The sequence below is a fragment of the Cetorhinus maximus genome, chromosome 2 (genome assembly GCF_964194155.1).
Source record: "Cetorhinus maximus chromosome 2, sCetMax3.hap1.1, whole genome shotgun sequence".
Classification (NCBI taxonomy): domain Eukaryota; kingdom Metazoa; phylum Chordata; class Chondrichthyes; order Lamniformes; family Cetorhinidae; genus Cetorhinus; species Cetorhinus maximus.
The window spans coordinates 113,990,863-114,135,041 of NC_135880.1; the positions used below are offsets into that span (position 1 = coordinate 113,990,863).

Genomic DNA, 144,179 nt, shown 5'->3' on the forward strand with positions numbered 1-144,179 from the left:
TAGATTAGCTTCAATTTTAAGCATGCCTTCCTGCTTAGTAAAGAAGATTCTTGATTTTGGATGACATACAGAGGCTCAATGATTTCTCTATCTTTGTATTTCAATTTTGCCAGTGTGGCCTCACCCAGGCCCTGTAACTTGATAAATAAAGGTTGTAGTGTAATGTGATTAGGACATTTTACTTCATTGGATGAAACAAAAACTGTGTCTAATTTAAACTGTGGGCTGTCCATCCACTTCAAGTTGTGTTTTCCTCTTATGGTCCACGTACTGAACGGCTCACATTCTTTTCCATGGGACCTTGCATTCTCTGTGAACAACTGCTCTATTTTGTTTTCTGAGCTCAGCTTACCTTACAATTTGTACGGACTTGACTAGTTAAATCCTTTCATCTGCAAGAGATCTGATAGAGCTTCATCTAAGACCCTAACTACTATTCCATCGTGAATCGGTTTATCGCTAATATTCCATAGTCACAATTTTCTGCCAGCCTGTTTAGATAGTTGATGAACAAATCCATGCTCTAGCCTATTCTTTGCTTTTGCTTGTTAAATTTTGCCCATTCAATAATTAAATTTTTGCAAATGCCGAAATATAAATCAAATGCTTGGACTTCTTTGGAAGCAATTGAAGTCTCACTGATTCCTTGCCTCACTAATATGTCACTGGCTACAGCTCCAACTGCATTGAGTACCACAGTGACCCGATCCTTTTGTTTTTTGTACTAACCAAAAGCACTCCATCTGGAAAACCTCTCTTTCTCCAGTTGTCTCCTGTTGTGAGCCTTCAGCAGTCCGGAATGGTTCTGTGAGTGGTAGTGTGAATTCCATGCTTGTACCACACCCTATAATAGTTGCTGCTTCACTGGTGTTGCTTGTTGATTCTGGTCTGTGCTCACTGCTGTCTGGACTCTGGGTCTGTGTCTCAGCTTGCACCTATTGCACCCGCGATATTCTGACTTTCTGATGAGTTTTGAATTTATTCCTATCATCCTTCTTTCAAGGATCTCTTGACTTGCCAGGTCTGTAGCTGCTTCTTGGAGTCTTTTGCTCGCTGTCTGCTGCCACCATGTTTAGTCGTGAAATCTACTGATCTCAGTCTTGAATATACGCAACAACTGAGCTTTCACAGCCTTCTGGGGTAAAGAATTCCAAAGATTTGTAGCCCTCTGCCTGAAGAAACTTCTCATCTCAATCCTAAATGGCTGACCTCTTACGCGGAGGCTGAGCCTCCTAATCCTAGACTTTCCAGCCAGGAGAAAAAGCCTCTTCGCATCTACCATGTCAAACCCTGTCAGAATCTTTCATGTTTCAGTGAGATCGCCTCTCTTTCTTATAAACGTCAGAGAGTATACACATTCTAAGCAATCTCTCCTCATTGGACAGCCTTCTCATCCCAGGAGTCAATGTGGTGAATTTTTGTTGCATTTCCTCCAAGCAAGGCATCCTATCTTTGGCAGACAATTTTGCAGTCATGATGGCTGAATGATGTTCTGCTGATGGTGAAATAGAGGGAGCAGAATCATACAAAAAACCTACTTTCTGTAGAACTGGAACATGGGAAGGCAGAATTGAAGAGTAGGTTGGACTTAATCTATGGTGTATTTGTAAATGAGGATGAGAATTTTTCACTCTAGTGAGAGTGAAGAGGCAGTGAGGACTGAAGTGATGGGTGAGCAGGGTTTAGTATGAGGTAGGATGCATGTAGTGAAGTTCTGGATGAGTTGTAATTTGTGTAGGGTGGAGCTTAGAAATTCAGTTTTGAGAGTGTTACAGAACTTGAGCCTGGAAGTGGCAAAATTATCTACAAAGAGAATGAGTAGATGCATAGGCAGATAATATTTTAGAATTGGGAATAATGTTGGTGATCTTTGTGGTGGTCAGTGAAAATAAGGCAATGTCAAATGAGGGTCAGATTTGGCTGGAAATCTATCCCTGATCAGCCATTATAAATCCCCTGAATTGAGTTTCTTTCAGCACCAGGTGCACAGGAATAACTTGCCCTCCCCAACAATGATTCAACCATGAACATTCCTGCCAGGATAAACAAGCAATAGGAATTGTTGATTAGCACTGGACTCCACTTTCCATTATCACTACACTCTTGCATTCCATTTACCACCATCAAAAGGTTGTGAGGTATTAACATTTTATAGTTCAGAAAGAGGAAAGCCAGATGAGTTATCCAGATGAGTTATCCATTGTGATGTGCAATGAGTCTCAGCTTAAGGTGAACATGGTAAGAATGCAAACATTGGACATCTTAATGGGTTGTCTAGCCAAGCCTCTTTATCGCTTTTCACTGTAATGCCATGTAGTACCATGACAGAAGTAGTATGCAGAGAACAGTGCCAATTGCTGAACTTTGTAAATGTATAGTTATGAATGAGTGAACGTGCATTTATGTAGCACTTTTCATTACCTCAGACTCCCAGAGCATTTTACAGCCAATGATGTATTTTTGTAATGTAGTAGGTGTGGCAGACAAACTGTGCACAGCAAACTCCCACAGGATAATGGCCAGATGATGTTTTGTGATGGTGATTAAAGGATAAATATTGGTAAGGATACCAAAGGGAATTCCCCAGCCCTTCTTCAAATAGTGTCATATAATCTTCCAAGTCCACCTGAGAGGACAGTTTGGGCCTACAACTGAGCCACAACTGACAAAACATTAATTTGCTTCTATTTCACAATGCAATGTTGTCCCATCATTGTGCTACCCATGTTGCATATTAATTGGGTGACTATTAAGCAACAAGGGCTATATCAGGACAAGGTTACTTACAATTGTGGATTCAGGCACTCATAAGTTGGTGTTGCTCTTGCCACCCATAGGATATCCAGATTTTACAAAGGAATGTCCCAAAATATGACAAGATGTGCTTGTGTGTGTGGAGCAGGAGTAGTACTGTTCTGACTACTTAAATGCCTGTGAGATGCTGATATGCACTACCTTGAAATCTTCATCTCATAGCCCAGTTGAGAGCTGAATAAACCTTACCTGGAAAAGGGCTAACAAATACAAGTACTGGTGAAGTTTTAGATGTGAAGTCAGGTCCCCTGGTTCAGGATTCAGGGCCAGTGTTTGCAAGAACTATGCCACCTATCCTTGCAGTTTTCAACATCTTTATGGCCCTTGACAGCTCTTCGAAGCTGTTAGGCTTTGCTGACCTTCAGTGTTATTTGTCCTATGGTAAGTGTGGGAATTATAGCATGAGTTTTACTGATGCAAAGTGATACAGCTTTATGCATTCAAACAAATCTGAAAATCTCTCATGCTTTATTTAAAATTCTCAGGATCAAATTCATGCTCTTTCATCAAAAGAATACATGTTTTACACACAACATAACAATTTTGGTGAAATTCCAAATATTGGCACATAGGTAGCGACAACTTAAATGTGCTTTGTAGAAAACAAGAGTGGCATTTTAGATGCTTTCTGTTTGAGAAAAAGGCATTATCTCATTACCAGTAAATGTTATGATGTACTATGACAGAATGTCCATTAGTATGCACTATTATTGTTCTTGGTTGGAAATCTTTATAATTAAGATTCTTATAATAGTTTCGTGCTTTAAAAAGGTTCTTGGTTCCTGGCTTGTATTTACACAAACATCTTTGCTGCAAAGTAAAATGAATAATCCAGGATTGTAAAATTATTCTAATCTCTAGTTGTAATGAAAAGAATACATTGAGAACGGGAATCCATTTCTCTAAACTAACATATCCTTATAACATCTCTTTAGTAAATTTGGCAATGTACCTGAGACTAATATTCACTTTATTTCACTTTACAATGGAACTCTGATCCGCTGTGTTAATTTTTTTTGCTGATTTCATAGGCACAAACAAGTAAAACAACCATCATTGTGATTGATAAACAGTAGAGGACCTCAGGCACTGCTACTTCTGTGAAAAAGGGTCTTGTTAAAAATGGAGTTTTTGGTGAGTAACAAGCTTTACAAATTAGCTTTAAGTTGGTCAAATTTAGGGTGTTGTAGACTTGGAATCAAAAAAACACATACATAAACTCATTACGCTTTGGTTGACTGGAAATAATCTTAGAATTATCATGATACATAGCTATAATAACTACAAATTCAGTAAACTGTGTTGCTATCCTTTCAAAGTTCAAAATCACAAAGGACCTCTTCTGCCATTGACAAGGTTAAATTTAGTCACTTGCCGGTGCTTGGAACAAAATGACAGCTGACCTTCATTAATCAGATACAAATCCTTTCCTGTGTATCTTATTCTATGTTCTCCTCATCGCAGCTGTCCTGTAAGAAGAGTTTTTTAAAAAATGGTTATAGTTCACTTCATAGTTAAGATAGCTGAGCTGACTGCAACAGATTCCACTGTACTAAAAAGATCCAGTGACATAGTTATTGGCCTAGATTTTACAGTCAGCGGCAAAATGACAGTGTTCACCTCTGACCTGGAAGAAAGCTCCCTACAAAGATCTGGCAATTTCTGTTCCATGGATTTCACCTTCCCTGACATTAATTTCATTTTGGCGCCAACTATAGGGCATCTAGCATCCATCAACAGTGATGTCAACAGGCAGGCTAAGCAGTCTGATTGAAGAATTCTCACAACAGCAGGCCAGAAGTAAAATGCACAGATTATCCTCCTCATTTTGGGCAAAGATTAGGATACACACATGGGAAATAAGGTAGAAGCTGAAATATCATACATAACACTTTTAAAAATTATTTTAAAAATCTATGGAATTTTAACCATGATAGAGAAATTTGACATTCCACAAATATAAAATTACATTTTCAGGGTCAGAGGGATTGTTCAGCAGTGATTATAATTTGGTACACTATTCAAAAACCCCATTAACAAGGCATAACTTTTTCAAGAGTTTGTACAGCAACAGTAACAACATAAAAAGTGGAAGCTTAGGGAAATCTTAGAAATCACTTGAATTAACATCGATAACGACTTCAACAGCACTTGTAGAGGAGCAGGGAATCACTTGCAGCAATTTTTGGATTTCTACGTTTAGCTGCACACGTGTGGATGACAGATGTTGCTGTCAATTTCACAGGGTAACGGTGACAAATGCTCATCATTTTGCCATCATTACAATTACAAAATCTGGGCCAATCGGTTTAATAGGCTGTGTCACAAAATGGTAAAGCACAGACTAGTGCCTGGAAATTCCCATCATAGATTTAAAAAAAATTTTTCTAAAGCAAGGAACTTGTTTTATCATAGCAAGTTAGTGAATATTAGGAAGTCAATCTGGATCGTTTCAATTCTAACATCCAGTTCAAGTCTGAAACTGCTCGGACTGTTATTTAATAATCTGCACCCTTGATTTAAGTAATATTGCATGCTTAGATTGAGCAGGGGTTGGTGGGGAAGAGCAGAGGTAGGGGGAGGGGGCGAAAAGAGGTAGGCCTAAAAAAAGCAGAAAAATGAGCATGACAGGAAAGGATTAACTGAGCAAGAGTACAACACTTTTGTGTGAAGAACTGTCTGTCTATTGGAAGTCTGCTTTTTACTACTTTGAACCTGTACCCCTCTGTCCTGCTTGTGCAATTTAGTTTGAAGTAATTTCTCAGATCTAGCTTTGCCATAGAGTTTACTAGCTTAGTTACCACCCAAGATCATCTCCCAGATGTCTTCTATTAAAGGAAAGGTTTGTCTGACACTAGCCCATTTTTAAAAAACTATCAAGGATTATTATATTCCATTACATAGTATTCTCATTTGCATGGAACACAACTATGACCTAAGCAAAAAGTGGAAAATTCACATTGACGTCAGCATATTTTCTAAATGTGTGGGAAATTGCACAGAAAGTCCCAAACATGGGACAGTGTGCTTACCTACTGTGCAGTATAATGATGGATTGAAGCCCAGCATTTCCCAACAATGAGTTTCTATTCTCAGTACACTTCCTTGTAAAACAGCAAAGCATTGCAAACTAGCAAACCAGTGAAACTCAAATTCTGTCAACCATGGAATTCTGATATATCACCTAGAGACTGACTCAAGGTGAACATTCTATAAGAACACATTGCCAGTGCTTCTGGACAAGGAATGGACTACTTAAAAATGTGAAGTAAAGTAACTGCAAAAATGCAGGAAGGAATCAGGTTAACAAATTCAGATTTATGCTTAAGTTTGATGTTTTCGAAAAGGATTATAAAGCCTGAAACATTGATCACCCTTGAAAAGAATAGAATTTGCGCGTCAGGGTGGCTCTAATGTTGGAACCTTATGTAGATAACTAGGAACTCTTGAGAATAATTGACACTTGTTTGTGCCTTTTTTTTCCTTACCCATGACTTCATCCAAGCCTGCATCATTTGTTCATGGTCATCTATTGCCTTCCTCCATTTTGTCAGCTCCTTCGACCACTTTTTTTGGGCATCTAAATCAAACGTATGCAAAGTAAATGCAACAACCCTATCACAAATATCTAATCCTACTATATTTGGAAATTAAAAATTAATATATGAATGAATCATATTTGAGTGCGTACTGTGTGAAACCAGTTGAGGGAGTGGAAATGAATCAGTCAGCATCTGTTCAAATTCAATGTTCCGATAAGGAATTAATCATTCAAACCACCTCACCAACAATTTGTTGGCCTGATACTAAATTTAAGCGGAGGGGGTGATGCTGGACATATTGACACACTCCTGGGGACCCTAACTGTATCTCTAATCCGTGTTAAGTATGCAAAAGGAAATAGTGCTGTCATTATGAAGAGCATTTTTAGTACACAACAGAAACAATAGCCCGTTTAATTAAAAAACAAAGTAAAAAAGTACAAAATACAGAAATCTACGACTGATAAATAGTTGTCTAGTCACTTTGTAGATCCCCCTCATGAACCCCACTTTGAGCATCTATGTCTTGGTAGCCCATGAACTTAAATAGTGGTGCACCCCATGAGCTTTGTATACTGTTCTTGAACAAACTTACAAAGCTTTGTATTCCACTGAAGTATACGGTTTAGAGTTAAAATTTCAGTTTCATGACCCATCATCAGAAATTAATTGGATTAAGTTAATGCATACATATATATGCCAGATAAACTTGTATCAAAGTATTATAGAAGAGAGTTTTTTGAAGAGGTAACAGAGAGGGTTGATAAGGACAATGCTGTTGGTGTGGTATACATTGACTTCCCAAGGCATTTGTTACAGTGTTGCACAACAGACTTGTGAGCAAGTTATGGTTCATGGAATAAAAGGGAAAGTAATAACATGGATACAAATAAAAACAGAAAATGTTGGAAAAACTCAACAGGTCTGACAGCATCTGTGAAGAGAAAAACAGAGTTAACATTTCGAGTCTCTATGACAATCATTTTGTATTAGTGCAAAAAGCTCTCCTCACTAGCCTATCACGTCCACCCTCAAAGTTCCCACTGATCCAAAACACAATCACCCCAACATCTTTGTTGACCTACCTTGGCTCCAAGTTTCCAACACCATCCACGGTCAGATGTTTTTCCCATTCCACACCCTTAAATCTTCTTGGCTCTGTTCTTTTGTACATCCCTTTCACTCTACCATTGGTGGTAGAACCATCAGTCCTCTGGCTCTGTTCTCTAGAACTCCCTCATTAAACTTTCTGTCTTTGTACCTTTAAAAATCTTCTCAGCGCCAATCTTTTCAATTAAGATTTAGTCAACCCTCCTAATCTCTTCTTTCATCATTGGGTTTCTATTGCTTATTTATTCTTATACTTTTCTCTCCACTAGATTCTAATTACAATGAGGAGTTGTTATCATCAAGATCCTGGGTTATGTCATCACCATGGAAACAGAAATAGTTTGTGCTGAGACTAAAAAGCAGATAAGGGAGGCCCTGGGGCCTGTGCTGGTCACAGACCTTTCTGGGATTCTGATTGGTTATCGTTTGGGGGTGGGAGAGGGAAGAGAGTAAAGCACCTTGGGACATTTTGTGCAAATTAAATGCAAGTTGTTTCATTGCTTACCTTCAACTACAATGAGTACATTTGACTTTGCTTTTCCTTTTTTGGATGTAACATGACAGTGATATTGTGTGTCAGTTGTTACTGTATCCTTCAGCCAACTGATAACATGGATTCTCCCATCTTTTAATGGCTGGGTTTGGTGCTTAATGGAATCGGTCACCCTTTGACCATTTTTCTTCCAAATAAAGTGCAAATCTTTGGGTCCTGTGGGAAGCAATAATTTGATAAATTATCACATTTGTTTACTGGTTCCTCCTTCCAAGTTGTTCCCCTTTAAGGTTCTTAATACTATATCATCTTAACAAGAAAGACTGCCATAAGTGTAGATTTGTGACTGGCTGTCAGGAGAGACAACTGAAGCAGATTGATCTGGACGATGTTAGTGAAGTAGATTCCCTTGTGAGGCATCGTGCTGACTGTCAGTGAAAATCAACGGAGGCAAGTGAGAACAATCCTGTAACTTAGCTGCTTGGATGAAATGTCTGGTTATACCATGGCACTCAGTGGATTCCTTCTTAAGTAATGACATGTAAGGCCAGTGAAGATATTGAATTGCTGTATGCATTGAATACAAAATTTTCTCGCCACGAAGTTCTTCCCAAGTTTGATGTTGAACCAAACCTTGTTGATTGATATTAGAATATTGATCCTGCTACTTAAAAAGTCATTTGAATAACCACTAAACTGGTAACATTGTCAGTTCTTTTGCATTATCAACAGATTTCCGGCTTCCCGTTGCTGTAGTTTTATTCCAACTATATTTGATAGTTACAGCTAGCCTATCACCCTCATTATTACAGTACATTTGAGTCTTATAAAGCCACAAGAGCTGTTTCCTTCACTATTTTCATTCATTCTTAATACCCACTGTAGCTCAGATTGTAACGCACAAAAAGTTTAGCTCCCAGGGTCATGCCACAATGAGCACAGCTGCATGACCTCAGCTCTGAAATTCCCCTCTAAAACCTCTGCCTCTCTACCTCACTTTCCTTCTTTAAGACATTGCTTAAAACTACCATTTTGACCAAGTATCTGGTAATTTACCCATATATCTCATTATTGGCTCAGTGTCCAACTTTGATTGATAATGTAACTAAAGTGCCTTGAGACATTTTATTAATGGTGCTATATAAATAAATTGTTGACTATATTTGCATTTTTAACCATGAGTTCCCACATTCACTGAGGCCAGAATTTTACATCTCGCGGGTGGGCGTATGCTTGACCCAAATGGATGTGAAATAGCGCAAGATGACATCAGGTATGCACCCCAACGTCATCCCACACACGAGCAGTCTTCAGGTCAGCAGGTGCGCGCGGGTGTTAGAGCCGTGCCCGCCAATTACAGGGCTACTTAAGGCCATTAAAAAGGCAATTGATCCTGATTTTACATTGCCCATGTGACAAGTGCTCAAAATAGGCAGGCGGGCAGCCCACTTTTAACAGCCCAAGGGTGGGATAAATGGGTCAGCAGCATTGCCAGTGTGAGTAGTGAGGAGTTTAGGAGATAGTTTGCTGCTGGTTGCTTATTTGAACTTGACAGCTTCATCTCTGTTCTGAGCTTCAGTCTTAGCATTTCTAGGCTTCAATTCAGGACTCATTGGTGTCTCCAAGGCTGCCGGAGGATTTTGACCGTGTGGACTCTTCCAAGCACCAGAAAGCCTTCTGTTACCCTGTTAATGGGGATTATGGTCTCCGCTGGTGGTACCTCCTCAGCAGAAGGGAGAGGAGGCCTGTTGTCCTTATGCAGCTTCCAGGAGAGCGACCCATGGGAGGAGAGGCACAGGCACAAGGGGTGCAGGACCAGCAGGAAGTCCAAGGAGAAAGGGGCTGCAGGAAACGCCACTATCCTGCTGCCAGGGTTTATAGGCAGTGATGCAGCTGCCTCAATATGCCTGAGGTGCAATGCCAAAGGAGACTCTGCCTCTCCAGGGAGACAGTTTTGTCAGATGATTAGGCCTGAGATCAGCACCTACTGTGTGGGTGGACACCCAATGCCAGTGGCTCTGAAGGTCACAGTGGCCCTCAACCTCGATGTCTCTAGCTCTTTGTGGAGTCTCCCAATCAGCTGTCCACAGTTGCGTCAGGCTGGTAACTGATGCTCTGTTCAGGCGGGTAATGACACTTGTTCATCTCTGTACGGACGAGCGTGCCAGAGGCTTTGCAGCAATTGCTGGGTTCCCCCCTTTCCAGGGTGCCATCAACTGCAAACATGTAACCATCAAGGCGCCAGCGGGTCAGCCGGGGTGCCTTTGTCAACAGGAAGGACTTCCACCCGATGAACATTCAGATAGTGTGTAACCACAAAACGCAGATTCTGCAAGTCTGTGCAATGTACCCTGGCAGCTGCCATGATGCTTACATCCTCAGACACTCACAGATGCCAAGGCTGTTCGCTGCTCCAGCTCGACTGGATGGATGGCTGTTGGGTGACAAAGGCGACCCATTGAAAAAGTGGCTTATGACACCTCTCTGCCAACCAAGAACAGAGGCAGAGCAGCGGCATAACAGGAGTCATGCCTCCACAAAGGCAGTTTCTGAAGATGCACTTCCAATGTCTGGACCATTCAGGGGGAGCACTACAATACCCTCCAGAGCGACTGTCACTGATAGTGGATGCATGCTGCGCTCTCCACAATCTGACTCTGGCAAGTGGGAGACCCACTAAAGGAAGAGAATCTTGAGCTAGCTTCATAGGCCACAGATAATCACAGAATCGTTACGGTGTAGGAAGCCATTCGACCCATCGTGTCTGCACCGGCTCTCTGAGCATTTTTAACTTAGTGCCAATCTCCTGCCTTTTCCCTGTAACCCTGCACATTGTTCCTATTTAAATAATCATCCAATGCCCTCTTGAATGCCTCAATTGAACCTGCCTCCACCACACTTCCAGGCAGTGCATTCCAAACCCTAACTACTCGCTGTGTGAAAAAGTTTTTTCTCACCTCGCATTTGCTTCATTTGCAAAACACTTTAAAACTGTGCCCTCTGTTTCTCGATCCTTTTACAAGTGGGAACAGTTTCTCCTTATCTACTCTGTTCAGACCCCTCATGATTTTGAAAACTTCTATCAAGTCTCCTCTCAGCCTTGTCCTCTCCAAGGAAAACAGTCCCAACCTCTCCAATCTTTCCTCATAACTGAAGTGTTTCATCCCCGGAACCATTCTCGTAAACCTCTTCTGAACTCGCTCCAATGCGTTCAAATCCTTCCTATTGTGTGGTGCCCAGAATTGTACACAATACTCCAGCTGAGGTGTATTATATAATGTGTCTTATATAAGTTCATCATAACTTCCTTGCTGTTATAATCTATGACCCTATTAATGAAACCTAGAATATTGTATGCTTTAGAAAGAGCTCTCTATCTCTGTCCTGCCACCTTTACTGACTTATGTACACATGCACACAGGTGTCTCTGCTCCTGCACACCCTTTAGAATAGTATCCTTTATTTTATACCATCTCACCATGTTCTTTGTACCAAAGTGTATCACCTCACACTTCTCCACATTGAGCTTCATCTGCCACCTATCTGCCCACTCCATGTATGTGTCAATGTCCTTCTGAAGTTCTACACTGTCTTCCTCACAATTTACAATTCTCCCAAGTTTTGTGCCGTCCGCAAACTTTGAAATTGTGCCCTGCACGCCAAGATCTGGATCATTTATATATGTCAGGAAAAGCAAGGGTCCCAATACCAACCCCTGGGGAACTTCACTACAACCCTTCTTCCAGCCCGAAAAATACCCATTAGCCATTACTCTCCATTTCCTATCCCTCAGCCAATTTTGTATCCATGTTGCTACTGCCCCTTTTATTCCATGACCTATAACTTTCCTCACAAGTCTGTTAAGTGGTACTCTATCAAATGCCTTTTGGAAATCCATATACACCACATCAATGGCCTTGCCCTCATCAGCCATCTCTGTTACCTCTTCAAAAAATATCAGCAAGCTAGTTAGACATGATTTTCCTTTAACAAATCCATGCTGACTCTTCTGAATCAATCCACATTTTTCCATGTAACTATTAATTCTATCCCGAATAATTGTTTCTAGAAGTTTTCCCACCCACTGAAGTTAAACTGACTGGTTTGTAATTGTAAGGCAGATTTTTTTTGAACAACAGCATAATGTTTGCAATTCTCCAATCCTCCAGCACCTCCCCCGAATCCAGGGAACATCGAAGATTATTGCCGGTGCCTCTGCAATTTCCACTCTCGCTTCCTTGAATATGCTTGGATCTATCTCATTCGGTCCCGGTGCCTTATCAACTTTAAGTACCAACAGCTTATCCAATATCTCCTCCTTATCAATTTTAAACCCTTCTAGTGACTGAATTTCCTCCTATGTCACCATGGTCTGGGCAGCATCTGCCTCATAGGTGAAGACAGATGCAAAGTATTCATTTAACACCTCAGCCATGCCTCTTACCTCTATGTATAAATTCTCTTTTTGGCCCCTAATCGTCCCTATTCCTCCATTTACCACCCTTTTACTATTGATGTGCTTATTGAATACTTTGGGATTTCCTTTTATGTTAGTTGCCAGTCTTGTTTCATAATTCCTCTTCGCTTCTTATATTTGCTTTTTCACATCCCTTCCAAACCTTCAGTATTCAGCTTGGTTTTCAATTGTATTTGCTACCTGACACCTGTTGTAAGTACACTTTTTCTTCTTTGACTTAATTTCTATCACCTTTGTCATCCAGGGAGCTCTGAACTTGTTTGTCCTACCCTTCCCTTTTGGAGGAACATACCTTGACTGTGCCCAAACCATCTCCTCTTTGATGGTAGCCCATTGTTCAGCTACCGTTTTCCCCGCCAATCTTTGGATCCAGTCTCTCTGGCCCAGCTCTGTTCTTGCCCCATCGAAGTCCGCTCTCTGCCAGTTGATTATTCTTACTCTGGATTGAACAATGTCATTTTCCACCGTCATCCTAAACCTTATGATACAATGATCACTAACCCCTAAATGTCCCCCCACTGTCACTTGATCTACTTGGCCCGCCTCATTCCCAAGAACCAGGTCTAGCAGTGCCTCCTTTCTTGTTGGACTGGACACATATAGCTGTAGGAAATTCTCCTGAACACAATCTAGGAATGCTTGTCCCTCACTGCCCCTTACACTACCACTATCCCAGTCTATATGCGGGTAATTAAAATCCCCCATTATAACAACTCTATGATGTTTACACCTCTCTGTAATTTCCTTGCAGATTTGTTCCTCTATATCCTTCCCACTAGCTGGTGGTGTATACATTACACCGAGCAATTTAATTGCACCCTTCTTATTCCTTAGCTCTAGCCAAACCAATTCAGTCCTTGAAGCCTCTGACACATCCTCTTTCTCCAGTACTCTCCTTAATCAAAAATGCCACCCCTCCACCTTTTTTCCCTTTCCTATCTTTTCTGAACACTTTGTAACCAGGAATATTTAGCATCCAGATCTGCCCTTCCTTAAGCCAGGTCTCCGTTATCACCACAACATCATAACCCCACAAGGCAATCTATGTCTGTAACTCCCCAATTTTATTAACTATACTCCGTGCATTCACATGCATGCAGTGTAACCCTGATTTAGACTTCATTACTTGCCCCCTTACTCCGACTCCGTTTATTAACTTACTATTCTCTATTTTAGTGCTATCTGCCTCTCCCAGCATTCCGTACACCCTGGTATTACTTTCTAATATTCTGTCCTGGTTCCCACACCCCTGCTGAGTTAGTTTAAACCCTCCCCAACAGCATTAGCAAAACAACCCACAAGGATCTCAGTCCCAGCTCTGTTCAGGGGCAACCCGTCCGGCTTGTACAGGTGCCATCTCCCCTAGAGCCAGTCCCAGTGTCCCAGGAATCTAAAGCCCTCCCTCCTGCACCATCTTTCCTGCTATGCATTCATCTGTCTTATCTTCCTATTTCTGTTCTCACTTGCACGTGGCACTGGGAGTAATCCGGAGATTACTACTTTAGAGGTCCTGTTTGCTAATTTTCTACCTAGCTCCCTAAATTCCAATTGCAGGACCTCATCCCCCTTCCTACCAATGTCGTTAGTACCAATGTGGACCACGACCTCTGGCTGTTCGCCCTCCCCCACAAGGATGTCCTGCAGCCGTTCTGTGATGTCCTTGACCCTAGCACCAGGAAGGCAACAAATCATCCTGGAGTCACGTTGACGGCTGCAGAAACGCCTGTCTGCTCACCTAACTAAAGAATCCCCTATCAGTACTGCCCTTCTGCTCTTCTTCCTCCCCTCCTGTACAGCTGAGTCACTGTGGTGCCACTGGCTTGGCTCTTGCTGCACTCCTCCAAGGATTCATCGCCCTCACCAATATCCAGAATAGAAAACTGGTTAGTGAGCGGGACCTCTGGGGACTCCTGCATTACCTACCTGTTTCTTTTGAACTGCCTGGCGGTCACCCATTCCCTATCTGCCTGCTTGCCCCTAACTTGCGGTGTGACCACCTCTCTGAACGTGCTATCCGCATAGTTCTCCGCCTCAAAGATGCACCTCAGTGACTCCAGCCACTGTTCAAGCTCTGAAACGTGGAGCTCAAGCTTGTGCAGCCGGTGACATTTCCGGCACATAGGCTCGTCTGGGTCATGAGAAGTGTCCATGACTCCCCACATGCCGCAGGATGGGCATTCTGCTTGGCTGAGCTGTCCTGCCATGCCTTAACCTTTTAAATCACTTTTTTACTTAAACTTCAGTTACTTTTACTTACTTCAACTTACTTTAACTTTACTCTTGTATTATTAACTATAAACTGGAGGTTAGTAGAAAGTAGAAATGCTTCGCCCCTACTCACAAATCAGCTCCCTCTCCTCTGCCTATAAATTCTTACTTTCTCTGTGCTTGTTTAGAAATTTACGTTTCTGTACTCACACTGTTTTTAATCGCCCGACTGTCTCTCCGCTGTCGCCGTTTTATCCCTTGAACTCTTGCTATTTTATCCCCCGATCTCTTGCCGTTTTATTCCCCAAACTCTCGCTATTTTATTCCCCGAACTCTCGCTGTTTTATCCCCCAATCTCTCCATGATTGAGTCAGAAGAGAAGCCTGATGAGGAGCACGGCGAGGGCGTGGGGGCAGTCCTCTGGGTCCTCCAGGGAGGCAGGGATACTAGGGACACCTTGATCCAACACTCCTTCAACTAGGCTGCCAAAAATCTGCTTCCACCTCATGTCAGGGCTGCTGCCTCCATCCCGGATGTCTGAAATGACCCTTTCCTTTGAACCCAAAGTCCACTCAGTGCCTGTGCAATAAAGTTTAGAGCCACTCACATCCAGCATGAGATACTGAGGTGCCCTGCACCTACAAAAGAAGTGAAGCACACCCAGGCCATTAAGACAAAAGTAAAATTTATATCATGTTGGCACTCACCTTAAATGATCATAACTATATCTGGTGTTAATGGTCACACCAGTAAACGTATTAACAAAACATGGCAGACAGATTACCCGTGAACAGTCCATCTTGTGCTCATGGTGCCTTAAACTTACATTTGTCAGAGCTGTGTCTTGTTGACCCCCCCCCCCAACTCCTCTCTGGCAGCGGCATTGGAGACAGCCTGCTGACTGTGCTCTCCTGTTGGCATTTATGACCTTGGTGGTCGTCCTCTGGCTAGTGGAGCCTGTGATGGCCCGGCCTGGGAGGGAGTGGCCAGTGCCACGGCTGGCATCTCCCCAGTCATTGCAGCCTCATCAGATGCGATGGTCACTGGCAGAGGGGCGGAGGAGCTGATGCCGTCATCCTGAGCACCCAGGAACCCACAGAGATATCAAGCAGCTCATGCACCAATGCAAGGAGCAGGACCTCCCTGCTCACCATTGATGGACGGGCACCTAGCTGGGATACTGGGTGCCTCATCTATCCCCCACACTGGCACTGACCATCTGAGGTCGTTGCCTGTGTAAGGGCTTGCGTGTCTGAGCACAACCCCAGGTTCTGTTCCTGGAGCTGCCTCTCCATGAGAGTAGCCACTCTCTCAATGGAGGAGGCAGTCCACTCGGCCATGAGGGTCAACGCCGTGCTGATGGTCCACATGGACACCTCCACAATGGAGACCATGTCATGCATACCGTCAATGATCTCCACCAGATCCCCCTGCACATCCCACTGGACATCCAGCAACTGCCACCTAATGGACGATTCCAGAGGCTCATCATCTGCCTTTGAATCAGCATCGTCCTGGTCTCCAGCAGTCCTTCAACTGCCAGCACCCTGCGCACTCTCTGCCTCCACCTGCTCCTCAAGTGAGTGTGAAGTGCCCTCACTGCTATGCACCGGCATTCTAGCCGACGGTCTAACATCCACCAAGATGCTGGTATCTGCGCCAGTGCTTGGTGCAGAGAGGAGGTGTTACGCAGGTGCATCTAAAGCCCAGGGGTCCTCTGGCATCAAAGGTGGCTCTTCGGGACCCTGTATTCATGGATGAGCTGGCAAGGACATGTGATCAGTTTAAGTAATCACACTGTCACTATGCATGCCAGGCACCTTGGTGAGAATGGAGATCTGCATCATGGTGCCATTGTCTTTGAATGATTTATGGGAACTCCAGGTTTGAGGCTCCCATTAATGATGAGGCTACACAAGACTGTTTGCACAATCCGGCACTCTCACCTCTGTGCACTGCACTCTTACCTTCGTCAGAGACCCCTGCATCTCCATGACCGGCTGACCAAGGTGGGTGGCTCCAAGGCATCCATCTGGTACCTTGTCAGAATGAGGTGGTTTGGGGGGGCCTCTGCCTGTCTTAGTTCTTTCGTCGGTGTTATGGCTTCTCATCTCCTGAAAGGGCAGAGGAGCATTGATTAGTCCACTCCCTATCTGCAGCGCCATATCAGCCTGACCAATCTCACCTGAGGAACACATCACAGGGCATATCCGAGTCATGGCCCTCGAGCTGCAAGGCACTCAGGCCAAGCAGCCAGGCTCACCCCCTTGGCCAGTGTCAGTGTCAGTGACAGTTGGCACTAAGACGCTAACATCTCTGAGCTCCACAGGGGGGACTGCCAGCCCTTAACACTTCTCCACACTGATCCATGCCAACTTGGTACTCACCCTTGCTGTGCTCAGCAGATCGTTGAACCTTTAGCGGCACTGCACCCGTGTGTGCCGCACAACATTGTGGCCACTGACCTCGGCTGCCACCTCCTCCCAGGCTTTTTTGGTCAGGTGTGGTGGCCTCCTCCTGCCATCCCTGGGTACTAGAGTGTCCCGCCTGACACCAGCCTCCTCCACAAGGGTCGCGAGGCACTCATCCGAGAAATGGGGGGGGTTGAGTGCCCACCCGACCTGTCCTCCCGTCTGATGTCTCCAGCCGCTGGTGAAGCTGTTGTTTGAATGAAATGGATTCCTGGACTGACTCCAAAGATTCTCCCCTGGCAGCCTTCAGGGAGCTGCCTCTGCCGGTTTTAAAGTACCCACCAGGTCGCCATTGGACCCGGTGCCCGACGCCCCCGCCCGGCCCATCCCGACCTTTGAGAAGATGCGTTTCATGTTGGCCGGACCTTAATTGACATGAAATCATGTTTACAATGCGACTGTAGCCAGGAGCGGATTCCACATCCACTTCCACTCCCGCCAACTTGGCGCACACACCATGCGTGAAATTCAAGCCTTAAAGTACACAAGCACACTGAATTATGTCCCTGCTGTGATAAAAACTGTTAAGTCTCACTCACTTTAAAATAGATTACTTGGATTTAAAATTTAACTTATGGTGATGGATTTGGTTCCTGAAATGTTTTCCAGGAGAAATTGTCTGGTGTCTAGATTTTGTTTCTAGCAACTTCCTTAAGATCCTACATGTATGAAATAGATGTAAGCATCCCAAGTGTTTCCAATAAAAAGATAACCCCCTGGAAAAAGTTGCTTCATGCTTCAAAGAGTTTATTGTCTCATTGCCCTTTGACCATAAACCTCCAAATATTTCATCAAATTGACTCTTTGACAGCAGGGTTGAAATTAATAAAAATGATTGATGCAAGGACACACATGCCCTATCCAATTTGTGCCTGTATTACAGGCAACGTCATATTGATAAAGCCAACTTTGCGGTTGTCCAGGGTGGCCTGTTAAAACAGGCATTATGTTTTTTACATAGCTATGAGAGGCCAAACATCTGTTTTAGGCTCTCTTGCAGAAACTGGTTTGAACTGAGCATTTCCGTGGAGACACAAGGAGCAGAAGTGCCCCCCCACTGACTCCACAGATCCACCATCAGCAACCTCCACCGCCACTTCCTCCATCACAACCACACCCACAGGTTGCCAATACTGCAGCATTGATCTGGAGTCTCCTGGAACTTAGGCTGTTGTGAGCAACCCTGGAGAAAAATCTTTGGGTATTGTTTTTTTTTTTCATTTCCTTAAATGTTGGAGATAGTGGGGAAATAAAGGTTGTTTTACTGACAGTCAAGAACCATCCAATTGGATATAGGAGTCTTTTCACTTTTCTATTGGTTTGGGAAGGAAGGCAATGCACCGTGAGAATGGTTTCTTCCATTAAGTGATTTTACTCTCGATGGCAGTTTGTTGTACCTTTCTTCTATCCTCGCTTTTTCCTTGCTTTCTCCTCATAGCCAGTTTGTTGTATCCTCATCGCAAGTTTGTTGAGTCGTTGCTTTATCTTCGTCGCCAGTTTTTGGGACCTGTGAATCCCAATTGCACGCTTGTTGCAGGGTGACCGAGTTGGTACAATAGATAGAATTGATCAGCAGACACTTCTTAGGTGGAACACATTCTGTTTATTTACAAGTTGCTCAGCAGCTACACTTCTGTGCTTTCACATCAAACCCTATCTCCACACTACTGACTACTAACTATAAACTACTGACTACAGAGGTAGCCCCCACTACTCTTCTATTGGTTACACAAGATCATGTAATCTTCCTTTGTAACCTTCTTCTTAACGGTATACTACACATTACATAAAACCATAACTACCACAATTATGATGCTGCATTTCTTTGACTTTAAATTTTCAGCTGTTTAGTTCTTGTCCTATAATAATTTCTTCACAGTGTCCACAACTACCAATAGAATATTTCAGATACAACTTCTCTTTAGAACAACAGAAGGCTACAAACACAGAAAGAGACTATTTAACCAACCATGTCTGTGCTTGCTTAACAAAAACTGACACAAATACCAAAGTCAGAGGAATGCTAGACATTTATTCGTCTTAAATCTTCCAATTTCTGCTTGGGATCAAACAGTCTGCAGCCAGAACACCTTAATTATACCCTTACAAAATCAGCTTACTTTTACTTATTGCCTGCTTGTTTTATGAAGGCTTATTGCTGTTAAATCTTTGTAAGCTTATTGTAACTACAGCTAAGGATTATTACAAAGTTTGAAAATGACACAAATCACTTTTTAATTTTTATTCTTTAAAATCTTTTTATCAATTTGGTGTAAAAGCTTTAAATGCTTGCAGCAAAAGGCCACTTGGAAAAAGATATTCATCCTAATTTCAAATTGATGTTCTCCTTTTAAAATTTTTTCTCAGTAAATTGTTAAGATAGTGTAAGGGACGTCAGTGCTGCAATTGTAACACTTCTCCAGTTTGGGCATTCAATGTTAGCTTCAAGGTTCAGCTAAAGCACAACCAAATGTAAAATAAAGGGTCCCTCTAATCTGCTTCAACTGGAGATAAAGTTTGCCTTCACTGATTGGACACTAAATAAATGGAGCAGGTTGCTTGCTTGTTAAAGAGCCCAACTGATTTTTGTGACTGAATAGGAAAGAGAAGTCACAACATGGCGTTTGCACCAATGTGCATTTTTGAGTTCTCCACCACCTAACCTACAGGCTTCAAGTAAGAATTTCAATGTAGCGCTAAATTGTGAATCCTCCCAAAAAAAATTAAGAAGCATGGGCCAGTGCTTCTGCTGGTATTAGACTTCATTATGTTTCTACTTCAAGAAACATCAGTGTTGAATACTGCAGTAAGGTGCAACACTTTCATTACTGCTAAATGGAATGGCAGTTGAAGAATTATTTATTTGTGCAGATAAAATGAAATTTAATTAGAGTCATAGCTCAGTCAGCAGGCTTGAAGGTGGGGGACTTGTTAAATCCCACAGGTGGCCTGCCCACTGACCCCTGCCCCGGCCCAATTAATGCCCACTTAGTTGCTTCAGCCTGCCGCTGCTGGGATTTAAATAGTTGCAGGTAGAGGCCTATGCCAAGCAATCAGCCCAGCAAGCTTCCTTTGTATAGGCTGGTGGCAGAGAGGGGTGGGTGTCCCTCCTTAACAGACTCCCTGGGCTTATCAGAGGCGCCCCTCAATGATTTTACTCCTCTCCCAGGTTGCCTCTCAAACCCTACCCCCTCCCAACCCCCTTGCTTGAGCCTGTCACCTTGGCACCCAATGAGACCCCCCAAATATGTACCCAAATCCCATTAAGGGCAGGGGTCCATGTCAGCTCTCTGTAGAGCAAACCAATCAGTCCAATTCTTCCTGTTCTACCACTGTAGTCCTGCAAGTTTATTTTCTTTAAGTAGCCAGTTAATATTCTTTTGAAATCATTGATATTCTCTGCTTCCAACACCCTTGTGGGTAGTGAGTTTCAGGTCAGTACCACTCACTGTGTAAATAAGTTCTTCTTCATATCCCTCTTGTATCTTTTGCCCAAAACCTTAAATGTGACCCCTAGTCCTTGTACCATCAGCTAATGCGATCAGCTTTGCTTTGTTGACCTTATCTGAACCTGTAACTATCTTTTACGCCTCTATCAAATCTCCCCTCAACCTACTTTGCTTCAAGGAGAACAACTCCAGCTTCTCCGACCTAATCTTGTAGCTAAACTCTCTCATCCCTGGAACCATTCTGGTAAATCTCCTCTGCACCCTCTTCAAAGACCATCACCATCTTCCTAAAGTGCGTTGACCAGAACGGGATGATACTCCAGTTGTGGCCTAACCAGAGCTTCATAAAGGATCGACATAACTTCCCTGCTTTTCGCTAAACATACGAATTAGGAGCAGGAGTAGGCCACTCGGCCCTTCGAGCCTGCTCCGCCATTCAATAAGATAATGGCTGATCTGAATGTAACCTCAACCTCACATTCCTGCGTACCCCCAATAATCTTTCATCCACTTGTTAATCAAGAACATATCTAGATCTGCCTTAAAGATATCCAAAGACTCTGCTTCCACTGCCTTTTGAGGAAGAGAGTTCCAAAGATTCAACCCTCGGAGAAAAATTCTCCTCATCTCCGTCTTAAATGACCCACTCCTTATTTTTAAACAGTGACCACTAGTCCTAGATTCACTCACAAGAAGAAATATCCTCTCCGCATCCACCCTGTCAAGGCCCCTCAGGATCTTAAAGGCTTCAATTAAGTCTCTTCTTACTCTTCTAAATTCCAGTGGGTACAAGCCTAACCTGTCCAGCCTTTCCCCAATAGACAACCCACCCATTCCTGGTATTAGTCTGGTAAACCTCTGAACTGCTTCAAACGCACATACATCTTTCTTTAAATAAGGAAACCAGTACTGTATGTCTTGTTTTTTGTTTCAATGTTGCACACAGGCTGTTGACATTGTAGCTGAACTAACTTTATTGATAGCACATTTTCCTAACACAAACATCTGCAGTAATTGAATTCTATCAAGACAGGCTCCAACATGTGCTATCTGACCTTCAACTCCCAGGTCTGGTAAACCCCCCTGCTACCTAGTATAGAGTACCGTATAGTATCTAATACTGGAGTCCACTATCACAATCAACTATCATGATATTTTCCTTTAAAAAAAAACAAACTTTTATACAACTCAGGTACACAAAGTCTCTTATCTATTCTTTCTCACTTTGTTAAAACAGTCTGTTTTGTCTTATACTCATCTCTGTATCTCTTTTTTTTTCACAATTCTTCCACTGGATGTTCTGAATGCTGACAGGTGACTTTGAAGGACAAGGAGCCTTCTCCAGCTCTGTGTCACTATCACCCCTTGGATAGTTTTCAGGACTCTTAGGCTTTGTCTGGTTATCTGTTGCTTCACTGATGTATTCTGGTTTTGGATCTTCAGTTACACTTTCTGGTTCAGGGCAGGGTTGCGTTTCATTTATTTTCTGTAAGAATTTCCAGTTTCACCTGTACTGTTGTCCATTTGGAGTCTGATCTGTGTAAGGCCTTGGTTCTCCTGTGATTCCTGTGACAACAGCAGGATTCCAGATCCCTTCATGCTGAATCCTCATCGTCTCTCCCATGTTCAGGTCAGGCAGAGGTCAGGCGCCTCGATCAAAGCACTATGTTTGCTTCTGCTGTCTCAGTTTGAGCAGGTCCTGCATACTGTAGCTCACTGGCTGTGGAAATAGTAGTTGGGGCGCAGTTGGAAGCTTAGTTCTTAGTCTTCTCCCCATCAGGAGCTGTGTTGGGGATGATCCAATGCCCTCTAATGGAGTATTCCTGAAATCCAGCAGAGCCAGGTAGGGGTCTCTTCCGTCCACCTTTGCCTTAATCAACAGGTGTTTTAAGGTCTGCATGGTACATTCCACCATTCTGTTGGATTGTGGATATTTGGGACTTGACTTAGTGTGGCAAAACTCCCAGCCCTGTACAAATTTACAAAACTCAGTGCCTGAGGATTGTGGACCGTTATCTGAGATGAGCAATTCAGGTATGCCATGGTGAGAAAAAATTGATTTTAAATGATTTATTATAGTGATGCTCTTACTATCATTTCTCAGTAGCACAGGCTCAAAAAACCTGAATAATAATCTACCGCTAGTAGGTACTCACTGTTGTCAAATGTGAACAAGTCCACTCCAATTTCCTGCCAGGGCCTCTCTGGAACACTGTGGTTGAAGTGGTTCTTTTTGTACTTTTGGCACACTGCACACGCATTCACCACTTCCCCAATTTGTGCTCCCATTGCATGCTAATAAATTACATCTTGATCTCTTCTCCTGCACGTTTCTATGCCGAGGTGACTTTCATGTATGCACTACAGCATTTCTTTCCTCAGTGTTGCAGAAATTATGATCTTTTCTCCCTTGAAAAGTATTCCTTCTACTGCATGAAGTTCCTCACGAAAGTTCTAGTGCTCTAGTACAGCAGAAGGGGCTCTGCTTCGATGTGTGGGCCAGTCAGTTTGCACAATCTGCTGCAGTTTTCTCAGGGTGGCGTTGTTCTTGGTCACTTCCCTGATCTCATCCAGTTTGGTTACAGCCACAGGTAAGTTCTTTGTCAGCATGTGAACCTGTGCTTCCAGTTTTTAATCCTTTTCCTCTATGATGGGTAGGTCTGCACATGACAGAGTGTCTGTGATGTACATTCCCTTGCCCAGTTTGTATTTAACTCTAACCTGGTACTTCTGCAGATGCATTAGTAATCTTTGGATTCTTGGTGGTGCACAGTTTAGGGGCTTTTTAAGTAAAACTTCCAAAGGCATATGATCAGCCTCTACCTCTACTTCTTTACCATAGACAAACTGATGGAAGCGTTCTAGGCGAAAAAACAATTGCTATCATTTCTTTCTCTATTTGAACATACCGCTGCTGTATTTCAGCCTTTGCCTTTGAGGCGTAAGCCACTGGTACCTCATTTTGCAAGATGGCAGCTCCCAGGCCAGTCTTTGAAGCATCTACTGAGATCTTGACCGGCTGACTGACATCATAATACTTTAACACTGGTGCCTGCATCGGTGTTCTCTTCACTGGTCACAGCTTCCTGGTGACTTTGTTCCCAGTGCAATTCCACATCATTTTGTAGAGGTTTACTGAGAGGTGCTGTCAGGTCTGATATGTTCGGAATGAATTTTCCAAGGTAGGTCATCATTCCCAAAAAACCTCTCCAAGTCTTTCTTACATTCTTGGGGTGGCATGTTCATGACTGCTTCGATTTTACTCAGGTCCGGCTTCAGTCCCTCACTTGTTAGCACATGTCCCAAGTACTTGATTTCATGAAGACCTATTTTGCACTTTTCCTTCTTCAACTTGAGGCTCCTTTTTCTAGCTCTGGCCAGCACCTGCATCAATCTGTGGTTGTGTTCTTCTCGTGAGGCTCCCCAGACCAGCACATCATCGATATAGGTTTCCACACCCTCTGACGCTTCAAAACAGCTGCTTCACTGTTCTGTGGAACACCTCTGGAGCTGAATTAATACCAAAAGGTAAGTATAAAAACCTGTATCACTCATATGATGTGTTGAAGGTACAGAGATAGGAACTGCATTCATCCAGCTTGACCTGCCAGTAGCCTGAACTTGCATCCAAGACTGAATAGTATTTAGTATCAGCTAGCTTACACGTGATCTCTTCTACTGTGGGCAGCTGGTAATGCTCTCTTTGTACTGCCTGGTTTAGGTTTCTGGGATCCAGGCAGACTCGCAGATTCCCATCTGACTTTTCTACAATTACAATTGGATTAACCCACTTTGTCGGCTCTTCAATTTTCTTGATGATGTGAAGTTTCTCCATTCTGTCCAACTCTGCTTTCAGTCGATCTCAGCATTACTGGTATTTTCCTGGGTGGGTGTATTTTGGGTGTCACAGTTTCGTCAATCTTAATGGCATGTTGTCCATTTAGGCAACTGATCCCCTGGAACACATCTTTATACTCGCTCAGGATGTCATCGGTGATGACAGTCATTATTCTCTTGATTAGCTTCAAATTTTCACAAGCTTTGATTCCAAGAATGGGTTTTGTATCAGTTTTCACCACTATGAATGGAAGTGCTTGAGACTGTTTTTTGTAGTTCACTTTAAGTGTGCACTTGCCTTCTACTGCAATTTTTTCACCCGTATAAGTAGACAGCTTCACTTTTGTTTTAGTTAGCTGTTTTTCTTTGATTATCTTACGATACAGGCTTATGGGAATGACATTTGCTTGTGCACCTGTGTCAAACTTGAAATTCATCATCATGTTGGCAATTTTTAAACCAACCTTCCATTTATCTTCTTTGGAATTTGTTGTTACTGCACCAACAAAAAGTTCTGTTTCAGTGTCTGTCAATCGTGTATACTTTCTTCGATTTACACATCTTAGCAAAGTGATTTAGTTTATCACGGTTCATACACTGCTTTCCTTAGGTTGGACAACTACATGGTAAATGCTCTGTTCTGCATTGGCTGTATTTAAATGTTTTAATAGCAGTTTTGTTCTTTTTACATTCAGGCTGTCTATTTGTTCTTTCCCGGGGCTGTTTCTGTTTAACTGCATCTAACTGGTTGATTGTATGTGGCTTATCATCTTCTGTCATCTGTTTAGTCTGGCATTTTGTTGCCTCTGCTGCCCTTTGCCTCTATTGCTTTCTCCAGCATGAGATCAACTTCTCTCAAAAGCCGTTCTCTCAGAGCGTCATTTGCGATTCCACAAATTATTCTACCTTGGATGAGTGATTCTTCAAGCTCTCCAAATTCACATGATTTAGCTTATTTTCTCAGCTCAGTTGTGTACTGACTAATGTTGTCACTGACTTGCATACATGTAAAATATAGGTATATTTCATACATGATGTTTTTCTTACAGCTGCAGTGGGCTTCAAATTTTTCCATTATTTCTTTCAAGTCATTTAATTTCTCATCATTTTCAAATGTGAATGTGTTATAGGCTTAAAGGGGTCCTTCCCCTGCTACATGAACAAAGATGGAAGACTATACCTTAGGATCTTTTTTATCAGTGCCCGTTGCTGTGAGGCACAGCTTGAATCGCTGCCGGAACCTCCTACCGTTTTTGGTGAGATTTCCCTCCAAACTGAGCTTTATCAGTGGTTTCAGAACTTCCATTGTTGTGTTTAGTTTATTTCTGACACCATGTCTTGTTTTTTGTTTCAATGATGCACACAGGCTGTCGGCACTGTAGCTGAGCTAACTTCATCGATAACACATTTTCCAAACATAAACACATATCTGCAGTCACTAAATTCTATCAAGACAGGCTCCAACATGTGCTATCTGATCTTCAACTCCCAAATCAGGTGACCCCCCTATCTAGTACAGAGTACCGTATAGCATCTAATACTGGAGTCCACTACCATAATCAACTATTATCATGACACTGTACACAATGCTCCAGATGTGGTCTCACCAACGCCCTGTACAACTGAAGCATAACCTCCCTACATTTGTAATCAATTCACCTCACAATAAATGATAACATTCCATTAGTTTTCCTAATTATCTGCTGTACCTGCGTACTAACCTTTTGTGATTTGTGCACTAGGAGACCAAGATCCCGCTGAATCTCTGAGCACTGCAATCTCTCACCATTTAAATAATAAGCCTCTTTTTTATTCTTACTGCCAAAATGAACGATTTCACATTTGCCCACATTATACTCCATTTGCCAGATCTTTGCCCACCTCACTTAATCTATGTCACTTTGTAGCCTCCTTACATCCTCTTCACAATTTATTTTCCTACCTATCTTTTGTGTCGCCAGCAAATTTAGCCACCATTCCTTCGGTCCCTTCATCCAAGTCATTTATATAAATTGTAAAAAGTTGAAGCCCCAGTACTGATTCCTGTGGCACACCACTCGTCACATCCTGCCAACCAGAAAAGGACCTATTTATGCCAACTCTCTGCTTCCTGTTAGCTAACCAATCTTCTATCCATGCCAATATGTTACCCTCTACACCACAAGCTTTTATTTTCTGCAATAATCTTTGATGTGGTGCTTTATCAAACGCCTTCTGGAAATCTAAGTACAGTACATCCACTGGTTTCCCTTTATCCACAGCACATGTGACTCCTTCAAAGAACTCCAATAAATTGGTTAAACTTGATTTCCCTTTTACAAAACCATGTTGACTCTGCCTGATTGCCTTGAATTTTTCTAAGTGCCCTGCTATAACATCTTTAATAATAGCTTCTAACATTTTCCCTATGGCATATGTAAGGCTAACTGGCATATAGTTTCCTGCTTTCTGTCTTCCTCCTTTTTTGAATAAAGGAGTTACATTTGCTATTTTCTACTCTAATGGGACCTTCCCTGAACCTAGGGATTTTTGGAAAATTAAAACCAATGCATCAACTATCTCACTAGCCACTTCTTTCAAGACTTTAGGGTGAAGTCCATCCAGACCTGGGGGTTTGTCAGCCCACAGCCCCATCAATTTGCTCAATACCACTTCCCTAGTGATTGTAATTTTCCCATGTTCCTCCCTCCCTTCCATTTCCTGATTTACAGCTATTTCCAAGATGTTACTGGTGTCCTCTATAGTGAAGAACAAAGCAAAATGCTTGTTGAATTCATTTGCCATCTCCCTACTTTCCATTATCAATTCCCCAGACGCACTTTCCAAAGGACCTACGTTCACTTTGTTAACTCTTTTCTTATTTGTCTACAGAAACTCTTATTATTCGTCTTTATATTACTAGCCAGCTTTCTCTCATTCGCTGATTTTACCCTCCTTATTAATTTTTTTTTACATTCTTTCCTGTTCTTTATATTCTTTCCAATCTTCTGACCTGTTACTCGTCTTTGCTTAAATATATGTTTTTTCATTAAGTTTGATACTGTCTTTAACTTTTTTAGTTAACCACTGATAGTGGGCCCTCCCCTTGGAAATTTTTTTTCTCATTGGAATGTATATATTCTGTGTATTCTGAAATATCCCTTTAAATGTCTGCCACTGAACCTCTGTTGACCTATCCCTTAACCTCATTTGCCAACTCACTTTAGCTAGCTCTGCTTTCATGCCCTTATACTTGCCCTTATTTAAGATTTAAAATACTAGGTTTGGACACTCATTACTCCCTCAAAATGAATGTAAAATTCAATTGTATTATGATCACTGTTACCTAGGGGTGCCTTCACTATGAGGTTATCAATTAATCCTATCTCGTTGCTCAATACCAGGTCTAGTATAGCCTGCTCTGTGGTTGGCTCCAGAACATGTTCTTCTAAAAAACTATCCTGAAAACATTGTATGAACTCATCTATGCTACCTTTGCCCATCTGCTTTTTACAGTCTAATTCCCCCATGGTTATTGCTATACCTTTCTGGCAAACTCCCATTATCTCTTCTTTTACATTCTGTTCTACCATGTTGTTACAATTATGGGGGCCTCTACACCACTCCCACAAGTGACTTCTTGCCTTTATTGTCCCTCATCTCAACCCAAACTTCTACATCCTGGTTTCCTGAACTTAGGTCATCCCTCTCTAATGTGCGTTATGATTCCAGTTAAGATTACCCCTGGACAAGTCTGATCCCAGGGTGGAACACAGCTTGATAGATCCCAACTTTTATTTGTTTGTTTAGGTATGTGGAGAGTGGCTACTAAAGAGAGTCACCAGAGTCAGCTAATGAACTCTTAACAAAAAAAATAAAGCATTTATTTAGCAAGAAAATATTAAATATATTACAATGCTCCTTCACCCACAACTATACATTTACAGATATATACAGATGTGTAAGGTTAACACAAGCTCTAATGTTCAAAGTACACAGTCCACGTAAACAATTGAGACCTATATCAGACACACCATACTCTGAAAACAAGTGACAGATGCTATGGATCTCTCCTCAACTCCCCCCAGACGCTTGTTACACTGTGAGCCAAGCAGTCTCACTGAACTCCGTCTTTCACATGAAGGTTTCCAATCTCCACTTCCCAAGAATGCTTTCTCTCAGACGCCTTCCACAAGTGTTCACCTCCAGGGTTTCGAACTCTCCTTCCCACGTTCCTCTTCCCTGGATCACCATATGCATTCAAGCTGTCTTCCACGCACTCTCTCTGACTTAGCAGTCAACAGTATACCACTGCTTCACATGCCCATAGCAAAGAATTACAGATCTTCAGCTGTCTCTTTGGACCTTCTGGCCTCTTGCAAGTTGTTCTCACTTTAAATCTGCTTTCTGCAGCTGTTGTCTCTTTAAATCTGAAGCTTAGAGCCTTCCTTTCTGCCCCTCACTCTTAACTTCACTTAACAGGACCTTTTCCAAGTTCCTGTTCTTCCCTTTGACTAGAAGGTCATCTTGGGACTTTCTCCTGTTCCACTCCCCTGGATTTTGGAGTCTTTTCTTTAACTTGGGAATGGCTATCAACCCCCTTTGCTCCAGTGTCTCCTGGCAACTACTTTCAAAACCAACTGAACTCAAACAGCTTCCAAATCAAACTGCTGTTTCTAGTTTCTTCTGTGTCTATGGGAGGGACCTGCCCCTCTGGACCCCTTTTGCTAGGCAACATCCCAGGTTTTTTTTAAGCTCTTGTTTGTTCAACTTAGCTTAAAATCATAAAACTCTCATTAGAGATGCAGGCACCTTTTAAAGTGAAACTAAAACTCAACTTGACCTTTCTTAACACACACATACAGAAATACAACTCAAACTTTAAAGCTAAAACTCATTCCTAACACCCACAAATACAAATATAACTTACTTAAACTCTCTCTATTTCCTAATATGTCCTAATACCATCATTAATTAACAGAGCCACCCCTCCACATTTTCCCAACTTGCTATGCTTTCTAAATGTCACATACCCTTCAATATTCAGGTCCCAATCTATATCATCCTGTAGCCATGCCTCTGTAATGGCTATCAGATCATGCTTATTTATTTCTATTTGCGCTATCAGTTCATCTGTTTTGTTTCGAATGCTACATGTGTTTAGAGGCAGAGCCTTTAGTTTTGTCCTTTTATTATTTTTGCAGCATCTAGCCTTAGCTGCTGATTTACTCTTAGAATTGTACTCTCTGTCCCTTGCTGTCACAGTTTGTTTATCATTTCTCATATTAATACCTTTCTCTCTTGCCTTGTCTCTACTCTTTGGCTCACTACATCTTTCCAAATTTGATCCCTTGCCCCCACTATTCAGTTTAAAATCCTCACTACTTCCCTAGTTATGCGGCTGGTGAGGACACCAGCCCCAGCATGGTTCAGGCGTAGACCGTCCCAATGGTACAGATCCCACTTTCCCCAATACTGCTGTCAGTGCCCCATGATCCATTCGGAACCCACTTCTCCCACACCAACTATGATGTCATTGGTGTCACAGAGACATGGTTGAGAGAGGGACAGGACTGGCAGCTCAATATTCCAGGATACAGGGTCTTCAGGCGAGGCAGGGAAGGAGGTAAAAGAGGAGGGGTATCACAATATTGATCAAGGAATCAATTACAGCAGTAAGGAGGGATGATATTTTAGAAGGCTCTGCAAATGAAGCCATATGGGTAGAACTGAAAAACAAAAAAGGAGCAATCACATTACTGGGAGTGGACTCTAGGCCCCCAAACAGTCAGTGAGAAATAGAAGAGCAGATATGTAGGCAAATTTCAGAGAAGTGTAAAAATAATAATGTAGTAATAGTGGGGGATTTCAACTTCCCCAACATTAACTGGGTTAGTCATAGTGTGATAGGCTTAGAGGGAGCGGAATTCTTAAAATGCATCCAGGAGAGTTTTTTAAACCAGTGCGTAGAAGGTGCTACAAGAGAGGGGGCAGTCCTGGACTTAATTTTAGGAAATGAAGCCAGGCAACTGGTAGAGGTATCAGTGGAGGAGCATTTTGCAGATAGTGATCATAACTCCGTTAGATTCAAGGCTGTTATGGAAAAGGACAAGGATGGGCCAGAAATCAGTTCTAAATTGGGGGAAGGCCAATTTTAATAAGATCAGATATGATTTGGCCAGAGTGGACTGGGAGCAGCTAGTTTTAGGTAAATCTGCATCAGAGCAATGAGACTCATTCAAGGAGGAAATAGGGAGAGTACAGTGCCAACATATTCCAGTAAAGACAAAGGGTGAGACCAACACATCTAGGGAACCCTGGATGTCAAGGGATATACAGGATTGGATAAAGAAAATAAGGGAGGCTTATGGCAGATACCGAGGTCTCAAAACAACAGAAGCCCTAGAGGAGTATAGAATGTGTAGAGGGGAACTTGAAAAGGAAATTAGGAGAGAAAAAAGGGGACATGAAAAAGCATTAGCACGAAAAATAAAGGAAAATCCAAAGTTATTTTACAAGTACGTTAAGAGTAAGAGGATAACTAGGGAAAGAGTAGGGCCCATTAAGGACCATAGTGGTAATTTGTGTGGGGAGCCGGAAGACGTAGGTAGGGTTCTAAATGAACACTTTGTGTCGGTGTTCACAAGTGAGGGGGACAATGTGGGTATGGAAATCAGGCAGAAGGACTGTGATATAATTAAAGAAATTAGCATAGAGTGGTCTGGCAGGCTTAAAATGAGATAAATCTCTAGGCCCAGATGAAATGTATCCCAGGTTGTTGAGTGAGGGAAGGGAGGAGATAGTAGGGGCGCTGGCAATAATTTTCAATACCTCTCTGGTCACAGGAGAGGTGCCAGAGGATTGGAGGACAGCCAATGTGGTACCGTTATTCAAGAAGGGAGGAAGAGATAAACCAAGGAACTACAGGCCAGTCAGTCTAATCTCAGTGGTGGGGAAACTATTGGAAGCAATTCTGAGGGACAGAATTAATTTACACTTGGAGAGGCAGGGATTAATCAAGGACAGTCAGCATGGTTTTGTTAAGCGGAGGTCACGTCTGATTCTTTTGACTGAATTTTTTGAAGAGGTGACCAGGTGTGTAGATGAGGGCAATGAATTTGACATAGTCTACTTGGACTTCAGCAAGGCTTTTGATAAGGTCCTGCATGGGAGACTGATAACAAAGGTAAGAGCCCATAGGATCCAAGGCAATTTGGATCCAGAATTGGCAGAGTGGCAGGAAGCAGAGGGTGATGGTCGAGGGGTGTTTTTGTGACTGGATGCCTGTGTCCAGTGGGGTTCCACAGGGATCGGTGTTGGGTCCCTTGCTGTTTGCGGTATATATAAATGATTTAGACTTGAATGTAGGAGGGTTGATCAGTAAGTTTGCAGATGACACGAAAATTGATGGGGTGGTAAATAGTGAGGAGGATAGCCTTAGATTCCAGGAGGATATAGACGGGCTATTCAGATGGGCTGATCAGTGGCAAATGGAATTTATTCCAGATAAGCGTGAGGTGATGCACTTGGGCAGGACAATCAAGACACGGGAATACACGATGAATGATAGGACCCTGGGAAGTACCGAGGATCAGAGGGACCTTGGTGTGCATACCCACCGGTCCCTTAAGGTAGCCGGTCAGGTAGATAAGGTGGTTAAGAAGGCATATGCGATACTTGCCTTTATTAGCCGCGGCATAGAATATAAGAGCAGGAAGGTTATGCTGGAACTGTATAAAACGCTGGTTAGGCCACAGCTAGAGTATTGCGTGCAGTTCTGGAATCCACATTATGGGAAGGATGTGATTGCACTAGAGAGTGCGCAGAGGAGATTTACCAGGATGTTGCCCGGACTGGAGAGTTTTAGTTATGAGGAGAGATTGGATAGATTGGGGTTATTTTCCCTGGAGCAGAGGAGATTGAGGGGTACTTGATTGAGGTGTATAAAATTATGAGGGGCATATATAGGGTAGACAGGAAGGAACTTTTCCCCTTGGCGGAGGGATCAATAACCAGGGGGCATAGATTTAAGGTAAGGGGCAGGAGGTTTAGAGAGGGTGTGAGGAAGAATTTTTTCACCCAGAGGGTGGTGGGAATCTGGAACTCACTGCCTGAAAGGGTGGTAGAGGCAGAAACCCTCATAACATTTAAGTAGTATTTGGATGTGCAGTTGCAATGCCACGGCATACAAGGCTATGGGCCTAGTGCTGGAAAATGGGATTAGAGTAGTTAGGTACTTTTTTGACTGGTGCAGACTCGATGGGCCGAAGGTCCTTTTTCTGTGCTGTAGACCTATGACTATGACTCGGTTTTTGATCCACGCATTCATTTCTCTAATCTTATTTGTCATATGCCAATTTGCACATGGCTGAGGTAATAATCCAGAAATTATTACCTTTGAGGTTCTGCTGCTCAGTTTGGTGCCTAGCTCGTCATACTGACTATACAGAGCCTCTTTCCTCATCTTGTCTATGTCATTGGTACCTACATAGACCCCAACCTCTGGATCTCCCCCCCCCCACCCCCCACCCCCCACCCCCCCCCCCCCACCTCCCACTGCAAGGCCATAAGACATAGGAGCAGAAATTAGGCCATTCGGCCCATCGAGTCTGCTCCACCATTCAATCATGGCTGATAAGTTTCTCAACCCCATTCTCCCGCCTTCTCCCCATAACCTTTGATCCCCGTATTAGTCAAGAACCTATCTATCTCGGTCTTAAATACACTCAATGACCTGGCCTCCACAGCCTTCTGTGGCAATGAATTCCATAGATTCACCATTCTCTGGCTAAAGAAGTTTCTCATCTCTGTTCTAAAAGGTCTTCCCTTTACCCTGAGGCTGTGCCCTCGGGTCCTTCTAATGGAAACATCTTCCTCACGTCCACTCTATCCAGGCCTTTCAGTGTTCTGTAAGTTTCAATCAGATCCCCCCTCATCCTTCTAAACTCCATCGAGTATAGACCCAGAGTCCTCAAACATTCCTCATATGTTAAGCCTTTCATTCCTGGAATCGTTCTCGTGAACCTCCTCTGGACCCTCTCCGGGGCCAGAACATCCTTCCTGAGATACGGGGCCCAAAATTACTCACAATATTCAAAATGGTCTGACCAGAGCCTTATAAAGCCTCAGCAGCACATCCCTGCTTTTATATTCTAGTCCTCTCAAAATAAATGCCAACATTGCATTTGCCTTCCTAACTACCGACTCAACCTACAAGTTAACCTTAAGAGAATCCTGGACTAGGACTCCCAAGTCCCTTTGCACTCCAGATTTCTGAATTCTCTCTCCATTTAGAAAATAGTCTATGCCTCTATTCTTCCTACCAAAGTGCATGACCTCACACTTCCCCACATTGTATTCCATCTGCCACTTCTCTGCCCATTCTCCTAACCTGTCCAAATCCTTCTGCAGCCTCCCCGCCTCCTCAATACTACCAGTCCCTCCACATATCTTTGTATCATCTGCAAACAGTTCCTCTCCAGACCCGAGCAAATGTCCTGAACCCAGGCATCGGGCAGGCAACAAAGCCATCTGGACTCTCACTCTTTGCTACAGAGAACAGTGTCAATCCCCCTCACGATACTGTCCCCTACTACCACTACATTCCTTTTTGCTCCCCCGATTTGGATAGCTTCCTGTACCATGATCAGTTTGCTCATCCACCCTGCAGCCCCCACTCTCATCCAAAGAAGCTATTGGACAATTGCAGATGCTCACACTCCTGGCCTCTGGGTCCCCTTACCTGCCTCACTCTCAGTCACACCCTCCTGTCTCTGGCCGCTGACCAAAGCAGAAGGACCTGTCCTAAGTGGTGTGACTGCCTCCTGGTATAAAGCATCCAGGTAACTTTCTCCCTCCCTGATGTGTCGCAGAATCTGCAGCTCAGCCTCCAGCTCAATGACTCTGAGCTGAAGTTCCTCAAACCACAAACACTTACTGCAGATGTTTTTGCCCTGGATCACAATGTTATCACGGAGCACCCACATGCTGCAGCCTCAACACATCACCTGTCCTGCCACCCTTAATATGTTTTAAATAATTAATAACTTAATTATATTAATCACTTATTTATGTTGCTTTCTCATATATTTTATTAACTTTACCACCAAATTGTATACTATTTTAAATCTTAGGGATAGAATAGAACTTAACCACTTACCAGATACTCACCAAATAGCTAGCTCCTTTCTCTGTAGTAGAGCAAGAACCAATTTTTAGGGGTGAGAAAGTGGGAGAGGGAAACAGACATGTCCTTCCCCCCCCTTCACTGAACTTTCCTCTCACCAAACTCCAAGTCTTCACTCAGTTAGCTCAGGTGCACTCCGTTTACTCAATAACTCTATGCATGAAGCCCAAGATCCTATATGTTTTGTTAATTACTCTCATAATATGTTCTACCACCTTCAAAGATCTATGCACATGCACCGTTTAGTTCCTTTGTTCCTGCACACTCTTTAGAACTATGTCATTAAGTATATCCTCTCTCTTTGCATTACCTTCATCAACCTCTGTTACTTCATCAAAAGATTAAATTAGATTAGCCAAACACAATTTGCCTTTTATAAATTTGTGCTGGCTCTCCTTAATTAATTCAAACCTTTCCAAGTGCTTGTTAATTTTTTCACTGATTATAGTTTCAAAAACCCTTAACCACCACTGAAGTTACTGGGAATGTGCTTAGACCCTTGAATAAGGGTGTCACATTTGCCACTTTGCAATCTCCTCTGTATCTCGGGAAGATTATGTCAATCCCTTCCACTATCTCCATCCCAACTTCTCGTCGCAACCTTGGATGCAAGCCATCCAGACAGCAAAATGCCAGAACTGATGAGCAGTCTTATGCATATAACTTGGGCAAACCTTAAGGTGACAATTCCTTTGCACTCCTGAGCCTCTCACGTTTTAAAATTTAAAACAAAAAAATGCCTCAACTCCCAAGTCGTTTATAATACTGGAAGTGGAGGCAAAGACATGCCCTGACTTTTATTAATCATCAAAAACATGTAGAATATAAATAGCAGGTCCATCTGAACATGAAAAGGCTTGAGAGTCCTCCAAAAATGATAACTGAGCTTTTGTTTTTACAAGATTCATCAACATGAAGAAGGTACTTCCCTTCAAAGTTCCAACTTGCTTCCCTTTACAGTATCTCAGACTTCAGATACTGTATTGGCAGATGTACTTACAACATTTTCCGCTTACATTTTAGCTTTCCAGCATAGTCAGTTTCTTCTCTCTATTCACCTGCCTGTCTTGGATCAGGAGTAATTGTTTGCCTAGCAACCAGATTGTGTTGTTAATAAATGAATTTTGAACGCATTCATTAATTATTTAGTAGTATCAAACTTCACTTTCCTGTCGACTCCACACATTCATTGGTCCCTTTATCTAACGCCACTATCCTCAAAGTGTAGCGTAAATCTGCTACTCACTCCCTAAAAGGCTATGGATGCTGGGTCAATTAAAAAACTCAATGCACATCTCATGTTTTTGGAAGGCAATCAAGGAATAAAGGCGAGTAAATGGAGGCAAATTACAAAGCAGATATGATCTAACTAATTGGCAAAACAAGCTTAAGGGGCTGAATGTCCTACCCTTATTCCTATGTTCCTAAATCAAGAAGTGACATTTGTGAGACTAAGGTTAGGTTTTAAAAGGTTGGATTGCAGGGAGAAGGGAATGTTGAGGTAAGGATTGTCTCAGTTTTGAGGTCTAGGGAAAGAATAAGGAGACTAACATTATTTCATGATTTCAGTATAGTGGGGATCATAGGGGTGGGGGCGGGGTGGGCAGTGGGGAGGCAAGCTTTTGAGATGAGCTTTTGGAGTTTGAAAGGTACTTGAGAAGTACATAGGAGCACTGACATTAATAACATTGATAAAATAAAAGGAATTAGCCATAGTCCACAACGGATCATGGGCATCTCTCTCCTTTAGAGAGGGACAATTGGTTTTATATAGCTCAAATGACACCATTCCACAAAGGTGGGACAAGGCAAGGAGACAGGCTTCAATGAACTACCACAGCTGAAACGGGGATTGACCTCACACTGTTGGCGTCATTCAGCATCACACAATAGTCATCTAGCTAATTGAAAGACAGGAAAGGTTTTGAAGGAGAGGTTGAAGGCTTGAAGCTATGTTATTCATATATCAAGCTCTTCCTGTAACTGTCCAGGAATGCGAGACAGCAGCCTGAAAAGTTTCACCAGAAATGGGCAAGTGATTCCTGTCTTGGGCACTAAAAAGAGTTATGAACTGGTGAAGGAACAGAAAGAAAACTAAGCTTCTTGGAAAGAATATTAGCAGTGAAGGCGAAATTAGAAGTTCAATTTGAGGTCAAAAATATATTGAGGCCAAAAATGCCTATGAAGGATTAAGGGGTTAGAATTTAAACACAGCTATTGGTTTGACCTGCAAGCGACATGAAGAAGCTGACTCTTTGAAGAATTGAAAGGAACAAGATATTTCTTGCTCATTAAATGAATTTAGAACAAAGTTAGAAAATTGCACAAATGTTTTTTAGTTATTTACAAGATATTGGGTCATGCGGGCCTATATTTAGTAGACATTTCTAAATGTGGCCATTTTAAAAAAAAGTTGAGTCAGATGCTGAGAAGTCATATGACTTTTAGCTCAAATCCATTTAAGTAATGCAGTTCTTCAGGTGAATGTTCACAGGCAGATAGTGCTTTCACACGTGTCGTTCCCCTTCTATTTAGTTTAGTTATAAAAATATAAATAAATGTAGGTATCTGAAGGTTCAGTGAGTAGAATTGAACAGGCCAATAAGACCTCAGGTTCTATATCCTAAACTGTGCTGAATTAGTCCATTTAATTCACAAGTTGTGGTACTACAGTTGTCCTCACTGTCCCCAAGCTAGGAAGGGACCAAAAATCAATGCCTAGGGTTCCAGGAGTCAGTTCATTGCCAAAAAGTGTACATATTATTTCATTCAATGAGTAAAAAGTTGAATAGTGTCTGAAAGGCAAGCAAGAAAAGAAGTGCAAACATCTGACTGTGATGTCCAATTTGTGTATTACAAGCCAGATACTGTACTACTTTTCTAATGTTCTTCTCCACCTTCCTTGCTATCATGCCCCCCCACTTCAGTCCAGTTGAATAACCTGCCAGCACCTATTGTTAGGGTGTCAAAGGGCTGTTGAAATTTGTGGATGTAGAGGTAATCTTCCAAGTCTTACCTACTTCTGATGCATTTTAGCAAATTCAGTCATGCTGTTATGCGTGATTTGCTGACCACTAGTTTAAATTGTCCAAAACACATGCTTAGTGCATGCCCAACATTGCCAACACAAAGTTAGTGGATAAGGCTCCCTGCCTGAAACACAAAGTTACTAAACTACTCCTTATGTCCCAGCCTTCAGGAAAGTGGGGAGAAAGAAAATTGGACAAATTGTAATCTGTTTATCAGTTCCAGTATGAGCAGATTAATTACCTTTCACTTATGTCTCACCAACTGACAAACATTCTTAACATACCTGTTGGAAAGTACGCATTTTTAACATTATATTCAGCATGTACTAAATAAAATAAATACCTGTAGTTCATCAAAAGCTATAATTTAATGTTGACATTTATAAAAATGCAGGAACATGTTTAAAGTGTGAATTATAACCAAGGGTATCTTTTCTAAACAAAGATACACTAAAGCAACTAGTAAACAAAGAATCACCATGCAAGGATTTATGTGGCTTGCAAAACATTTTAGAAGTTCTTGCATATAAATAAGAACAGATTTGCATGAAGAGAAAGAACCACGTAGTTTTTAATATGGTTGAGAAAAGATTTCTTTTCTGATTCAATATGATTGCACATTGTTTCAACATCCACAAGAGAAAAATGAAGCCAGTTTCAGACATAAATAGAAACCTTTCCATTGGTAAATCATGAAAATGATAGCTACATCCATAAAATGAATGATTAATTGCCTCAGATACTGAAACAAATTGGTTGTGTTACCTGAGCGCTGACCTACATTGGCTCCCAGTCAAGCAAGACTTGACTTTAAAATTCTCATCTTGTTTTCAAATCCCTCCATAGCCTCGTCCCTCCCTATCGCCATAATCTCTGCCAGCCTCACAACCCTCCGATATCTGCACTCCTCTAATTCTGGTCTCTTGTGCATTCCCAATCATAATTATAATTGCTGCACCATTGCTGGTTGTGCCTTCAGTTACCTAGGTTCCCAGTTCTGGAATTCCCTCCCTCCACCTCTCTTTCCTTGACCTAATATCTTCTTATGCTCCTGTGAAGTATCTTGCGATGTTTCATTACATTAAAGGTGCTATATAAATGTAAGTTGTTTTTGCTGCTGCAGGGTAATATATTGGTTGCCAACTTACATCAGTTGCTACACACATAGGGCAGGATTTTATCGTCGGCGAGCGGGGGTGAGGCCCACTCGCCGACGTGTAAAATGACATGGGTTGACGTCGGGCGAAACTCCCGACGTCTTCCCGCCCCATTTAAATTTTCAGGAAGGCGGGGGCGCAGCAAAATCAGCTGCGGGGGCCCACCGACCTGTCAATGGCCAATTGAGGCCATTGACAGGATCAATTAAGCAATTAAAGGACCTGCCCATCCAACCTTAAGGTTGGCGGGCAGGCCAGGAGTCCCGGCGGCAACTGGAAAAAACATGAAACCTCATCCACTGGTGGGATGAGGTTTCATGTAGGGTTTTTAAAATTTTAATAAAGTTGTTATGGAAATTATGGACATGTCCCAACTCATGTGATATTGTCATATGAGGGGACATGTGTTTTCTCTATTTTTAATATTGTTGAAAGTAGAGCCGATCTCCGAGGTTGCACTTAGGGAGATGAGTGCGCTCTTTCGTGCGCATGTGCGAAAGAGCGCACTCTCGATTTTAGGGATTCCCCCCGCCCGCACAGGGGGTGCATAGTGCTTCCCTGTGGACGTCACGCTGCGCGGGCCTTAATTGGCCCGCCCACGTAAAATGATGCTGCGCCTCCGATCGGGGGTGCCGATCAGAAGCGCGCCGGCATGCGCCCGCCCATCAACATCCCCCCCCTCCAACGGGGGGAAAATTCAGCCCATAAGGTCTTGAGTTCAATTTCCTCCTCAATACAATCTTGGTTAATACTTCGGAACAAATCCATTCCTATTTGATTTACATATAAGAAACCTCTGAAATGTTTTGCAAACTACATAAATTCTTGCATGGTGATTCTTACTCTTCACCTGTTGCTTCAGTATGTTTGTTTTAGAAAAGATAACCAAGACTAAATCACCTTGGCTTTAATTCACATGTTAGGGATGTTCCTGCATTTTATAAATGTCAACATTTTGAATTACAGCTTTTGATGAACTACAGGTATGTAATTATTTAATACATGGTGAAGGTGCCATTCTTTTGGATGAGACATTCAACTAGAATACTCCAAAAGGCACTATACACTGAACAGCAGAATGATTTTCCAACATTTTTCACATCTAAAATAAATTGGAATTTTTTATCTCATTAGTGTTCATCTTACTATGTCACATTTACCATCATGTCAACAGTGACTGCTCTTCAAAAGTAATGAATTGAGTGTGAAGTGTTTTGGAATCTAAATTGGGAATTAATTTTGTGAAAGATACTTTTTTAAAACTGCATATAGGGCAAGATGAAGTAAGCTGGGAGGAGGCTTGTGTGAAGCATAAGCACCGGCATAGATTTGTTTGGCTGGATGGCCTATTTTTGTGCTGTAAAAAGTGTAAGCATGCTCCTTGTTTGAGTAACATGGTATATGAATTTCAGTGCTGGTGTGATGCCAGGTATGTAGGCCATGTGCCCCAAAGCCTGTGGATCGTATCATACAGAATGTCCCTTAGGCTGTTTGCAACAGGAAAAGTACAGACTGTACCCAACCAGCCTATGCTTGCAAAACTCAAGAGTGTCCAACATTCGATGTTATTCCGTGATTGGACAACATTTGCTAAACAATCCTGATTGTGCTAAGAATTACACTGAAAACCAATTTAAGATTATCAATTAGGCTTGCAGTGTGGCTCAGTTACGCATACTAGAAGCTACATATATTCACACACGGGGCCCTGTCCTTTGCAAACAGAAGGAGCATGTCCTCACATTGTGCCTTTTTCATCTAAACAAAAGCTTGGGGGACAGCTATTCCCTGGTTCATTCCCCAGGAGTCCACCTGCCTATTTTGAATTTGAACATAAGTTTGGCAGTTAACTGTTCCCTGGTGCATTCTCCATGGCAATGCCTCTTCCAATCAGAATCCACTTGTCAACCAATAAGCACTCTTCTCATGCATTATAAATTGTTGTTCCCTTTACATTTGGTATTCTTGCAAACTGTCCTGATAAGTGCATGACAAAAAGCTTCAAGAGCGGGCCTCTTTTTTCATAAATCCTCATGTTCCTTTCTTTTCAGCTTCTTGAGGTTTTTGCTCAAGTATTACAATAAAAGATTAGTTAAATTCACATTATTCTAACATGTGAGGAATAACTGATCAGGTACAAATAATTCCAATAATGATTCCTTGGCAATTTTACATTTCATGTTTTACTATATAAAATGTTTTGGATTGGGGAGAGCAGATTTTAGTAAAATAAGGCAGGATCTGGCCAAGGTAGACTGGGAACAGTTACTTGTGGGGAAATCTACAGAGGAGCAGTGGGGGGCGTTCAAAAAGAAATGGGGAGGGTACAGGCTCAACATGTTCCCTCTAGGGTGATAGGAAGGAGTAACAAGCCCAGAGAACCATGGATGACCAGAGATATTCAGGTTATGATGAGAAGGAAAAGAGAGGCTTTTAGCAGGTACAAGGGGAGCAAATCAGCGGAGGCATTAGTGAGTACAGAAAGTGCAGGGTGGAGCTTAAGAAAGCAATTAGGAGAGCAAAGAGGGGATATGAGAAAGCTCTGGCTGGTAAAAGTAGGGAAAATCCCAAGATATTCTATAAGTATATCAATGGGAAGAGGATAACCAGGGAAAGAGTAGGGCCCAAAAGGGACCAAGGGGGCAATCTATGGGTGGAGCCAGAGGACATCGCTAGAGTGTTGAATGAATACTTCACATCTGTCTTCATCCAAGAGAATGAGGATGAAGGTGTCGAACTCGGGGAGAGAGACTACGAGGTTCTTGAGCAAATTGATATAGGGAGTGACAAGGTATTGGAGGTGTTGGCAGGCTTAAAAGTGGACAAATCTCCAGGTCTGGATGATTTATGTCACAGACTGCTGAGGGAGGCAAGGGAGGAGATTGCAGGGGCTCTGACCCAAATTTTTAATTCCTCTCTGGCCACGGGGGAGGTGCCAGAGGACTGGAGAACATCTAATGTGGTTCCGCTATTTAAGAAGGGTTGTAGAGATAAGCCAGGGAACTACAGGCCAGTGGGTCTCACGTCAGTGGTTGGGAAACTATTGGAGAAAATTCTGAAGGAGAGAATCTATCTGCACTTGGAGAGGCAAGGTTTGATCAGGGATGGTCAGCATGGTTTTGTCAGAGGGAGGTCATGCCTAACAAATTTGATTGGATTTTTTGAGGAGATGACCAGGTGTGTAGATGACGGTAGTGCAGTTGATGTAGTTTATATGGATTTCAGCAAAGCCTTTGACAAGGTCCCACATGGGAGACTTATAAAGAAGGCAAATGCACATGGGATACAGGGTAATTTGATAAGGTGGATTCAAAATTGGCCTAGTTGTAGGAGACAGAGGGTGATGACAGAAGGCTGCTTTAGTGACTGGAAGCCAGTGTCCAGTGGTGTACCACAGGGATCTGTGCTTGGTCCCCTATTATTTATATAAACAACATAGATGACTATGTGGGGGGTAGGATTAGTAAGTTTGCGGATGACAAAAATATTGGCCGGGTGGTTAACAGTGAGGTTGAGTGTCTTGGGCTACAGGAAGATATAGATGGGATGGTCAAATGGGCAGATAAGTGGCAGATGGAATTTAACCCTGAAAAGTTTGAGGTGATACACTTTGGAAGGACTAATTTGACAAGGAAGTATTCAATGAATGGCATGACACTAGGAAGTTCTGAGGAACAAAGGGACCTTGGCGTGTGTGTCCATGGATCTCTGAAGGCGGAGGGGCAGGTTAGTGGGGTGGTGAAAAAGGCATATGGGACACTTGCCTTTATCAATCAAGGCATAGATTACAAAAGTAGGGAGGTCATGTTGGAGTTGTATAGAACATTGGTGAGGCCACAGCTGGAGTACTGTGCGCAGTTCTGGTCGCCACATTATAGGAAGGATGTGATTGCACTGGAGGGGTTGCAGAGAAGATTCACCAGGATGTTGCCTGGGATGAAACATTTAAGTTATGAAGAGAGGTTGGATAGATTTGGGCTGTTTTTGTTGGAGCAGAGAAGACTGAGGGGCGACCTGATCGCGGTGTACAAGATTATGAGGGGCATTGACAGGGAGCAGCTGTTCCTCTTAGTTGAAGGGTCAGTCACCAGGGGACACAAGTTCAAGGTGAGGGGCAGGAGGTTTAGAGGGGGATGTGAGGAAAAACCTTTTTACCCAGAGGGCGGTGACAGTCTGGAATGCACTGCCTGGCAGGGTGGTGGAGGAAAGTTGCCTCACATGCTTTAAAAAGTACTTGGGTGAGCACTTGGCACGTTATAACATTCAAGGCAATGGGCCAAGTGCTGGTAAATGGGGTTAGGTAGGTAGGTCAGGTGTTTCTCACGTGTTGGTGCAGACTCGATGGGCCGAAGGGCCTCTTCTGCACTGAGAGATTCTGTGATTCTGAGTAGGAGAACCATATCAGAAGTCCTTTTCTGTGCTTATCTACTTGTATATGGAGGTGCAGATCAGTTCCTTTGAAACAGAAACAGCTCACTTTTCCACCCCTTAAACAGATGATCTTCCTGGCTATGGATATTTGCATTTTATTTAAACCATTCTTCAGCTTATTGATTCAAGGTCATTGATAAATGTCTCAGCTATTTCATCCTGAATATAGCACCATCAAAAACCAAATCTCTTATCACAAGCAACAACATTGCAGGCAATTATTTATACAAGCATTTGGATGTTAGGAAGAGCCCAAAGCCAGAACAGAGATCAGATACAATTAGACACTTTTAGGAAGATCCAGGTCACTTTGAACCTTTTTTTTGGATCTGTTGAAGTGAAATTTTGTTTCCCTATCTGAATGCTTTGGAAAGAGTAATGCAAACAGTTACTGGAGCGTTGGACCACTCTGAGTCTGCAAGTCCTGTGGCCAGTTTGAGGTAAACAGAGTTCTTTATGGTCCGAAGGTTTGTTCGAAAGAAATTAGATTGCCAGCACCTATAATCAAAATCTCTGTAGCAGTGCACACTGTTGTATTGTGATCCTCATTAGCATCAGCAAAAGATTTTCATAGTTTTTTTGCAATAGAGTCAATTTAGACAAATTTCCATTAAAGCAGCATTTTCAGTAATGCATCAGCTCAGCCCAAATCAAACCCACTTTGGAAAATATAACTCCACATCTTTTATCTTTGATGAGAGAAAAAAATCTGAATGTCTGCTGTGCCATTTGGAGAAAATTTATTTTTCAAACTTGTGACATGCAAACACAACTTAATTTTCTTTGCAGCTAAAAGCATCTTCAGTCATGATCTAATTTTTGGAGTATATAAAATGAAACTAGTATTTTTTGCATTAACTGTAATGCAAAGACTCAGAAACTAATAAATCATAATGTACAAGTCATCATGAATGACCAACAGAAAATAACATGTGGTCAAGAACATAGATGCAAACAAAATTTAAATATGATTAATAATTTTTATATTCAATAATGGAATGTGGACATTAGTGGCAAGTCCAGCATTTATTGCTCATTCCTAATTATACTTGATAAGTGGTGAACTTCCTTTTTGAACACAACTGAGTGGGGCTTGCTAGGCCACTTCAGAGGGAGTAAAGAGTCAACTACATTGTTGTGGGTCTGGGGTCAGAAATAGGACAGACTGGGCAAGAGCAGCCAATTTTCTTCCCCAGAGGACATTAGTTAAGCAGACACAATCTGACACATGACTATGAAACTATTACTGATACAAGTATATAATCCCAGATTTTATTTTTAATTAATTGAATTTAAAATCCCCACCAGCTATACTGGGATTTTGAACTCATGTGTTCACATTATTCGTCATACCCACTATGCTACTTTGAGGGATAATCTAAAATACTTTCATATAATTTATTTGCTCATGGGATGTGGGCATTGCTAGCCTGCCCATCTCTGATTGCCCTTAAGGTAGTGATGAGCTGCTTTCTTTAACTGCTGCCATCCATGTGGTGTAGGTACATGTATAGTTCCAGCAAGGGAAGGAACAGTGATATATTTACAAGTTGGGTTGTTGTGCAACTTTTAAAAAATTCATCCATGGGATCTAGGTGTCACTGAATAGGCCAACATTTATTGACCATCCCTAATTGTCTTTGAGAAAATGGTGGTGAACTTCCTTCTTGAATCGCTGCAGTCCATGTGGTGTAGGTACACCCATAGTGCTGTTATAGGGAGGGTGTTCCAGGATTTTGACCCAGCGACAGTGCAGGGACGGTGATATATTTCCAAGTTAGGATGGTGAGTGACTTGGAGGGGAACTTCCAGGTGGTGGTGTTCCCATGCATCTGTTGCCCTTGTCCTTCTAGATGGTTGTGGTCATGGGTTTGCAAGGTGCTAAGGAACCTTGGTGAGTTCCTGCAGTGCATCAGATGGTACACACTCCTGCTACTGTGAATCAGTGGCGGAGGGAGTGGATGTTTGTGGATGGGGTGCCAATCAATTGGACTGCTTTATCCTGGATGGTGTCAAGCTTCTTGAGTGTTGTTGGAGCTGCACTCACCCAAGCAAGTGGAGTGTATTCCATCACACTCCTGACTTGTGCCTCGTAGATGGTGGACAGGCTTTTGGGAGTCAGGTGGTGAGTTACGCGCCGCAGGATTCCCAGCCTCTGAACTGCTCTTGTAGCCATAGTGTTTATATGGCTGGTCCAGTTTAGTTTCTGGTTAATGGTAGCCCCCAGGATGTTGATAGTGTGGTATTCAGCGATGGTAATGCCACCGAATGGCAAGGGGCGATTCTCTCTTGTTGGAGATGGTCATTGCCTGGCACTTATGTGGTGTGAAAATTACTTGCCACTTGTCGGCCCATGCCTGGAAATTGTCCAGGTCTTGCTACACTTGGACATGGACTGCTTCTGTACCTGAGGAGTTGCGGATGATGCTGAACATTGCAATCATCAGCGAACATCCCACTTCTGACCTTGTGATGGAAGGAAGGTCATTGATGAAGCAGCTGAAGATGGTTGTACCTAGGACACTACCCTGAGGAACTCCTGCAGTGATGTCCTGGGATTGAGATGATTGACCTCCAACAACCACAACCATCTTCTAGTATGCTAGGTATGACTCCAAACAGTGGAGAGTTTCCCCCCGCTGCCCCACGGATTCCCATTGACCCTAGTTTTCTAGGGCTCCTTGATGCCCAAACTTGGTCAAATGCTGCCTTGATGTCAAGGGCAGTCACTCTCACCTCACCTCTGGAGTTCAACTGTAATGAGGTCAGGAGTTGAGTGGCCCTGGCGGAACCCAAACTGAGCATCAGTGAGCAGGTTATTGCTAAGCAAGTGCCACATGATAGCACTGGCAGTGACCCCTTCCATCACTTTCCTGATGATCAAGAGTAGACTGATGGGGTGGTAATTGGCCAGGTTGGATTTGTCCTGCTGTGTGCATGCTTGGGCAATTTTCCACAATACTGGGTAGATGCCAGTGCTGTACTGGAACAGCTTGTCTCAGGGCATGGCAAATTCAGGAGCACTAGTCTTAACTAATATTGCCAGAATATTGACAGGGCCTGTAGCATTTGTAGTATCCAGTGCTTTCAACCATTTCTTGATATCACACTGAGAGGATCGAAGTGGCTGAAGACTGGGGACTTCCGGAGGAGACAGAGATGGATCATCCATTTGGCACTTCTGGTTAGAGCTGGTTGCAAATACTTCAACCTTATCTTCTGCAGTGATGTGCTGGGCTCCTCCATCACTGAGAATGGGGATACTTGTGGAGCCTCCTCCTCAAGTGAGTTGCGTTATTGTCCACCACCATTCACGACTGGATGTGGCAGGACTGCAGAGCTTATATCTGATCTGTTGGTTGTGGGATTGCTTAGCTCTATCACTTGCTGCTTATGCTGTTTGGCATGCAAGGAGTCCTGTGTTGTAGCTTTAACAGGTTGACACCCCCTCTTTAGGTATGCCTGGTGCTGCTCCTGGCATGCCCTCCTGCACTATTCATTGAATCAGGATTGATCCATGGCTTTGTGGTGATGGTAGAGTGGGGAACATGCCAGACCATGAGGTTACAGATTGTGGGTGAGTACAGTTTTGCTGCTGCTGATGACCCACAGCACCTCATGAGTTGAGTTGCTAGACTTCATGGAGTCAATGTCGATGGGGTCTGGAGTTACATGTAGATCAGACCAGGTAAGGGTGGCAGATTCCTAAAGGACATTAGTGAACTAGATGGGTTTTTACAACAATCGACAATGGTGTCATCACTAGACTTCTAATTCTGCCATGGTGGGATGTGAAACCTGGGTCTCTGGATTATTAGTCCAGTGACAATACCACTATGCCACCACCACCAACTCCCTTCTGCAGCTGCTGTTGCCTTTCTCCTTCTCAGCAGTAAAGGTCACAGGTTTGGAAAGTGCTGTTGAAGGAGCCTTGGCAAATTATAAATTAAAAATAACATTCTGGGTTACTGGTAGCAAAAATATTGAACCACAGAAACAGAGTTGTTAACTGGAAAGCAATATAGCCACAAAAACATGAAATATATCAAAGGCAAAACCTGGCACTCACATTGTTGAAGAATGGTAGATTAATACAAAAGCAATTTGGTGGAAATTAATAAAAATTCATAACGAACAACTCCTTCCTTACTTCATGGAGCATTAAAGTGTCCCACAGTTTCACTCACTGGTCTGGGCTGAGTTAGTTAATCTCCAAGCAGCATTAGAGTGCTATTTGAGCTCAGTAACCTTGGGCTAAGATGGAATGAGGCTACACGGCAGTAAATGCTGTTGGAATTGTATGTATGTAGACATCAAGTGTGAGGAGGATTGACTTCAGCTATAACTGAATAGCCTACCTGTATTCACTATCAAGGCATTCAAGTGGATATGATAGACTAATGATTATGTTATTGGATTAATAACCCACCATGGAATCAAATTGAATTCAGTAAATCTGGCAATTTTGGGGCTAGTATCAGAATAAATGCCCAAAATGTTGTAAAAATGCAGTTCGTAATGTCCTTCAGGAAAGGGAACTCACCACCGTAACCCAGTCTGATCACACTATGTGGTTGACTCTTAACACCCATTGACTTTGAAGACATAGAACCAAAGGCCTACCATTACTTTCATTAGGTAAGTGGGTTGAGTTAAAAAAAAAACAGCCTTGCCAGTGCTACCCATATCCTGATCAAAAATCTATATTAAGAAAAAGAACTTGGATAGTGCATCAGGTTCTATTTCAAATTCTTTAGTGGTTAGATATTGTAACAATGGTATTGATATGTTACTCATAAATTATAAATAATGGCTATATTCCTTCCTCTCTAAATAATTGCATAGAAACTAGGCTGGTTTCATGGCTGCCTCATTTTTTTTAAAAAACCATACATCAAGAATTCATTGGGAAAACATGTAACATAAGGCACTTTCAACATCAGTGTAAAACTACTAAATTGACACCAAAGCTCAACTGTTTTGATATTTAATAATAATATCACTGATTGTCAAGTGCTTTAAATCATAAGCCTTGGCCATTCCCTGTTTATTTGTAAAGATATGATTGGAGCTCTTATCAACAGCTCAAAAGGAAATTAAGGTAAGTAATAAGGCTCTGGAAACAAGATACTGTCCCTAAACACGAACATGAAATTTACCATTCGCAACAACATATTCGGCCATTGCCTTTCAGGAATTAGTTGGGTAATTTATAATAATGAGCTTCAAAACTGTAGGTGTTATCTAGCAGTACAGTAGAATTATTGTACACACTTATTCTCCCAATATCTTTCACACAGCTATAACAATGCAGCCATCATACTTTTTACTTCAAATAATAACTGAGGTACCATCCTTGAAGAAATCATATACCACTTTCTTTCCCTTATAAACCGCTTGGAGAATATTTTTCAAGCGATGCTTTCTCAAATAAATGATCAAATGATCGAATCCATATATACATTTTATTAAATATGGGCAGAGGGATTTCGTGAATGCATTAAGCATTCGTACGGGAACAAAATGGTTTGAAAATATACTGTATAGGCATTTTTATAGTCCCTATTACATCAGAAAACATTTCCAAGGTGATTTCCAGGAGCGTGATCAGACAGACACCAAACCAAAAAAAAATGTTCACATGGGTAACTAAAAGTTTGGTTAAAAACCTGCCAATTGGGTTTCCACCTCTGCCACAGCCCTGAAACAGCCCTTGTTGGTCACAAAATAATATCCTTTATGACTGGACTGTGGTGAACAATTCCACCTCATCCTTCTCGACCTATCCGCAGCTTTTGACACATTTGACGACACCATCCTATCATCCAGCTGGGTGGGACTGCATTCGCCTGATTTCATTTTTATCTATCTAATTGTAGCCAATAGTATCACTTGCAATGGCTTCTCTTCCCACTCTTGCACCGTTACTTCTGGTATTCTGCAAGGATTTATTCTGGATCCCTTCTATTTCTCATCTACTGTACATGCTGGGCTCGGCAACATCATCCAAAAACACATCAGTTTCCATAAGTACACTGACGACATCAGCTCTACCTCACCAGCACTCTCATGACTCCTCCACTCTAGCTAAGTTATCAGCTGCTTAGCCGACATCTAGTACTGAATGAGCAAATGTTTCTTCCAATTAATATTGGGAAAACCAAAGTAACTGTCTTCCGTCCCCATGATAAATCCTACTTTTTATCTACAGACTCCATCCCTCTCCCTGGCAACTGTTCAGGGCTGAACCAGATTGTTCATAATCGCCGTATTCTACTTGATCGAGCTAAGCTTCCGACCTTGTATCAGCTCCATCATACCTACTTCAAAAATCGAGATGTTGCCAGACTGGGAACCAATGTAGGTCAGCATGTATGTGGATGATGAGCCGTGTAAAGACATGGGTAGCAGAGTTTTGGATGAGCTCAAGTTTATGGAGGGCGGAAGGCGGCTGAACAGTCAGGTTTAGTGGGAACAAAGACATGAATGAGGATTTAAGCAGCCGATGAGCTGAGGCAGGGACAGAGATGGGTAATATTGTGGGCATGGAACCAGATGGTCTTTATTATGGAAAGGGTATTAGATCAGAAGCTCAGTTCAAGGTCAAATAGGATATTAAGGTCGCCAACAGTCTAGTTTAGCCTAATATTGGCCAGATAGAGGGATGGCATTGAGGGGATCAGGGTTTGTGGCTTTAGTCCAGTGTTTAATCGAAGGAAATTGCAGTTCATCCAGGATTGGATGTCAGGCAAGTAGTCCGATAAGGAAGTGCAGGGGTTGATAGAGGTGTTGGTGAGGTCGAGGTGGATGTCTTGAGTGCACATTTGAAACCTGCTGTTATGCCTTCAGGTGATGTTGCTGAAAGGTAAGATCCTTGGGGACTCCAGGGAATACAATGCAGGTGCAGGAAGAGAAGCCATTGCGAGGTAATTCTGTGGCTACAATGGGATAGTGTTATGGCACAGTGGATGGTAAATGCTGAGCTGCTCAAATCCAGAGGAAAACTCGAAACAGCTGCCAAAAGCGGTTTTTGCAATTTGTATAGTATGAGGAGCCATTTTGAAACCAGGAAATTATGTCCCCCACTACCTGTAATGATCTTATAGTAAAGCAAACATTTATTAAAAGGATAAAACAAATAAAACAATTACACTTAAACACACGAATGGCTTCACACAGTAATCAGTACTTTAAAACAGTTCCACAAACCTTAACTACCCTCAGAGCTTCCCCTTTTCTGTTCAGCAACAATCCTTATAGATTCTAAAATCTATAGAATTCCACTAATTTTTAAATCACACAGTGCCTCTTTCCTTGGCGTGTCCTCTGAAGCTGACAGCAACTGGGTCTTCAGGTCTGGCCTTGTTCACACTTTCTTTTTGGAGTTCTGCCCAGCTATCCTGCTGTCTCTCTCCCCCCACCCCCATCACATTGGCTTCAGTATTTCCTTAAATGCATTCCTTCTCTTTGATCTATTATCTCAACCAGTCTCTTCAGATTTCTTTCCAGAATTTATTAAAGCCTTCTTTACTTTAGCTCTTAGGCTTGTAAAATCTTTACCTTATTTTCTTATACCTTTTTACAAACCTGAAAATACCCCCTTTGAACTAAAACAACTCAATTCAAAACTATTCCTGTTATTGCTTTATGTAAAACTCTGACTGAAGTTCGTCGTTCATTAACAAGTCACTGTTGGCTTTAGATTCTTGTGTCAGTCTAGCTCTTAATCCAATTACAGTCTGACTTCTAACACAAGAAAATATGCCAGGGTTATTACAAGAAAAATATTACAAGTTCTTGTTTTCTTGACACTTCCCCTCCCTTTTTTAGAAAATGAACCACCATAATTCAAAAAGATGTTTTCATTTTTTCAACCTTTTTCCTTTAGTTACTACTCATCTCTATTCACTATACTATTACATTATAAGATGCATGCATTAACATGATAATATACCCAAGGTTTCAATAAAAAGTCCACTTCAGCCCTTTTCCCAGGTTTCACATGTCCAATCTTCTTTGCACCTTAAACCCTTGATAATGCATTACAATTAGAGTTTCACATTCAACCACATGTATAATTTGCAAGTTAAATGGTTGTAACAATAGACTCCATCTAAACAGTCTCGCATTCCGATTTCAAAACCTTTCCAAAAATCTTAATGGATTATGGTCAGTGTAAACAATTGTTTCTGATGAATTGTTCGCAACATAAATTTCAAAATATTGCAACACCAGTACCAAACTCAGTGCTTCCTTCTCAATGGTGGAGTACTTTTGTTAATGAATATTTAACTTCTTTGAGAAATATCCCAAAGGCTTTTCAATACCTGCGTTATCTTCCTGCAACAATACCCACATCACTTGCATCAAAGCCAATTTAAACTGCTTGACATAATTCGGTGTTGCTAAAACTGGCATTGTTGTCAACAGCTTTCAGATTTTTGAATGCACTTTGGTACTCTGAGGTCCAGTTGAACTTCTTGTTCTCGTTTAAGAATTCAGTTAATGGAGCAACCGCACTGCTAAAATTTGGCATGAACTTCCTGTAAAAAACACTGATGCCTAGAAATCGTAAAACTTCCCTTTTCGTTGAAGGCACTGGGAACTCGTCAGTCACCTTTATTTTTACATCTCATGGGGCCATCTGACCACGTCCATCAGTATGGCCTAAATATGTGACCTGTGCTTTTGCAAATTCACTCTTAGCCAAGTTCACCACAAAGTTATCTTCTTGTAGACATCGAATAGTTCTCCCAGATGCTGTAAGTGTTTCTCCCATGTTTGACTGAATATCGTCAGATCATCAATGTACACAGCACAGTGACTCAGTCCAGCAATAACCTTATTTGTTAGTCTCTGGAAGGTTGCTGGTGCATTTTTCATACCAAACAGCATGACTTTGAACTGATAAAGCATATCTGTTGTTACAAAAGCTGAAACCTCTTTCGCCCTTTCCGATAGAGGTACTTGCCAATACCCTTTCAGCAAGCCTTTGTAATGAACTTTGATTTCCCCACTTTCTCAATGCAGTCTTCCAAACGTGGAGTAGGATATGAATCTGCTTTTGTCACTGCATTCAATTTTCGGTAATCCATACAGTCTGTGTGTTCCATCCAGCTTTGGTACCATCACAATGGGCAGAATTTTCCGAGCCCGCTGGTGGCGGGTGTGATAGGTGGCGTGCGCGGAAAACATGGCGCGACTTGCTTCACGACTGCGTGAAGGCAGGTCATGATCGTCCACTTGGCCCGCTGATGGCGGGCCGGGTTTCCCGCCATCGGTCAGTGGGGAGATAATTGTAATACATTAGCATATAATTAAAAGGTCATCCCACCAGGCTCTTGGAAACCCGCCGTATCATCTGTCCACATCTGTGGGAAAGCGCTCCGACGTGTTTCACAACAGCACACAGGCCTTCACTTTGGGGGAACTGAGGTGAGCGAGCAGCAGCATTCTCCACAGCTCACCCGATGTTTATAGACCTCAGGGGCGCTGCGGGCAACTGATGGCTGCCTTGGGAGGCGACTGGCTGAGGTGGGGTGGGGGGGGGGAGTCAAGTGCTGCTCTGGCGCAGCATCCCGTGCACAGGCAATCGAGGTGGGGGTCAGGGTAAGTGAGGGGAGTGGCCATGCATTAGGGACATCTGTATAAACTGACCATGCATCTGCAACTGAGACAGATCAGGCGCAGCCACAGTGATACGATTGGGATCAGCCTCCTGGCCTGCCCACCCATGCAAGCAATGCAGAGGCACCAAAGGGCCACCAAGCGCTCCATACCTTAGCACCCCCCACCCCCCCAAACCCCCGGCAGAGACTTAAAAGTGCGCTACCACTTTATTGGACCGCGGAGCAATTGGGCTGCACACGTTGTACAATCTCCTCACCAACGCTGGCCATGTAGCAGTCACTGCTGGAGGCTCACAGCCCCTTGCAATCTCAGCACCCTGGTTTGGACCAATGTCGCAGGTTGACAGGGCAGCCATGCAGCACATTCATCTCTGGCCATCCGAGGGGTGACCAACACTCTCCAGGAAGCATTAAGGGGCAGTCACACAGAGCCAGGAAAGGTGCTAAGTACAGCCATGATAACAACATCTCTCTCTCTTTCATGCTGCAGGAGGACCACGTCAGGATCATGGATCCTGGTGACCTAGTTGTATGCCTGATGGCCTACAGAGAGCGACTGAGGCTCCTGGCTGCGCAAAGGCAGAAGCAGCAACCTCAAGAAGGGGCAGCAGGGGCTCCCGCACACACTGCCCAGGAGCGACAGCGAGCCGTGGCTGGTCAGCACCTAGCAACACCCAGGGTCTATAGACGCCGTCTGCCATTCCTGCAGATGACTGAGAACCAGTGTCGCTGACGACTACGCATGTCTAGGGACTTGGTGGCTCACATCTGCCACTTACTGCAGGACTTGGCACCAAGGAGACATGGAGGGCATCCACTGCCAGTGGCTGGGAAAGTGACCATGGTGCTCAATTTCTACGCCAGTGGCTCCTTTCAGGGACGTCTGTGGGATTTCACAATCCGCCACCCACAAATGCATCCATGAGGCCCTGGATGCCCATCTCCTCCATGGTATACAACTTTGTGCATTTTGCCTGGGACCGGGACAGCCAGGATGCGAGGATTGGATTCGCCTGGATCTCAGGATTCCCACAGGTGCAGGGTGCGATTGACTGCACTCATGTGGTGCTCAGGTCTCCATCACTACACTCAGTGGACTTCATCAACCGCAAGGGCTTCCACTCACTGAATGTGCAGCTGGTGAGACCACCAGAAACACATCCTGCAGGTATGCGCATAGTTTCCAGGGAGTGTGCACATCCTGAGTCACTCGCAGATCCCTGCAGTCTTCCAGGGTCCACAGAGGCTGCAGGGTTGGCTCCTTGGGGACAAGGGCTACCCACAGAGGACGTGGCTGATGACACCTGTGCGGCGGCCTCAGGCCGCAGCAGAGCAACACTATAATGAGGCTTATGCTGCAGCTCACAACTTGGTTGAACTTGGGTGAAGATGAGGTTCTGGTGCTTGGACCGGTCTGGTGGAGCTCTGCAATACAGTCCACAGAGGGTGTCACGCATCATTGTCGTCTGCTGCCCTTTATGACCTGGCACTGCAAAGGTGTGAGGTGCTGGCTGAGGAGGAGATGGAGGAGCTGCATGTCTCCTCCGATGGGGATGATGACGGGATGAGGCACTTGCACTGGCTAGACAAGGCAGGCGCGATCGGGAGGCCCTCATAGCTGCCAGATTTGTGGAGGATGATGACGACGACGACATGCAATGAGGTGTCCCTGTAGATCCTCCCATCGCAGTTGTGAATGTTTGACTCCAGTCTGGCTTATCACAGCACTAGTACCCTCTGAGAATACTCCTGTCATGGTGATGCAGTGGAGGCCCTAATAGTCACTCGATCACAGGAGAATGATGACAACATGCAGTGCAGACACTCCATAGATCTTCACATGGCCTCCAAGAATGTCTGACTCCTGTCTGGCCGAGGGCAGCTCGCTTGCACTCCATGAGCAGGGCCATCTCAGAGACGCAGCCATGAAACCTTAGACGCATCTGATGCTGTGTCCGCCTTCAGCACCTCAGCTCTTCAGGAGCTGGTGCACAGCATCACTGGCCACAGATGCTGGTGTGATGGGGGCCAGTCCCACCTTAAAGGTGCCGAGAACACACAGAGAGAATGAGAGAACTCTGTGGCGCCTGCCCACTACATTCTGGCAGCAATGACCAGCACTGCCGAGGTGTAGGCATCAGTAATGTTTCGAGGGAGTGAGAGGCTGGACCATCACTGTGGTCTGAAGGTTGGACAGAGCACAGGGAAGAGGCTCTGGACTGAGACATCTGCCTTTTATCTTGTGCAGAAAGGTTTCACATCTGAGTGACAAGAACACTGCTCATCAGAACAAGGAGCCACAGTCAGGGAGACATTCTTAGGAGTTTATTGACAATAGTGAACAGTATGTACAAGTGATTAATACCCGTGCCCAGGCTGTGCAACTACCTTTACCTAACTTTCCTAACCCTGCTGCTACGTCTTGGTGCTCCCTGTATATCAACGGCAGAGGTGGAGGCAGCCTGCTGACTGTGACGCCCTGTCAGCGATGACTTTGGCAGGTGTCCTCTGGAGGGCTGAGACTTGGAGGGCCCTGGCCTGCTTTGGGGGTCCTGCTGTGTGGCAGTGACACCCTCCTCAGCCTGTGAAGCTGAATCTGCGGAGGTCACAGGTAGAGGGGATTCGGATGAGCCGGTCACTCCCAGAGTCACCTGCGATAATTTTACTGGATTCAATCTATAAGGATGTTGCTTGATTGGAACAGAATTCCCCACATCTACAACATGTACAGCTCCCTTTGTTTTTCCCAGTTTATCCCCACAGATTGTTCTATGTGACTGCAATAGCTGTCTCAAGTCACGTTGATTCTTATCTGGAAGGTAACTCAGTATTTCATTCAAATTCTTAAGCACTTCCTCATTGTCCAATTGAATTTGAGGAAAGTCAATTTCAGAATCTTCCGTCCCTACTTCCTTTTCTCACTACTTCCTTTTCCTGATTCATCACAACTAATACTTTTAGTTATCCGCCCTAACAAAGTACTTTTTGAGCATATTTATATGACATATCCTCTGGGTTTTTCTTCTATCTGGAGTTCTTACTAAATAATTACCTTTGCTTAATTTCTTTTCAATTTGGTAAGGCCCACCAAACCTGCCTGATGCTGGCAACAAAACCAATATTTTTTCCCCAGCTACAAAGTTAGGAGTCTTTGCCTTCCTATCTGCTTCTGTTTTCATCACCTGCTGTGATATTTTTAAATGCTCTTCAGCTAATTCACAGGCTCTATTCAATCTTTCCCTGAACTTTGATACATAGTCCAAGAGCGTGGTTTCTGAATTCTTATTCACTAACTTCTCCTCCATTCTCTTCCTGAACAATCTTATCAAAGACAGTATCAGCTAATTGCACCTCGGTCTCTTTGCCTTTCCTTCCAGACTCCTCCTCCTCCTGTCTCAACTTATGAGTCTGTGATCATGTTACCACAGAGTCTGGAAACAAACTGGGATGTTCCTCCTGCAACACTTCTGTGAATTGCTTTTCCACAGGCTGTTCAACTACAGTAGGCATCGTCAACATCTGTGACCCAGCTACATCGTTTCCTACAACAAACTGAGCCCCTAGAATAGGCAATTTCTCCAGTACTCATACAATCACTTCCCCTATTTTCAAGTTACTTTTCAAATTCACCTTACGCAATGGAATAGTTTTTGTTTTTCCATGAATTCCCCTTATTAACACTTTTCCCTGCAAAATTCCCTCTGGACAACAAATATCACTATCACATAACATTAAGGATTGACTTGGCTGTGTCTCTTAAATTGATTATAATCTTTGCCAGCTCCACCTTGTACACATGAAAAGACTTTTCCCTCACAGATGAAATCTTTCAACATGTTTGCAACCTGCCTTTTAATATTCCTTTGACTAGGCTGTGAACCCATTTTCACACCTTCAGCTAATACTTGTGCTTGCTTTTCTGCTTGAGCAAATCCTACCAGTTTGTGGTGTTCTAAAGCCCCTGACTTTACAGTATCTTTCACAGTCCCTACTAATCAAAAGGGTTCCCATATAACCCGCAGCACATTGGCTTTGTATGGCCAATCTTATTACAATGAAAACATTTACGCTTTCTTACCTTCCTTCCTAATTGGAGGTGAAATCTCCTTAGAATCTCCAGTTGTTTCTTCTCTTCCTTGACTACCTACCTTCCTCTCACCTTCTCATTTTCTATCATTCTCAGATTTAAAAGGTGTCAAAAAAGATGTTTTGATTTATGAACCAGCTCAATCATCTGCTATCTCTGCTGCCTGTCTACCAGTTTTAACCCTTTGTTCCTCCACATGGGTTCTTACTACTGAAGGAAGTGAATCTTTAAATTCTTCCAAAAGAATTACTTCTCTAAGGGCTTCATAGGTTCCCTCTGTTTTTAATGCCCTGATCCACCTGTCAAAATTACTTTGCTTGGCTCTTTCAAACTCAATGCAAGTCTGTCCAGGCTTTATTCCCAAAATTTCTGTCTGCATGCCTCTGGAACCAATTCATAGGCACTCAAAATGGCCTTCTTCATTGCATCATATACCCCAGATATTTCTTCTGACAGCAATGCATATACCTCATTAGCTCTACCTACCAACCTAGACTATAAAAGCAATGCCCAAATTTCTTTTAGCCAGCTCATCTGTTTAGCTATCTTCTCAAATGAGATAAAGAATGCTTCAACATCTCTTTCCTCAAACTTTGGGAGAGCTCGTACAAAATTTAAACATCTCCCCACCGGGTTCCGATCTGAAAATAAATCCTTCCTCACCTTCTGGTGTCCCATTTTTAACTGCCAGCTTTGTAAGATGGAATTCTCTCTTTCTTTTTCTCTTTCCTCCTTCTCTAACCTCTCCATTTCTAATTCCCTTTCCTGTTTTTTTTTCTTCTTGCCTTTTCTCTCTCCTGCCTTTCTGCCAGTTCCCTTTGGAATGCCATAGGTCTTTCCTTTCCCTCTGCCTCTAGCCTTTTCAAATCCAATTCTCTCTCTTCCTTTTGCTTCCAATTCAACTTTCTTCAGTTCCTTTGCTTGTTCCAGTTTCTTCATTTGTAACTGAAGTCTAACTACCTCCAGCTGTAACTCACTAGTTTCAGGTATCCCTTCCAAATGCTGTGCTATTACTTTAATTAAGTCCGCTTTCTTTGCCCCTATGGTTAACCTCAACTGCAACTTATCCGCCAGTTCTATTAACTTAGCTTTAGTTACCTTTTGTAAGCCCAAGGTTTATCTTCTACTCCCTTAAAAGTCTTAGTAATTGCTAAAGCCATTTTGCAGTCTCTCACTTTAAAATCTCACAATACCACTCCTGGTTTGGTATACTCCTCACCCTCGTTGCCTTTAAATTCACAATTTCCAAGCCAATCAAGGAGATATTCTTTTAATATCCCGCAAAGAGCCCCCAATTTTGTTATGGCATGGTGGATGGTAAATGCCAATCTGCTTAAATCCCAGAGGGAAACTTGAAACAGCTGCCAAAACGGTTTTTGCAATTTGTATAGTATGAGGAGTGGTTTTGAAATCAGGAAATGATGTCCCTGACTACTTGTGATTTTATAGTAAAGCAAACATTTATTTAAAGAATAAAGAGAAAACAAATAAAACACAATTACACTTAAATACACAAATGGCTTCACGCAGTAATCAGTACTTTAAAACAGTTCCACAAACCTTAACTGTCCTCAGAACTAACCTTCCCCTTTTCTGTTCAGCAACTATCCTTATAGATTCTGAAATCTATAGAATTCCACTAATTTTTACCACACGATGTCTTTTTCCTTAGGTGTCCTCTGAGACTGACAGCAACTGGATCTTCAAGTCTGGCCTTGTTCACACTGTCTTCTTGGGAGTTCTGCCCAGTCATCCTGCTGTCTTCTGGGAGATCTAACCAGTTATCCTGCTGTCTTCTGAGAGATCTAAGCAGCTACCCCTCTCACATAGGCTTCAGTATTTCCTTAAATGCATTCCTTCTCTTTGATGTCTCTATTACCTCAACCAGTCTCTTCAGAAATGCTTTCTTCCCAGAATTTATTAAATTGTTCCTTACTTTAGCTCTTAGACTTTAAAAAATAACTTACCCTATCTTTACCTTATTTCCTTACACCTTTCTACAACCTGCATGTACCTAAACAACTCAATTCAAAACTATTCCTGTTATTGCTTTATGTAAAACTCTGATTGAAGTTCCTCTTGGTTCATTGTTGACTTTAGACCCTTGTCGTCACTCTAGCTCTTAATCCAATTACAGCCAGACTTCTAGTACATAAAATATGCCAGGGCTATTACCTGAAGAAAAATATTACAATTTCTTGTTTTATTGACAATAGGCAAGTGTGGAACCAGTCAAGGGCAGTTGTTTTCAGCTGGACAACAGAGGAGATGCGTTGAGGATGATGGTGTGGTCAACAGTCTCAAAGGCTTCTGAGAAGTCAAAAAGGATGAGAAGAGACTTTGATTGCAGTCACACAGGATACCATTTGGGATCTGGATTAACGTCAGTGCTGTGCTGTGTCAGGGATGGGAACCTAATTCAAACATGAAATTGTGGGAAAGATGGATTTGGAAGGTGACAGCATGGACAAAGACTTTTGGAGGGGAAAGGGAAGTTGAAGAAATATGCAAAGACAGAGGGGCCAAGGGCAAGTACTTTTTGAGAAGGGAAGAATGACAATAGATTTGAATGGCAGGGGTACAATACCTGAGGAACTTGAGGCAAAAGTGTATTTGGGAATAAAAACTTAAACTCACCTTAAATGAGTACAAACAATTTCCATATCAGTACTGGTGACTGAGATTCTTCTAAAGAATTGCAAACATCTATGGTCAGTTGCAGGGTTGACATTAATTCCAGGCATAGCGAGACAATGGAGAAGGTCTATTTACAGGAAATAGAAACTCTGACATGAAGGACTCCACAAACATGCTATAGTTTCTTTGTCATTATTTAAAGTGGAAGGAATATAGCCATTATTCATAATTTGCTTTTTGTACAGGTGAGCAACTAATTGCCACCCAACAGTCCTCTGAGGCCAAAGATTTGTTGCCAAATGTCCATTGCAGCAATTTTTAAAGAACTTAGCACACCTTAACTTTAAACGTATTCTATTGTGAGGAATTTCATTCATTACATAACTAATGCATAAACTAATCAGAATACATACCACACTTCTGACAGTAGTTTTTCTGCACTTGTTATTAAAATATTTGATTTCTTATTGATAAGCTCATTAGATGAGATATGTTTCTGCGGATAGTGGGGGAAGAATACGGGTGGTGAAATTGAGACCAATGTGAAAAAAGCAGTTTAGTTGGATCAAATGGTCTTTTCAATTCACTCGTACATAACTGTCAGCAGAGCAACTGATTCGTCAACTCAAGTGTATTGGAAGGTGATGATTGGTGTCTGACTCAATGTACCCAATTTCTGGGATATTCCTGACAATGGGATAAAGAGACTAGCAAAATGGGAGATAATCTATATAAATATGTGCTATTCTTTCATGGCTCAAACACACCATAGAGCCACACATAGCCAACATAATTACTGCTGATTGTAACATATGCCTCTTTTTCCATTTTCCTGCTAAGTGAACAAGTATTTGTTTCTAAAACAAAAACAGAATTACCTGGAAAAACTCAGCAGGTCTGGCAGCATCGGTGGAGAAGAAAAGAGTTGACGTTTCGAGTCCAACATGACCCTTCATCAGAACTGAAGTATAGTTAGGAGAGGGGTGAAATATAAGCTGGTTTAAGGTGGGGGGCGGGGGGAGAGAGAAGTTGAGGGTGGGGTGGTTGTGGGGACAAGCAAGCAGTGATAGGAGCAGATAATCAAAAGATGTCACAGACAAAAAGATCAAAAAGGTGTTGAAGGTGGTGATATTATCTAAGAAAAGTGCTAATTAAGAATGGATGGCAGGATACTCAAGGTACAGCTCTAGTGGGGGTGGGGTGGAAAGACTAACAAGGTATTAGCTGTAGATTTAAAAATAATGGAAATAGGTGGGAAAAGAAGAATCTATATAAATTATTGGAAAAAAAACAAAGGGGAGGGGGAAGAAATGGGGTGGGGATGGGGGGAGGGGGAGTTTAAGATCTAAAGTTGTTGAATTCAATATTCAGCCCGGAAGGCTGTAAAGTGCCTAGTCGGAAGATGAGGTGCTGTTCCTCCAGTTTGCGTTGGGCTTCACTGGAACAATGCAGCAAGCCAAGGACAGACATGTGGGCAAGAGAGCAGGGTGGAGTGTTAAAATGGCAAGCGACAGGGAGGTTTGGGTCTTTCTCGCGGACAGACCGCAGGTGTTCTGCAAAGCGGTCGCCCAGTTTGCGTTTGGTCTCTCCAATGTGGAGGAGACCGCATTGGGAACAACGAATACAGTAGACTAAGTTAGGGGAAATGCAAGTAAAATGCTGCTTCACTTGAAAGGAGTTATTTGGGCCCTTGGACGGTGAGGAAAGAGGAAGTGAAGGGGCAGGTGTTGCATCTTCTGTGTGGGCATGGGGAGGTGCCATAGGTGGGGGTTGAAGAGTAGGGGGTGATGGAGGAGTGGACCAGGGTGTCCCAGAGGGAATGATCCCTACGGAATGCCGCCAGGGGGGGGTGAAGGGAAGATGTGTTTGGTGGTGGCATCATGCTGGAGTTGGCGGAAATGGCGGAGGATGATCCTTTGAATGCGGAGGCTGGTGGGGTGATAAGTGAGGACAAGGGGGACCCTAACATGTTTCTGGGAGGGAGGAGAAGGCGTGAAGGCGGATGCGCGGGAGATGGGCCGGACACGGTTGAGGGACCTGTCAACGACCGTGGGTGGAAAACCTCGGTTAAGGAAGGAGGAGGACATGTCAGAGGAGCTGTTTTTGAAGGTAGCGTCATCAGAACAGATGTGACGGAGGCGAAGGAACTGAGAGAATGGGATGGAGTCCTTACAGGAAACGGGGTGTGAGGAGCTGTAGTCAAGGTAGCTGTGGGAGTCGGTAGGCTTGTAATGGATATTGGTGGACAGTCTATCATCAGAAATTGAGACAGAGAGGTCAAGGAAGGGAAGAGAAGTGTCAGAGATGGACCATGTGAAAATGATGGAGGGGTGGAGATTGGAAGCAAAATTAATAAATTTTTCCAGGTCCTGACGAGAGCATGAACAGCACCGAAGTAATCATCGATGTACCGGAGAAATTGTGGGAGGGGGCCGGAGTAGGACTGGAACAAGGAATGTTCCACATACCCCATAAAGAGACAGGCACTGCTGGGGCCCATGCGGGTACCCATAGCCACACCTTTTATTTGGAGGAAGTGAGAGGAGTTAAAGGAGAAATTGTTCAGTGTGAGAACAAGTTCAGCCAGACGGAGAGTAGTGGTGGATGGGGATTGTTCGGGCTTCTGTTCAAGGAAGAAGCTAAGGGCCCTCAGACCATCCTGGTGGGGGATGGAGGTGTAGAGGGATTGGACATCCATCTGGTGAAGAGGAAGCGGTTGGGGCCAGGGAACTGGAAATTGTTGATGTGACGTAAGGTGTCAGAGGAATCACGGATGTAGGTGGGAAGGGACTGGACAAGGGGAGAGAGAAGGGAGTCAAGATAACGAGAAATGAGTTCCGTGGGGCAGGAACAGGCTGACACGATCGGTCTGTGGGACAGTTCTGTTTGTGGATTTTGGGTAGGAGGTAGAAGCGGGCCGTCCGAGGTTGGGCGACTATCAGGTTGGAAGCTGTGGGAGGAAGATCTCCAGAGGAGATGAGGTCAGTGACAGTCCTGGAAACAATGGCTTGATGTTCTGTGGTGGGGTCATGGTCCAGGGAGAGGTAGGAGGAAGTGTCTGCGAGTTGACGCTCAGCCTCCGCGAGGTAGAGGTCAGTGCGCCAGACAACAACAGCACCACCCTTGTCAGCGGGTTTGATGACAATGTTGGGGTTGACCTAAGAGAACAGAGTGCAGTAAGTTCAGAGAGAGACAGATTAGAATGGGTGAGAGGAGCAGAGAAATTGAGACGGCTAATGTCACGCCAACAGTTCTCAATGAAAAGATCAAGAGAAGGTAAGAATCCAGAGGGAGGGGTCCAGGTGGAGGGAGAATATTGGAGGTGGGTAAAAGGATCCGTTGAACGGTAAGAGGACTCCTGCCCAAAGAAGTGAGCACGGAGACGAAGACGGCGGAAGAAGAGTTCAGCATCATGCCGAGCCCGAAATTCATTGAGATGAGGGCGTAAAGGTATGAAACTAAGTCCTTTGCTGAGCACTGAACGTTCAGCATCAGAGAGGGGAAGGTCAGGGGGTATAGTGAATACGCGGCTGGGGCTGGGATTGGAAGATGGGGTGGGGACGGAGGGACAAGCAGGGGTGGAGGGTCCCAGATGAGTGTTGGTGTCGATGAGTTGTTGGAGCTTGCGTTCCTTAGCACTTGAGAGAAAGAGAAAAAGTTTCTTGTTGAGGTGTCGGATGAGGCGAAGAATAAAATGAAACTGGGGGCACGCGCAGCTTTGAAAAAGGGTGCGGCGGTGCTGCTGGAGGGAGAGGTCGAGTGTGTTCATATGACGGCGCATGGCACTGAGTGTGGATCTCAGAATGCGACGGGAACAGCAGTCCGAGAAACGTTTTATGTCCCGGAGGTACCTGTAATCCTGGGTGGGTTCGAAACAAGAGGGATGGAATTTCAGTTGAAATCCACGTGGGGTGAGTCGGAGACGGAGACAGTCACTGAGAAAGGAAATATGGCTGTGAAAGCGGGTTTTAGTAGACACCTTGTCAAACACCAGGAGAGAAATGGAAAGCAATGAAGGTGAACAGGGCAGAAGAGACAGGCGGAAATCCTGTCGGAGAACAGAGCAATACTTTTTCAAGGAAGGCATTTCTTGAAGAGAAGTGGCAGTCAATTAAACACAGAGATAAAAACAAAAAGCTACTGAGGATGCTGGAAATCCAAAACAAAAACAGAATTACCTGGAAAAACTCAGCAGGTCTGGCAGCATCGGTGGAGAAGAAAAGAATTGACGTTTCGAGTCCAACATGACCCTTCAACAGAACTGAAGTATAGTTAGGAGAGGGGTGAAATATAAGCTGGTTTAAGGTGGGGGGCGGGGGGAGAGAGAAGTTGAGGGTGGGGTGGTTGTGGGGACAAGCAAGCAGTGATAGGAGCAGTAATCAAAAGATGTCACAGACAAAAGGATCAAAGAGGTGTTGAAGGTGGTGATATTATCTAAGAAAAGTGCTAATTAAGAATGGATGGCAGGATACTCAAGGTACAGCTCTAGTGGGGGTGGGGTGGAAAGACTAACAAGGTATTAGTTGTAGATTTAAAAATAATGGAAATAGGTGGGAAAAGAAGAATCTATATAAACTATTGAAAAAAAAACAAAAGGGAGGAGGAAGAAACGGGGTGGGGATGGGGGGAGGGGGAGTTTAAGATCTAAAGTTGTTGAATTCAATATTCAGCCCGGAAGGCTGTAAAGTGCCTAGTCGGAAGATGAGGTGCTGTTCCTCCAGTTTGCGTTGGGCTTCACTGGAACAATGCAGCAAGCCAAGGACAGACATGTGGGCAAGAGAGCAGGGTGGAGTGTTAAAATGGCAAGCGACAGGGAGGTTTGGGTCTTTCTTGCGGACAGACCGCAGGTGTTCTGCAAAGCAGTCGCCCAGTTTGCGTTTGGTCTCTCCAATGTAGAGGAGACCGCATTGGGAGCAACGAATGCAGTAGACTAAGTTAGGGGAAATGCAAGTGAAATGCTGCTTCACTTGAAAGGAGTGTTTGGGCCCTTGGACGGTGAGGAAAGAGGAAGTGAAGGAAATGAAATATTTGTTTCTCACTGTTGAGATGAAATGCTCAAACACATCTCATAAGATATTATTAGGTATCAAACACATCACATAAAAAATATCATAACCGTGGTATCAAAAATTGGCTTTTTATGCCACAACCTATAAGAATGGTATTGCAGAAAACAGTATAGTGCTCCATAATACAGTTGTGGGTCAATGTGCCACGGTTACTGAAGGTAGGCAATTGGCAGCTAAACTGAATTCTCTACCAATGATCCTATGGATGGATTTCATAAAAACATTTATATTTAATTTCATAAATAGATTTCATAACAAAAACATGTTTTTGCCAAATTACCTGTTCCTTAGTTTAAAGTTTCTGGACTATTCAGGTAGGAAATTATATTCTCAGTATCTTAATCCCCACATTCCAACATTAAGAATATGTGAAAAAAAGCAAAAAACTGTGGAAGCTGGAAATCTAAAACAAAAACAAAAATACCTGGAAAAACTCAGCAGGCCTGACAGCATCTGCGGAGAGGAACACAGTTAACGTTTCGAGTCTGAATGACTCTTCATCAGAACTAAGGAAAAATAGAAAAGAGGTGAAATATAAGCTGGTTTAAGGGGGGAATAAGTGCTTTGAGGAGCAGGCTGATGCAGTAATTTTGTTAGCTTCAGACCTGAATGGGCAAGTAACAGAATCACTTCACTCTGAAGCTGTGCTGTGGAAGACAGCTTAATTGCAGGAACAAAGTGGGATGCAGGAGTACAGGCCAGGGTGAAGTTTGACAATTTGAAGAATGCAGAACTGCCAACACCAAGAGCAAGAGGGTGCCCCGGAAAATGAACTTCAGTTACAGCATATGGATGCAAGGTACTGCTGTAATTCTTGAGTGGGAGGACTCTCAGACCTCAGCTACACTTGGTGAGCCATTAGCATTGTAATTGGCCCAAGATGGACAGCTAAACTGCCTTCCCACCATCATCCATCACTTAGGACTATCACCATTATCTAATACGACTACAGACAAATATTCAAAAAGTCTGCTAGCAATTTCTGTTAGAAAACATCTTTGTTCAAAGCATAAAATACTACTTATTAATTAAATGATAAAGGACCATCACAACACTGATCCTATTGAAATCAGATGGTTTCAGAGTGTCTCAGTGGGTTATCCTCCCAGTGGCATCTCTCGGAAGCATGGATGCAGCTATTTTAGAGTCTAAGGTCCCAGCTACAGCCTGTTAAAGAAGTTGTTGTTGAAAGTCAATCTACCACAGCTCAGCCTACACTATAATTTCCTTGGGGCTTCTCCTGCTCCATTGCCAAAGCTCCAGCTGAAACTCTATTTATATGTATACGCAGATTTCTGAAGTTCAGCCAAGGCTATGATGGCAATGGGAGAAGTCCCAAGGAAATTCACCCCTTAATCTATTAACAGCAAGTAATAATAAATTAGTTGCAACTTGAGAAACTTGTAAGATCTACCATTTGAGAATGGTATGTACTAAAACAAATGATATAAGATTTGTATCGCTTTATGAATATATCATCTCAAACCAACTAAGAAGCTTGACTGCCTAATGTGCTATCAACTTAGAATAGAAACAGATGTAAGGAAAGCCGAGAGTAGAATGTAATGGAATGCAATAAAACATTGTTTTTAATCCAATTAGTCTGACCAAGGCTTTGAAAATGTAGCTACCAATCCTATAAATCGGAGTATGCTGTACCTTACCAGAAGTAATGACAAGAACAGCGCAGCCACGACAGGCAATAACCATAGCTCGTGGATGGGTTTTTAATGTATCTAAGCTGTGTACACAATTAATTCAGATGGTGATGCAGTTTTACTCAACATTAACAAATTCACTTTCCAAGTCACAGAATCCATTTATAGATGCGCACCCTCTGTAACACAATTGTTTCAAATTCAGATTTAGTCTTTGTAACTAGTTCTCAATAGAGAAAAAAAAACCTCCCAGTACTCGGGTTGTTGATCTATTGCCCTTACATTGGTCAATTTCCAGAACCAATAATTGTCAGCTACTTTTTGTCTCCAACAGTTTCATGAGTATTCAGCATCGAGGAGGATAATGTAGGCAACTGACTATCAGTAATCTAACAAGGGCTGAACTGGCTTCTTGCACTAAGGAACTAAAATTAAGCTTCCTAACTTTTGCCAATTGTTCTTCCTTTCCAATCAAAAAACAAATCTACTTGAAAATGCATTAGGTTATTTGCCTCCTGAAAGCAATGTGAAAACATTTAGCTCAGTTTTGAAAGCAAGATCTTTAGATGATAAAACTCAATAAAATCAGACAAAGGCCGGGATTTTCCGGCCCCGTCATGGGCAGGTGAGGTGGTGCCCCAGCCAGAAGTCGACTGACTTGAGGCGGGACCGGAAGATCGTGGTGGCGGGCGAGTGCGGAAAATCCCGCCGATAAAGTGGGTTTTCAGGTTCAGCTAGAACGTGCGGAATTAAATAATATTAAACGAACTTAATTAATATCTTTAGAACCATATTTGGTATCAATCTTAGTCAAGACCAGTGCTGAAATTCGAATCTCTCAGCAATTACTGTTGTGCTGTGTACAAACTGCAGTCCCACTATTAGAGAATAATTCTCTTTATCAGCTAGAGAGACAGCCTGTGTGAAATACAGGGCATTTATTTTTTTGGAGCTTCTCCTACTCCGTCGCTATAGCTCTGGCTGAGAGCCCATTTATACGTGTAAGCAAGCCTCCACTTTGAACTTCAGCCGAGGTGGCCAAGAGAGTCCCCAAGAAAATTCACCCCATAATTTATAAACACTAAGTTATACTAAATTTGTTGCAACTCAAGAAACTAGTGAAGTGTGCAATAAACAGTATCATTCAAGAATTCTATGTAATAAACATAACATAAGTACATAATATATGCATCATTTTGAATCATGCTCACAACATATGCATGTTACTTGCAAGTATAAGTCTAATAAAGTACAATGGATTTTTGCTTCGCATTTTATTGTGCAATTCTCTTTAAAAAGAAACTATTTCAGCTTATGATCAAAAGTAATCAACACACTTATTCACTTAAACAAAAACATATAACAAACTATTAGCCAGGGTGAAAGATCTGACAACAATAAATTCTTTCTAGGTCCCTGATAAACTCTGCTTACATTATTGTACAGTAAAAGATTCTAACAGAATCTCAGGGACTTGCTCTGAACTTTGAAAACTTTACAAAATGTCAAACTTATGTGCTCATTTACTACATTTAAAACATTCGTCATTTGCAAGAAGGAAAGCAGTTACACAGTACTAAAAAGGACAGTTCTGCCTCTAACCCTGCAAAGTTTCCCCCCCACAAAAAAAGTAAAAGTTAATTACTCCTGTTAGCAGATGCTCACTCACCAATAGCTTGACAGAAGAGGTGAACAGATCCAGGGCTACACACACTATGTATCTGGTCGCTCAGTAATGGTGGTAACAGCTGGACCACTGTACTGTCTGCACTGGACCAATCATGAGAAGACCCTTCAGATGGGGTAATAGCAAAGATAGGAGGTGGACCAGGCCCAAGAGTTGGAGGAGGGACCGAAAGGAGTGAAAGGTAAAACAGGAGAAGCTGTGAGACAGAAAGGCACAAACCGAAGAGTTCTATAGATACAAATAACAAAGAGGATTGGTCATGCATTAAAGGATACAAGAGTCAATAGACTGCGTTAGGCAAAAGTTACAGAAGTAGTGGTATTTAAAGGACTGCATAAAATTTTGGCATGGCAAGGCAGATAGAGAAAACACACAAGACTCAATTAACTTTTCAGTAGTCTAAAATGTTGTTTCTGTACAAGATGTTTTTGCTGGCTTTAACTTCTATTTACACAATTAAAAAAATAAAAAGTAGTTTTATACACAATTTCCTATACAACTGAAGAACTGGCTTATACGACTAAATGTACCACATGGAATGCCCACCTCCCTAGAAGTTAGCTCTACACAAAACCTTTTGAGACATTTTCTGTTGAATAAAACCATTTCAAAAGAAACCTGTTTTTGCTTATATACATAATTGCAAATAAAGATGCCAGAAAACAAAATGAAATAAATTGTTATACATAAACTTCAAATATAAGTGTACAGAAGTACAGTGCCGCCAATGCAGTGGGAGATTAAAAAGCTGGTTAATTGCACCAGTTGCTTATTTTCAATAGCAGTTCAGTGGGTTACTAAAACAATTGAACATCTATAGCAGCAAAACACAGGTTCCAATGCGGTTTTGTCAGTTCCGCTAAAGTCCATCAGATCAAACTTTTACAAAATCCAGATTCAAAGAGCAACAACTTTGCAGCCTGTAAGAATTTGCTTGTTTAAAGGAGGCAGTCAACCAAAATATTTTAAAAAAATTTGCGTCCATGGTATATGCTTTGTCCCATGCCACACCAGTTAGAAAAATTCATCTCTGTGGCAATGCGGCTACAGGTGGTACAATACTCAGCTGAGTATCAAGAGTCTTCCACTCGTATGAAAAGTCTTTGCAACAAGGACCTATGCTGTGGCCATGGCTCAGTAACAGCATTTTAACAATGTACACTTGTTTCCTTTTAGAATGCATTACTTCTATTAATCACAGTCTTATGGACTCCATGTTTCATTGTAACACAATTCTAATCTAAAGCTACCCAAAGTCTGTATAATATAGCCTTTCCTCATTTCTTCGAGATAAGCTAAAGAAAACACACAGATCTACTATTCATTATCTGATCCCTGAGGTGCTGTACAATGTTAGCTTAAACAAAGGCATCAACCTACATTAGATGCAGCAATAAGCTACAATTATTTCTAACAGAATATTACTCAAATTTTCAGTGCAATATAAAATACTACATATACAGTATATGCAAACAAAAGATTCATGCTCCAATTTGGACAGCAGTTTGAGATTTACCAATTTGATAAATTAATAATTTCCAATTTGGAATGAAACTCAAATGACCAGTATGTTGAGCACATATGAAAACTATTCTGTGATTGCTGAATATAATGCAGGTTGAACATGTGAGATTGATATTCACTTATAACATCATTTGCTAAGAACTTATTTTGTCTACTGAAAACCTTTCAAAGCATTTCATGATTTCCACTTTTTTCTAACTTTCTGTTCTAACACTTGCATCCAGCTTGTCTGCAACTTTAAGCAATGCCAAAAATGTTAGCAAAGACTCTGGGCTTCCTCATCAATGAATTTAATATCTGGAATATCTGCATCTTTCTCTATATCAACAGAACCAATGGAGTGGTTTTCTTGGATCTGCTTGAGCTCTTGGGGTTTCTCTGTATTAGGAATTTTGCCATTCCCACAGTCTGATTCAGTTTCATATCCCTTGTCACCAGCAGCAATCTGCTCACTATTTTGATTATCTGAATTGATTTTCACACACTGTTGTTTTACCAGCTCCTCAGACACATCATAATCGAATTCTGGCTTCTTCCCATCACTGACTACATACAAGCGTAGTTTCAGGCAAGGACTTGGCAAGTATTTCATGTAACAATTATAACCAACTAGCATCAGGAAAAGAAGTGTAATCAGCACAAGGAAAGTTAACAGAATCCTATCATTTCTTTCAGCTGTTGAAGGCTCACTGACAGCTTTTGTGTCTGCTACTGGAACTAAAAATGTAGGGGTTGCGAATGTGGAAGTTGAGGTGTACGACACAGTTGAAGTTAACACATCAGTTTGAATCTGGGATGTGACAGTGTGAGGAGACGTTCGTTCTTTATCTGTGCTTGTCTGAGTTGTTGCAGAATTACCTTCCATCTTGGTAAATGGTGCAGTTGGGGAAGTTGTTACAACTTTAGATTGCCCCTCTACGATCAGAGAATAACTTTTCACCAGCTGTTCATACACAGTTTCCACTGCCCAGCAATCATAGGTACCAGAATCTTCTTCAGTAACAGAGAAAATCAACAAATTGTTTTGAACAATTCGATACTTTGAATTCTCACTTAGAGCTTTGTTCTTGAACTTCCATATAACTTTAGCCAGTCTAGACACAGGTAGGCACTTCAGTTCTTGAAATCCTCTTGGCTCCACTTTGTGTTCTTCAGATGATGTAGATTCCACTATAAAGTATAGAAGAAATCAGGCAATTTTTTTCAGCCTTGACAATACTGTCAAACTCCTATTCCACAAGAATATTCAAAATTTATATGGAGCTTAACTGTAAGAAATAAGCACTCCCAAAATACTAGAAGTTTCCAGTTTTGCTTCATTATAAATATGAACAATTTTGAATTGTTTATACTACAATCCATTAAATTGTGTTACAGCTGAATTTAAACTGAAATATAATTTCAATATACTATTCATATTTTAACTGCATTTACTGGTGCTCTCATACATCCAATATCTATTGGCTTGGCTTTAAATGAGCTGAGAAATGAAAATATGAAGTCACAAAACTTTTATATGTGTCCATCAAATACAAAAGTAGTTCTTCCTTTCCCCACCTGCCTGCACCGTAGCCTGGTTTTGACTCTCAGAGCTTGGATTTATCAGCATATAAAGTCAGTCAAGGCTGGGATTAAAAACTGAATTGACTATGATCAAGGATTAAAGTTACTGGATGATCCTATGTATATTTACTTTAGAAGAATCACTGATTTATTGACCCAACTGTGACATCAATAGAGAACTTTAAATATCTTAATAATTATGACAATTTTAATTTCCATACTTAGACACATTAAAATAGATACTTCCTGTTAGACTATTCCAGCTATTCCAAGCATACAAAAGGCTACGTAAGTATGATATTTCACTTCAAAAAAACCACAAGTTTAAATTCTTCTCCAAAGCAGTCTTGCCAATGGACCAGCTTTCTGTTTTAACAACTTTATGTCATGAATTTTTAAAAAAAGAGTAGATTTTAGGGGAAAATAAATGATGAGTATATTTCTTTAACCTATTTCAGCAGAGGAAATTTTCCATTTTAAAAAAAAATTGCTAGGGAGACTCCAGCTTATAGATGTTCTTATGCTATACACAAACTGCAACCAAACGGACTAGTTTTACTCCACAATCCTCACAAATCATCATTCTGAAATTGGCCAGTAGTGGATGAGAGCAGCCTGGGCATCAATTTACTTCCAACTTTTCCTTCCTCTTGTTGGGAAGACAATTAACCTATAAGCAGTCAGGGCCAGATCTGAAACTCAGTTTAGGGATCCAATGCCACATCCAGTCATGAATGGTTGTGGACAATTAAACTAACCAACCAGAGGGGGAGGCTCCACAAACATCCCCATCCTCAATGATGGGAGAGCCCAATACGTCAGTGCAAAAGACGAGGCTGAAACATTTCCACCCATCCTCAGTCAAAAGTATCAAGTGCATGATCCACTTCAGCTTCCTCCCGAGGACTTCAACATCACAGATGTCAGTCTTCAGCCAATTCAGTTCACGCAATGTGATATCAGAAACAGCGGAAGGCACTGGATAGAGCTAAGACTATGGGCTCTGACAACATCGCAGCTGTAGTACTGAAGATGTGCTCAAGAGTTAGCTGTATTCTTAGCCAAGCTGTTCTAGTACAGCTGCAACACTAGCATCTGCCCAACATGGAAAGTTGCCCAAATCCACAAAATTGTCCTGTCCACAAAATGCGGGACAAATCCAACCCAGTCAATTTTGTCCCATACGTCTACTCTCAATCATCAGCAAATGATAGTAGCACTGTCAATGGCACCTTCCAAGTGTCACTTATGCAGCAATGGCCTGCTCATTGATACACAGTTTGGGTTCCAGCAAGGCCACTGGGCTCCAGGTCTCATTTAAGCATTGTTCCAAACATAGGCTAAAAGAATTGCATTCTAAAGGTGAGGTGAGAGTGACTGCCTTTGACATCAAGGCAGCATTTGACCGAGTTTGGCATCAAGGAGTCCTAGCACAATTGAAGTCAATGGGAATCAAGGGAAAACTCACCAATGGTTGGAGTCATACCTAGCTCAAAGGAAAATAGTGGTGGTTGTTGTAAACCAATCTTCTCAGGCTCAGGACAACACTGGAGGAGTTCCTCAGGGTAGTGTCCATGGCCCAACCATCTTCAGCTGCTTCATCAATGACCTTCCTTCCATCATAAGGTCAGAAGTGGGGATGTTCACTGATGATTGCTCAATTTTCAGTTCCAATCACAACCACTCAGATACTGAAGCTATCTGTGTCTGCATGCAACAAAACCTGAACAACATTCAGGCTTGCGCTGGCAAGTGACAAGTAACATTCATGTCACGTAAATATCAAGAAATGACCATTTCCAACAAGAGGACATCTAACCATCTCCCCGACATTCAACGACATTACCATTGCCAAATCTCCCACCATCAACATTCCTGGGGGTTATCATTGACCAGAAATTTAACTAAACCAGCCATATAAATACTGTGGCTGCAAGAGTAGGTCAGAGGCTGGGAATTCTGCAACAAGTAACTCACCTTCTGACTCCCCAAAATCTATCCCCTATTTATAAGGCACTAGTCAGGAGTGTGATGGAATACACTCCACTTGCACCTGGATGATTGCAGCTCAAATGCCACTCAAGGAGTCTGAGAAGGACAAAGCAGCTTGATTGGCACCCTACCCACTACCTTAAACACTGACTCCCTCCACTGCCACGCACAGTGGCAGCAGTGTCTACCATCTACAAGATGCACTGCAGCAACTCACCAAGCCTCCTTCAACAACACCTTCCAAACCTGCAACCTCTACCACATAGAAGAACAAGGGCAGCCAGGCACATAGGAACACCACCACCTGCAAGTTGCTCTCCAAGAGACACATCATCCTGACTTGAACTACATTTCAATTCCTTCGCTATTGCTGGGTCAAAACCCTGCAATTTCCTTCCTTACATCACTCTGGATTCTCAAGGGCAAACAGGGATGGGCAACAAATGCTGGCCTTTTCTGTGATGCTCACATCCCACGAATGAATTAAAAAATCCTAGATGGAAATACACACGCCATTTTCTGTTCCTCCAAGGTGTTGTGTCACTGCAGCTTCCCATGTTTCTATTTATTATTTAAATATAATTTCTATTCACTGTGCTTCCTAATATTTGATTAGGTTTGTGACAGCCAATGCAGATGTGGATCATGAGGGAGTTCCAGTTTCTTGATGCACAAAACCAATGATAGAAGATGATTCATTTGCAAATTATGTATCTTTAGAACTGTAACCACCAAGCTTTAATCCATCAGTTAGCAAATCTAGGTTTCTAGAACATCATGTTAAACTGTTGGTGAAAAGCACATCTGCTGTATCAGCTTGACTTGTGGATTGCTTCCTGATCTGTAGAGCTGGTGACAATCAAAAGACATGCAGTGAACGATAAGTATCAGTATTTGTCCACATACCATCTTCAGTTCCGCAGGCAGCTGCAATTCCACTCAGATTCTGCATCAAATTGCTGTGGAAATAAAACATTCAGATCTATAATTAACAGATGGAATCAATCACTGTATATATTTGGTTAAAACATTTAGGGAAGAAAGTAGTACAATACATCTATACAATTATAAAGTTTTACATCTAGCATGTCACATGCCAAAACCCTCATTCCCCTGGGCTTCACATTTATATGGAAAAAAAACTTATGTTTAAAAAGCACCTTTCACAACCTCAGAATATACCAAAGCACTTTTACTGACAATTAAGTACTTTTGAAATATAGTCACTGCTGTAATCTGGAAAATTAGCACACAGCAAGGTCCCACAAATAGCTGATAATGTCCAGATAACCTGCTTTTGCAATGTTGAGTGAGGGGTAAACATTGGCCAGAACTCCAGGTAGAACTCTGCTTTTCTTCAAATAATGTCACGTGATCTTTCATGTCCACCTGAGGGGGAGGACTGGGCCACACATCATCAACAGTGTAGCACTCTCTCAGTATTGCACTGGAGTATCAGCCTAAGTTACATGTTGAAGTCTCTGGTGTGGGCTTGACTCCACACATTCTGATTAAGCGGGGAGATGGATATTGACAATACTACAGATTACATGTGATAGTTAAAATGAAAAGAAAACATAATTGACAAGTATGTGTGTTAGAAATGCCAAGAAATGGTTTTCGTCACACAGGCCTGCCCTTTCATTTCGAGTTAGGAGATAAATCTAGCTGTTCCTGATAAATTCAGAGAAGCAGAGTTACATCTTGGGCTTTCTGGCTTCACCCAGCTCTCGTGGAACCATAGCACCCGGGCTGCACAATAAGGACAACCAAGGAGAAAAGCAGTGTGTAGTTTCAGAGCCAACTGAGGATGCGTTGAGGATTAGGAGTAAGCCAGACAGACGGATAATGATAGGTATCATTCTGCTCCTGTGGAATTAATATATTCACAGTGCACTGTGATAAACCAGAAGGAAAATCTACAAGGTGTAGAGAAGTGTAAAAGTTGTGCCATCATGTATATTTTTTAAAGAAAATGGTAATAGGCTTCTGTTTTACTGTAACTTGGAAGCCGTGAGGGCTGATATTTGCACAAGGGTCAAAGGAGATGGCTATGAAGCAGTTCAAAATCAACTGTAACTGGAGTATCCGAGGTCAGGCCTAGGCCAGGATCATGCATAATGTTCAGCAGCTGTTAAAACTTCCCTCAGCAATGATACTCCAAAGACAGCTTCAGCAAGGGTCCCAAATTCACTGTAGTAGATAAGGGGGGGGGGGGGGGGGGGGAAATCTATCAATCATTCCAAATAAAAAAGGATATCTTTTAGGAGAAAAGAAAAAAATAAGTATTTGCATCTTAAATACCAGAAACGGAAATCCATTGTGGAAAATAGAGGGAAAGCCATTGCATAATCCACAATTTGATTCAAAGTCACTTAATTCAAATGATCTTTTATGCAATTTGCAAAATTTAATTTGCCTAATTTGAATGATTAAATATTTGATTTTTTAAAAAAATACAATAAACAACTTTGATATATCATCAACTGGGAGGTCCGGGACACAAGTAGTTAAGTGTTAGATAAACAGTATTTTAAATAAATCAGGGGCCTGCATGTTTCAGCATCACTAACGCAAGCAATATGCTGACTCCGTGTTTACCATGAGATATATTATTTCAATAAATCCGCTGCACATTAATGATTTTGCACAGCAGGACGACGGCAAACATCCAAAACTACACTCCAACACCATAGCAAACTCATGAGAAACCCACTGGACAGCTAAAGTAGCTATACAAATTTAAAGATATTTTGTGTTAAATACACAGACCTCATATAGGTATCATCTTTTGTAATCCAGATGCAGGTTTTGTTTTGGGAGTTCCAGGCACAATAGGGATCTCTTGCCAAAATGCAATCCGTGCAAGTTTTGTATTTTTCACAAAAAGCAACAGGGGCTTGAACAACGCCAGAATGAGACCCTGCATAAAGATACTTTTTGTCCTACAAGTGAAGAAGGTCAAACATCAATTGACATGAATAAGCATATTAATTTAAATCAGTGTTGTTGAGCTGTAGAAAGATTATGAATACAATCACATCAAACATCACTAGCAGAGATTAAAGTAGCATGGAACATTAAAAACCAATCAAAATAAAAACCACTTTCTCATCAAAATTCCCAGTTCTGAAGATATCTCTGTGTTGAACAGGTATTTTTCTATTATCATTAATTAGGGTCTTTTGAGGTGTAACAATTCCAGAGGTGAATGGGGAGTGACTTCCCTTAACAACAAGGCAGCATTTGACCAATTATGGTGTCAAAGTGCTTTAGTAAAACCGAAGTTAAATGGGGATAAGTGGCAACATTCTTCACTGGCTGGAGTCATGCCTAGGACAAAGGAAGATTACTATGGTTGTTTAAGGTCAATCATCTCAACCCCAGGAAATCAATACAGGAGTTCCCCAGAGTAGTGTCCTAGGCCCAATCATCTTCAGCTGCTTCATCATGATCTTCCCTCCATCATTAAGTCAGAAGTGGGAATGTGAGCTGATTATTGCAGTGTCCAGTCCCACTCCCAGCTCCTCGGATACAGGCACCCCACACGTGTGCCAGGTAACGACCATCTCCAACAAGAAAGAATCTAACCATCTCCCCATGGCATTCAACAGCATTACCATCACTAGAGCAGCAACCAACATCCAGAAGGTCACCATGAACCAGGAACTTAACTGAACAAGCAACATATAAACACTGCGATTACAAAAGCAGGTCAGAGAATAGAAATCCTGTGGCAAGCAATTCACTTCCTGACTCCCCAAAGCCTTTCCACTATCTGCAAGGCACAAATCTTGTGATGGACATCTCCCTAGATGAGTGCAGCACCAAAAACCCTGGAGAAGTTCAACACCATCCATAACAAAGCATCATGTTTAATTTGGACCGTATCCACCAACTTAAACATCACTAACTCAACCACTGGGGCACCAGAGCTGCAGGGTACGTACCATCCACATGAAGAACTATATGAAGGTTCCTTCAACAGCACTTTTCAAAACTGGAGCCTCTACTGTCTAGAAGAACAAGGTCAGCAAATGCATGCAAACACCACCACCTGAAGGTTCTACTCTGGGGGTCACATCATCCTGACTTGGAAATTTATCGCTGTTTCATCAACATCACTGGGTTAAAATCTGGACCTTCTTCTCTAACAACACTGTGGGTGTACCTACACCACATGGGCTGCTGCAACTGAAGGAGGAAGCTCACCACCACCTTCTCAAAGATTGTTAGGGTTGGGAAACAAAAGCTGGTCTTATCAACAATACTCACCCCACCATGAACAAAATAAAATGGATTGGCAGTGGGGCCCGAGGATAGCATTCCTCTCCATCTCCCTCCCATTATGTATACAAATCTTTGACTTGGATTGGCCGTGCTTATGTTTAGATCTGTACTGCAGATATGATTCATTATTCAACATAACTGCATGGAGTGAAGCCACTGTCCTTAAGGAGGGGGAAACTGTTTTTATGTGTTGCAGCTGTAGAATACTGGAACTCCTGGACACTAGTGTGATCCACAGCAACCACATCTGCGGTAAGTGTCTGCAGCTTGAGGAGCTCCAGCTCAGAGCTGATGAACTGGAGTCTGAGTTTTGGCCACGGTGATGCACCAGGGAAGGGGAGGAGCCATTTGTCGTGGTCCATGTGAGTACCAATAGCATAGGTAGGACTAGGAAAGAGGTTCTGCTTAGGGATTATGAGCAGCTAGGCTTTAAATTTAAAAGCAGAATTACAAAGGTAATATTTCTCTGGATTACTATCAAGCAAATTGGTGTAGGGCTAATAACGTTAGAGAGATGAATGTGTGGCTCAAAGATTGGTGTGGGAGAAATGGGTTTTAATTCATGGAGCATTGGTATCAATACTGGGGAAAGTGGGAGCTGTATGGTTGACAGAGTCTTCACTGAACCAATGTTCTGCTGAGTTTTAATACGAGGGCCGTAATGGGGCCTTTTTGGGAGGGAGGGGGAATCATGTCAGAGGAAATGTGGTCAAATAAAAAGAAAGGACAAGGCAATAGAGCAATGTAGAGATATGGGTAATGATAACCAGAGTGTGGCAGGAAGGGACAGACATCTAAACTTAAGAGAGCACTAGCAGATGAGGCCAGAGTTTCAAAAAATGGTAAAGGACAGAATTAAAGGCTCTGTATCTGAATGCACACAGCATTCCTACCAAAACAGATGAATAGGCAAGAACTGATAGCCATTTTGGAGATGTGGTTGCAAGGTTTTTTTCAAATTAATTCATTCACGAGACGTTGGCATCACTGGCTAGGCCAGCATTTATTGCCCATCCGAATTGCCCTCAAGAAGGTGGTGGTGAGCCACCTGCGTAAACCACTGCAGCCATGTAGTATAAGTATATCCATAATGCTGTTAGAGAGGGAGTTCCAGGATTTTGACCCAGTGACAGTGAAGGAATGGCGATATATTTCCAAGTCAGGATGGTGTGTAGCTTGGAGGAGAGCTTGTAGTTGGTGTTCCCATGCATCTGCCATCATCATTTTAGATGGTAGATATTACTGGTATGGAAGGTGCTGTCTTTGGTGAGTTGCTGTAATGCATCTTGCAGACAGTACACACTGCTGCCACTGTGTGTCTGTGATGGAAGGAGTGAATGTTTAAGATGGTGGATAGGGTGTCAATAAAACAGGCTGCTTTGTCCTGGATTGTGTTGAGCTTCTTGAGTGTTGTTAGAGCTGAACTCATCCAAGTGAGTGGAGAGTATTCCAGCACACTCCTGACTTGCGCCTTGAGGAGGTGAGTTACTCGTCACAGAATTCCCAGCCTCTGACCTGCCCTCGTAGCTAGTATTTATATGGCTGGTCCAGTTGAGCACCTTTAGAAAGGCAGAGAATTGTGAGGGTTGGGAGAAGAAAAGTGGAAGAAAAGGAGGCACACCTTAAAATTAAAATTAGAGCGGGGCTATTCAGGGGTGAAGTCTGGAAGCAGTTCTTCCTGCAAAAGGTAGAAGAAATCTGGACCTCTTCCCCTGAAACCACACCTCCACAACAGTTGTTGAGGCTGAGTCAATTGAAATTTTCAAAACTGCGATTGATAGATTTCTGTTAGGCAAGTGTATAATGGGATATGCAACCAAGGCTGACAAATGGAGTTTAGCTGCATGGTGGAACAGGTTCAGGGGATAACCGGGCTGTTCCTATTCTTATGTTCCTAATAAATATCCTTATTGCTTTTCATCAAATCCAAAAAAGGCTACATCGTGGCACATCTTTAGTTCTGTAATATTCAGTTAAATAATCCAACAAAAATAAAAGTTACTTTCCAAAATTCTACTGCAAATATTTGAACTAAAAAATTTTAATAGCAACTATCATTTATATAGCATCTTTCATACACTAAAAATCCTAAAGTGCTTCACAGAAGCGTAGTCAGACAAAATTTGACACTGAACCACAGGAGGAGATATTATGATTTGTGGCCAAAAAGGTAGGTTTGAAGGAGTTCCTTCAAGGACAGGAGAGTGCTAGGGTTTCAGAGGGGTTTAGGGAGGGAATTCCAGAGCTTGGTGTTTAGATAACTGAAGGCATGGCTGAAATGGAGGGGCAAAAGAAATCAGGGATGCATAAGAAATCAGACTGGAGGGAAGTAGAGTTCCTGGATAGTTGTAAGGTTGAAGGAGATAACAGAGATAGAGACACATGACAAATATGTTGAACAAAAGTTTAACCCAAAAAAATTATTACCATTTACAACATGAAATGTTGGTGGGAGAGATCCAATTCATCTCAGTAGCCCTGATGCTACATTACAAGCTAGTATCATAATTACACTCTTAAAATATGTTAATGAGGCAACTCAGGTTCCTGTGCTTGATTACCTTCATTTCTGTAATTATCTTGAGACAAACATACCATAAATTAATGTAGTTTATACTTACCCCTTTGGATAGGAGTAATGTCTGCACAGGCTCAGGGTCAGGGAAAATCTGGAGTTCTTCAATTATATGCATTTCATTATTATAGTTAATTGCTTTGTGCAATAATCCTTTATCTGAAAAACAGAGTGCACATTTTAGAATATCCATTTAAACCAACTGTTTCTCATTACTAGGGCATCAGAACTTGCACATTGTCTGTATGTTTACACTTCTGGTTTTGTATAAATTTACCATTGCAATTTGTTTAGCCCATGTCTGTTCAGGACTCGGGGTCAACATTACTTCCACTCTCCCTGGGTTGGCATTTTTCTAATTTATTACTTGGCAAACTCCAAGGTGCAGGGACTTTCTGGGGCAAGCAGAGCCTTCACCAATCCCCGAGCCAAAGAGATCCCAATGTCAACTGCTGAATGGGCAAAACCAGCACAGTACCATTTTACCCTTAACAAGATCCTTTGCAGTTCCCTCCACAAGCCTCTAGTATCCTAGACCTAACCCAATCAACTAATGACCATACCCAAAACTACAAAAGAGAATCAAGTCTCCAATGACTGCTTTGGCATCATGTATTTTGATTCTTTGTACCATGGTTTAAGAAAATCAGTTTGCGCGCTGTGGTGATCGAAAGCCTTCTACTAAAATCCTCCACATGAATCAGGAGTAGCTTTAAACTGCAATGCAATACACCACAATATACAGTTAAAAGACTGAGCAGCACTGAGGGAGTGCCTTCTTTCAGATGAGACGTAAAACAGAGACCATGTTTGCCCTGTCAGGTGAGTGTACAAGATCCAATGGCACTATTTTGAAGGAGAGCGGGGAGTTCTCCCCAGTGTCCTGGCTAATATTCATCCCTTAATCAACATCACCAAAACAGATTTTCTGGTCATTATCACATTGTTGCTTGTGCAAAATTTGCCTGGTGCGTTTCGTACATTAAAACAGTGACTATGCTTTAAAAAGTACTTAATTTGCTGTGAAGTATTTTGGGACATTCTGAAGTCATGAAAGGTGCTACATAAATGCAGGTCTTTCTTTATAAGACTTTATCATGTTGAAATATATTAATGTTACTCTCTCGGTCTACCCTTTCTCCCTACTTTTCATAATTTCAGTGGTAATTTTAGATTACCTTGAGGCAATATTCTAGATTTTAACTTCAATTTTATAGGTTTCCTTTCTTACATTTTAAACTGCATTTTTGCTTGTGCTTCAAAGGCTGCTTGTTTTAGTAATTAAGTGCCAGAATGCTAAAGTCTGCTCTGATCCTCCTTGTCTGAGCCTCTGATGCATCTTGTGTATAGTAAAACATAATGTAACTGGGGAGCAAAAAATAGCATTTTTCTCCAGGAGTCATGTCACTGGCGCCAAAGCTAGGCTGTGTGAAATCAAGTTATCTTATCAGCAAACCTGGGAGCTTCACAGTAGCAAAGCAAGCATAGAGAGCCAAAATGATCCATCATTGCTCACAACCCCAAGTTACCCTAACATAATTTGGTACCCTAACATAATTCAGTGATTCCCAAGTTCCTATGCATGGCCAATTCATCAAGTAGGGTTTTCTGAACAGCATGAAAAAATTAAAAGAATATTCTCCTCAGAGTGGTTTCTTAGACTTCTCAGCAGATTGAAACGTGGGTTGTATGTTCCACAGCCGATTAGGGAATGACATGTGGCACAGGTAGATTTAGGTGATGAGGACAAATATATTCCAAAATATGAGAAGAGGAGAGAGAGAAAATATCGGTTTTATACAACATCAACTTGCATTTATATAGCACCTATAATGCAAAACGCCCAAGGCACTTCACAGGAGCATTATCAGACAAAGTCTGACACTGAGCCACATAAGAGCAAAAAGAGGTAGGAGGTGAGGTAGGGCTTTAGGAAGGGAATTTCCGAGTTTAGGGCCTAGATATCTGAAGGCACAGCCATCAATGGGAGAGTGATGGAAATCAGGAATGCAGAAGAGACCAGAATTGGAGGAACGCAGAGTTCTCAGAGGGCTGTAGGAAATTACTAAAATAATGAGAGGCAAGGCTAAGGAGGGCTTTGAACACAAGGATAAAAATGTTAAAATCAAGGTGTTTCTGGACCAGGAGCCAATATAGGCCAGCGGACACCAGGAGTGATGAGTAGACTGAAAAGTGTGAATGAGAATGTGGGCAGCAGAGTTTTGAATGACATCAAGTAGGCAGATAAGTGAGAAGGTAATGCAATGGTGAAGTATCATCACAAATAGGAAGATCCATGCAGTTTTGTATGATCTTTTTTTTAAAAAAGTGTTAAAATAATTAAATAAGTGTGAGAAGAGCTCTTCTGCAGAGCCTGTGCACAGACAGGCACCAGATTCACTTTAACCATAACCTCTCCACAAAGGTGGGTCCACACCTGAAAGGTTAATTCTTCTTTCTTGCCACAAAAGCTGACTGGCCTGTTGCTTACTTCCAGGCTGTTTTTTAAAATTTAGAAATCTCTCTGACAGTCTCAAAGTTTAGGTCCATCAGAGATTTCCTTTTTGTGTTCAAAATCTTGCCAAGTGTTAGTGAAGCTTTTCTCTTCCTGATGGAGGAACTCCACGGACAAGTGCTTACTTATGTGATTGCTTTATGCTTTTAAGTGCTCAGCTAGTTCCTGTACCTCTTATTAAGTCTCCGCCCTTAATCCAGCATACAATGGATATACATGCCCACTATAAAACAGTCATAAATTTCCATATTGTTGCAAAAACTCACCTGTACCCACAAACATGACATCATAGAAGTTGTTATCGAGTGCTCTAACTCTGTCCACAACAATCTGTATATAGTTTACATTCTTCTTTACCAATTTAGGTCTATTTCCAATGGGTTTAACTGGGTCTGCCATCAGAGGGTGATCCTTTACAAACTGGAGAGTTTTGTCAGGTAACATGAGTGAGCTGTTGACATTCAAAGCTCTCGCCTCATTGTTTATACACTGGAAAGGAAGAAAGGAATTGAGTGATGAAAACAATGTTACATCATCAACTACTTACACCCAAATCTACATAGATCAAATGAGAATAAATTACTTTTCAAATCAGTAGTCGTAACCAGCCCATCTCCATTCTAATGAACCAACTAATGAAATGGTTAAAAAACTGGTTTTAATTTGGAACATTTTACTTTTTGATTATTGCATTCCCAGCATTTTTTGTAATGTGCACATGTTAAATACACACCTGTGGCAGCGAGCAACAACATCAAAGCATCCAATAAATTATCCGCACATAACCTTGAATTATTTACCTTTTTGGCCCCTTCAGCACAAGGTTAATGAAGTTTCACCAGCATATGCAACTTTTAGGAGGGCCCATGAGTGGACAACCTGATGAAGCTTTGTAGAAGTTCCACATTTACAGAAACTGAGTCATACAGATCACTATTAAACTGCATTTAGAAAGATTTAAACTGGCAAGCAGCAAATTCCTAATTACCATTGCTGAAGTAGAACTGGTATAGTCTGCAGCTGTCAAATCAAGCTGGCAGACCTTGTATTTATTTAATTTAAAATAACCAAGAGACTAGAGCAGAATGAACATGAATACTCACTGAGCCAGGGCGAGGCATTGGAATTTGTCCATTGTATCTGACCCATTTTACATGGGAATGTTCAAAAGTAGCACTTTGCATGTATTTCCCTTCAGAGAAAACATCCTCCACATTGGACATGTTAAAGGTGCAGACTGCAGATACTTCCAAATTACTCCTGACAAGGTTATAAAAACACACTGTATTATAAAATACACACTCTATTGCAAGTATAGTTTCTTTATGTGACCATCATAATGTCAGGTGCGCACTTTCAAACTTATGGGTAACACTTGCTTTTTTAAATAAAGCCAGGAATCTCCGGCCCATTTCTTCTGGTCTCTAACAGTCATCAAGATCTATTTAAGAGTAATTCTTCTCTTGCTGGCTTCAGAAAGACATGCTACTTGGGCCTCATAGCCTCTTTCACCACTATAAAATTCTATATATAAATTTATTCACATATGCAATAGCTATACAAAATACTTGTAGTAAGATAACGATGCCAAAATACTGTTAAAATTATATCAGATAGACATTTCTCAATGACTCATAAATACCCACTATGTTTATAAACTGAGTGGGGGGGGGGTGCGTGCGTTTATTATTCTTAGATACAACAATTTGAAAACATACCGGTCATATCTTTTGGGAGGAGGGCAGCATTTAAAAACTGCCAAATTCACCATTATTTGTGTGCAACCATAACTACCCTATGTGCAATGTAAGCTAAGATCCCTCAACCAAGACAATCTGCATGTATGCGCCTGACTACTGTGACACGTTTCCCGATTGGGAATACACCAATAGCACAGTTTGAGGGAGTAAACCGGTTCTCTCTACCCTACTCACGTGAAGCACTTTCTTTGGATTGGAGGATGGCAAATGTAACCACACACTTTAAAAAAAGGAAGGGAGGGAGAAAACAGGGAATTACAGACCGGTTAGCGTAACATCAGCAGTAGGGAAAACGCTAGAGTCTATTATAAAGTATGTGATAACAGGACACTTGGAAAATATCAATGGGATTAAACAAAGTCAACATGGATTTATAAAAGGGAAACCATGTTTGACAAACCTACCGGAGTTTTTTGAGGATGTAACCAGCAGAACAGATAAAAGAGGACCAGTGGGTGTGGTGTATTTGGATTTTCAGAAAGCTTTTGATAAAGTCCCACATAAGAGTGGATGTGCAAAATTAAAGCACATGGGATTAGGAATTGGTTAGCAGACAGGAAAAAGGGTAGGAACAAATGGGTCTTTTTGAGTGACAGGCAGTGACTAGTGGGGGTACTGCAGGGATCAGTGCTCTATATATATATATATATATATATATATATAAACGATTTGATGTACAAAGGGATCTGGATGTCCCAATCACTGAAAGCAAGCATGCTGGTGCAGCAAGCAGTTAAGAAGGCAAATGATTTGTTGGCCTTCATTGTGAGAGGACTTGAGTATAGCAGCAAGGCTGTCTTACGATACAGGGCCTTGGTGAGACCACGCCTGGAGTATTGTGTGCAGTTTCGGTCTCCTTACCTAAGGATATATTTGCCATAGAAGGAGTGCAGTGAAGCTTCACCAAACTGATTCCTGGGATGGCAGGATTGTCGTATGAGGAGAGATTGGGTCAACTAGGCCTCCAGTATTCACTGGGGTTTAGAAGAATGGGAGGGAATCTCATTGAAACGTATAAAATTCTGACAGGGCAGGGCAGGCTGGATGCAGGGATGTTGTTTCCTCTGGCTGGCGGGTCTAGAACAAGGGGTCACAGTCTCAGGACACCGGGTAGGCCATTTAGGACTGAGATGAGGAGAAACTTCTTCACTTAGTGGTGAACCTATGGAATTCTCCACCACAGATGGCTGTGGAGGCCAAGTCGCTGAATATATTTAAGGAGGAAACAGATGGATTTCTAGATTCTAATAACGTCAAGGGATATGGGTAGAGAGCGAGAGCATTGAAATAGAGGATCAGCCATGATTATACTAAATGGCTGTGCAGACTTAAAGGGCCAAGTGACCGACTCCTGTTCCTATTTTCTATGTTTCTACAAGGCAATATTGTCCAAACAGGTACGTTTTAAGCAGCAGCTTAAAAAGAGGAAATTGAGGTAGAGAGGTTTAAGGATGGAATTTCAGAGTTTAGGGCCTAGGCAGCTGAAGGCATGGCCACCAACAGCAGTCAAATTAAAACTGCAGATGCTTAAGAGGCTGGAGTCAGAGGAGCTCTGATATCAGGGAGGGTTGTAGGACTTGAAAAATTGGAGATAGGGAGGGGCCAGGCCATGAAGGACTTTGAAATCAAGGATGAGAATCTTAAAGTCAAGGCATTAACAGGGAGCCAGTGTAGGGCAGACAAGCACAGGGGTGATGGGTGAACAGCATTTGGTGCGAGTTAGGACAAGGGCAGCAGAGTTTTGGATGACCTCTAGTAGGACAGAATGTGGGAGACTGGCCAGGAGTGCATTAGAATAGTCAAGTCTAGAAGTAACAAAGGCATGAATGTGGGTTTCAGCAGCAGAATAGCTGACGCACTGGCAGAGATGGGTGATATTTTGGAGATGGAAACAGGTGAGCTTAGTCAGATGGCACAGATAAGGTTGAAAGCTTGTCTCAGGATCAAAAGTGACACCGAGGTTATAAACAGTCTTGTTCAACTTCAGGCAGCTCCAAAGGAGAGGAGTAGAGTCAGTGGCTAGGGAGTGGTATTTGGGATCTGAAGACAATGGCTTCAGTCTTTGCAATATTTAATTGCAGGAAGTTTCTGCTCATCTAGGACTGGATTTCAAATAAACACTAAGGTAAGGAAAATGGAAAATTTCATCTTTGGTGTAAACAACATGTTTAGTGCTGAAAACAGAATTTTTCACAAAAATTCAGAGTGCATGGGAATGTGTAAGATCTGATGAAGGATTAAAGATGGAGGGCGAGATTGCCTTGGTGTGACTTGCAAGGTGAAGAATTGTTTTACATTTCAGCTCAGCAGCTCCAAAATATGTACACAGTCCTTGATTAAGTTTTATCCAAAGCATAACTGGCCAATTACCTAATAAAGGATGAATTTACCAATGTACAGGGAAGAAACCAATACACAAACATTGAAGATAATACTTATCTGAATGATACTTACAAAAAGTATCTTATTTTGAATATTGAAAACTAGGGCAAAATTGTAAAGTTACTCACCACTGTGTTGTAAAAACACCATAAAACACCGTTTCCTTCCAATTCGGAGTTTTCAGAATAAAAACATCCTGAATGACATTGAAGATAAAGTTGGATTCAGGCAGAGTGCAAATCAGCTTAGCTTTCAGAAATGATGTCCACCTCTTTTGCAGAATTCGTGATCCTCCATGATCACTCTAAAAATAATCAAAGTATCATTATTTTAAGTTTGCTGCACATTTGCAACAGATTTATAATACTTGCAGGTACCCAATTCTTGGCAAAGGCCTTGATTAATTTAAGATCAATTTAGCCACATGGATTAATTTAATCTCAGTGGCAAGTGAAAATATTATAAATTCACCTGCCTTCCTTTGTTCTTAACCAGCTTTTTCCCTTATCCTAAACTGACTCACTGCTAGGTAGTTTCATGTGTACCATTCACCCTATAGTACCTCACATGAGTGACCGTTATTCATGTGTGAGCCTTCACAGACAATAGTCTATTTTACCACTTTAGGCATGACAGCTTTCAGCAAGATTCACCAGAAGTGATCAGGAAATCTAATCCCTCCTTAGTCTAGGGGCCTAGGTCAAATTATCATTTTAGTCGAGGTCAGCTAATGCTATCACAGTCGACAACAAAACTAAGACTGGTCTGTGTAGATTCACCACTCGTCGATAAATTGTTGAGGCATTGGAGGAGCTGTACTTACTTTTAATGCAATCCCAAAACACAAATAGCTGTATCAGATAAATGCAACCCACAGAGTGCTGTTTTTCTTAAGCCATGTTTTAATTTTGAATGGTCTCTGGAATGGATCTTGAAAATTAAAATTTTGCCACTGAAATCTTTCACACAAAAACATATTCAAATGCTCACTCAAGCATTAAGACCCAAGAATCTGGCAAGAGGTAACAATCCCCCATGTCCATAAAAAAGGCAAGACTAAATAATCAGCACTTCCCAATAAACTAATTACATGAATGAAATGTGGTTTAAAAATACTAACTAAAATATAACTGCAGCTCAATGCCTTGATACATAAATTGCTCCATGCTGAATGTGAAAGGCAACTATATAGGGATGTTCAATCCTTCATCAAAACTGTCTGTGAAACAAAGTAAATACCTGAGCTCAATGATATTCTCAACTGAGGCAAACGATTCACTTGATAGAGTGGGTGGTCGTTCCTTGGTAATACTTGAGGAAATGGGGTTTACTGAATCACTCGTAATTCATGATTCTTAATAGCCAATGTCAGCAAACTTTAGCCTCTGTTATTGCAAATGGCAAGGATATCCACAGCACCCATTTTTATTCATTTCAGCTATTGAGCCACTGGTTATGGCAATTAGCCACTCCCAAAGAATTTATCAAAGTAGAAATTGAAGGTTCAAATAACTAACTCTTGCAATGGCACCCGTAATCAAACACAACATAAAGGGTTCCAAATCAAACATTGGTGCATAATTATCTGTCAATAAGACAGTCAATGTAATTTATACAGAAACGTTACAGTAATTCAGGTGGTGGCAGATGCGTGGTTCAGCACAGAAATCTAAACGTTGCTGTCCAAGATGTTAAAATGGCATGTTGTTACCTGGATCACCATTGAAATGCAATGAATGATGTGAAGTTACTCTATTTGCTTGGTAGATACAGATTAAACCTGCTACAGAAACTTACACCTTGCCCATTTCGTTGTAAGTTCCTTTTTAACAATGTGGTAAGTGTTAATTACTGCCAAAATCCATGGCATTAAAAATGAACTATTGCAAGTTGCAGTCTTATTCCTTCAGGTTTTAATAGTTATTGATGATTTTGAAAATGGTAAATTTTAAAATTAAAACTTTTTTTTTGAAGTTCTCTATTCTTTCTCTTTTAATTCAATGTTTCTTTCTCCCTTTCTGAATTGACAATAATTTACCTACTCCAATTCACACTTCCTTTGCCATTCTTATACTATTAATTTCACAACCTTCAATCTGAGCAGTTAAGGAGTTATCCAATTGCTAACCTTGTTTACTCTAGTTCTAATGTCCTGTTTCCCTTGCTGCAACGTTGTCAGTTCGCAATTTCAACAATTTAACACACAAGGGCAAGTCTAACGTTTAGCACCATTAGATTCACTCTTGAAACAAATTATGGCCAAACATGTTGCTAAACAGGTAATGCCCTTCCTTTACTTGGGACACCTGCTCATTCAGGTCTGCAACCAAATAATTCAAGCCCTTCTGGGTTAATATAATCCACACCTTTCTAGCCTATTTAATGCAAATCATATTGACACATTGAGAGATTGCAAAGGCAATCTGGATTAAATTTTCCTATTGCCTTGCTTTGGACAGTTATAATATCCTCTGTAAAGTATATCTCTTAGATGTCAATATAGGAGCATAGGATTTAGGAGCAGGAGTAGGCCATATCTATTTCGCAATCCACATTTCAGGAGGCATTGAGACCCATCACGCACAGTAACCAAGACAGAGGATCGGGTTCAGGTAACAGATGATCCAGAAAGAACAGCCTTGCAGCATACAGAAAGGAAAAGAGGACAATGGTCAAGTGTTCTAACAAGGAACATAACTTCAGAGGATACAGATTCATTCAGAAATACATCGTAATAATAAAATATCCCCTATACAAGGGGAAAAAGGGACAATTGTGTTCTTGATTGTATGGTATATGTACTAAAACATGAATGAAAATGGGCTGCTGTGCATTTGTAATGTGCATTCCAAAAATTAGGGGGACAAAAACAGCATTCATAACTTGCCACTGTTATTTGCATAAGAACAGAAGAATTAGGTGCAAGAGCAGACCATTCAGCCCCTCAAGCCTGATCCGCCAGTCGATAAGATCATGGCTGACCTGATATGGCCTTAACTCCACTTTCCTGCCTGTCCCCCATAACCCTGGGTTCCCTCGTCAATCAAAAATCTGTCTAGCTTGGCCCTGAATATCTTCAATAACCCAGCCTCCACTGTTCACTAGGGAAGAGAATTCCAAACACTAACCACCCTCCAAAAAGAAATTCCTCCTAATCTCCATCTTAAATGGGAGACACCTAATTTTTAAACTGTGCCGCCTAGTTCTAGATTCCCTCACAAGGGGAGAGGTCTTCTCAGCATCTACCCTGTCGAGCCCCTTCAGATTCATGCATGTTTCAATTCATTCTTCTAAACTCCATCGAGTACAGACCCAACCTGCTCAACCTTTCCTCATAAGACAGCTCCATCACAGCAATCAGCCTAATAAACCTTCTCTGAACCATGTCCGATGCAAGTATGCTTCTCTTTAAGCAAGGTGACCAAAAGTGCACACAGTGCTCTAGGTGTGGTCTCGCCCAAGCCCTGTACAGTTGTAGCAAGACTTCCCATTTTTATACCCAATCCCCCTTTCAATAAAGGCCAACATTCCATTTGCCTTAGTTATCTGCAGAACCTGCATGTTGGCTTTTTGTGATTCATGCACAAGGACACCCAGGTCCCTCCTGTTATGGCACAGCAGTTGGTAAATGCTGAAACAACTATCACAAGTATTTTACCATTTGTATTTATTTTGATATGCATGCCTTGAATTCAGTGGTAACAAGACCATCGAGTTTTATAGGTTTCTTACAAAGCTAAATTAAACCCTTATTAATGGAGAAAAATGATTTTAAAAGACCCAGGCAAAGTAACACAATACCCTGAACAGTTGAATTCAAAGTGAGTTTTCTTTACTTCAGTTCGTGTAGACAGCAACTCAAGGCTTATCACACTTGTTGGATCTTAGAATTCCTTCCTCCCATGCACCTCATCTCCTTTATACAGGCTTTTCCCTTTTCAATGTAAATTCCCTTGCTCCAAAATGTCTTATCAACTCTACATTTCTAATAATAAAAATTTTTCATGGTGTCAATTTTATCAGTAGGTTTTAGGAAAAATAAACATGCTGTTTGGCTTCTTCTGGCTATGTGTAACATTTCACCACCTCTTTTGATATTCAAATTACTCTGCCTTATCTAAAAATGCAAATTTTCCCTTTGCACCTCACATTCTAAATCTTTAGCCATGTTTACTTATTTAACATTTCAAACCTAGCTTCTCTTCTGACACATAAAAGCCTTCAGGCCAGCTGTCCTTAATTCAATTAAGTCGCGCACACGCACACGCAATTCCTACCTTACAAAAAATTCCAATGACATTTTGAAAATTATTTTTCTCCTGATACTCTGTACTGCAGCATTCTGCAATCTCTCTCCATTTAAATAATGCTCTGCTTTTCTATTCTTGGGGAATGGGCAACCTCACATTTTCCCATATGATACTCCATCTGCCAAATTTTTATCCTCCTCACAACTTGTTTTCCTGCCTATCCTCATCATGGTCAGCAAATTTGGCTATAATACAGACAGTCCCTTCATCCATGCTATTAATATAGAGCGTGAATAGTTGAGGCTCCAGCACTGATCCCCACGGCACTCCAGTAGTTACAGTTTGCCACCCTGAAAATGACCCATTTATCCTAACTCTGTTTCCTGATAGTTAGCCAGTCTTCTATCCATGCTAACATATCACCCCTACAGCATGAGCTCTTGTGCAGTGTAATGATCCCAGCTGATATTACTACTGGACAAGCCTGATCCCAAATTGAAACCCAGCTTGATAGATCCTAACTTTTATTTTTTGTTTAGATACGTGGAGAGTGGCTACTGAACAGAGTCACAGGAGTCAGCTGATAAACTTATAACAAAAGAGTAAAACATTTATTAAACAAGATGAACTATATTACAATATTTCTTCACCCACAACTATATCTTTACAGATATAAACAGATTCGTAAGGATAACACAAGCTACAAAACCTATCTTATACTCTTAATGTTCACCGTAAGTGTACAGTCAATGTAAACGGATAGGTGACCTGTGGTCAGGCACACCCCACTCTGAAACTAAGTAACAGAGGGTGCCCCAAACAGATGCTATGGATCTCTCCTCAACTCCTCCAGGCGCTTGTCCCACCATGAGCCTGTCCCACCATGAGCCAACTGGTCTCACTGAACACCATCTTTCACACCATGCTTTCCAAACTCTACTCTCGAAGAACTTGTTCTGGAATCTTCTCCCAAACAACACTTTCTCTCAGATGCCTTCCACACGTGTCCACCTCCAAGGTTTCGAACTCTCCTTCTGATGTTCCTCTCCACTAGACTGCCATGTGCATTCAAGCTTTCTTCCACACACACACTCTCACTGACTCAGCCATGCCAATAGTACACCACTGCTTCATATGTCCATTATAGAGTTTTAGACCTTCAGCTGTCCCATTGGATCTTCCGGCTCTTGCTTTAAATTTGCTTCCTGCAGCTTTCTTTTCTCTAAGCCTGAAGCTTGGAGCCTTCTTCTCTGCTTCTTACTTTCACTTCCACAGAACAGAGCCTTTTCCAGAGTCCTGTCCTTGTCCTTTGACTAGGCTGTCCTCTTGGGTGCTTTCCTGTTCCACTCCCCTGCTTGTGGGGACATTCTCCTTTAGTTTCTGGATCTTGCTTCTGTAATTTCCTCTCCTGTCCAGCTTCTCCTGGCACCTGGCTTCAACTTTAGTTTGGGACTTGCTGTCTGTCCCTCTGCTATGCTGCTTTCAACTGAACTGAAACTAGTTTTCTGTCTCTGCAGAACCTCCTGTTGCTAGGCAACAGCACAGTTTTTTTTAACCTTGTGTTTGTTTTACTCCCTTCGAGAGTCATAGAAATCTCATTAGAATGCAGGCACCTTTGAAAGTGAAACTAAAACTCAGCTTCTCCTTTTCTTAACACACAAATACAAAAATGCAAACCAAACTTAAACATTAAAGAGATACCTTATTCTTAACACACCCAAATACACACATGACTTACTTAAACTCTCTCTATTTCCTAACAGTAGTAACCTTTTATGTCACCTGATCAAATACCTTTTAGAAATCCAAATATACTACAACTACTCGCTCCTCTTTATCCACCCTGTCTGTTACATCGTCAAATAACTTGAATAGATTTGTCAAAAACAATTTCACTTTCACAAAACCATGTTTACTCTGCCTGTTTGTATTAGGACTTTCAAAATGTTCTGCTATTACTTCTTTAATAATGCATTCTAGCATTTCCCCAACGACAGATGTCAGGCTAATTGGTTTTTATGTCTCCCTCCTTTCTTGAATGGAGGAGTTACATTTGCGATTTTCTAATCCATTGGGACCTTTCCAGAATCTAGGGAATTTTGGAAGATTGCAACTAATGCATCCAATATCTCTGCAGCAACTTATTTTAAGACCCTAGGATGCAGACCCTCATGTCCAGGTGACTTGTCAGCCTTTAGATCCACTGATATTTCCATCACTGTTTCCCCAGTGATAGTAATTATTCCCTTTTCCATCTTGATTTTCAACTATTCTTAGGATGCTTTTGTGTCTTCTACAGATAAGACAGGTACTTGTTTGAAAGCTTCTGCCATTTCCTTGTTTCTCATTATTAATTCCTCAACCTCAACCTCCAAGGGACCAATGCTCACTTTAGCTCTCCCTTCCTTTTTATTTACTTGTAGAAGCTTTCACTTTCTGTTTTTATATTTCTTGCTAGTTTTCTCTCAGACTCTAGTTTCTTCCTCTTTATATTTTCTTTAGTTATCCTTGGTGGTTTCTAAAACTTTCCCCATCTTCTGCCCTACCACTAATCTTGTAAGCCTTTTCTTTCAATCTGATATCACCCTTAATCTCCTTAGTCACAGATGGTACATCCATCTCTTGAGACTATCTTCCTCAATGGAATATACCTTTGCTGAGAGTTATGAAATACCTCCTTAAATGTCTGCCACTGCATCTCCACCTTCTTATTTTTTAATCTATTTCCCAGTCCACTTTATCCAATTCTGTCTTCATGTCCTTGTAATTGCCTTTATATAAGTTTAAGACACTAGTTATGGACCCATATTTCTCACTCTCAACCTGAATGTGTTATGATAGGATTCTCTTCCAAACAAGCTAATTAACAAACCAGTAATTCTTGGCAACAAGAATTGATAATTCCTGATACTAGAGCTCTTAGCATTAGAATTTGGGAAAATTAATTGGCTACTACTGCCAGATCTTACCTTGCACACTCGAGCTACTCTTGGCACCAAAAGTTTGCTATTAAATTCATATTCAACAGACACTTCAGTGAAGAAAAAATAGACTTTATCATCGCCACCATCCAAACTATTTTCATTCTCTCTTATCACATCTGAGTAGACAAAGCTCGGCTCTGCAGGAAAACAAAAAAGACAAAAAGAATGAAACAAGCTGCATTCCTCCAGCACCTTTCACAAACTCAGTGCTGCGCAGCTAATGGCATACATTTGAAATATCTTCTTCGGCAGTCTCTTGGGATTGAGCATGTCTTGTCTCCACTCTGATTTGATGGACTTTATCAGCCATTTCAGAACCCAGTGTGCGACCTGCAGACTCTGCCAAGTGCGAGGGCAGGTGGTGCTTGAAGGGTTGGGTAGATGAATTGTTTGGAAGATTATGTACTCTATCTGACCGCCTCTGTGTGTTCCCTATGAAGTCTCTTGATGTGTTTGCTGCCTTCCTGAATGAACCTTCTCCATTTTGGTCAGTCACAAACCAGGGATCCCCATGATTCAGAGGGGATGCTTTGACCTCATCACGAAGAAAACTGAAGTAACGTACCAGCCTGCTCCAGGAATGCCCTATCTCAGAGCCCAAGGTTTTATCCATGACCAGAACCTCTCAGCAGTGAGTAAGTTCATTTATCTCAACAGCACATTCTCCTAAGTTGTCTATATTGATGATGAGACACATACAAGGATTGCAAAGCAAGTGTAGCCTTCGGTAGACATCAAACATTAGTCTGGGAATGAAGGGGAGTAAGTGTTTCTACCAAATTAATTTACAGAGCAATAGTCCTGCCCACTCTAGGCATGTGAGACTTGGACTGTGTACCAGTGCCATGCCATTTTCAACCATTTTCACTTAAGCTACCTTTGGAAGCTTAGATCAGATGGCAGGACAAATTACCAAACATGGAGTTGCTCACAGGAACTGACATGCCAAGTATCCCCACAATATTGACAGTCAGTCACAACTGAGTTGGGCTGGTCACATAGCCAGAATGCCCAATATTTACCAAAGCGAATCTTCTATGGAGTGCTGCAGTCTGGGGTGCTCTCTCATGGCGGTCAAAGGAAGTGTTACAAGGATATTCTGAAGGCTTCACTTAGGAGTTTCGATATCGGCTCCGAGCTCTGAGAGAAACTCTCCCAGGATTGTAGAACCTGATGCAATCAAATAAAAAGCGATAAAGCCTCCTTCTAAAACAAGCACCTATCAGAGGCAGAGAGAAAACCCAAGGAGAGGAAATCCCAAGGCAGTAACTCGTGCAAAACTCAATTGTTTGCAGTATCCTTCCTACTTGTAGCAGAACAACCTGGGCGCAGTTTGGCCTTAGCAGTCACCTTTATACCCACCGGAACCCTAGCAAACACCCCTGGTGATGAACATGGTCAACTTTGCCTCGAAGGACAAATAAGACAAAGTGTTTCTGTTGTCCTCCTGGGAGTCTCCTGCTGCGACTAAGGTGCGAGTAGAGCAGTTGAAATACAACCACTATTTCAATGTAGGAAATGCTGCAGCCAACTTGTACAGAGCAAGGTACTACAAACAACAATGAAATAAATTGCTAGATCAAATATTTTGATGTTGGTTGAGGGATAAATGATAGTCAAGGCAGTGCAGTATTCCTTCAGTATTGAAGTACCTAAAAAGATGATCCAAAACAGAGGATGGAATCTAGCATTATGATACACTTACCATTTAACCAGGGTATTGCATACTCTGTCCGTAAATGGCTCCGAAGAATGACTGTCTCACTTCCCAGGAAATTGTATACTGTTCCCGAGTAAAGCTCACCATCTGAAATAGTGTAATAAAGGGGCTCTCTTATTAAAATACAATTAAACATTTTAACTGTACATGCTCAGTCAATATACATGGATGGAAAAACTTAATTATTTGTTAATCAATTCATTTGTAGTGCTCTGCTTTTCACTTCAAGCAGTAGGGTATCCATTCACACCAGCAATTCCCTTCATTGCACTCTTATGCTCAACTGAGCTATTATGGGGAGTATAGAGATGTCGAGTAGTGAAGAACAACCTTTTTCCTTTTCTCTCCAATTTACAAACTCTATTCATGGGGATGAAAGATGTCAGTGCTACTGATTCCATTTCTGGCAATGATCAATTAATTAAAAGTAAAGTTCCATTCACTCGACCTTGGGAATGTCTCACATTGACCTCAGTAAAACATCTCCATTTCGCAGCTTTGTGAATCCACGTATCACATTGGCCAGCCTTGCAGCCTTGGAGTAAAATTGAGCATTTGGTTGAGTAGTATTGACCCTCAGCTCAGCAGGAAGTGGCCGAGATCACCAAACACATCTCGTCTGAAAGCTATACAGCCAGAAAGGAGGTGAGACTGCCCCAGTTTTTTTTTCAAAACTCCCCCAAGCAATTAGCAATACAATTGGAACATCAAACCACATTGGGTGAGCCTGAATGGTACTTGTGGTCTTTTCTCACCTTCTCATATGCTGAAATGACTTTGATTACATCTGTCTGTCTGGATTAAAGCCCAGCTGCTTAGGAAAAACATCATTGTGCTAACCAACTATGACAACCCTTACCCATTGAGATAAATTATTTGAAGGGAAACATAAATGATTTTCATCTAAATTATAAGACTTGTTACGGAATGGCAAGCAAGAAGCTTACAACTGAATACTTACCAACCATTACTGAAGTGTATCTTTGAGCAGGATCAAATGGACACTTTCCTTTACCTTCTTCTTTCCTGCCTTGCAGAGTAAAATCCTTAACTGACTATGAGTGGAAAATAAATGGCCAAATAAGTTGTTTCATTTAATTCAATAAAGCAAATTGAAAAATATTGTACCAATGTTAAAAATCCATACTTACAAGGTAATCACAGGTTGGTTGAAATGCATAAGTCCCACACACATAGAGGCTTTCGTTGTTAAATTCATGCAAGATGCGTATGTAGTTCAGACATTCTGTCTACAGTAAAATAATAAATGCGTTGAAATAAATGCAACTTATTAACACATTACACATTAAGGTCAACAAATTGGTATGGTTTACAGACAACAGCTCTGAGGTTCAACAGTAGTCTCCTAGTCTTCATAACTTTGTCAGGATACTAGGCAGAACCCACATGAACAGCTAACAACCGCCATTTATGCCCTTTCTCTGTGAGTTCTGCCAAATCACTTCATTTTTTAGCAATACAAGGGGTTTATAATCTGGTTAAATCAAAATTTACCTCTTGGGATTTTCCTTTAGCTGCACATTCCTTTTGTTTTTTTTCTGGGACTTTCCAGTACACCTGAAAGAACAGACACAACTCAGTTAATAGAGATGGGAAATAAATGCTTTTCTGTGTATACAACATGAACAGCACTCCCTTGGTACTGCACTGGAGTATCAGCCTTGACTTTTGCGTTCAAGTCCTAATGTGGGACTTGAACCCACAAGCTTCTGACTCAGAGGCGAGGTTTCCACTTCAGTCACAGCTGATACCTATAGTTGAGTGTACTTAGGCCATTAATGGATATATATGCTAACAATCAATAAAATTGAGATTCAATATTACAAATATGGGAATCTAAAACAATTTGTAAATAAATCTACACTAAAATTGACATAGTGTGCTAGACATAGTTCATTCAGAGTGAGCTAATAGAGGTCTTCAAAATTAAGGGGTTTAATGGGTAAGCATGGAGAGCATCTTTTCACTTGTGAGCAAGTAAAAACTAGAGGTCATAAATAGAAAATAATCACAACTAAACCCAATAAAGAATTTGAGAGAAACTTTACTCAGAAAGCAATTAGAATGTGGACTTGTCACCACAAAAATAGTAGTTGAGGTGAATAGAAACAGCTAGCTTCACCTGTTGCTCAAATTTTTGAGATACCTTGCCCTTCCAGGGTAATCCGAGGTAAACTGGGCTCTGTCCAGGGCCAAAAGTGACGGTCTTGGGCCTGTTCTGAGTTTGCGTGATGTACAGGGTGAAATGATCTGATCATGGTAGCCATTATCCCACAGGATGTCTGTGATGTGCCCTATTTCAGCATCAGAACAATTCACAGAAAATACCAATGCCAGGGAAAACAACATGTTTATATGGTATGAGAAAAGGGTGTTGATTGGTTGGCAAATGGACTCTGATTGGTTAAAAACAATGCCATGGAGAATGCACCAGTTGCTTGTGACTGACAGTTAACTGCCAAGCATTGTCTGAAATTTAAAGCAGTCGGTTTGACTCTGATTGGTCAAGATTTAGCCCTGGGGAATGAACCAGCAAATGGCTGGCACTTATTTTGTTTAGCTGAAACAAGCGCAATGTGTACACATGTTCTTTCTGTCTGCAAAGAACAGGGCCCTGTGTATTAATATATTTAGTTTCCAGTACATGCAAATGTGCCACACTGTGAGCCTGACTGACAATCTTAAATTGGTTGTCAGTGTAATTCTTAGCACACTGAGGATTATTTAGCAAATGTTATCCAATTGCAGAATCAAATCTGATGTTGGACACTGTGTTTTGAGTTTTGCAAGCGTGGGCTGGTTGGTAGAGTCCATACCCTGCCTGTTGTGAACAGTGGCTAGGACTATGCTGGTTGATATGATCCACCAGTCTTTGGGGCGTACAGCCAACATACTGGCACTGAAATTCATATACCACATCACTCATGTGTGTGATAGGCAAAGCATCTTTTTGGCTTGACGGCAGCATCCTGTTAATGGTGAATACCACTCATGTTGCTACTGTATAGTAGCAGCAGGAAACAGTTAGCTTCACCAGTTGCTCAAATTTTTGAGATACCTTGCCCTTCCAGGGTAACCTGAGGTAGACTGGGCACTTTTCAGGGCCAAAAATGACAGTCTCAGGCCTGTTCATGAGTTTGCGCGATGTACAGTGTGAAATGATCTGATCAGGGTAGCCATTATCCCACAAGATGTTTTTGATGCGTCCTATTTCAGCATCAAGCTTGCATGGTGAGCAAATGGCTCAGGCCTTATTTATGAGGTTGTCGATAAGACAAATTTTATAGCACATGGAACTGTAAGAGTCCCAATGTGTCTATTGACCAGTCTAGTAGGCTTGCAGTAGACTGTGGTAGAGAATACCCTGGCAGATTTCTCAACTAGTACGTCAAGGAAGGGATGTTCATTTGACTGCTCCATTTCACCGTTGAATTCGAGCACAGCGTGGAGCCCATTAAGACATGCAAGGAAATTATTGCATGCAGCTGCAGATTTAAGTAAAGCAAACATATCATCCACATATCAGAAATATGCGAGGGGTAGGAGGTTAGGTGTCATTCCATTGAAGACATGTTTCTCATGGAACCCAACAAAGATGCTTGCAAGAGCTCGGCCTAGAGAGCATCCGATGGCAACACCATGTATTTGGGCATAAATGGTGTCATTAGAACTCAACTGCGCAAGCTGCCTAGTTCATAAGCTCAATGAATACTGATTCACACAATGGTAGAGCATCTAGATTGTCATGATACAGCACTGCAAAGCAAATATCTATGGCTTCCTTAAGTGGAACATCGGTGAATAGCCTAGCAATGTTAAATGAGCACATAGACACAGCCTTGCTATCAATATGCAAGTCCTGTATGGTCTTCGCAAATGTGAAGGAATCTTGTTCCTTGCAGACAGGAAGAACACGTACACACATTGCGCCTGTTTCAGCTAAACAAAATGAGTAACAGCCATTTGTTGATTCATTCCCCAGGGCAATATCTTGACCACAGTCGAGCTACCAGCTTTAAGTTTCAAACAATGCTTGACAGTTAACAGTCAGTCACAAACAACTGATGCATTCATTATGGCAACACCTCTACCAATCACAGTCCACTTGCCAACAAATCAGCACTCTCTTCTCATACAGTACAAATATGTTGTTTCCCCTGACATTGGTATTTTCTTGCAAATTGTCCTGGTGAGTGCAAAACAAAAAGCTTCGAATGTCTCCTCTTTTCAGCAATACTGAAGTTCTATATTACCAAACGACTATTTGGAATAGATCCATTTAAGGCCGAGCTAGACAAGCACATGAAGGAGAAAGGAATAGAAAGATACGGTGATTGGGTTGGATGAAGTAAGGTGGCAGGTAGCAGTGTGAAGCATGATCACCAGCAGAGACCAGGAGGGCTGAATGGCCTGCTTCTGCATATTAAGTTTTATGTCATATTATTAAGCAGCTCCATGTGTGCACTCCCCAGTAAAGGTCAATAACCAGTAGAATTACCAGATTGAAAGTAGAAAAATCACCAGACTCACATGGTATGCATGCCAAAACTGAAGGTGGGTGCAGAGAAGAAAACAGAATGCAACCATAATGTCACAAAAATGTTTGGGAGCAGGAATTGGCAGGAGCCAGACAACTGGAGAGTGGTGAAAACTACATCCTTGTTTAAAAAAAGGGAAAGGGTTAAGTGAAAAATATTAGGCCAATTAGTCTGAGCTCCATTGTGGGTGAACTAATAAATCCATAATATGAGATTATATTAATGAATGATTGGAAACAAATGATCCAAATAGGGAGACCTAGTTTGGATTTGTAAAAGGTTATGTTGGATTAATTTAATAGATATTTTGAGGAAATTGTAGTGCACAGCAGTGGATATTACAGAAGTACAGGCTTTTAAGAGGCAGGAAATGCTAGAAATACTCAGGTCAGGCTGCATCTGTAGAGAAGAATTAAATTTTCAGATCGATGACCTTTCATGAACTTCATCTGATCAACAGTTAATTCTGTTTCTTCCCACAGATGCTTCCCGGCCTATTGGGTATTTCCAGCATTTTCTGTTTTTATTTCAGATTTCCAACATCTGCAGTATTTTGCTTCCGAACTTTTTTTTTTAAAAAAAGATGTTTGCTAAGGTGCCACATTAAGAGATCTGCTATGAAAATTACAGCATATAGTATTAAAGAAAATGAAGTCACATAGATAGAAGGCTGGTTGGAGGACAGAAAGCGAACAATGAAGTTTATTGCATGATTTGGGATCTGGCAGAACACGAATGGTGCTGTGCCCCATTACTGTATGCTGAGAACTCATTTGTTTTCCCTTCTATATTAATGATTCGGACATAGACACAAGAGGACTATCAATTTTCCTGTTGATATGAAATTAAGGAATCTGGAAAACCATGAAGAATGCAGAGCTTGCAGAAGAATATCAAGCAGAGAGCAGAATGGGCAGAAAAAAGACAGATGCAGTTCAATACATAGGAATGTGAAGTCAGACTTTCTGGGGAAACAGTGGAAGTAGGAAACAATAATTCTCAGTGGCCATGGAAGACCAAGAGATCTAGGGGTGAAAGAACATAGATCTTTAAAAGTTGCAACGTAGGAAGAAGAGTCACACTAGTAAGTGTCTGATAGTCATTAGGAGAGTACTTTTCATTTGAGTACTAACAAGTTTATAAAGCTGACAACCACTGACACAACTCACTGGATGATGTACCTGAACAGTGCTGAGTTGCATGGAACTGCATATGTGTCACTACATTCAGATGAAAGCATTGCGGGACATGTAGGAGGACAAACTAATGAGAAGTATAAGCACTAGCTGATATAATGGTATAATAAAAATAAAATGCTACAGAGGCTGGAAATCTGAAATAAAAACAAAGAGCTGGGGAAAACTTAGCAGGTTTGGCAGCAACTGTGGAGAGAGAAACAGAGTTAAATGTTTCAAGTTCAATATGACTCTTCTTTGGAACCCATGTCGAAGTTCCAAAGTACAGTCATATTGGACTCAAGACGTTAATCTGTTTCTCCCTCCACAACTGCTGCCAGACAAGCAGATATAAAGGGGTTTGCTGAATAGGGTTTGAGAAAAATATTTTTAAAAAGTTACCTCATATTTTTTATATGAAACATTTGACATCTTCACAGCAAAGATAGCTTCCCGGGCACCTACATACAGTACCCCTCTGTCTTCATTCAGCAACAGCGTTGAATAGTTTGACACTCCAGTTTGAGAAAACTTGAACAAAGATACTTCTGTAAATGATGAAGAAAATTAAAAGTTATTAGTACTCAAAAAAAAGCAAAACAGAAGGCCTTAAAATTAATGTCTAGCACCATGTTTGAATCTAGCAGAGGACCAGGTGTTGCTCTGGATTTAGTACACTATCTTTTTGCATCTAGGGCATGGGTTCTGATTTGATCCAGCCCAGAACAACTGGGGAAAGTCTTTTTGCTTTGCCTTCCGCACATGAAGTGAGTTTGACCAGACTCAGCCTGGAACCAGTCCATAGTTCAACAAAAGCAGATCACCTTACTTAAAAAAAAGGACATGAAGATGGTTATAGTATGGAAATGAAGATCTTTAAACTGGTACACTATAAAATGGTCATCAGAGAGTTGGATTAATGTTTATTCTGCAACTGGATATATTTTTTACTTGATCTGGGGAATTATTCCATGCCCTGGCACAATTGGTCCTTAAAGGTATCTGGAATATATTTTAAGCAAGCTATTTAAGTGAGTAAACAGTTTTAGCATGAAAAGTTCAGAACTACATTTCAGGTCTATAGTTTCAATGGGTAGTTGATTCAGAAAATGACAATATTAGCCTAATCCTTTGTTGTTTCTGGTGGGAATGTATTTGTTAAGACATACAATCAAGCAATTTCTCAGGGTATATTCACACACTATCTTCAGTGTTACTGAGAGGCAGTTCCAGATGTGCCACAATGCCGACAATCGTGTGTAAATGGGATTAATGGCAGATCAAGTCACTCTCCTCTTTACACCCAAGAAACTAATTGTTTCAGACCTATCAAATTTCTAGGCCAGAATCTTTCAGGATCTGGCTTGTTGTTCTTTATGCAATTCACGAAAGAGTTTACTAAAATTAAATTCTGGCTAAAAGGTGATGGAATTGTCTGTGGCAGGTAGTTTAAAGACTTGCACTCCACCCTAGTTGATCTTCATTTCTGAAAGAGGAAAGATACTGGTGTAACTGATGTTGTGGGGCAGTCAATTCTGATAAGGTCACATCAACTGTATTAATAACTTCATAATCAATTTTATGCTTCAACACCTACATATAAAAATTAAATTTGCTGATTCTAAACAATTTCTTGATAATCCTCAATTCATTAGTGTGCAGTTTAAATGAAAACTCTCTCACTCACCTTGTTGTACTGCACCTACACATCTAGCTCTCTATACAGAACTCCACCTACGCACTGACCTAGTTCTACTGCACTGCATCTACATTATACAGCGCTTCATCTAAAAATGCTGGGTCTGATTTTAACTTTGTGCAAGTGGATGGGTTATGTACCATGAATAAATGTAATCTGCTTAGTTCAGAAACTGCACCCAGGCGGTCATATGAAAATAAAAGCAAACCCTTTGTTAGGAAATGTTTAACATCACCCCTAGCAGCCTAGTTCTAATGTTAAGGTTATGTTCCCTTGTTCTGGACTTCCCCACCAATGGCATAGTTTCTATTTACCATATTAGCTCCTTTAATCATCTTAAACACTTCTGTTAGATTACCTCTTAATATTTCATACTCAAGAGAATACAATCCACTTTACTAATTTAACCCTTTCAGCCCAGATATCATTCTGCTAAAACTATGCTTCAAGGCCAATATATCCTTCCTGAGGTGTGGTGCCCAGAACTGAATGGGGGCTAACCAGAGTTGATATAATTGAGACTTAACTTTCACTGCTTTGTATTAAGTTTCCACTAGTTTTCAGTGACTTCTGCACTCCTAAAACTTCCTCTTTCTCTAGAACTCCTAGGTTCTCACCATTTCTAAAATACTCTGATTACTCTTGATGATTACACATTTTTCTACATTGAGCTCCATGAAATAGTTACTGTATTGCAAAAGGTTTTGCATATAGTTCCCTTCTGCCGTGCAATTGATGTGACCTTATCAGAATTTAACTACACCCACAACAGCAGTTACAGCAATATCTTCCCTCTTTCAGAAATGATGATGATAATAATTGTCAGATTATCTAGGGTGGAGTGGAAGTCTTTAAACTGCCTGCCACAGACAATTTCATCACCTTTTAACTGGAATTTAATTTTACTAAACTCTTATGAATTGCATGAAGAACAAGTCAGATCCTGAAAGATTCTGACCTAGAAATTTGATAGGTCTGAAACAATTAGTTCCTTGTGACTAATTGACTTAAAGTGACATGATTGCACACCAAATATACATGGCAATTTCTAACTCATCTCACAAATAAATAAAATGCAGATCACAGGGCAGACTATTGAACAGTAGAATTCCTGTTGTAAAAGTGACTCTACAGAATTCAGCTTTGAAAATTGTGCACTATACACGTTATTTTATCATACAAGCCCCGTTTAATCTATGTGACTTCCTCAATCTCTGCAACACTGAGATACCTGCACTCCTTCAATTCTGACCTCTTGAGCGGCCCTGATTTTAATGCTGGGGCATGATTCAACATTAGCAATGTTAAAGTCGCTATGTAAATGCAAGTTGCTGCTGCTGTTTAGGTTTCAATTTTTTTTAAAAAACCTGACAGGATAGGCTTGAATTGTACTATGTCTCTCAGTAAAGTCCACAAACATGTCAAACAGTGCAGTCACTAATGCTATTGTAGACTTTTCCTCATAACATTTAAGAAGTATTTAGACGAACGCTTGAAACGCCATAGCATACAAGGCTACGGGCCAAGTACTGGAAAATGGAATTAGAGTAAATAGGGGGTTGATGACCGGCTTGGACACGATGGGCCGAAGGGCCTCTTTCCATACTGTAAAGCTCCATGACTTCCTGTACCTGCCTAAATCGCAATAATTATAAATGATGTTTTAAATATTTTGTAAACTAAAATAAGAATTTCAGTAAGCTAGTTTTACAATATTTAACAGTTGTTATCAAGATTGTATTGTGGAAGCATATAAAATGGTTGATTTCTTGCTGCCAAAACACATACTCGTGTTGAGTCCAAACAGCTGGCAATCATTAGGCTATTGGAAGAACCTCAAAATATTGAAGGTCTATGATCTTTAGTACTTGTGGCCCAGAGATACTGTATCATGGATTAAAATGTTGCCTTGGACAGTACAGCAACTAGCCTGCAGGCCCATTTCTCCTGTGTGAAACATAGATGCAAGAAGCCAATTAAAACAAGTCAGGCACAGGCTGTAGCAAATACAGCGATGTGTGACCCAGGTCAGGTTATCTTTGGTGGGAGACAGGTATTCATTACAAATCCTGACTGCAGTATGATTCAGTTTGCAGTGTTCCAAATTCACTCCTGTACAATGGAGATTAGATTCAGAGAATGCAGCCACAGAAGTCACAACTCTGCCATTCTGGTTACAGGTCTTCTCAGATATTGGGAGAAAATGTCCATTCAGGTCAGTAATGTGCAAACTTATTCGCTGGCCTCTACGGGTAGGGTGACTTCTTGGTGGCCAGGACATAGTGCTCAACAAGTGGCAGCAGTGATTAGCATTTACTTCGGCACTGACAGTGAACTAGATCATTTCTGGAGGCATGGGGATAATGAAGCAAAAGGGCCCCTCTGTGCTGTAAATTTTCTGAAGGCTTTCTTTTAAACATGAAAACCATCTCTGGAGCGATGTGATTATTTATAGTACAAGGCTGCCTCAGGAAATAGCCCAAAATACAAAGAAAAATGCAGTGGGAGTTTGGGGGGAGTGGATAGTTGTTATTAAGCTGCACTTACTATGGGAGCAGCACCAAGGTTATGAGGGAGCACGGCTAGTTACTGGATTATTCCATACAAACAGAACATTGAAAACCAGTTGGTGGTGGTACTAAACAGCTGTGCACCTCAAGAAGAGATTTATGACAGAAAAAAAGGCAGTAACAAGGAAGGAAAGGCCTGGCCGCAGCAGTAACTTCGATCCAAATGAACAGAAGTAAAGAAAACCTTTTCGAATCGTCTGTAACCAGGAACTACTTCACTTTCAAAAGTAACAATTTAATCATTCTTTTTTTTAAAAAAAGAGATGCCAATCTCTATGGAGATAGCATTGATTGTGTTTTTTTATGAAAAAAAAATCTCCTAAACTAAAAGATTCCTGTACCAGGCACAGATTTTTGCTTTTTGTTCTCATTGGATTGAAATACTGAGTTTTGTATGTGCTCTTTCTGCCACAGCTGTGTTTCTTTTAACAATGTAAATGGCTGCTTTCAATTTGTTGCCTAGCAGCGCTTACAGACACGTTTGCAGAAAAACACACTGGCATTATGCAGTGTGTCTCCAGGTCAAAGGGGAGGACAAGGAGAAAGTTCAAGCTAAAATGACAGTCCAAGCACAGTATGACATAACTATCCAAGGATTAGCAATGTGAAAGGTTCTTCTCCCCAGTTATGTACATTCCTGAATTTACAAGCAATAGACACTTCTACCCAAAACAGCACCACGATCATAAACTCTCAACTACAAATGCAGGATAGCATATTTTTTTTCCTCTCATGTATTCTTACATTTTAAACTGAAAAGGATATTTTGTTTATTTCTAAAGATCCATGCCAACATCTGAAACAAATTTTCTGGTTATTGTCCTCATTGTTTGTGTGGGAGCTTGCTGTGTACAAATTGGCAGCTCTATTTCCTACATTACAACGGTGACTACAGTTCAAATAAGTTTTTCATTGGTATAAAGCCCTTTAAGGCATCCTGAAGCTGTGAAAGATGCTATATAAATGAAATTCTTTTAAATCACTGCAGTAGACAATTTTAGGATAGGCTCCTTACTAGTCTGGGTAACAACTTTTTTGGTATTTACTGCTAAAACTGGCTGCCTCTGCCTTAACCTAACATAAAACCATATAGCAACAGCTTGCACCTTCACAACACCTCTACCACCACAGTCTCTCACTCCTCTTGAGCCCTCGCTGCTAGAAGAAAGCAGAAGGGTCAGGAGAGGGAGTGAGGGGATTAGAGGGAGTGAGGGGATTAGAGGGAAGAGGGAAGTGGCAAGCAGGAGGGTCAGGGGTCAGGAGAAGAAAGCAGCAAGTGGGATGGTGGGGGGCAGGAACCAAGAAGGGCCAGAAGTCAGGGGAGGGAAGTGGTGAGCAGGAGGGCCAAGGGCCGGTGGAGGGGAGTGGCAAACAGGAGGGCTGGGCATGGGAAACGACGAGCGGGAGGGTCAGGATGGGAAGCCATAAGTGAATCAGGTGATGGGGAAGGGGAGGAAAATGGTGAGCAAGAGGGTTGGGCGAGGAAGTGGCGGTTTATTTTCAAAAGGGCCAAGCATGCGCAGTAACCCTGCTATAAATGGAAGCAGCGCTGTTTGGGGAACTTCCTTAATTTAAGAACCGTGCTGAAATGAAAACACACATTAGAACATGCTTTAAAAGGGGGATGCCTGCACGCTTGAATATTCAGCTCCCAGACTTGATAACTTTGCAACCATATCTCTAATGGCTATCACAGCCATTTCTTTTATTTGTGCTATCAATTCATCCATGTTGTTACAAGTGCTGAGTGTACTCAGATAAAGAGCCTTTAATTCTATCTTATTACCATTTCCCCCTACTCTGATCCTATTTTGCTGGTGCACTCTTCTATCTTGTCCTACAACACTCTGGTTGTCCTTTCTCGTTAACTTCCTAAATCTCCTCTTACATGAACCCTGTACCCCACCATTTACTTTAGAAAGAATGCACAGCAGTCCAGGATCTCAAGAGCGGAGGGGGTTCAAGTTGAGGCAGAGAGTTGGAGCAGGAGGTAGCACAGCTAGGGTGGCGCAAGATCATAAAAGGTTTCAAAACGAGAATGTGAAATTTTAAACTAATGCATTGGAGACAGTAGAGGGCACCAAGGACTGGGCAATGGATGAACTGACTTAGGAGTTAGGGTGTGAGGGGCAGAGATATAGATGAGTGAGAGCTTGTGTAGGATGGAAATCAGGAAGCCAGCTTGGCTGGGAGGGCAAGATAATATTTGGCAGCACTTTCAAAATATTGAGCAAGTAAGTGATAAAGAAGGGCACTATTCCAAAGGGGAAGAACAGTGCTTCTGACATGTCTTCCTTTCTGCCCCACCCATTGTGGTGGACAGGGCCCTCAACTATGTCCAATCTATCTCTGCCCTCACAACTTTCCCTCCCTCCTAGAACCATGATAGTTTCCCCTTGTCCTCATTTTTCACCCCACCAGCCTCCGCATTCAAAGGATCATCATCTATCATTTCCGCCAACATCCTGGTCCACTCCTCCATCACCCCCAACTCCTCATCCCCTTCCCATGCAATTGCCGAAGGTGCAACACCTGCCCCTTTACCTCCTCATCGTCCAAAGGCCCAAACGCTCCTTTCAGGTGAAGCAGCGCTGCACTTGCACCTCCTTCAATTTGGTCTACTGTATTCCAATGCTTCCTCTACATTGGAGAGACTAAATGCAGACCAGATGACTGCTTTGCAGAACACCTTCACTTAGTCCGCAAGCATGACCCAGGCCTTCCTGTCGCTTCCCATTTCAAAACCCAATCCTGCTCTCATGCTTACATTTCTGTCCTTGGCCTGTTGCAATGTTCCAGTGAAGCCCAACACAAACTGGAGGAACAGCACCTAATTTTCCAATTAGGCATTTTACAGCCATCTGGATTTAACATCAAGTTCAAGAACTTCAGACCATGAACTCTCTCCTCCATCTTGACCTTTTTTTAAATCCAATTTTTAAAAAAATTTTATTCTATTATTCATTTATTAATTTTTTAAATCTTTTTTCCCAATCCCTCTCCTCACCCCAGAGGCCCATCTGCCATTTGTTTCTATTTTGTGCTTTCACAGAGCACTGACCCTCGTTCTGCTATTAACACCTGATAGCTTGCCTTTGTGCCACTATCAGCAACTCCTTTACTCTTCACCACTGCCACTAACACTCCCTTTGTCTTGTGTCCATGACACCTTTGTCAATCTCTCCTTAGCTGTCACCTGTCCCTGACCTTCTATCTTGCCCCACCTGCTCCACCCCCTCCTACAAAGTATAAAATCCATCATATTTCTACTTCTCTTTAGCTCTGAAGAACAGTCATATGGACTCAAAACATTAACTCTTTCTCTCTCCACAGATGCTGCCAGACCTGCTGAGTTTTTCCAACATTTTCTGTTTTTATTAGGGAAGAAGGTAACCTTGGTTTTGGATTTGATGAGGGTTTGAAGCTCAGTTAAGGGTTCACCTGGAACACTGCGGATATATACTACATTTTTGGATTCAGGCTGAGTTAACAGACAGGGTGGGATATAGATGAGATGTTATAGGTATCTGATGAGAATCAAGCTGTGTGGTATCAGTCTTGCTGGTGATCAGTTTCAGGAAGTTGTGGCTCATCTACAATGGCATCTAGTCAGGAAGACAATAAAGCAATAGTGGTTGACCTGAAAGTGGTATCAAATTAAAGTTACTGTCATTGGTAAATATGGAAGCTGATCTCATGCTTACAGGTAAAAAGGTTTGAGGAACAACGTGTGCATAAGGAATTGTAGGGCATGAATGTTGAAACCTTGGAGGTAATTGTGTGGATGCAAAAGCTACAAGGATAATAGTCATTGAAAGCAATGTGCTGGCAACATTGAAATATATAGGAATGGAATCCTAAAAGGGCAGTGTAAAGGACAGTTAATAGAAAATGGGTAAAGTGGTTAACTATGTCAAAACCACAAGGGGGTTAAGGTGGCACAAGGCACCACAGTAGCAAGCACACAGGACAGATACCCTTTGGGACTAGCCAAGGTGGTTCTGTGCTGTTGACGGAATAAAATTCAGGCCCGAGATTTTCAAATACCAAGTGGAGGACAAACAATTGGGAAGTGGCTATCTGTTCAAGATCCTTGGGAAAAAAGGGTGTTAGGTTGGCGAAGAATTTGAAATTAGACAGCAGCTGAGAGGACAATGAGTGGGTAAGCTTTTAAGAGGGGGAGTGACAATGGTTTTGAATGTGAGGGGAAAAGTGCTTGATTCATACATCCATGAACAGGAGAGTGTATACAATTTGGCTGTCAGAATAAAGGGAGTTGGCTTTACAGATGTGACTGCAGAGAGCCATCTTTCAGATGTGCCCTTCTGTGACCTGAATTATGGAAGACAACTGTAAAATCATTACTATTTAAAGAATGGAAACAATCCCATTTCTATAGTATCTTATCACTGCTCAGGGAAATATATATTCACTTCACATGAAATGAATCAATTGGAAGTGAAATGTCTCTTTTTGAATATTTTATGGCAAGGTTGTGTTTCTGCAGCTAGGTAGAGATACATATGCATGTGTTACACACTCACATACTCCAAAACAGAGGGGGACAGAAACACAAGAGGAACAGAAAAGCATGCCAGAATAAAATGTGGGACAATCAGAACGTCCCACTTCAGTATTGAGAAATATTGCTACCAAAGTCATGGATGATTTGTTGCTTATTCAAACAGATGCATCTCTTATGAAATGGATTTGATATTTCATAATTTTTTTCTACAATAGTCTCTAAAGTATCATTAAAAAAATATAAAATCCAACTGCTTGAAACATACAAAAGATGCTAAATAAGTCAAATCTATTCATCCACATGTTTAATGGTTGATGATCACACTAAACTTGCCAGTGATGTTCTCCCTCCTTCACTCACTCTTGGATACTTGGCTATGCCTTCAACTTGGAATGCCAAAGACTGTCTGAAGTTTTCGATAGACCGAGATAGCCTTCATGCAATTTCCTGATAGGAGAGCTCTGTGGCTTGGTCCCAAACTAGAGAACTCTCTCTTGTGTAACATTAAATTATTAAGCTAACAACCAAATGCTGTGTATTTTCCCGATCCTGAGCACTAGCCAAAAGAAAAACTGGAATTCATTGAAAGATGTAAAACTCAGAGACAAGATCATCAGTAATCTATGGTCAGAAAATTGCATTGTTAGTTGCAACTCTGAGAGCACCAATCAGATTACAAACTTATTAGTCATTAAAAGGCTTTAAAGGCATCCACTAAAGTTATCAAAATCAGAGAGTCACTGAATTGAAGTAGACTGTGGCCCATTTGGTGTAATTATCCAAATTATGCACCGCTCATTTAATAGAAAAGTAAACTCATCTGTTGCTGCAACCCTCATCTATGCTTTTGCTATCTCTAGGCTTAATTATTCCAACTCACTCCTTGGCCACCCTCCCAGGTTCTACCCTCAGTTAAGCCTGAGGTCATCCAAAACTCTGCTATCTCCATCCCAATTTACAACAAACCCCATTTACCCTCACCCCTGTGCTTGCTGATCTACATTGGCGCCTGGTGAAGCAACACCTTGATTTTAAAATTCTCATCCTGGTTTTCAGGTTCCTCAATGGCCTTGCCCCTCCCTTTCTCGGTAATTCCCGCCAGCCCAACAACTCGCCGAGATATCTGCACTCCTCCAATTCTGGCCTCTTGAGCGTTCCAATTTAAATCGCTCCACCATTGGTGACCATGCCTTCAGCTGCCAAGGCCCTAAGCTCTGGAATTCCCTTCCTAAACCTTTCTGTGCCTCCTCCCCTTTCCTCCTTTAAAAGATTCCTTAAAATCTACCTCTTTGATCAAGTCATCTGCCCTAATATTTCTAAGTGGTTTGGCATCAAATTTTGTTTGATAATACTCCCCTGAAGTACCTCAGGACATTTACTACATTAGGGATGCTTATCTAAATATAAATTGCTCTCTGTTCATTCAGTTTAATCTTTTTCTTCCCAAGGGCAATTTTTTTTAAAACAAGCACAGACAGTGGGGGAAAGTTTAAGTGACAGTGATCATTGTATCATAAGGTTTAGGATGGCATTAGAAAAGGACAATGGACAATGCAGAGTAAGAATAATTAAATGGGGGAGAGCCGAATTCAATGGGGCAAGAACGGAACTGGGCCAGATAGACTGGCACTAAAGGTTGGCGGGAAAAACTGTAGCTGAACAATGGGCTACCTTCAAAGAAATAATGATTTGGGCACAGTCAAGGTATATTCCCTCAAAGGGGAAAAGTAGGGCAAACAAATCCAGAGCTCCCTAGATGAAAAAGGAGACAGAGATTAAGATAAAGAAGAAAAAATGTGCATATGACAGGTGTCAGGTACAAAATACAACTGAGAACCAAGTGGAATACAGAAAGTTCACAGTGGAGGTGAAGAAGAAAATAAGAGAAGCGAAGGGAGATTATGAGAAAAGACTGGCAGCCAACATAAAGAGGAATCCCAAAATATTCTATTGACACATAAATAGTAAGAGGGTGGTAAAAGGAGGAATAGGGCTAATTAGTGACCAAAATGGGGATTTACACATGGAGGCAAGGGGCATGGCTGCAGATGTGAATGTATTAGTGAGAGTGCAGAAGAGGCTTACAAGAATGGTGGAATTGGAGAGGTTGGGACTGTTCTCCTTGGAGAGAAGGCTAAGAGGAGATTTGATAGAGGTGTTCAAAACATGAGGGGGCTGGATAGCTTGTAAAGCTTGCAAAAGGATCAAGAATGAGAGGGCACACATTTAACGTGATTTGCAAAAGAAACAAATGTGATGTGAGAAAAAACCTTTCACACAACGAGTGGTTAGAATCTGGAATGCACTGCCTGGAAGTGTGGTGGAGGCAGGTGCAATCAAGGTGTTGAGAGCACTGGATGATTATTTGAATAGAAACTATGTGCAAGGGTACGGGAAAAAGACAGGAGAATGGCACTAAGTCATAATGCTCATTTGGAGAGCCGGTGTAGACACGGTGGGCCAAATGGCCTCCTTCTGCACCGTAACAATTCGGTGATTCTCAGTATCAATCTACTGAACCATTGTTGCTTAAGAAAATATTGAATTAATGGATAACTTGAATTTAGTGAAATCGACTGCACTATTTCAATTGCAACATCTTAAGACAGTAGAGATTTGTGACTGTGCTTCCCTTATCACTTAATGTCCTGAAACAGTAGCTTAGTACACTTTCCACGTGCAACCAAACATTTCTGTATTTTCTGTTCAGATGAACTCAGTAGATCCACTAATATATTGTTATTGAAAATAGTGTGCTTGTCAAGGATTTCCTCAGTCACAGGGCACAAATCTCGCTCATTAGGCTCAAAATGTGTGCGCTGATCCAACATACACGGTTCAGCCGCCCCCTCATTAAAATTTAATTATTTAGAATTCCTGGAGCTTAGGCCACTGGTAAACATGTTTGCAAGGACATTTTGAGCAAACACAGACAAATAAGTTCTTGATGTAGCAGGTTAACAGAAATAAAAAAAAATAAGAGGTTCTACATGGGTGTGATGTTAAACCATGAGATTAAGGTGGTGGAGAATTTCAAGGTGGAGCAGCTTTAGCACAAAAAAAGCACAAAGTCTGTATCAAATGGGAATAACAAGAAAAACTAAAAATTAAAGCAAAATAAATTTGAAAAGTAAATGCTAAAACATTAACAGGTAAAAGAAAATCAAAGTTATAGTGTGTTGACATGTTTCATTTGCAATATTTTCAACATATGAAAAACAAATACCATGGTTAGAAAGGAGTTAATGGTTCTATATGTGTAGAAATTCTCATGTTTATTTGGGTGCCTATCAACAATATAAATATGATCTTAAACAGTAATCAGTGCAAACTAGAAGTTTTGTATTGCTGCTTTTTTCCCCTGTAAATTAACCCGAAATTTTTTTTAAATGTTCTCATCAGCCATTCATTTACAGCCAGAACAGAACAGAAGCCCAAGGCCAAAAATATGTTGCTGTAACAGGTAGAGGAATAATATACAATAGATTCTGCACAAAACAAGAGAAAGTTAATAGGCCGCTGTACAATATTCAATGTAAAAGAAATGTCAGGCACACTAATGGAGCTGTCTGAATGACTTCTTTACATTTGGTATTTCAGAACAGAAAATACTACTCAGCCAACATGGGTGCCTCTGATTCCAAAATCTCAGTGAACATGTAAGTCTGCAGACAGGCTTTCAGCAGTGTCATATGAGCAAGAGACACGTTTGCATCAATCCAGTGAGATCACCAACATGAACGCCGCCAGAAATTACTGGAGAAATTAGTAACTACTAACAGGAAACACATGGAGACACTAACAGCAAGCAAGACAATGCTGACAGCACGAGTTAAGAAAGTTTAATCAAAAAGATCTTAACAAAGCAAAGACAAGTGGAAATTCTGTAGCAAGTAACTCACCTCCTGACTCCCCAAAGCCTGTCCACCATCTACAAGGCTCAAGTCAAGAGTGTGTTGGAATACTCTCCACTTGCCTGGATGAATGCAGCTCCAATAACTGAAGAAGCTCGACAACATCCAGGACAAAGCAGCCTGCTTGAATGACACCCCAAACACCACCTTAAACGTTCACTCCCTCCACCATTGACGCACAATGTGCACCATCTACAAGATGCAAGATGGCAATTCACAAAGGCTCCTTGGACAGTACCTTCCAAACATGCGACCTCTACCACTAGAAGGACAAGTCAGCAGACGCACAGGAACACCACCACCTGCAAATTCCCCTCCCAAGCCACACAGAAATGAAACCAAGCATCTCTGTATTTTCTCTTCAGATGAACTCAGTAGATCCTCTAACATATATGTTATTGAAAACAGTGTGCTTGTCAAGGATTTCCTCAGTCACAGGGCACAAATCTCACTCATTAAGCTCAATATGTGTACTGATCCAACATACATGGTTCAGTCGCCTCCCTCATTAAAATTTCATTATTTAGAATTCCTAGAGCTCAGGCCACTGATAAACTCATTTGCACAGTAACAGCTGTGACTTGGAACTATATCACCATTCCTTCACTGTTGCTGGGTCAAAATCCTGTAATTCTCTTCCTAACACTGTGGGTGTACCTACACCACATGGACTATAATAGTTCAAGGCAGCAGCTCACCACTACTTTCTCAAGAGCAATTACGGATGGCCAAGAAATGCGGGGCTAGCCAGCAATGCTAACACCCGGTAAAAGAATTTTTAAAATGGCAAAATTGAATACTAAGCGGGGTGGGGAAATCAAAATTCAGTGACAATGGGATTAAAACTAAATTATAAGGAAAATTACTTTTATGTACACTGCCCAGTTTAATCAAAATGTTTTTAAACTTACTTTCAGTCTTTTCCAAACTGAGCTCTACTTTGTTTATTCTAAAAAAATATGGAAAACTGGAGCATGGGCCCAGGGGTAATAAAGAGGTTATGGAGCAGTAATTTACGATTAAACAGTGTTCAAGCCATACTGATCTGGCAAGTCACCCCAATAAATACAGATTTTTCAAAAACTAAATTTCTTCAGTGGTAAAAATAAGTTTGGAAGCATTGAGCTCCATCCCAAAATTGCCAGAGTCACCAAACTGAATGTGTGACATATAGGGCACCTCAAGAGGCCATTACTCAACATCACTGAGCTGATACACAATGACAATGACGAGTAATCCATAGGTTTAAATCCCACCATGGCAGCTGGTGGAATGTGAATTCAATTAATAAACCTGGAATAAACCAGTCTTAGTAATGATGATCACGGCAACTACCATCGAGTGTTGTGAAAATCCATCTGGTTTACTAATGTTCTTTTAGGGAAGGAAATCTGCCATCCTTACCTGGCCTGGCCTACATGAACTCCAGGCCCATAGCAATGTGGTTGACTCTTAAATGCCCTCTGAAATGGCTCAGCAAGCCACTCGGTTCAAGGGCCATTGGGGGTTGCCAGCAAATGCCAGTGACGCCCATATCTCGTGAAAGAATGCATAAAAGAACTACTAGAGGGAATGAGCTTCAATGGACCAAAGGATTTTTCTTCTCATCCTTGCCTTCCTTTGCATTTTTCTTCCAAGTAGAATAAACTTCCTCTTGTACATGAATTCTTATTCTTTGTGCTTATCTGGGTGAGGGATATCAGTGCTGGGGAATGACACGTTTCCTATTTCAGCCTCCATCTCCCCAAATAGGCCAGCCTCCAACTGCACTCCATTAATATCTTTGGCTCTATCACCTGGTGAATGATTCCACATTTCTAAAATCATTTTTAGACTTACCTTTAAAAACCGTAACTGCAGGTCATAGAACTGGCAAAGTCCAAGACAATAGGTCAATGTCTAACTACGTTCACCCACCCCATCCCACCAAAAAAAATACACACCCAATTTTCTTACAGCAAGATTAAGGGAAAATTAAAAGTATGAAAATAAAAGACAACAAGAACAATGTTCTGGTATATTACTGTCAAAAAACACACCCAGATGATTGAAGAATTTTACCTTTTTAAAATGAATCACAATAGCTCCATAACAGAATGACTGCAGTTCTACAGAAATCTTTATAGAAATTAACTTTTTTCCAGCATTATATAAAAATCTGGGTGCTACAGAACTCAAAACAATATTGCATGGTTCACTTTTAGTAAATCTGAAAATGAGAATCTTACCTCCATATTTCCACACCACCCTTGGAATAACAGGGCCAGACCATGAAGCCTGAAGCAGATGGAGAACCATGTACAATATTACGGGTGTCATATTCAATCTTCTCATCATTTGGAAGCTGTAGATTCGTCAAAAGATGGAAATATCCAGAAATCCAGAATCAAATGTAATTAATTATTCAGGCATCACGAACATCAAGAAAAGGACAATCCAAATGGGTGAAAATCAACGTAACGTGTCACATGAGCTGGTCACTTGAAGAACTGACGATATATTTGCATGTTCTGCATACCTTCCAAACGATCTGGTGAAGTGCAGTTCCAAGATGCAGGTCTGTGTTGGGGGTTGCGGGGGGGGGCGGGCGGAGGTTGGGAGAAAAGATAAGAACCTAAGTTGCCAGTAAGATTTAAGAAAGTAATTCATAAAATGCTGTAGTTAAAACATACCATCAAACTATTTTCCACAGTTATTAGTATTTTCATGAAACTAACTCAATTAACTCCTTCCTTTTCTCACCAATCCTCATCCTTCCTTTCAAATACATTCTCTTCCCGCTGGGATACCATTCCTCAGCCAACAGTTGCAATCTGGTATCTTGCCCAAGTGGTCATTATTCATGTGGGCCTGGACTTCAAGAATGTTGACTGCAGGAGTGCAACATCACAGCCATGCCCAATCTCACCTTCCCCTGATGTTTGAGTGTGTCACTGGATACTGATCAACATCAGAATCCTGCTTGCCTTCTCTAAACCAGAAATGTATAGGACAATTGTTGCCACACTATAGGCACCCTGAGATTAGCTAATTGTAATAATTATGGTTTTATTTAGTGCATAATGTACCTTTAAGAATAATACTTGTAGGCAAGATCACATGATCTGTAGTAACCAATAGGACAGTAGCGCGAGCTACCTCAAGAGTCAGTGTAGAGATGGAGTTGAAGTCCAAAGCACACGGGTAGTTGCTGCTGAGTATATTGTAAATAAACTTAAGGTTTCACCCAAGAAGTGTCGCAGATCAACTATCATTAATAGTGCAATTGGCCGCCCTACAACACTAACTCAGCACACCAAAGTGGGCTTTGGACTTCCCTGGTTAAACTTGCTGGGCTATCACTATAAGAATTTCTTATAAAGCTTTCCAGTTGACCGTGGAATCTTTTGACAATGGTAACCAACTTAAAAGGTAAATAATAATTGTGATGCAATCATTGCTTTTGCAGTGCACATTTAGCTCCTTAAGAACACGACTGGGCATCTGCACACTAGTGTCAGAACAGAAGTGGTTAAACCTAAGTGAGCATTGTGAAGTTAACCTTTAGTTTACTGGATTCACAAGTAGTCACTTCTCAAGGCACATGTTTTTTTTTAACCTAAATCAAAAATTGGCTCCTAATGTCACTGTCTGAACCATATAAGCTAGAAAGGTCCTAAGTTCCATTTAAAGAGAGAAAAAAAAACGATAGGGCCAATCAAACATAAAATCATAGGGTAGGCAATCGGGATTCAGATGTCTTAAATGGTCTTGAAATTCCCAAACTGGATTGTAGCCTTCTAATCACGCCAGAAATCCAGTACTTTATATAAATAAAAAATTGTCAAAAACACATGCAGTTTTCAGGCATTAACCAATACTTTAAAAATTAATCTTTCTAACCCTGCATTGTGACATTATCTGTGTTATTTCCCCCTAAGAAAAGAAATGAACAGGAACCAGTAACCAAAACCCAAAGTGCCAATGGTGGTTCAAGTGGAGCTTCAACCTGGACAACAGACAATACTGCAGCCCAAAGTGATAGTTAAATGACTCCATGCAATTTTGTAAGTAACTACAAGTCAACGTTTTAAAACAACTGAATCAGAGGCACTCCAAGGCTGCTTGATTTTGCTTTCAAACTTTGTGAAAGGTTACATTTAACCACGTATCCAAATAAATACTTTTTCTGCTTTTAATAAGATCTTCTGATCGTGAACAGGAGGTACTGATCCTCTGATCAATTGAAAGGAATCTATTAAAGAAACTCAGCCTACTGCTGCCACCTCACACTCATCATATAGCAGGTCAGTCAGATATTAACACATTATCCCACTTTTGCAGATATCATTTATTAGACTGTACAATATGCTTTTTAATTTCAACTTTTCCCCACCAAACCCAATCTGCTCTTCAATTTCCGTCAAGTGACACAAGTATTAATGACTTAGATGAGGGAAGTGAATGTACTATCGCCAAGTTTGCGGATGACACAAAAATAGGTGAGAAGGCAAGTGGTGAGGATGACAGTCTACAGAGGGATATAGACAGGTTAAGTGAGTGGGCAAAAACTTGGCAGATGGAATATAATGTGGGAAAATGTGAGATTATGCACTTTGACAGGAAGAATAGAGGAGCTGAATGTTATTTAAATGGAGAAAGACTGCAGAAAACACAGAGCAGTCAGAGAGATTTGGGGGTCCTCATGCATGAATCACAAAAAGCTAGCATTCAAGTTCAGCAAGTAATAGGGAAGGCAAATGGAATGTTGGTCTTTATTTCAAAGGGAATGGAGTGTAAAAATAGGGAAGCCTTGTTAAAACTATACAAGGCACTAGTTAGACCACACCAAGAATACTGTGAACAGTTTTGGTCTCCTTACCTAAGGAAAGATATACTGGCATTGAAGGCAGTCCAGAGACGGTTCATTAGGTTGATCCGGGTATGGAGGGATTTTCGTATGAGGAGAGGTTAAGTAGGTTGGGCCTGTACTCATGGAGTTTAGAAGAATGAGAGATGACCTTATTGAAACATGCAAGATTCTTATGGGGCTTGACTGGGTAGATGCTGAGAGGTTGTTTCCCCTTGTGGGAGAGTCTAGGACCAGAGGGCATAGTCTCAGAGTAAGGGGTCGCCCATTTAAAACAGAGATGAGGAGGAATTTCTTCTCTGAGGATAGTTAAATCTGTGGAATTCTTTACCACAGAGGGCTGTAGGGACTAGGTTGTTAAGTATATTCAAGGCTGAGATAGGCAGATTTTTAATCAGAAAGGGAATCAAGGGTTTTGGGGAAAAGGCAGGAAAGTGGAGTTGAGGATTATCAGATCAGCCATGATCTCATTGAATGGTGGAGCAGATTCGATGGGCCAAATGGCCTACTTCTGCTCCCATGTCTAATGGTATTACAGATAATACTATTTATTTAAAGCAATAGATGTCTATTTACTGATAAAAAAAATCTACCTATAATGGAAAACTATTATAAGCCTTTTGCCTTCTTTTTAGAACTGCCTGTAATATTCCCTTTTGTCTGACTGCACTTGTGAAGCACGGTTGCATGTTTTTCTCTATTAAAGGCATTCTATGAGTGGAAACTGTTCTTACTGCCTTATTATTGCCGTCCACAACCTCATCTTACACCTGTACTTGAAAAAGCACTTTCCAAATTTTGGTTATTTAAAGAATGACAGTGATAGCATCGGTAGAACGGAAGGCAGCTCTCTAAGCAATTTGAATGGATTACTACTGTGACAAATCTTGCTGCAACATTAGAAAGTTTTGCAAAATATCTTTTGAAAATGAAACAAGTTTAAATTCATTCAAGAATTGCTCTAAATGCCCAATATTCAATTGCTTTTTATCATAACCTTATTCCAAATTTGCTTTTTGAGTTTGTCCACAGTACCAGAGTACAGTATGAGAGCAATTCATAAAGAGGCATTGAGACAAGAGTTGCAAACAAACCTACAATCTTAAGCATGATAAGCAAAAATGGATTTGCACAGCAGTGGAAAAAGTTTGGATTGAAAAAGGTAATTTGCATTGTAACTAGATCAAAAAATGATGAACATATTACAGTTTAAGCACATTAGGAGAGTTAAAGAACTAGAGCAAAGGATGAGCAGAAAGATTTTTTCTGACCCAATAATTCTCATGTATAAACAATTTTACAGTTTCAAGTAGCAGCAAAACAAATGCAGAAACTAAATAATTAATCTAGCAGTGACTCAGAACAAAGTAACAAAGTTATGATACCCAACTCATACAATGAGTAGCTCCAAAATGTATGCCTTTCGTAATTCTTGGAACCAGCTTCTACTGATACTGTCGGCCCAATGGCGTGTTTCTCCAAAACTGCACAGGAAATGTCTTTAACACTACTTATAAATGTGTGCTGTAAACTGTAGGCGGCGTGTTAGATATTTGATGTTGGTGTAAAGGCTTATTGAAACAAAACAGAGAAAAAAAAAATCTGTTAGATTGTTCTTTATTGTGGGGGCGGGGGGTGTGCTAAATCTTAGAAATTCAGGGTCGAATTTCCAGACTGTTGGATTACAGTGAAAAGGGTTAAATAACCTGCATCGCTCCACTGCAATTGCCTTATAGCTCAAACTGATATATGAATATCAGATAATCTCTTTTTTTTTACCCAGTCACCTAAAAGTGCAAGAACGCTGTAGCAAATCTGGTGAAGGAAACAGGTTGCGAAACTCAAGAAACAAGGGCTTGTTGCAGTTATGCAAGACCACAGACTTAACAGAAAAAAGCAGAAAAGGAAAATTACATCTCAAAAAAATCCAGCTCCCCAAATCCTACTTCAATGTACAGTTAACGATCAATATTCCCCAAATGTATAAAAAGGCCCAGTTTAAATTTCTACTCCAGTTAGACACATGGTAATTATCCCTTGGCACTTCTCTTTGATAAAATAAACATGCTGCCTTCATTAAACAACCTGTAAAGTGACACCACCACCATCAGGTACACAATGCCCCAAAAGTGAATGGAACAAGATTGCGAGCGTTTTGTGTGGAACTGCATTAGCTTTCCGAGCCACAATGTGGAAAACTTGCATTTAAATAGGCTTTTTAACAAAATGAAATGTCTCAAGGCAATTCACAGGAGCATTATCAACAAAATTCAACACTGAGCCACAGAAATATCAGGGCAGATGACCAAACGTTTGGTCAAAGTAGGAGGTTTTAACAAGCATCTTAAAGGAGGAGAGAGACAGAGAGGTGCAAAGGTTTAGGGTGAGAAGTCCAGAGCTTCGGGCCTTGGCGCTGAAGGCAGAGCCACCAATGCTGCAGTGATGAAAATTGGGGATGCAAAAGACGCAAGAATTGAAATAGTGCATATATCTTGGAGGACTGTAAGAGGTATTATAGAGATAGGGAGGGATAAGGTGTCAGAGGGGTTTAAAAACAATGATGAAAAATTTAAAATCAAGGCACTGCAGGACTGGAAGCCAATGTAAATCAGCGAATGCAGGGGTGATGGGTGAATGTGACTTGGTGTGAGTCATGTTACGGGCAGCAGAGTTTTAAATGAGCTCAAGTTTATTGACAAGTGGAAGATGGAAGACCAGTTGGAAGTACATTGGAAGAGTCATGTTTAGTCGTCATGGATGATCTAAGGCAATGACAAGGTCAAGTGCTGCTCCAGAGATGGAAGTAAGCGGCCTTGCCGATAAAGCAGATATGTGGTCAGAAGCTCATCTTGGGGTCAAATTCAACACCAATCTGATTCAGCCTCAGACTGTTGCCAAGGAGAGGGATGGGGGGTCACTGTTTAGGGAATGGAGAGAATGGTTTCAATTTTTGCAGTATTTAGTTGGTGAAAATTTCCACTCATCCAGTGCTGGATATCAACAAGCAGCATGACAAATCAGAGAGGGTGGAGGGGTTGAATGAAGTTGTGGTGAGATGAAGCCGGATGTCATCATCATGCATGTTGAAACTGGTGTGTTTCAGATGAGGTTGTAGAGGGGAAGCACACAGGCAAGAAATAGGACAGGGCCAAGGATAGATCCTTGGGTTACACTAGTGGTGTGTGGGAGCAGGAAAAAGAACCATTGCAAGTGATTCCCTGGCTATATGACTCGATAGATAAGAATAGAACCAAGAGAGGGTGGCAGAGCGATGTTAGAGGAAGATACTGCCATGGTCAACTATATTAAAGGCTGCAGGCAGGCTAAGAAGGGTAAGGAGGAATTATTTACCTGGTCGCAGTCACACTGGATGTCATTTATGCCTTTGAAAATGGCCTTTTCTGTACTTTGGCAGACAGAAATCTGATTGAAGATATTCAAACATGGGGTTACAGAAAAGATGGATGGTTTTGAGAGGCAGCTACTGGCTCAAGGAAAGGAAGGTTGAGATTGATGGTAGTTTGCAAGAGGGATCAAGGGTGCATTTTTTTTTTTGAGAGGGGTGCTGACAACAGTGTTGAAGGAGAAAGGGACAGAAGCTGAGGAAAGGGAGCCTTTAATAATATCCAGCTAAGATGGGGGCTAAGAAGGCAAGTTCGGTGATCACAGTTTAGTGGGAATAGGGTCAAGAAAGCAAGAAGTGGCTCTTATGAACAAGACGAGATCAAAGGGGGCATATTGAGAGATGGGAGAGAAAAGAAAAACCATGAGCGTTTGCAGCAAGGGTAAAGGAACCTTAGGGGTAGTTTGGCCTAGTGGGCACGAGAAAGGGAGGAACTCAGAAGAGCTGGCTAAATGGATGGTCTCAATCTTAGCAGCAAAGAAGTACATGCTTTAATCACAACTCACAAGGTTCTTGAAAATAGTGATGTCTGGATCTTTTCAACAGCATGAGATGATTCAAAAATATCAAATGACACAACTTCCCCAAACTACAAAATGAAATGGTATGGGGCAGTCTCTAATAATGTGCTTTCACCCACCTTGAAAACAAAGCAATATAATGTTCACACCAATCCCAGGTCTGGCATAGTCTCAACTATATTTCTATCTTTCTCACCACTCTGTTCAAGGCATAACCACTGCATGGAATCATAATGCCTAAAGTCACATGCAAAATCTGATGCAACCGTGACTTTGGTGCTCTGTATTTCATCAACCCCTCCGTTGCCTTCAATATTGTTGACTTTCTGATTAATCTCCAATGTACTTTGGTTACACTGCTCTCTCCTAGTTCCATTTTTATCTTTCCAACCACAGACATTACATTGCCCAGGATGTTTTTTTCCATCCCTGCCAAAAGAATCACCACTGATATACCACCATCATTTTAGCCATGGGCCACCCTCTTCTTCATTTGCATGCCAGGGATTGATGAGGAGAAGAGAATTTGTGAAAGCCAGATTGGAAAGTCTCAAATGAGGAGTGATGGGAGAAATAGGAGCATAGTTGTAAAACATTGCTGTCAGGGATGAGCTGAAGTAGGAGACTCTGGGGCCTTTCTTTTTTTTTCCAAATAAAAGGACACTTAAAATTCTGGAAATGTTAAAAAGAGAAATTTCTGGAGACGCACAGCAGACCAGTCAGCACCTCCAGGAGTGCAAACGTGTTGATGGTGGTAGGAATGGGCATTTATTGTCTCAGATGATTTTGCTACAGGAATTTGTAGCATTGTTTTATAAATTAAGATTAAATGCAACAGTAGCAAAATGGAAATTATGAAATATTGTAAGCACAGGGCCAGCTTCCAAAAGTAAAGTGATGACCCCCACATTTACATTTCTCCCCTTTCCAATGATCCAAAGGCTGGGATTCTCTTCAATTGTTTTCCCAACATCTATGCCTGATAGAACCAAAACTTCCTCCAGTTTAAATATTGGCTTCTACATCTACTGACGCCTGGCGTCAATTGTATTAACTTCTTGGCTACCACCTCAAGCTGATTCAAGAAAGTGTTTCAGAAACTTGAGTTACTATTGGACCCTGAGCTCAGCTTCCTTTCCCACCATGCTCTTGTACCTCATTCCCCCTTCATTGCCACCAAGTTCAAGCATATTCTTTCATCATCTCAATGTTTACCTTCTATTTTTCAACCCCACACAAGTTGCAATGTGGAACATTGAATCCCAGGTTCAATTAACATGCAAGCACTGTGAACCACTCCTCTAAAAGCTCCTGTGCCACCTCACCACCCCCCCCCCCACCAGCCCCCCCCCCCCACCAGCCCCCCCACCCCACAACAATGGTCCAGCCAAGAGATACCAAAATTCACACTTGTCATTTTCAAGTTCTTCCACAGACTTATGCCACCTCCCCTTAATGATATTTTCTGGCCTTACACACACTTTGCTCATTTAACACTGGATTATTCCTTGTCCCCTATTCCACCACTAATAGCCGCTCATTTAACCACTACCTCCTATTCTCTGGCACTCCTTAGCCATCTCCCTCTGCATTGCTTGCTTCCACCCAGCTTTCAAAAACCTCCTCACAACTCTAATTTTGACAATGCATTTACTTAGTAATCCTTGGTACAAAGTAAAATGAGATGTCTCCTTTCAAACAGAGGTGCAATAGAAATATAAGTTGTTTTGTTGTTGCTACAACAACTCTTTACTTCAACAAAATGTAAGGAAGACATTGTGTAGGATTGCATTTGGAGCTTAAACAGAAGAAAGTAAGTTCAGAGAAGCAGCAGCAATAAAATAAAGAATATGATAAAGAATGCAACCAAGAGAGACTGAAGGTTTGTGACAAGAGAGGGGATCAACTACCAGATTTTCGTTCATCTTTCCTTCAGTACAGAAGTTTTGGGAGAAATGGCCCAGCACAGCGGCAGTATTTAAATCTGGTCAGACTTGATAAAAGAATTAGGAGTTACTGAGAGGAAGTGTTCAGAATAAAAGAACACGTTTCCTAGGAAAAGGTTCAGCAATAGAAGAAATCGCTAGTATTCTATTTGAGGTCAAAAGTGATCATGAAGCCTTCCTTAATTTACCCACATTTGCCCAAGTGACTATTGATTTTGTTGCAACTTATCATTTCTCGAAGCTTCCCCATCACCAAGGTTAAACTGACTGACCTGTAGTTGCTTGGCTTATCCTTGCACCCTTTTTTAAATAAGGATGTAACATCTGCAATTCTCCAGTCCACTGGCATCACCCCTGAGTCTAAGGAAGCTTGCACTCTGTGCTAGGTTGATGTTACAATGAGGGGACATTATCACCCTGCAGTAAGAGCTTCTACTGCGATGCACTTTAACCAAGTATAACAAGCTTTATATCACTTAGCATTCGCACTGATCTAAAAGAGTCTAGTTACATCTCTTACTTCATACTTTGTAATTGTCTGTAGTATCAAAGAGAAACTCTACTCTGAAAATATCAGAATTATGAAACTAAAATGCTGGAAATAGCAGGTCAATGTGGGAAATGTCACAAACCCGCACTGCTTGTGTTCAAAATCCAAAAACTTGAGTAGGAGCTGGAGACAACTTAAGGGTGAAATTACCACATTTCTGGATATTGAGAGAAACAAAAAGAGTTAGAAGTAGCCAGCAGTGATTTCAAAAATGGATGATTGTGTTTGACAAAGCTCACAGAATTCTTTGAAAGGATAAATGACTTTAAAATTGGATTTCTTTTGTTACAACGTAGATAACAGGGGAATATAATAGAACAGTTTAAAATTGAGAGAGGATGGGCGCAGACCATTTCCAGTAGTTAAGTAGTCGAGAATGATATAAAATTAAACATAAGAGATTTAGGACAGAGTAAGATACTATGACATTTACTTCCAGGTTTAGTGTTTGAGGCAGCAATCGTCAACATTCAAGATTGAATTTGATAGAGGGATGAAGGAAAATGCTTTCAGGGAATAGGGTGGTTAAATATGATTAGAACTATTTGTTCCAGAGGAGTATAAACACCAACAAAGACTGATTGTGCCTGTTTCCATGTTGAGGCATCTATAATGTGTATAAAGAAAAGACAGGTAAACATTTCAAATGTGATACTAGGAATGTCATCCTGCCTTTTCCCCTTAATAGATGCTGACTGATCTAAGCAATATAATATTTTTAATTTTTGTCACCAGGTAATATCTTTTTAAATGGTGAGGTGAAGTGTAACTGTAGTTTTACAGAAATTATGAAAATGCGGAAAGGGCCATGCTATAAGGCCATCTGTGTTGAGAGATTATGTAATCTCTGTGGTAAATAAAACTTGACCCTGCATTTAGTCCCAAATGAAATTATTCAACAGGTTTTATCGCATCCCAGTTCCAAGTCACTGCAAATCAAAGCTAATGCCCAACACATCAGATCATTCACCTGCTTCCTCAGTGTCTTGTTAGGCATTTGTTGTTATGTAATCTTTTTATTTGAAACATTAAACATTCAATCATTGGAAAAACACTTATGTAGTTGAATGACAGGTTACTATAGCTCTGTAAAAAATAAAGTCATCACAGGCTGTCCTGAATCAAACACTGCAAGGAATAAATTAACTGAAAATGTGACAAAGGGAGCGCAGATGCGCTAGGATTGATTTTTAAAAATTCTGTTTTTAATTTTAGTGCCATCTCATTTCAGGAGAATTTGAATCGCAACATGAATCCTCACTGATTCTGCAACATTGAAGTGTAATTGGAGGTGATAGGATAAACTAGGTGTAAAAAAAAATGAGAAGCAGTCTCCTACATTTCCTCATATAATACATTACATTCCCATGCACAAATCCACCACCAAAAATATCCTAAATTGTGGAGATGCACATTTTCGCAGGCTAATGACTTATAACAGTGCATTTTCTGAGCAACCAACATCGTTTCTCTCCGCACTACAGTAGATAGAGTCTTAACTTTCAGCAGACGTTGGCTTCGAGAAACATTTTACAATCCAAAATCCTACAGAAGGCATATTTAACAGTTATAAAGCAGGTTAGCCTTTCAAATGTTATTCTGCCCAAAACCCAGGGCATAGGTGCAATAGAATACCTACCCGAGAACTGCATCTTTTAGATGAAACATCAAATTGGTTAAGCTTTGTACAAACAAAATGCAAATTTATATCTTTAGCATCAATGATGATGCATTTGCATAATAGTAGCTACAAATTAAAGGTCAAATTAGTTAGTTGATCTAACTTTGCATTATAAAAGATTTGCAAACCTGCAAATTTAGCTTCTTCAGAAGCTTAATATTAATAATGGATTTACCAGTTTTAACAAATTGGAAGTAGAACTGAAAGCTATAAAAATTCTAACAATCTTCCCATAAAACACTGAGAAATTTAACAGTATCCACTTGAGTGCCTCACCTGCAGGCTGTTAACAGCCCGCTCAAATACGGGGGTCCAAGGAGTACAGGATTTTAGAGTGTGGAGTACTAGCCTTTTCTTTGCTTTCTGCTGCTAGATGTTGGATTTTCTAGCGGCAATCAGCACCAATGTTGGCTGCCTCAGGAACAAGCCAAAGTTGCAAGAGGGAGCAGAAGCAGGCATTGGGCCCCTTATTTGTACATGTTAACGACCTAACACCAGATTCTGACGTGGGTAAAGGATGCTAATATTGCGCTCATGCAGTATGGACTGCATTTTGAACACAAAACAGCAACCATAATGCCAAGATGTGGGCTCTAAGACACTAAGACAAATGGTTTTATTAGGGCAAGAAAAAAAAGGACTGCAACAGCCCACATGAATGTGAAGGTCCAGAACATTCAATATTACAGGAACAACTTTTCCAAGCACTAAAATGAAAACAAGAAAAATAAACTGTTAAATGTTTCTATCCAAAATCTTTATAAATCCAACCAATATTTGGCTAATTTTACTGAAACATGCATTCCACAAGCTTTGTCATGCAATTTTCCCCAACTGAATATCCTATATGGCCATGGTGGCCTAAATCCTCTGGCCTCTGCATTGTTGGAGACCGGGTGCACAAACCAAGATGCATGTCTGGGCCTGAGGAAGTCCTGATGTGCTGACCTCCATGGGAATTGCCCAGAAAGTTTCAACTTCCAATGGGCAGCCCTCTTGCTTCCTGCAACCCTCTGGAAATGTTTCCGGCTCCAAGTTAGAGTTGGAGGCTTCAGGTAGTTTCGATTTACTTACCTGGATAGTTACCCAGGAAATGTTAGAGAGAAAAAAACTAGTCTAACTCCTGGGCAACTATACAACTGACCCTAATCACTCACATTAAACCCATCCCCTTGACAACCCCAACCAGCCTCCGAGCCAACTACTATCCCCCTGACTGCCCCCACACCCGACTACCCTTCCTGACTCCACTAGCCCTGACACAACTACCAACCGACCCACCTACAAACTCACCCACCGTTCCTCCCCACTCACCTGCCACTCCACCCACTTTCCTCATCCACCCTGCACACCCAGCCACCCTATCCGATCACTCATTCGTCCATTCACCAACATTCAAACTGGATCTTCAAACTTAACAAATGGCAGCTAGTAGCGTAAAAGGGGATGTTTCCCATCTCCCCCTGACTCTGCTCTGCTGTGACGGTGCTCTTGGAGGGACGCTGCGCTCTGCATTTCTGGTAAAGCCAGGTTCAGAAGGCCATGCAAGAAACGTGGAGCAGCATCGAGGTGGAGCAGCATTCAAGCAAAGTGGCAATCAGACAACAATAGCCATTCCTTGGAAGATCCAGGCCATTAAGTTTAGTAGAGGACCTCACTGCTATACCCAACTATCTTTCACTGTGAAACAGTAAAACAAACTGTAATTATGTACATTACATATTTGCACGTTGCAGTAGCCAAGTGCTTAATCCAGCATGCAACACAATTTACTCTAGACTATTCTTCAACAAGGCATCATTAAACCCAGCAGTACCATCTGTATACTAATTACTGCACTCCACACCAGTCCCTTTGACTTATGTGCATTCCAGTAATGTTACTGCTACATTCAAATTGTCTTGACAGTACACATAGTTCCCATATGGCATCTCCTCTACCTTTCAGAACCAATTATTTCAAGTATAGAAGTTACACAGTTCTACAGTGAGATCCAGAATGTCTTCAAAATGGTCTCAGCAATGCAATGAAGAATAAAACAAGCAACTTTAAATTGCTTAGCTGAAAAATCACTACAAAAATATTACATTGTACTACACAAAATTTACCACATAGACATCAAAAGATTCATTGTTTTCATTATTTGGGGACAAGATCCTCTCCAGAATGGGCAGTAGACTATCTCCTGGCTAATGTACCAAGACAGAAATTGCAAACTGACTAGAATGTATGAATGTTATTTCAAAGCCAGGAAGAATGATATAAATATTGTTACAAAAATCTGGTACATAATTCATATGTTTTGAAATATAAAACTTTTGGTTTCAGGAATATAACTTTTATGTTGGAGGTTGAAGTATGAAATGTAAGATAAATGAGCGCCTGATTGAGAAACTGGTAATAATTCTGATGTAAATGCAATTCAAATAAGCCTGAGTTTGCTACTTTTAAAAGGCAACCAGTGTTTGTTTATCTTACAAGGTCAGAACTGATGGTGAAAAAAAACCTTAAACAATGGGTGACCCATTTCTGGATCTCATTGGATCCAGGGAGTCTGGAGAAATAGTAGCAAAACTCAATGAGCAGTATTAATTATTCAGGTGGGTTACAAAATCAAAAAGTAGCATTGAAAGTAAAATAATTTATTTGCATTTCTGTTTGAAGCATCCCAAAGCATACCACATTGCCAGGGGCCTTGGTTAGAAGATTATTTTGTTTATTGTGTGCATTTGCTTACAGAAGAAAACTGTCCAGTTTGGCAACAGACAGAGGCACTTGCAGATTTGGTCTCGTGTCGGCTGCAACTCATCGAGTTCAGAGAGCCAATGGAAATGAACAGATAGTGAAGAGGATTGTCAAAGGATACAACGAGATATAGATCAGTTGGAGACTTGGGCGGAGAAATGGCAGATGGAGTTTAATCCGGACAAATGCGAGGTAATGCATTTTGGAAGGTCTAATACAGGCAGGAATTATACAGTAAATGGCAGAACCCTTAAGTGCATCAACAGGCAGAGGGATCTGTGCGTACAGGTCCACAGGTCACTGAAAGTGGCAACGCAGGTGGATAAGGTAGTCAGGAAGGCATATGGCATGCTTGCCTTCATTGGCAGGGGTATTGAGTATAAAAGCTGGGAAGTCATGCTGCAGCTGTATAGAACCTTGGTTAGGCCACACTTGGAATATTGCGTGCAATTCTGGTCACCATATTACCAGAAGGATACGGAGGCGTTGGAGAGGGTGCAGAGGAGGTTTACCAGGATGCTGCCTGGTCTGGAGGTTATTAGCTATGAGGAGTGTTCTCACTAGAGCAACGGAGATTGAGGGCGACTTGATAGAAGTTTACAAAATTATGAGTGGCATGGACAGAGTAGATAGTCAGAAGCTTTTTCTCAGGGTGGAAGAGTCAATTACTAGGGGACATAGATTTAAGGTGAGAGGAGAAAACTATAAAGGAGATGTGCGGGGCAAGTTTTTTACGCAGAAGGTAGTGAGCGTCTAGAATTCGCTGCCAGAGGAGGTGGTGGAAGCAGGAACGATAGTGGTGTTTAAGAGGCAGCTTGACAAATACATGAATAAGATGGGAATAGAGGGATACGGACCCCAGAAGTGCAAAATGTTTTAGTTGACGGGCAATATGATCGGCGCAAGCTTGGAGGGCCAAAGGGCCTGTTCCTGTGCTGTACTTTTCTTTGTTCTTTGTTCTATTAGTCAGGTCTGCACTTAAGCAGAGAAAATACGAACTTCAACATCCACCGTGTGGAATGTGGATAGGGATCATTCTCAGTTGGGTTTCATGAGAGAAAAGCAGCTGGAAGATTTGCTCCAACTTGCAGCTAGTGGGAAAAAATCTTCAGTAATCCTCACAAACCATTGTGGCTGAAAGCATACAGCAGAGTTTGCCTGGAAAGTTTTGGGACGGCAGTCGTGTATCTGCCGGCAACGTGAACAAGGAGCTGAGGCATTCATGGATGTGAGATCTGTAAAGAAAAGGTGGAGGGCCATGTGGCCAAAAAGCTAATGGGAAGACTTCCATAGAATATTACCTCAGAGAACAGCTAGAAAACTGAGGAGAAAGCAATGTGACTGAGGGCTGTGGCATGCTTTTGGGTTGGTCTCTAAAGAACTGAATGAACTTTCAAGACTTCTAAGGGAACTCCTGGGGGGAAATACCAAGTAGAACTGAGTTTATAGCATGAGTCTGTATAAACTATAGTGTTAAGGTAGTGGTGCTTGCTTTGTTTAAGTCCTTCTTGTATTCAATAAAGTTTGTTTTTGTTTAAAAACTTGAAACCTTGTGGCGTAGTTCTATCAGTTAATTACTGGGTGTTTGGACTTCTTTAGAAGTTAATGGCCCTTAACAGGATCATAACATATATTAAATGTTCGACAAACATTGGCACAAGCCATAGCTTTTATATAAAATACAGTCGAGGTAAGACAATTCCATCTTAGTTTATTTCTACTTTAACATTTTCTAGCGGGTATGACTGGAGCCCTGATCCACTAAAGACAGAAGAAAAAACAGAATCTTTTCATCTGTCACAGAGGAAGGAACTGGCTATCACTTGCCTGATCTCTGTTCTAAAAAGCACCATGACAACCAAATGGCACCCCTTAATTAATCAACCTTTCCTCTTTGCCGATCTTCCTGCCTCCTCTCCACCATGGCTTGGAGCTGGAGACACCACTCATCAAAAACTAAATTTAAAGTGATCGTGATTTTGATTTTCCACCCTCCTTAAACAAAAGGAAACTACAACACAATTAAGCCCAAGTTGCAATGAAGTGAAAACTGTCACTTAAAATTCGACTTAGAATCTTCATTACTTTAATTTTTCTAAAACTGAATTGAAACAGCATTTTTTATTCTATTGCTAGAGTCACCGATAACGATCAATAATTGTGGGTTCAGGTGGCTTTAAGTAGGTCACTAAATTCTAAACCCATTCTGGATGAAATACAGAAATGCAGACCATACGAGTCCAGGGTCATTACATAGTTTCTGGAGAACAGCTGACTGGATTACCCAGAGATTCACTGGAATTTCTCTTTGGCCAGCACATAATCTGAATCACAAGCAAAGATGAGGAGAGTCAGAAACCACTATTTGAATTACATAAGTGCCATCCAAGTGAATTGGTATTTGAGGTGGGAAACTAAGGTTCAGGTGGAAAAATGCCTAAATCTACAAGCACAAACATATTTAATAGCCTTTTTAGATGTGGCTTATTCATGAAGGTTTCTTGGAACTTAGAAATATAGTATCTGTATACTAGACTATGCTTCTATTTTTGGCATTGTCAGAGGTCTACAAACCACTGCCTGAACAAGCAAACAGTCTTGTCCACATGCTCTTTGATGTCTGATGGCAGCTGCTTGGGAGAGGTGACTGTGAATCTCTCTCAAGCGTTTCCAGCAAATTATTTTCAGTTCCAATCTTTTTATCCGGTACAAATTATGGAGCTGAAAAGTTTTCAACTAAAGATACCAATGATTCACATTACTACCAGTGTTTTTTGAAAACTGAAGGCTGCATTTGTACAGCACCTATCTACTTCCTCAGTTCCGATCTCATACTATTTATTTTGAGCTGATAAACCAGGTGCAATGGTGAGAAGGCAAATAGAGGAAGTAAATGTGACATATATCATTTGCACTAAAAGTAACATTCTGATTTCATCCCCGTCAATGCCATCTAAATTGTCAGAGTGGATCCAGTTGTCTATTATGAACTATTGATTATTCGGTTCCAATTACATGTCCCATAGGCAGACAGATCATTTAAATTCCAACTGACTGCACAATCTAATGCCACCTACACAATCAGGACAACGGACACCAATATTCCTGCAAGATTATCCCACATACACTTCACAAAACTACACTTGGCTATGACAACATTCGCTCTCACTAAAGCTGCTGCTGAAATAAGATGAGAAAAGTATAATAGGAACTGGAATTGAGAGATTTCAAAATTCTAGAGCTCAACTGAAATGGCTTGGGTGCATCCCAGTTTTAAACTTCCTATAGCAAAAGTAAGAACAAAGGTCCTTACTCACTCACCAAACATGAACCTTCATTTCGGGGCAAAATTTCAATTTAGTTTGAAAAAGTGCAAATGTGCTAATGAGGACCACCTGAGCTCATCCCAATTCGTCAGCAGCTCACATTCAATCAAGTGGCCATTGAACAAACTAGCAAATGGCTCCCAATGCCAGTGGTATTAACATGAGTCACTATCTTGGGGGGGGATTGGGGATTGGAACCAAACAAGTTTGGAAGGAGTTCCTTTGTATTTCTAATATAATTCTGTTTGTGAAAGTAGCTTTGCACATTGGTTGTTTTGCACTATTACTGGTAACAGCGATCCTTTCCATAGGCCAGTTTTACCAGAAAAAGAAGATGGCTGTCACCACAGGACTGATTTTAATTCAATCTGCTGGTCAAGAATGAGATGACAGCACTAAACTTACCAGCGCATAATCGACATTGCACACACTTCACCTATTTATACTAGGGCTTGAGCAGCCCAAGTCCTTAAAAGGCTGAAGCCCATTGATAAAACAACCCAGGGAGCACTCCTTGTGGCCAGGTTGCTGCTGGTCAGTCCTAGACAGCCCTCCAGCCCCACAACCTTCAGTCCCTCGTCACCTCTCAGGCTCAAACTGTCAGCCAGCTCAGCATGGGAGGCAACTAAATGGCTCAGGCCTACACCTACCGCCAGCCAGAACAGGTGGCCTGCTTCATTGGGCATTCTCCTCCAGTATTAAAATCCTACCCCAGTTGCCCCAAATCCTCTCAATTCCTTGATTAAAGCATGTAGCTGCATTTTGAGGTGTTTAATTTGCGTTGTATTCATGCTTAATGAGATTGCATTCAAAAAGTAGTTACATAACAAGAAGATCAGCCTGAGTTTTCCTGATAATGTCTCTACTTTCAGCCACTCAGCCAGCTGCAGCAAGACAGATTTAAAGTGACTAGTAATTTCCTTATGAATTGAAATGTACATAAATCCCTATACATGGTAGTTTCATTTCAACTACTGGTGGCTTCTGGGAAAATAGACAGTGCTACTGAAAAGTCCTTATACAAAGTTCACAAGCATGAATCAAATCTGCATTTCTAAAAAATGTGGCTGAGCAAGTGCCAATAGCACAAGATCGGTATTCTTATCACGTAAATATGTTTTGATGACAAACATGTTAGGGATGGGTACTACAAATTAAACATGATTCAACACAACTGTGTGCTTTTTCTGAACTTAATCAAATGTAGATTTTACCTCCCATCAAATAATTGCGATCAGCCTGTCCAGGCGTAAGAAATAAATTAATCTGATGCACAGAAAAAGACAGGCCAATTTTAAAACTTCTGACACAACAGGTGGTGTGAAATTAGGGAAGTCTTACAAAGTTTTTGTACTAGCGGAGAAAGCAAGATTTAAAAGTTTTGTAAAAGTAATGCAAGTTGCTACACAAACTTTCGCTGCTTTTGTGTCACTTTTTAAAAATCTGTTCTGTAGCTTATAGCCTAAATCACAAACACTATTTCCACTATCAGCAGTCTAGGAGACTATAAGAGCTTGGCATCACTTCTACTTGACATAAATGCAGTAACTGGGGGGTTCTGTTTGAAATGTTACAATATTGTGCTTGAAAGATCAGATTTCAATTCGAAGACAGACTAGGCTCACTCGCTCAACACTGAACATAAGACAAATATCTGGGGAAAGCCAAAGATTAAAATTGTAGGCCACATATCCATTTCTTTGCTCCCATGACTAGTTTGTGCTCCACGCTGTGATTTCACCCCAACTACCTCAGGTACTCCAGGGGCTTGGCTGAAAAAATTTAAGATAGAAATTAGTATGCAAAGCAAGCCTTGTTCAACAACAATTTGCATGGCCTCACTGATGGCAGGACACTGGTCTTTACATTGCTAATTTCCTGTGGCTGGTTAAACTTTGTTCATAAAAGAACACGTAATTACACAGCTTCAGCTGTTAAACCAAGTGACAGGCATGCTTTCCACAAGCTCTTGTACCCTGGCTACTATGAAAGGCTTAAAGTCAGATACTTTCTCACTTTCAACTCCTTTTGATTACTACATGGGATTTGAGAGTCAAACATTTTCAGTTCATTAATTTTGCTTTCAGATTTTAGTTTCCTATGAGCTTTCCAGTTATTATTTCTTAGGAACATATGAACAAGGAGTAGGCCATTCGGCCCCTCGAGCCTGCTCTGCCATTTATTATGGCTGATCTGATAGTAACCTCAAACCTATCACCCCCCTCCTTACCAAGAATCTATCCACCTCTGCCTTAAAAATATTCAAAGATTCTGCTTCTACCACCTTTTCAGGAAGACAGTTCCAAAGACTCTCAACCCTCAGAAAATTTCACCTCATCTCCATTTTAAATGGGCAACCCCTTATTTTTAAACAGTGACCCTTAGTTCTAAATTCTCCCACGAGGAAACATCCTCTCTACATCCACCCTTGTCAAGGCCTCTCAGGATCTTATATGTTTCAATCAACAGTGAAACATTGCGCGGCAGGAGAGGGAAGAAAAAAATATTTTTTTTTGCCAGAGAGAATTTATAGCAACACAAAAAAGTTTGAAGATCTGTCCATTTGTTAACTTTTACTGGTTAATTAATTCAAGCATTCAAATCTGAGCTAACATTGGCAATGAATGGCAGCAGCTTATTCAAACACATGTCACAACTAAGTTCAATCTTGTCCTCAACAAGGTTCACATACATGCAGTTTCCAAAGGGGACAATGGTCAGGTTCGGAAATCCCACCCGATTTTTTCAACTCTTTAACCAGAACGCTACAGCCAACTGTATTGCCCCGAAGGGATGGCAGAACTTCCAAACAGCACCAGGCTGAATAGATGGTAGAAAGCATGGCAAGCATTAGGCTGAGTAACTAAGCATTATGCATGATACAGTCAATATTGTTTTCAAAGGTGCGAATTTTAAATGACATCACTACTCCAGTACAGAGAATAGGCTGATTATTTTATCTTTTGGTTTTAATTATAACCACATCCACAAACCCAGGTACAATGGTCACCTGCTTACCCTTACTGTCAGGAGAGACAGGGAACCATGCACCTTCATTGGCTCGGCGCTACCCCTACATGTGATTGTATATTTACCCACTGAGCTTCATAAATTTATTACAAACACAATTTATAGCGCACAATAACAGAAGAAATCACAATGCTGTTTTACAACTTTTAAGGTGCTAACTATTGTGTCAATCTTAAAGATTGCAGAAGTTGGCCATTTTTTTGGTAAACAGGACTGCGTATTAAAATTTTGAGTCAATCTTTCCATGTTCACGTTATATGCAGCTGTTCTACATACTTTACACGCAATTCTGAAAGCTCCATGATGTTCATATTTATCATACTTGATAAATCAAAGCAAAATAGCTGATTTTAATACTAAGTGAATGCTAAACATCAGCTCTTGGAGGCAATCTTAATTCTGGTGTCACAAAAAAAAGTTGTCCATTACATCCCCAGACTGTATTTATCATCCTTACTGCTGTACAGTTCTGTTATGTTATGGACATAAATTGTTAACACAATGAACAGCTAAATCTAGCTTTACGTTGCTCCTAGCTTTTGTTGCTAGGAAACCTTTGACCTTTCTCTCTACCTCGTCAAGGCACGTCACTGAACAATGGCATTTTTTTGAAAATACAAAGGAACATTATTAAATCTTCATGGGGTTTGAAACTGTTTAACACCTTGTTATATATTTAAAATAGCAAGAGAACACTTCTTTAGTTCATACTTATGTGCAAATGTTTAAGACTATTCATTTTTCGCATTCTTTTTCTCACCCCTTTTGCTTTCTGCCCATAGTGTGGCTCAGAAGGAGTAAAGAAAAACTTAATTACCAGTTCCACTATGGTGTTTCAGATAATACAAGATTATACATTGAAAATTTAGAATCAAATTTCTTTTGATGGATGGAGACTGATAAACCTCACTAACCACTGTAAAAATGTCAAATTTTGACCCTGTTTTTAATAGAATAATATTTCTCACAGCAAAATTTGCAATTTGTAATGGGTACTAATACTATAAACCAAACAATTGGAGAATGGCCATCCACAAGAATGGAAGAGAAAAAAAAGTCTTTCACAGATTCCAACATCCAACTAGCAAAATCGCAGAAAATAAAATTTCTTTCATGAAACAGATACGCTGTTGTTTGTGGCAGTTACACACAAGAATGTTGCACTTTAACACATCAGAAACAGCCACCCAGTACATAACTTGGTAAGTCAGATACCATGGAACCAAAACTTAACTATTTACTGAAATTGATTTGTTAAATTAAAGATTTAAATGTTTTTCCTTGCTTCAGAGTTAGAATTAAGCTATAGTGCAAAAGAATAGTTTGCTATTTTTAATGCCCCGCCCTCCAAAACTAAGAAATCCCAGCTAAAATATTGTAGGATACCTATCCCCTATAACATTAAATTGCATTTATCCCATTAGGCCTTCCCCTGGTCATGCCTCATATGTCCATAATCAGCAATATTATAATGATCAGATAATCTGATTTAAGTGATGTTGGTTGAGAGATAAATATCAGCCAGGGCACCAGAAGAACTCCCCTGCTCCTTTGAATAGCGCCTAGAGATCATTTACGTTCACCTGACGGGACAGACCGGGCCCTTGGCTTAACGTCTCATCAAACGATAGCACATCTGACAGTGAAGCACTCCTTCAATGTTGCAGTGAAGTTCTAGCCCTATGTGCTGGCAATGCAGCACTCTGTCATTACTGTACTGAAGCATCAACTTAGATTAAGTGCTCAGGTTTCTTGAGTACAGTTTGAACTGACTGGTGAATGCACGTCTATTACTTGGCGTTCACTTTAAAAACACTGGTTTAAAGTTCTATGGTTGCAGATTTGAAGAGAGGCAACAATTGGCAAATAAGACATTGGGCCAGGGGAATGTAAAATACAAACAGTTCACTGAATTTAATTTGATTTTGCAGTTCAGGTGTAAAGATTCAATATCAGCTTTTTGTGCCAAATATGAATTTTGCTAAGAGCATAAGATCTGCAATTTGTCAAGTAAGACAGTATAGGCCAGTAACCAAATCATAAAGGTCTTCCAACTCTCCCAGCTATGAAAATAATCCACAAATGTGGTGGTTTTCCAGGTCAGGAATGTCAAATCACACAAGGTCACAAACTCAAAGGGGAGAGATTAAGTGAGATGTTATCTGTAGAAAACTTGATTTAACTCAAGAGTTAGAATTTTCTAAGGAAAGCTAGTCAAGATTGTGATCTTATCCTGAACTACCTATTGATGAATGGAAATAAGATCTAGAAGTTTTCCTTTCTCTGATGGAATTGGCTTTCTAACGAAAAACCAGACTGTACATAATTAAAACATTAAGATATCACAGGAAGTTGGATTCTCCTCTAGGCTTTGACAAAATGTGAAAAACTTTTCAGTCAGTTCCTTATCAGTCTGTATTATTTAATATTTCCAAAAGGCATCTAGAAAAGGTATACTGGATAGTAATTACACAAAAAAACACATGGTAGGCAAAAATCGAAAGTGAAAAAAGTGGGAAAACCCGAATGGGAGAACGACAGTTGCAGAATCTGGACGCTGAGAACCCATGATGCCAAGCGCTGTGGCATCTATGGCCAGCTGGATTATAGAATGTGTATTCAATCAGTTGAACAGTCATTAAAGATTAAAATACAGCTTCTTGCTACAGAAATCTGAACCTGCACACCTCTCTGATCATCATGGCAAAAAAAAAAATCCATTCATTGATAAGCCTCAGTTCTAGTCCTGCACCCCTCTTTGAAGGAACTGCAATAGTGTGTTTCCTAGACAACTATTTGATACTTTGCCCTGCCCTAGTCCCAGGTATCTATTTTCAGCATCTCTAGAAAAGGCCAATATCTTGCTGGAAAACACGACTGCCTGGGTCTAAGCATACCACAATGGCTCTTATGTGCCTGTGCACATAATCCCTCATCTCTGCATATTTTGTAGCACAACATGGCTCGTCTGGATGCAACGGCACTATACCTTTCCAAAAATCATGCTATGATTAGGGGAGTTTTCAAGCAGGTCACATTTTTCTACATGGGAGAACTATCAATGGAAACCAGAGAAAGAAAATTTTTGATGACAGTTTAAAAAGGGGAAATACCTTGCACCGCTACTCAGCTCAAGTATTCTGAAGAATCGTCCATAGCACATTCTGCAAATTTAAAACATTACTGTACAAGGCAAAAGTTTTAAACAGTTTTTTCTGAAGAAGGGCTGTATAGCTAAGGTGGTATTTCTCATACTGCATTCACACGTATGGAGATCGGGATCAGGATCGAGTGCAATTTACCCAAGTTAGTTAGGTAAGTAAGCTGAGGTGGATACAATGAGGCTGGAAAGAGATATAAACAGATTAATATGGTAAATGGAATATAATGTGGGGAAATTATAAGTTTTCCACTTTGGAAGGAAAAACAATAAAGCAGAATATTTTATTAAATGGTCAGCAATGTACCCTACAACTTTTTTGTGATGCACTGCCAATTCTGCTCTTTTTATTCTTTCACTGAATGCTTGTAAGGCCAGCATTTGTTGTCCAACCTTAGCCGCCCTTGAGGTGGTGGTGAGCTGCCACCTTGAGCTATTGCAGTCCATCTGGTGTAGGTATACAGTGCTGTTAGGGAGCTCCAGGATTTTTACCCAGCGACAGCGAATGAACGGCAATATAGTTCCAAGTCAGGGTGGTGTGTGGCTTAAGGGGAATTTGCACATGCTGGTATTCCCATGTATCTGCTGTCCTTGTCCTTCTAGGCGGTAAAGGCTGTGGATTTGGGAGGCATTATCCATAGGAGGTTTGCTAAGTTGATGCTATGCATCTTATATATGGCACAAACTATTGGCACCATGCACCAATGGTGAAGGGAGTAAATTCTTCAGGTGATGGATAGGGTGTCAATCAAGTGGACTGCTTTGTCCTCGATGGTGTCAAACTGCACTCATCAAACCATGTGGAGGGCATTCCATTATGCTTTCAAGATTGTGGACAGGTTTTGGGGAGTCGGGAAATTAGTTACACGCCATATAATTCTGCTCTTGTTGCCACAGTATTTAAGTGGCTGGTCCAGTTAAGTTTCTGGTCAACGATAACCCCCCCAGGATGTTGGTGATAGGAGTTTCAGCAGTGGCAATGCCATCGGATGTCAAGGAGAGATAGTTAGATTCTCTCTGGGGCCTTGAAAATTTTTCTGCACATATTCTCAGCAACATATGCAGAGAAACTTAAGGGCCCAATTTGTGAGCAACCTATACGGAACATTCGGGTTAGCTTAAAGGGAACATTAATGGTGAGGAACTGGTAAATTTTGGTATTCAGAGGGACCTGTACATGAAGAACAAAAAGTTAGTACGCAGTTATAGCAAGCAATTAGGCAAGCAAATAGTATTTTAACCTTTATTACAAAGGATTGCAGTTTAAGACTGAAGTTTTAATTCAATTGTATAGGTGAGATTACATCTGCAGTATTGCGTACAATTTTGGTCTTCTTACCCAAGGGAGGGTATACTTGCCAGAGAGGAAGCGCAATGAAGGTTCGTTAGAATAATTCTCTATTCCAGGAATCAGTTTATGAGAACAGACTGAGTAGGCTGGGTCTATTTCCCCAAAACTTAGAGGAACAAGCAGTGATCTCATTGAAATATAACATTCTTAAAGGGCTATATAGGGTAGATGCTGGGAGGATAATCTTCCCTGGCAAAGGAGTCTAGAACTAGGGGTCACTCTCTTAGGGTAATGGGCTGGCCATTTAGGAATGAGATGGGGAAATTTCTTCACTCAAAGGGTTGCGAATTTTTCGAATTCTTGACCTCACAGGGCTGTAGATGTTCAGTCATTGAGTATATTTGAGACAGGGATCAATAGGTTATTGGGTACTAAGGGAAGTGAGGGATATGAGATTGACACAGATAAATGGAGTTGAGGTAGAAGTTCAGCCATGATCACATTGAATGGGAGAGCAGGCTCGAGAGGTCGAATGGCCTACTCCTCCTATTTCTTATTTTATGTTTTAGTAATCAGCTGGCCTGAATGCCTGACGCAATCTAGTTGAATAGTGGAAGGTGGTCTACTCGGTTTTCCAGTTTGTTTTTAAATAATCACACACAAGGACCAAAGAAAACTTCTCACCCAAGTTACTACATAACAGAGTTTTTACACTGTTAAAATATATTAGTTCCCCACTTAACAGGCTTATAAAGAAGACACCAGCTTCTTGTATCTATGATCTTACCATACTAAGCACTATCAAATGAAGACCACTGTTAGAACTAGAGTAATTCCATCAGCATTACTTATGGCCCTGTCCTATTCTGACTACAGGATGGGTAGATTCTAGGGCCAAGTTGCTCAGGTCTAGCCACTAGCCACTGAGTATTTGGCTTAACCAAACAAGTATTTCTTCAGAAAATGTTTCCATCCATATTCTCACCTCTGAAAGATGGAAAATAATACATCTTCAAATCACCATGTATATGGCCAGATTAATCTACAAGGTAAAATGTATAGGAGTGGAGGCACAGCACAAAATATGGGACTCCAAGCCAAACATTGTACAAGTCAAAGAAACTTTAAACTGTTTAACGAGAATATACATTTCATGGTTTCGCTGCAATAGTCCAGAAGTTCTTATTTTCCATGTAGTATACTTAAATTAACTAGGGCTATTGGTGCATTAGCGCTAGACCAGAAAACCCACAACTTGAACGCATATGTATTCCAGTACATGGCTTATTTTTTCCTAAACCATGCTACAAAGCATATCTAGTAATGCAAATGAAATACTGAAAAATACATCAATTTAAAATCTGAGGGTACAGAAAAAAGGATTGGTGGATAATTGATTTCTTTTAAATAATGTGGAAGACTCTGCACTCTAAAGCAAACATGAGTTTTAATTTTGCAAATGATAGAACAGGGTGAAGGATGTGCTGAGAGTAAGAAAGGGAGGTAGCAATCTTTTGAAATCAATCTCGAGGCTAAGGGCACAGCATTCCGATGGAGAACAGAAACAGTGATGGGAACGGAGATATAGAGCAAGAGTGCAAAGTGAGCTGGAGAGAAACTATTCAAACAGGAAGGAGAAATGCATAAAGGTCCCTGGGGTCGGTGAAGTGATGAGAATATTAATGTGCTTTAAATGAGACTCACACTGGGGCAATAACAATCGTCCCAATAGTGCAGACACAGAAATAAATCACCACAAATAAACACTGCACTGACTGCATTAAATACGTAGGACCAGCTGTACCAACTAACGCAATTTGCACTTTTTATGTCAAAGGCACAGGGAAGAGAAGCTAAATAAAAATATATGCCGGAAATATGAAACAAAAGTGGAAGTTTCTGGAAATATTCAATGGATCAAGCGTCAAAAGAACAAACAGGTAAGTTAACATTTCAGGTGTAAACTCTCCATTTGGATGGAAAGTTTACACCTGAAATGTTAGTTTGATTCTTTGCCTCAATGCTGATTGACCTACATTTAAATGCAAGTACTGTATGTCTTTCTTACTTTGCTGAATGCTGTCAGCACTAAACAAATACAGGTAATGAAGATACACTGGATGTGACAGTCAAGACAGGTATTAACCTTTAAGTATTTTAGCCATAAAAAAGTGCACCCTCACCAGTCTTCAAAGATTTGGTGCTAAGGAAACAGAGTCCAAGGACTGGATTTTCACGGAGTCAGGAAGACTCCACAGACCTTTAAAATGGCGAATGGACCCAGCTGTTGAAGTCCTGCCCCCAATTCCAACAGATCCCATTTTTGCCAGTAAATGAAAGGGGGCGGGGTGTGATTCATACGAGGGAAACCCCAACTCAGCAAAGCCATTTGAATTCAGTGCAGAGCTCAAACAGGCCCATTTTAGTTGTTGCAAGTGTTTTAATCCACAGTGTGGGAGTCACGAACTCATGGACTAGACCTAAACACTCGAAAGGTGGATAAGGTCTGTTTAACTGTGGAGGAATAAAATATGTGTATAATTGTGAATGAAATAAAATACACGTATAATTGTGAATGAAATAAAATACACGTACAATTGTGAATGAAATAAAATACACGCACAATTGTGAATGAAATAAAATACACATACAATTGTGAATGAAATAAAATACACGTACAATTGTGAATGAAATAAAATACACCTATATTTGTGAGAGAAATAAAATACACCTATATTTGTGAGAGAAATAAACTTAAAATACATGTATAATGAAATTTACTGTAGAATGTCCCCAAACAGTCACGCAGCCAGCACATAAATTAGCAAATCAAAGGGCCAGTGCTACCTTCCCAGACTAAGGGGCTCCGGATGTCAGATACGGTGGCAAAATCTAAGAGAAAAAACTATTGTGCGTGTGCATTGCCCAGGATATGTAACCAATAAGCACTGTCTATTTGATAAACCATTGACATTGTCCTGTATAATTGCTAAACCATTGACATTGTTCTGTCTAATCGTTAAACCATTAACACTGATCGTTATCCTTTGAAACCATTTGAAACTATTGTAATTGCCCAAGTTTCTGTCACGAACCTTTTGCTATATCTATGTGTGTAAAGAGGTGTTAGGCAGAGACTGGTTCGCTCCGTTGTATGCGACTAGGCTCTCCGTGATATCACGACTTTAATAAAGACTTCCTAGACAAGCCTCCAGGTTCTGAGTGTTCACTCCGTTTTTCCGGGACATTAACTATGATTTGAAGTGTTTTAAAAATCTCCCACTGTCTAAATTATAGAAAGAGAACTGGCCAACACTGTCGGTAATTGTTAAAAAAAACCCTCTGCTGGATTGCTGTGTTTGGCAGGCCAGTTAGTGTAGCATCTCCTCATGCAGCAATTGACGACATTTCCCTAAAGGCAATTATTATGCCATTATGCAAGTTTGACTCAATTTCCAAAGCTACATTTATCATAACAGGGGGTTCAAAGTTCACAGTTTGACAACTTAAAGAATATTAAAAGATTAGCCATTTTTGATGTACAGCATGAATAGAAGTTTGTTTCTATCAGAGATTAACCACTTGAGAATTAGAAGGTTTGAATGGGCATCATGAATGGAAGCTCTTTTTCACTGTCAAGTGTATATGAGTGAGAACTATATTAGATTATCAGGAGTTTATTGTATATCCACATGACTCCTGAGATCTGCCCATTCTGGATAGCGGGTGA

The 144,179-nt window shown here is 41.3% G+C and overlaps 1 protein-coding gene across 1 annotated transcript; it reads right to left on the reverse strand.

Moving 5' to 3' along the window:
* Window positions 1-3,265: 3,265 nt before the first annotated feature.
* Window positions 3,266-116,430, reverse strand: sema4d (sema domain, immunoglobulin domain (Ig), transmembrane domain (TM) and short cytoplasmic domain, (semaphorin) 4D). Its single transcript, XM_078568627.1, has 18 exons — window positions 116,176-116,430; window positions 101,642-101,787; window positions 97,021-97,083; window positions 96,657-96,755; window positions 96,467-96,560; window positions 95,491-95,592; window positions 93,771-93,922; window positions 86,680-86,855; window positions 83,513-83,669; window positions 82,676-82,898; window positions 79,941-80,053; window positions 75,802-75,974; window positions 73,936-73,988; window positions 70,333-70,644; window positions 67,933-68,055; window positions 7,972-8,175; window positions 6,303-6,394; window positions 3,266-4,283 (listed from the first exon to the last, which is right to left on the reverse strand). Exons 1-18 carry the CDS (start codon window positions 116,282-116,284, stop codon window positions 4,254-4,256), a joined length of 2,421 nt encoding a protein of 806 aa, XP_078424753.1. The 5' UTR covers window positions 116,285-116,430; the 3' UTR covers window positions 3,266-4,253.
* Window positions 116,431-144,179: the final 27,749 nt, after the last annotated feature.

Excerpts from the sequence above, each read along its gene's own strand:
- sema4d (XM_078568627.1), bottom strand. The coding sequence starts at position 116,284 with ATGATGAGAAGATTGAATATGACACCCGTAATATTGTACATGGTTCTC. Across the intron at positions 96,561-96,656 it reads AACCAACCTGTGATTACCTT|TCAGTTAAGGATTTTACTCT; the intron begins GTAAGTATGGAT and ends TTCCACTCATAG. Across the intron at positions 80,054-82,675 it reads TGTCATGTTTGTGGGTACAG|ATAAAGGATTATTGCACAAA; the intron begins GTGAGTTTTTGC and ends TCTGTTTTTCAG.